The following is a 112,561-nucleotide window of genomic DNA, read 5'->3' on the forward strand; positions in this document are numbered from 1 at the left end:
ATTGAATTCATTTTTTATGTCTTGTTTGGTAAGGAAGAAATGGGTAACAAATAGGGTGGAAATAAGAGAATAAAAATGATTTTTATCATGTTTGTAATTATTTTGTTTCAAACATGATTTTTAATAAATTTGAACCAATAATAAAGTGTGTGACTCGCATTTTTAAAAGAAAAAGGGTTAAAATAATTTTTTTTAAAAATAAAAGATCAAACTGAATCAAAATAATAATCTAGTCTTCTTAAAATAACTAAATATGTCATTTTTAAATTTTAATCATTGAAAATATGCGTCAGTTATTAGTCATAGATTTTTTTAGTGAATGATTTACTTAGTTATTCCAACTTGTTCTCCACGAGTTTATGTTATCACTTTGGAGGACTAATTACTGAATTGTATAATTAAATAAATCTGATATTAAATTTTAATGAAGTACATTTTTAAGGAATAATATTAGTATAGTGCTAAATTGGTTTGCGATAATAAAGGAGGGGTGTGAAGAGTAACAGAACAATTCTTGACGTACTGAGTGTTTATTTTGTTCATCAGTTTTAGTTTTGAGGGTAATATATGCGTACAAAATATTTTTCGTGATACTAGTATTAATATTTTTATTATATTAATATCAAGCAGTAGATAAATAGATTCATCTACTATGTTTATCAAATTTTTAATTAATTTAAGTTTAACTTTTTTAAATAAATAGATTTTTAAGTAATTAAATTTTTTTTATTTAATAGATAATGTCAGATCAAATATTAAATAGATCAAATTATAAATTTTTTATTTAAAGTTTGATCTATTCTTATTTTTGCATGAATGTATATAAAATTTGGTAATTTTATTTGAAATTTGTTTTAATATATTTGGAATCTAACACAAAAATAAAGAAGGGAAGGGTGCGAAGAGTAACAGAACAAACCCTGACGCGTTGACTGTTTATTCTGTTAATCAATTTTAGTTTTAGTTTCGAGGGTAATATATGCGTACAAAATATTTTTCGTGATGATAGTATTAATATTTTTTATTATATTAATATCAAGTAGTAGATAAATAGATTAATCTATTATGTTTATCAAATTTTAAATAAGTTTAAGTTTAACTTTTTTAAATAAATAGATTTTTTAAGTAATTAAATTTATTTTTTTATTTAATAGATCATGTCAGATTAAATATTAAATAGATCAAATTATAAATTTCTTATTTAAAGTTTGATCCATTCTTATTTTTGCATGAATGTATAGAAAATTTGGTACTTTTATTTGAAATTTGTTTTAATATATTTAGAATCCAACACAAAAATAAAGAAAGGAGCGGTGTGAAGAGTAACAGAACGACCCCTGACGCCCTGACTGTTTATTCTATTCATCATTTTTAGTTTCGAGGGTAATATATGCGTACAAAATATTTTTCGTGATGCTACTATTAATATTTTTTATTATATTAATATTAAGTAGGAGATAAATAGATTCATCTATTATGTTTATCAAATTTTTAATAAGTTTAAGACTAACTTTATTAAATAAATAAATTTTTTAAGTAATTAAATTTAATTTTTTTATTTAATAGATAATGTCAGATTAAATATTAAATACTAAAAAAATTAATATTTGTGACGAATTTTTGTAACAGAAAAAATATAATGATAAATTTTGTGAGAGAATTTTAATTTTTGTGATGGACTACCATTTATTAAAGTTTGTGACAGATTAAATTTTGTCTCTAAAAGATCCGTCACAATTTTCGTATAAGGTGATAAACAGAAATTAGAAATATCGATCAAGTGTTAAAAAAAATTGAAATGTCTAAAAAATATTGTTCCTATAATAATCAAGAATGGTGATATTTACACTCAAAAGATGAAAACATCCTATTAACATTTCTTATTTCTCTTTATTATTTTATCCTATCAATCTCTTATCATTTATTTCTTCTTATATCTCATTGGATGAAGGGTGTCTAAAAAATAATATTTTTTTAAGAACTGATTTTCAATCTTCATTCTTCAAAGAAGCAACATTAAAAATCTAAACAAAAGCACAAGAATGTAGATGAATTTTTATGGTGAAACGATTAGCAAGAATGAAAGAATTGTTCTTTTATGAAGAGAGAATTGAGAACAAACGTACATGTCCTGTCCAGTGGCCAAGATAACAGGATCTGTCATCAATCGTCCAGAGAGGGGACACATAAAGTGAGGAGGAACAGAAACAGATATATTGTCCAAGAGTGATTCTACATGTTCCAAAAAATATAACAAAACATTTTTCCAATACACAGTAAAAAAAAATATTTAAATTATTACCTAATATACCATGTCGGAATATATTTCGGACAAAATTTTCGCATAATGAATCATTTTTCATTGTCCAACTTTCGCAAGAGAGAAGTGTAGTCATCAGATTCCACGATACTCTTAACCAATTCCCGTAACTTCTCCTTCAGGGAAAACGCTACATCATCGCTAGTGGCCATTGCACAACCAAAATTCCCACATCCACACTTTTCTCTTATTTTCTCTTTCTGTTGTTATCATGTTTTGCCACAAAACATGATGAATCTTGATAACAAAATTAGAAGGAGTAGAAGGGTATTAAAACCACCAAACCGCGTGTATTAATATTTTCTATTATATTAATATCAAGTAGTAGATAAATAGATTCATCTATTATGTTTATCAAATTTTTAATAAGTTTAAGTCTAACTTTTTTAAATAAATATATTTTTTATGTAATTTAATTTAATTTTTTTATTTAATAGATTATATCAGATTAAATATTAAATACTAAAAAAAATTAATATTTATGACGAATTTTTGTGACGGAAAAAATATAATGACAAATTTTGTGAGAGAATTTTAATTTTTGTGATGGATTACTATTTATTAAAGTTCATGACAGATTAAATTTTGTCTATAAAAAATCCGTCACAATTTTTGTATAAAGTGATAAAGAGAAATTAGAAATATCGATCAAATGTTAAAAAAATTGAAATGTCTAAAAAATATTGTTCCTATAATAATCAAGAATGGTGGATATATACACTCAAAAGATGAAAACATCCTATTAACACTTCTTATTTCTATTTATTATTTTATCCTATCAATCTCTTATCTTTTATTTCTTCTTACATCTCATTGGATGAAGAGTGTCTAAAAAATAATATTTTTTTAAGAACTGATTTTCAATCTTCATTCTTCAAAGAAGCAGCATTAAAAATCTAAACAAAAGCACAAGAATGTAGATGAATTTTTATGGTGAAACGATTAGCAAGAATGAAAGAATTGTTCTTTTATGAAGAGAGAATTGAGAACAAACGTACATGTCCTGTCCAGTGGCCAAGATAACAGGATCTGTCATCAATCGTCCAGAGAGGGGACACATAAAGTGAGGAGGAACAGGAACAGATATATTGTCCAAGAGTGATTCTACATCTTCCGAAAAATATAACGAAACATTTTCCGAATACATAGTAAAAAAAAAATTTAAATTATTACCTAATATACCATGTCAGAATATATTTCGGACAAAATTTTTAGATGATGAATCATTTTTCATTGTCCATGGTTCGCGAGAGAGAAGTTGTACATTTAAAATCTTTAAGAGCAGAAAGAGCAAAAATGGATATACGGTGTAGTCATCAGATTCCACGATACTCTTAACCAATTCCTGTAACTTCTCCTTCAGGGAAAACGCTACATCATCGCTGGTGGTCATTGCACAACCAAAATTCCCACATCCACACTTTTCTCTTATTTTTTCTTTCTGTTGTTATCACGTTTTGCCACAAAAGATGATGAATCTTGATAACAGAATTAGAAAATGTAGAAGGGTATTAAAGCCACCAAACCGTGTGTATTAATATTTTTTATTATATTAATACCATATAGTAGATAAATAGATTCATCTATTATGTTTATCAAATTTTTAATAAGTTTAAGTCTAACTTTTTTAAATAAATAGATTTTTTAAATAATTAAATTTATTTTTTTATTTAATATATCATGTCAGATTAAATATTTAATAGATCAAATTTTTTATTAATATTTTTATTATATTAATATCATGTAGTAGATAAATAGATTCATCTATTAGATTTATCAAATTTTTAATAAGTTTAAGTCTAATTTTTTTAAATAAATAGATTTTTTAAGTAATTTAATTTAATTTTTTTATTTAATAGATTATGTCAGATTAAATGTTAAATACTAAAAAATTAATATTTGTGTCGAATTTTTGTGACAGAAAAAATATAGTGACGAATTTTGTGAGAAAATTTTAATTTTTGTATGAATGTATAGAAAATTTGGTAATTTTATTTGAAATTTGGTTTAATATATTTGGAATCCAACACGAAATTAAAAAATAATAAAAACAATAACTAATTCATATAAATCAAATCAAATAAGTTAAAAAAAAATGGATTCATCATTATATAGGATAAGACTCATCTCCTTATTAGATTTTCATCTTCGAAAATTGGAGAGATAAAAAATTACAACAATCTCACTCTATAGTGGAAGAAATAATGTTATTTATATAGAAATTAATATTTAATTTATGATTAACATATACGTTAGAAGTGTTAGAATAGTAATTCTTATTAATGATAGTTATTTTGTTTGTTTTAAACACATAGAGTATTGAGACTTCTTGTTATAAATAATAATAATACGTGAAAGTATATATGTGTGCGCAATTTCATATTATAAAAAAAATAAGTTAAATAAAATGGCACTAACATTATATAGGATAAGACCCATCTCCTTATTAGATTTTCATCTTCGAAAATTGGAGAGATAAAAAATTACAACAATCTCACTCTATAGTAAAGGAAATAATGTTATTATATAGAAATTAATATTTAGTTTATGATTAACATATACGTTAGAAGTGTTAGAATAATAATTCTTATTAATGATAGTTATTTTGTTTGTTTTAAACACATAGAATATTGAGACTTCCTATTATAAATAATAATACGTGAAAGTACATGTGTGCGCACCTTCATATTCTTTACAAAAAACTTTATTAGTGTATTTTTTTTCTCTCTCGTTTCCTTAACAAGAAAGAAATTAATATCATAATAACATGATTAGCTTCTTTTAATAAAAACAATTAGTTGCTCTTAATTAATATTATTTATAAATTATTAATTTTTTCACACTTTTGAAGAAAAAAAAAATATTATTAACAAGTAAAAATATTTTTAGAATGAGAAAATGGTACTCCAAGTCGATAGTTGGAAATAGTTGGAACTCAAACAATTAACCATTTAACCTTTAAAAATTTACATTTAGTTCATATCCAAATGACTTAAATATTTGTCGCACACAGCGCAATTCTAGATTAATCAAAGAAACGCGCTATATATATTTTTAATATGGTAATTGCTTACATATATGAGTGGAAAGTGCATATTACTAGAGACCGATTATATTATTTAATATACCTATATTTATCTCTCTTTTATTATCCTTCTTTAATTATAGGTGTTAAATAGAATGTAGGGTGTCCAAAAATATATATGCCAATTCTAGAGTTTAATTGCCCAAAGAATTTTCCACATGATGGATGGAAGGGAGAAACGGTAATGCATGTTACTTCGATTTTCATTGCCATGTTACTTTGATCCTCATTGTTGTACTACACAACTAAACAGCCTATTTAGATACAATCTATATAACTTTTCTCCTAAAATTAAAGAATATTTGTTAGTAAAAAAACTTAATTTTTTTTTTAAAATTTGTGTCCAAATGATATTATAAATTAATGTGTTGATTATGATGTGCAGAGTTTTGATCGAGCATTGATTGAGAGGTGGTTAAACGAGGTCCACAGAATTTGCCCTGAGACCCAACAAGTCCTCTCTCACTGCATCCTCACTCCGAATTGCTTGCTTCAAGGCATGATTTGCAAGTGGTGCAAAGATCACAACGTTGACCCACCAAAGCCCGTTTGGGATGAAATCCACTACGATCGAGTAACCGATGCGTGTCTGTATGCGTTCCTTACTCTACAAGCTCTCCCTTCCAGAGCAAAAAAAAGCTGCAAAAGACCTTTGCCAGTTAGCAAAGCAAAGCCCCGCGTTCCGAACGCTCTTCACCGAGGAGGCAGAAGCGATTCACCTTTTGCTGAGTCCGTTATCTTCCGACACGCTTTCCGTGGACCCCGAGTTCCACGAGGACATGATCACAATTCACAACTCTCCTAAACCTCTCAATTCACGACGACAACAAAAGAGCGTTAGCCAAGAACCAAAAAGTGGTTTCCCTGATTGTTGATTCGTTGAAATCGGGAACAGTCCAAACAAGAAGCAATGCAGCTGCAGCGGTTTTTTCAATGTCAGCTATTAACTCAAACAGACACATACTTGAAAAATCTGGAGCTATAAAGTATCTGGTGGACTTGTTAGACGAGGGCATCCTTCAAGCATGGACGACGCTGCTTCAGCTTTGTTCAAACTGTGTTTGGCCTATGAGAATAAAGCGAGGACTGTGAGAGAGGGTGCAGTGCAGGTTATTCTTGGAAAGATCGTTGACAAGGTTATGGTTGATGAGTTGGTGTCACTACTTGCGTTGCTTGCTAAGCATTCCAAGGCTGTTGAGGCGTTGGTGAGTCATGGTGCTGTACCCTACTTGCTTAATATAGTCAAGGAAACCACGTCGGAACGCGTCAAGAAAAACTGCATTGGGATTCTGTGCACGGTGTGTTGCAATCATAGAGAGAAAAGGAGCGAAATTAGAGAGAATGAAATGGCTTACTGAACAAACATTGTCTAAGCTTGCAAGAAGCGAGTCTTCCATTTGAGGGCTAAAAGGAAAAGCCAACGATATTCTCGACAGGCTCAACAGCATAGGTCAATCATCCAAGCAAAACGCTTAGGGCGTGTTTGGTATCGGACACCTCATTCTTTCTACCACAGAATGTAAAATGGAAACACACTACTTGTTTGTGCATTTACGTGGTATTGTAGACTTACATGAATGAATAATTGTATTGTATCTTTCTTTTCTTCCTTTTTAGAAAGTTAATTCTCTACCAGGAGTTGCAATATATTTCTTTTATATAAACTCATAAAAGATTTAAAAAAAAAATTAATTTAATTATAAAATGAATAATCTAAATTATACTTATAAAATAAAAAGTAAGATAAAATTATAAAGATTAAAATTATTAGATTTCAATAATATTATAAAATATTAAAAAAGAAAAAAAATTAATAAATAATATAAATAAAAAATTATTAAAATTACAATATAGAAATTCAAAAATTTAAGATAAAAAGACAAAAAATATGCTTAAAAAATTATTAAAATTAAAATATAAAAATTAAAAAATTTTAAGTGAAAAGATAAAAATATACTTAAAAATTATTAAAATGAAACTATTTAAATATATAATAATATTGTTACAAATAAATTAGAATATATAAAATAAAAATAAAATGACTAAATAATTTAAAAATGGAAAGAATAAAATATTATAAATATTATTTAAATAAATTATTAAAAATATAAAATATAAAAAACTGTACCGGTACCCTCTCAAATAACTTGGATACCATAGAATTTCTCAAAAAAAAATTAATAATCCAAAAGCATTCATTGCTAATTGATACATAAGATGAAAAAAAAATAGAATGAAAATGTGATGCAAGTGCAGCCGACATTCACAAATTGTTTAGTATCTTAAAATGGTGGAAGGAGAGAAGAGAATGCAGACTGCATAGAAATTGCATGAAGATTATAAATCTCTATAATTTACAAGCGCATAAACAAGGAGAGGGAAAAAAAAGAGAGAGAGAGTACGCTCAACTGCATGCAACAACGGCTTAAAAAATGTAATTGATTATTATTTTTTCCATTACAGTCAATAGTTGCAGTATATAAAATAAAATCAAAACAAAATTGAATTTTTAAAGAAACATAATCGATTGTGATTTAACAATCCCATTAATTCAATAATAATTTTACAATGGTTTGTTGTTTATTTGTTAATTTTTAATATTTCTTTCTTCTTTATTTTTCTTAAATCAGACATTCCTAAAATATATTGTATCTCTTGCTTATTTCTCTATTTACTATTACAATCTATTTTATTTTTCCTTCTCCAAACAAAGTGTCAAAGTGGCTCACAGAATAGTATGTGTTGAACTCACATAGATGCACATAAAGATACTAAAGAATGATAAAGTTGAACATCATGATGAGAGAAGGAAGAAGAAAGAAAAAGTGAATGACTAAAAAATGCATCTATATCTTATATTTTAGAATGGCAAAGCCAATATATATACAAGAGAAGGAAATTAGAAAATAAACAAAAATAACTAACTATATAAATCATATAAATTCAATAATATGACATAATAATAATATACACATACATTTATTATATATCTACTTCTCTTTTTCTTTTACCCGTAAAATTGGGATGTATAAATATAACTTGCTCTTTATTTTATTTTTGGATATAAACCCTTTGAGAATCTTATCAAACCTTTTTCCATTGTTTGTGTTTTTATTACTCTACGATTCCTCGCCCTCGGTCTAGTCACTCTAGTGTAGGGTTCTTTTAGGACAACTAACACTAGGCCTGTGCAAAAATTTCCGGCCGATCCGAAACCGGCCAAATCGATGATCAGATTGGGTGAGGCGGATTGATTCTTAGGTATATCGGATTTTCTTTGAAGCAAATTTCGGGTTCAAACGGTTTTGAACGGTCGGATTCGGTGTTGGAATTTTCTCATCCGATGTACCCGAATCCGACCGTTTATCTTCTTCTTCTTCACCTTCGTCTTCACCGTTTATTTTCTCCATTTTTACTTCGTCTTCTTTCTTCTTCTTCTTCGTTCCGTCTTCTTTCTTCTTCTTTTTCACTCCATCTTCTTTCTTCTGCTTCTTTCTTCTTCTTCTTCACACTGTCTTCTTTATTCTTCTTCTTCACTTCGTCTTCTTTCTTCTGCTTCTTTCTTCTTCTTCCATGGCTACCGCTGCTGAGAAACTTCCTGTTCTGGTTGATGAAGGTGGTGATGCGGAGATCTGAAACTCCGTGATTTCCCCCAAATGAAGCAGCGACAGAGACCGGCAAAGAATGGCGACGGATGGCGACGAGGAAGCTTCTCAAACCGATAAATCCATCCGATGAACCCGTAACCCGCACGGATTGAACCCGCCAAAATCTGAGTTCTTCGTCGGTCGGAAATGGCCCCTGATTTTTCTTAATCGGTTTCGGATGATTTTAGGAATTTTGGTCCGAAACCGACCGTGGCCGACCGATGCTCAGGCCTAACTAACACCAACCCAGCTTCAAGCCCATCATTATTAGATGTGATGTTCGAGTCCTTTGTAGTCTATGTCTTATAAACTTACAAGGATAACGTACAGTAGGGGTCCGTTTGTAGCGCATGAGATGTAAGAAGATGAGTTACAACAATAATTGTGCGACATTTTGTATATATATACTTTTATTATTTTGTGTTTAATTTTTTTTATTATTAATAATATTTTTCTTCATAATCAATAAAATAATGAAAAGAGATATACAAAAATAATATTTTATAATTTTAATTTGTTGCACGTATAATATTATTGAAGAAAAAATGATATACAGAAATAAGAAAATTAGTTTGTACAATAACAATACCGTACGAGTAGTAATGAGGGAGGATATGAAGAGAAAGAGCAATCGGAAATGAGATAGGATAATGCTAAATTCATAGGGTCGTCCCTCACCTCAACATAAAGTCATAAAGTGGACCATTTCGCACGTTACAGGACACTGAACTAGTACAATTATATAGTGAAATGCTTATTAGGTAGTTAGTTAGCTTGGTTAGTCATTAAAAATAAGATATTAAACAGGGTTCATCATAGCCTGTATCTTCTGTTTGGAAGAATATATATGTTTGTACTTTAATTTGCTAAAGATTGACGACTCATAAGGTGCACTTGCTCACGCAGTTACATATATATATATATATATATAATTCAAATCGGAGACCGATTGAGGACCACAAAATGTCTTTCTATTTTTTTAGTTTTTGGTTTAGGCTTTCGGTGAAGAAGGTGAGGTGAGGTGAACAACCAGACAAAGATAAGATTGAAAATAATCTCATATATAATTATTTTAAAAAATATTTTTAAATAAATATATTGGACTGAAATAGAATGGTTCAATTAATGTATAACATGAAGCAGTTTTTAAAATATATTTGACCTAATTTATTTAAACTAAACTCAAAATAACTCAAGTCGAGTCGAATTAGTAAGATAAAATAGATCATAATTGAATTATCTCTAACATTGTAAGAAAATAAGGGGGGGGGGGGACATTATTATATTGCTTTTTTGAATGAAACATTATTATATTTTAATAGATATAAGAAATATAACTTAAGTATAATTAACTAAAATGTCTTAATCAGCGAAATGATTTTATTAGAACTGGTTTTAAGATACAACCATTTTAAATCTTGATATGCATACCAAATTTGCTATGATTCTATAGAATATTTGACAAAATAGAAATGATAAAATGTAGAATGATCTGATAGTTTCTAAAGCTATTCAAACATTGCACATTGGCTAGCTGCTAATGGTCTTAGGGAGAGAAATTAACCACTCTCTCAATGTGATAATTAAGTGTGTTGGAGAAAACTATTAAGTAATTAAGTTCTTAAACTGTAATGTTAATGTTGTTTTTCATGTAAGAAATCTTATAACTAGTTGGGACTATTGTATTCAGGATGAGATTTGTCATTTGTGCTTGCTAAAACTAATTGGATAATACTATGTCTTGATGTTTTAGAGGATGAGATTCTCATATTATTGAAAATTATGAGGTGAACTGCTAAATTAGACATAACACATAAATTTTTAGGTGAATTGTAAGAGAGTTGTTGATAACATCCAACATTTTGATCTTAATTATTCTGAAGTTCATGCTATTATAAAAAATTGTAAAGTTTTACTACTATTCCATTATCCAAACTTTCGAGTTTAATTGGTTAAGTTATAAGCTAATAGTGTTACTTATTCTCATTTTAGGAGAGCTACTTTAAATGTTAGTCATTTTATATATTCATAACTACTACACTGTATTACTTTTCTTGTTAACTAGTGAGATTGAGACCTCTATATTTTATTTAATAAAAATGTTTAAAAATTATTAATAATTATTAAATTAATTAGTATTATGTTTGATCTTAAAATTTTAAGGTCTTAAATTCGACTTTTGTATTATAAGAATAACTAATTTTTAATATTATTTTTAATTATTTAAAAATTTAAGAATAAAATTATTTTAAAAAATATAACAAATTAGATTATCAATTTTATATGTTATAAATTATATATGTTATAGATAATGAAACGATGTGAATTTCCAGAAAACAAACTAAAATGTCTTAATCATCGTAAATGCGTACATAAATTTTTACATTATTCAATTGTAAGATTAATGTTATTGAAAAGGCCAAACTATAAGCACAAAATACTTTGAAAAATATATTAAATTTTTGCCTATGGGTAAAATATATTTACAGATAATTCATTTTGTCAAACTGATATGTAATTCATGATGAGTTGCCCTCTAAGTATGTGTATCAGCCGGCTGTTTCGTATCACCAATTTTTTTTCCCTACTGTTGCTTTAAAATGTGTTTAACTTTAAAATGATATTCATTTTCAGAAATTTAATTATGAAAGTGACTTATACAATACTTCCAAAAATATAATTTCAAAATAAAAAAATTCAGTGTTTGAAAAATATCCTAAAACCTTAATTTTAGCATCTATTAACTATTAAGTACTCTTCTAAAAGGTTATTTTTAACAGTAAAAATTTATAATTTATAAGAATATATAAAGAGGATTCATCCTTTTCATGTATATAGTTTTTAAGATATTTTTATCATTTATTTATTATAATAATTACTTAATTATTTTTTTAAGTAAAGGATAATTTAATTATTTTATTTTATTAATTTAAATAAATTTATCATCTTTCATTATAATTTCTTTGTAACTTTTTTATCCTAAAACATTAATAAGATAGGAAGTACTTTTTTCGCTAAATAATAATAATGAAAATTAAATACAAGTTATTTGAGGTGACCTCACTTTAATGATTATTGTTAATTAAAAATTTAGATGAGTGCTTAAATCACTTTCCAAATTAAATTTTTGAAACAGCTTAATGTATTTTGAAATTAAAATTGTGAAAGAAAAAACAAAATAATAATTTTAAATAAAATTAATTTTAAAATAATAATTAAGAAATCAAGAATGGTACGATTAAAAAGAGGGCAATGTAAAAAACAAGCACGTGCTACAAGTTCACAATTTCGGGCCTCGTTATTCACTATTTTCACGGATTACACAATACTCAGGCCAGCCCAAAATAAAATTTTAAATCGGGGTGATATTTATAGCCCAATTATGTTGAACGCAAAAACGTTGTACCCGGATATATCAGATTTGACTTATGGGAGTTGATATTATATATATATATATATATATATATATATATATATATATATATATATATATATATACAGAGGAGGGTTCAAACGACACCGGTGTAAGGAGGGTTCAAACGACACTGGTGTAACTTATACTAAGTGTTACACCGCTCAATAACTTTATATTAAATATAAATTTTGAAAATCCAACCGTTAGATTGAAAGTTCATATCTCTTAGATCATATATGTCAAATTTTGTTAAAATTGAACAACAACTTGAAGGTAATCAAAGTGTTCATATTTTAGTATATTTTGAAATATATATATTACGTCAATTTTGTTTTATAAGAATGAAGTATCAAATCATCTTAGATTAATATAAAATTTGATATATATGATCTAAGAGATATGAACTTTCAATCTAACGGTTGAATTTTTAAAATTCACATTTAATATAAAGTTATTGAGCGGTGTAACACTTAGTAAAAGTTACACCGGTATCGTTTGAACCCTCCTCATATATATATATATATATATATATATATATATATATGAAAAATCATATATACACCTTTTATTATTATTTTTAATAAGTACACCTCATTTTTAAAAAATACAATTTTAGAAAATATTTTCCGAAACACTAGTTCACTGTTCATAAAAGTATTTCGAAATAGTGAAATTAATGTTTTGGAATGTCTTTTCCATACCACTAAATTTAATATTAAGGTTTTTGGAGGTATGAAAGGGTTGGAAGTGTTGAAATAAAAAATGTGCGTTTAGCTCGACAAAAAATGTCGAGGAAGTCACGCGTACTTACAACGTTGTTGCATACTAGTTCTACAGTTAGATGCATGTGAAAAGTGAAAGATGTGAGAGAAGAGAATAATGTAAAAATCGAGAAAATCAAAACTACCTACTAAAATAAGGAAGAGATAAAAGACAAAGGGCTATGTGTAAAAATTAAAGGGAAGAAAAAAAGAGGCGTGTGAAAAAGAGGAAGAAAGTCATAAATTAAAAGTTGGAGGTGTAAAATTATAAAATTAAAGAATAAAAAAATATTAAGAATATTTTAAGTTTTTTTTTTTAAATAAAGGAAGTGTACTTATAAAAAAAATATATATATATATATCATGAGTCAAAATATTTTTCCCTCTTCTCATTTGTTCATTCCAATTTTTTTAAGGAACGAACTTTTTCGAATAAATTTGACTAATTAACATAGTTAACCACATTTATGTCATGACTTATGTTATATACAACTTTTCTTTTTAATAAGTGCACCTCTTTTTTTTTTTTTTTAAATCTTAAAATATTTTTAATATATTTTTTAATTTTACATTTCTAACATTCAATTTAACATTTTCTATTTTCTTCACAGACCTCATTCTCTCATCCTTTTAGTTTTCACATGCACTTTCTTGCCTTCTCCTACTCTTTATTTATTTTAGTAGGTAATTTTAATTCTTTTAGCTTTCACATTACTCTCTTACCTCTCTCTCTTTCAATTTCCACGTTGTTACCATTTTTTTTCTTTCAATTTTCACTTGAACTCAAGACATAGAATTGGTGCTTCAGTGGGTGATAGCGTTATATGCGCATGCAACTTCTTGATAGCCTCAAAAGTACTAAGTCAAACATGGGTTTTTTCTTCAATCTCTTTCTCCTCTCTTACACTTTTAGAAATCGCATTAAATTTAGCGTTATAAATTTTTTTTTTAATTTTTTTTTTACATACGTTGGATTCTATAACACTAAATCTGTTGTTTTAGAACGAGCTTTCCAGGATTATATAAAACAACATACTTCTAGAGAGTATTTTTAGGAACACTAAATTTACTGTTTTGAAAAGAATTTTCTGAAATTATGTAAAATAGTACACTTTTGGAAAGTACTTTCATAAACACTAATTTTACTATTCCGAAAAGTACTTTCAAGAATATTAAAATTAATGTTCTAAAAAGCATTTTTTGACATACTAAATTTAATGTTGAATTTTTTTGGAAATGTGAAAGGAGAGAAAGTATTCAAAGAAAAAATGGGTGTCGAACTCAACACCTTCGTCATTATTGAGAAAACCAAACATGCCTATAATATCGTTGTTCACCAGTTATATATGGTTCATGTATGTGTAAAAACTAAAAAAGGTAGAAAAAAAGAGTAATGTAAAAATTGAAAGAATTAAAACTACTTACTAAAATACACAGAGTAGAGAAAAAGTAATGAGTAAATGTAAAAATTGAAAGGGAGAGGAAAAAAGTGTGTAAAAAAAAGTGTTAAATTTATGAAACAAATATCAAATGATTTTGAAATTTTTTAAATATTTACATATTTGATCTATACATTAAAAACTTTAAATTTAACAATTGAATCTTTAAAAATTGATATAAAACACAAGTTATTGAAGAGAGGAAAGGAGGGGAGGAGTTATAATTTTGTTTGATTGAGAAGTAACAACTCTTTTTTTTTTTTTGATTTATGGGAGGAGAGGAGAATTTTAAAAAAAAAACTAATTTACCTTCATACTCTTATAATTTTAAATTTAAAAATATAAATAACGATATTGTGGATATTATACTACAAATATTTTAAAATTCTTTCATTCTCCTTCAAATTCTTACAATATTAGATAGGAGCTAAAATTATCTTCAACGGGAATTTTGTTCCTCTCTCCTTTCCTCCCAAAATTTAAATCAATCAAGACAAATTTAAATCTCTCCCTTACCCTTCCTTTCCCCTTCCCTTCGTTCTTGTCCAGCCAAATATTATGTAAGACACCATATCTTTATAACTACTCTACATTAAATACAATGTAGATAGCAAGATATAAATATTGGTATATAAATATTTAGTGGTATAAAAATGAATATTAAAATTATGTAGTGTATCAAAAGTTATTAATTTGAATGATTTGATATTTATATTCTTTAACTAAATGCCAGAGTTTGATCCACATCTTAAACATGAAATTATGACTTGAGATATTATTTTATTTTTATAGGAGCTGATTAAAAAATAAAAATTGTTATATAGTGTGTGGGTAGGTTTTTTTATTTCGAATTGTAATGAAAAGTATTTTATGTAAGCTGACATTTTAAAAAATTAATAGCAAATTTTATAATCTGATTAATTTATCTATTATTTTAATATAATTTTTTAATAATTATACATATGTTTACATTGAATAAATAATAAAATCATAAATGTTATAGTAACTTATTTTACCATGTTTAATACAGCGTGTTAAATGGCCTTTATACTCACAGTACCGAGGATTTACTATTGAGATTTTGTACTTGAAGGTATGGACGAGAATGTTGGAAGAAAAGTTAAATAGTGAAAGATAAAAGCCGAAAAAAGAGCTGGCGAATCAAATGGAAGCAATAAATGAAGAGACTTCTACGTCATTAATTGATTCGAAGCTTTCTTTTCTGGTTATAATTTATTAGCATTCTAGTTTGTGAAATGTATTGAATAATTTTTTATTTTATATATTTTAAATTTATAATGAACATTTTAGTTTGTGAAATATATTGAATAAAATTTTATTTTATATATTTTAAACTTATGATCAGTAATTTATGTTGTAGTAATACAAGATTATTTTTTCAAAAATTAGAAGTTAATTTAAAATAAAATAGATATTTAGAGATGAAAAATCAAGAAAAGAATATCTAAAATTATTCATTCAATATAATCATTTTAATATGATATGACTTTATTCTCCATATCATATTTTCTTCTTAAAATTCATAACTATTTTTATCAAATACAACTTTATTCGAATTAGATACAATCACAACGACTAGTAAAACTATTTTTCTGAATATTTAAGATAACCACATATGAGAAATTTAATCATTATATCACTAGTTAAGTTGATTCACAAAAGATTAATTATTTCAATTGCATTTTTAGGTAAACTATAATATTTTTTTTTCATATTGTACACTTTACTATTCTTACATCATATATATCTTAAAATATTCTCATTTAATTAAGTAAAATTTTCTTATAATATAACCTTCCATCATGTCTTAAAATATTTCTCAAATCACATGAAATGGGCATTTTTTTTTTAATTTTTAGAAAGTTACTTAGAAACATCCATTCCTTCTTGGTTAATAAGAAATGATGTAATTTGCTTACTGAAAATGACAATGGATGAATGAGTAGTCTAGTCTATGCATGAATGCATAATCCAAAGAAAAAGACAACACATTAAACTTCCCCACAGCCACCACTATTAATTAACGCTAGACATTCGGACATACATTCAGTCCACACTTACAAACAGTATTAGAATGAGAATGAGAATGATCCTAAACTGACTTCACTTGAATGAAGAAAGAAACTATCTATTGCCAACAAAACGAAAAATAAATAAAAAGGAAAATACATTCATGCTCACATCACTGTCATCATTATTAACACACATTCGTTCGTTCTCTCCAAAAAAACTCCTCGGAATGACAACGTTTAGAGATTTAATTTCTTCCGGATTAGCATTGTTCATGGCACACAAACAGTACAAGACACTTGGAAATGAACCCCACCATTTTCTTCTACAAAAACATGCACATAATTTAGGTCAAGAAGAGTTTAGCATATATAAAAAACACAAAATTAAGTAAAACAAGTGATAACACAAAAATGGTACTAAAAAAAAGTAAAATAAGTTTGGTGATGCACCCGTTTGTTGGAAGTGTGGAGAAGTTCAGGAGGGATCTTATAGAGATCTTCGTCAATAGGTTTGGGAGTTCGTGGAACGGTGTCATCTTGTTGCTCCTTGCTTATTTTTGTTGGCTTCCTTGCCTGTTCCCTTACGTCGTACACTTTTCCTTTGTTACCATTCACATTCCTCTTGTACCTCGTCTCCTGTGCCCACCATCAAAAATCAACTCAAACACTTTCAAAACACTTTTTTTTTTTTTAAATGTCCAGGAATCTAATTTTAAAAAAAATAATCATCATAAATTGGGAACCTGTTTATTATAATTACGGAGGGTACGAGGTTTGTTAAGGTGACGAAGATGAGCATTTTGGTTGGTTGAAGAAGTGTAACGGAGCTGGCGAGGCTGTGTGGCACACTCGAAATAGCGAGTGATTGGCATCTCATTGGTGAAATCCCAGTTTCCAAACGCTGGTATGTGTGCGTTTCTCTTCCATTCCTATCATAATCAATAAATCAAACACCAATCATTAGTTAACTATATATGTCCCTGATGCAGCCCGGAGTAACTAAAAAGCAACCCAACTAAAGAAAAGAAGCTTACATCCATTTTGTGCAGATGAAGCCGCAAACAAAAATGGGAGCAAAAAGGTTAGAGAAAGTGGGGAAGGGGTTTCCTAATAAAACCTAACTCATAGAGACTGAAAAGTGAAGAAAAGTAAAGGGAGGGGAACGGTAAAAGGCTTTTTACTCGGTTGAATTAATTATGATTATGACAGAGAATGAATGGTAGCAGTGCCACTAATAACTATGTCTATATTAAAGGGCCACTGCCATCACAGACCATTTTTACCATGAATCAGTTTCTATATAGTGGAGTAACATTAATAACAAAAACAATAATATTAATAATGATAATAAAGGCTGAACTGAAGATGGTTCATCGATCTTACTACTTACTTTTGCTTTTACAAAGTGTAGTGTGGTGGTTGATGTTGAATGAAGTTGCCAATTGAATGAGGAAGCAGCAAAGTACAGGTATGGGATAGGGACCCTCCATCATCTGGCCGGTATTTACCCTTGTAATCCTATTCCTACCTTATGGCTACAACTGGGGCATTTAGTGAAGGAGCAACTGTTGCAGAAAAGTGGGTGTGTGTTACTGTTGACAAGTATGACCAATCTGAAAAAGCTTGGAATTTGAATGTTTATGGTTGCTGCCAAACTGTCACTGTTGACTCTGTCATTTGCTCACTTATTGCGCTTAAAAATGCCTGTACCTTTCTGAGTCTATGTGTGTTTATAAATTATATGCCAAAATCGCCAAATTAATAATATTAATAAAAGTTGGCTAACTTTTTTAATGGACCCCAGCAGGACATCGATTTGATTACATTCAGGGAATGCCGGATTTCATCCTTTATCCTAGATTCGTCAAGTCAATGAGCATTGAATTGTACCTTTCATTTCTTGGAACAAAACAAACTATAAGGGTTTCTTTGTTCGGTGGATTTGTGTAAAAAAGATAAATTAATTGTTTTAAAATTGAATAAAATATATTTTTATATTGATTAAAAAATTAAAATAAAAGTTTTTATTACAAAATATTAGTTTTATATTTATTTTGTGTTGTGGTCAATTTCTATTAAAAAAAGCATAATTTAAATATTATATAATAAGATTCTTTTTCTTATTTTTTTTTTCTTCTAATTATTCTCGTAAGATATGAATCTGTTAACTTATTTAAAGAGATTCAACCTAATTTTAATATTTTTTTTTAAAAAAAAATTATGAACTATTGGTATTTTTCATTCGAAACAATTATATTCAAGTCGGTTAAAACTATTTATGACCTGTTAATTGGTTACATTGAATTTGTATTTGAATGTTAAAAATAAATATAAATAATAATAATAATAATAAGTTATCTATTATATGACAACTGATAGGGTGGAAATAGGTCATACTATCTATTAAGGACTTGTAGCCCAATCTGGTCATGCCTAGACTTTTTTAGTGATTGATCTAGCTAGGACCATAAGTCGAATGGAAGCAACTTATTTAAAAAAAATTAAAAATACTCAAATAACTTATTATTATGGAAATAAATGAAATGTGACGTGAAATATAATGTCTTTTAAATAGAACATAAAGTGCTCAGAGAAATAAAAATACGACGAGAAGCAATAAAATTTTTAGTTGGTAAAAGACAAAATTTGATAACAAAATGAAAAATTAGAATTATTGGTTCAAATGTATAGAATAGACCGGAAAAAAATGCAAAAATTCTAAATACATATTTATAAATTTCTCAAGGTGAAGGGTTACATTTGCACACCCTCAACCCAACTTGAGTCCGCCACTGGACATTTTAGAATGTCTTTTTTAATTAAAAATGTCAGACACTGGGTTTTTAGAAAAGCATAATAAGTTTAATAAACAAACCTATTTAAAGTGTAGAATAAAATTATATATTAATTTATAATTAATATTTATATTTAATATATAAATTAATAATAACAAAATACTCAATACTTAGGCTTATATTAAGCTACTTAAACCTACAAATTTATTGGCCTATTTATAGTGTTGTGTAAAAATATAAAATAGACCACCTAAAAAAAGCTTTTATAAGTCAGCAAGACTTTTAACTATGATAGACCAAACTTAAAAAAATTTATAACAAGTAAATAGATTAAACTTATGCTTAATAATTTTGTTATAGGTTAAACTAAAGCATGTAAAAACATAATTCGACATTTCCTATTTACACCATACTGCTTCATAATGCAAAGACTCAAAATCAGAGCATAGGGAGTTACTGATTACTGAGTGAATAATTTTAAGGGGGTGCATTCATAATTGCCAAAAGAAAGGAGTAACATGAATCATTCATACGAAAACAAATGGCTAACATAAAGAGCTTCCTAGAAACATTATAAATAGCAACATTATTGATGTAAAACAAGTCTCCAATTAATTCCATACAAATTTTATCGTTTTAAATATTTATAGACATATATTTATAGTTTTCTTCAATGTTTTTTTATATTTAAAACTCAATCATTCGTTGCACTTTTTTTTTATCACATTTCATTAAAAGTAGCGTAATATAGCTTATTTCAATCAATAATGGTTAAAAAAAAAATCTCAAGAGATGATTGAGATCTCATATTGAGGAACAAAAGTATCTTCCTCAAGTAAATCACTTGAAGGGAATCACTAAGTTGATTATTAGTCGTTCACGTATACAATTTATCTAATCTCCTAGATCAACACAATTCTTGGCATAATCGATCGGTAAAAACTTCAGCTATTCAAGCTAATTAAAGTTTCTTTCACCATCCTCTGATCACAGTTAAATTAATAGCGTATAGATTACTTATTTTATTTTTTTTAACCAAGTTAATTTTATTTATATTTAAGTTCAGAAGTACTGCTCAATTGGTTTGAATATATTGAGAGTCGGTTAACTGCAAATAAAAGTATAAGTTATATAATGCACATACTTAGTACAATAAGAATCACTACTAGAAAAGTGTCATTTTTTCTCTTAATTTTCCTATAAAAGAATATTTGTAGATTTTTTTGGTAAATTTTCTTGCAATAATAATTTAACAAACTTTTTTTTGCAAATTTATTTGAAAAAAGAATTTACAGAAATTTCTTACAAATTTTTTTATAAAAAATAATCCACAAACTTTTTTATAAAAAATAATCCACAAATTTTTTTTGTAAATTTTGTTACATTTTTAATGATCATAAAAAAATTTTCCATGATAAAAATTTGCAAAAAATATTGTCAAAATTTTATCTTGTTTCTTGCAGATTTTTTTGTAAAAATAAATTTGCAAGTAAAGTTTACTAAATGATAGAAAAATTTCGTAGGTAACTTTCCTGCCAATTTTAATCCGCAGGAAAATAAAAAAATATATATATAAATTTATAAATTTAAGAATTAAAAGATTTTCCTCATGTCTCCCATGATTAGAAATAAAACAATTAAAGAGTATATAAGTTGAATAACACTCACCTTACAAGTTAGTTTTCTACGGTTGAGTGTTAGACATATAATTTATATGTTTCGGATAAATTCATTTTAAGCATTTAAAAATTGAAGAATTATGAATAGAAATTTTATATAAAACTTTCCTGCACAAAAAAAAAATTATAGGAGTAAAATTTTTACAGAAAAAGTCGCATGTAATAAGGAAATTTACAGTAATAAATATATTTTGTTAGGAATTAGGAATTTAGGATCATATCTTTTCTTCTTCTGAACTAACACTCTTTGATTTCGGCAATGGGCGGTTTAACATTGAGATTAGTCAAGTTTTAAAATGAAAGCATAAAAATTTAACAATAATCTATATAGACCATGGGCTCGTAGTCATGAATGAGAAAATGTTGCTAGGTCTCTCAGCAATCTTCGTGGAGGTATCTTAAACCTCTTGCAGTGCATACTGCAACCTTCATTCTTTCATGCCAATTCATCACCTGATTTCAGTGATTTGTTTCAGTATCCATACACACTTCAGCCAATCAAATGAAGTTGTTGCTTTCAAGATGTGGAGTGTGAAATTTGCGTATGTCTAGAACTGCAGATAAATGTACCACAGGAGTATTGTGTGAAAGAATTTTTAGAGAGTGTATTGGCTCGATGTAGTAATATCTTTGACACCAATTTCTTTCTTTCGTCTTGCACTTACACAAAAATTCATTTGTTAAACACCCCCTCTCTTTAGAATGTGAGCCTTTTGAGTTTTGACCCTTTCACCAAAGCATTTTATTAAGCAATTGCCAAAGGGCTACACCATTCAGCAATACTGCAATTTTATGCAATTCTTGTCCATTTCACAGCGTGAACTGTGAAGCAACAAGGCGTTGAGCCATTTTCCTTTCAATATGGTGTTTATGAATCGATGTTATAACAACCAAAGTTGCATGTCACGTTATGCAATAACCTTGTCATAAAGCATATAGACTACACATTCATTGGCTAAGATTTCGTGAGACTGCATATTCTGTGATCTGAACTCGAGATAACCGTCCAAAAGATATACATTTTGGATTTTCGATGTTGGTAATTAACTCTTACGAGTACTAAAACTTCGTTATTCAAAGATTATTAAGTAAAATTTATATCAGTTATAATTTTAATATTGAGCTCAGAAAATCAGTGCATGTCTCCCTATAGCTTGAACAGAATAGCACGTAGCCACTCAATGTGGGAAAATGAGTCTTAACTCTAATCAAATTTCAACATCATCCATCCCATGTTCGTGTCTGTTCTCTTTTTGGTAACAACTAACCACACGGGACGAAATCCCAAAGAAAAGAATAATCCATGAGCTTACATTTTTCATCCATTTATATTTTACTATTTAACGCAACGAATATAGTCCCTTCACTTGGTAACTAACGAAAAATTGTTTTATGTAGCATTACTTAACACGCACCCATATATATATATTCAGAGTTGCAATTATGATAAGGAACAAAGAGGGATAATACTCCCAATAATGGCAACAATAGCCCGATATTGGCTCTAGTTCTTGAACCAAAGGTAGATAAAGTATAAATGTACACGATACCAACTAAACAAAACAGATAAATATTAAGGACGCTTGATTTTCAAGTAGCAGTTTAAAAAAGAATCCCGCATATTATCTTGCATCGCTCACACGAACGGTGTTGTAAAAGTGGCAAAAAATTAGAAAGCATTAACAACATATGAAAGAATGAGCATGGCTGATGACAAGTGTAGATAAATTTATTTTATTATTGTGAGTGAAGGCTTCCCTCATCAGAACCGTAGCTGCTTCCAGAACGCACGCTCTCTGACCTTCTGCTGCTGGTAAGGCCAAAAGAAACGTTCCCGCGTGATTGTGATCTCATGCTGCTATGCTGAGACATAACACCTTCATCCTCAGATACCACACTGCTGCTACGGCAGCTTGAGGACATGCTTCCTTCCTCCGATGTAATGCTGCTGTTGCGGCTCGAAACTCTCGCAGAAGATTTTCTACTGCTTAGCTTTTTGCTCAAATCTTTGATCGATGATTTTCTGCTGCTCTTCTGGCTTGGATCTTTAGAAGACTTCTTGCTGCTCTTCTGGCTTAGTTCTTTGTCAGAAGATTTTTTGCTGCTCTTCCTGCTGGTTTTCCCGATCGTAGAAACGCTTCCGTCACCTCCTGAATCTGAAACTGACCCCTTCCTTGATCTGGAGCTGCTTCTGCTTCTTGATTTTGCCTTGCTAGGTTTTACTTCAGTCTCACTCTCAGCTTTCTTGCTAGGGACAGTAACAGGAGCCGTGGAAAGAAAACTGAGAGCAGTTACAACGTCACTGATCAAAGGACGAGCGTCTGCTTCCTCCTGTAAGCACATCGATGCTATTGCAACAACTTGATTCAGATCTTTTTCTGGGAAATTCTTGCCAAGAACCGGGTCTGCCATGTCTGGATATCTTTTAGGATCCCTGAATATCGGTTGTGCCTGCTCAGTCACAAAAATCATAAATTAGTTGTGGCAAAATTAATAGATACTTTATATCAATAAATACAAAATAAACATATTGATACATCATAAACACATACTATATCGTACTTTGTCTTATAAATTATAACTATCATTATCATTGGTTATTAGCAACGCTGATTTACGCTGTAACAATAACATGATTATCATATAAATATAGATACATCAAAAACATATGTTATATTGTACATTGGCTTATAAACTATAATTACCATCGTAATTCTCATAAACAACATCCATAAGAGAGTGTCATATTAATATTTTACCCATGAAACTAGGTTTTGCTCTTCGTTTGGTCTTGTGGTGTCAATGGCTCTTCGTCCAGTGATGAGCTCTAGGATGACAACTCCGAAACTGTATACGTCTGATTTCATGGTGAGTTGACCTGCTCTTCCATACTCTGGAGCGCAGTAACCATAGGTACCCATAAGCCTTGGAGGTGCATTATGCATCTTGTCTCCACCAGAAAGTTTGCTCATTTCAAAATCACGTAGTCTAGCATTGAAATCATTGTCCACCAAGATGTTGGACGCTTTCAGGTCACGGAATATAATTGGGGGGTTCACACTCTCATGCAAGTACTCCAGTCCTTTAGAAGCAGCCGCTGCTATTTTCATTCTGTCATACCAGTTTAATGGACCTTCATCCGCTTTGTTCTCTGTCACACAAGTGCTTTGTGTTAGATTGAATCTCTCAACCAAAACTAACATAGATCAAGGTACAAGAATATGTACATCTTATCAAATTTTGATGAGAGGTTATTTATGTAAAGAAGGAGACGGGAAGAGCACTAATTATAACAACATAAGAAATTATCACATAGATTCAAACCACCATATATTTATAATCTTAATAGATCTTTATGAAAATTGATCTGGTCATTAATAGTCCTAAATTATATAATGGCTTTTCAATTTCTAATATATTCTTTATTATTAATTAAAATTTATTAAAAAAATTATAAAATTTTGAGTGAATCTGATTAATAAGAAAAGAGACCTATAGAATTTGTAATTTTTAATAAATCTTGTATAATAATAAAGAAAATGATCGATGAACAAACCCAATGCTAGCTTATCTGAAATATAGAGAAAGGAAGAGAGAAAAGAGATAAAAAAAAATGTATGCATAATAGATAACATGATTTGATTGAAAAAGAGATGAAAAAAAATAATAGATATTAATGGGGTGTTTGATATGTAAGGGAGTCCAAATAAGTAAATATCATTAGACTAGTAATAAAGAATGTATGGAAGAGTGCGTGATTGTATATTTGTCTTACCAAAGAGACGATTTTCTAGTGTGCGCCCATCAAATAACTCGTAAACCAAAAGACGTTGATCACCATCGGCACAATAACCAATGAGATTGACCAGATTTTCATGGTGCAAGAGACTTAGCTCCGCAACCTCGCTCAGAAATTCATTACCATTTTGCATCCCTTTGCGGTCGAGTTGCTTCACGGCCACAACCTGGAGGAAGATCCAAACAAAAACAAAGTGAAAAAAAAAAATAACGAAATACAGAACTTATTCTTTTTCTGCTTGTGCAAAAGAAAAAGCCTTATGACCTGGCCTGTGGCAGGAATTATCCCTTTGTATATTCTGCCGAATCCTCCTTCATCGATGAGGCAATCCTGACGGAAGTTCTTTGTTGCTGTGGCAAGCTCACGGAAAGTGTAACTCTGTACTTTAATATTCACAGATTCCGCTGGGACGAGCTCGTCCGGTTTTTGTTTCTTCATTTCTGCATGTCAACCGAGCCATGCATGTAATTAACCACAATGGTTTAATGCATGCAAACTAACTAGTATAGTACTCATGACAAAATTGCTATGATTTATGTTATAAGCTCCCATTTAGATCATATCCCTCTTAGTCATGCATGCATTCTTGTGATTTATAATATAAATAGATGCCGCAGAATCACCTAATTAAAAAAAAAAAAAAGAATCACTATTGTATGCCTGCATGCATGCATATTTGGGAACATATATACCTGGTGCTTTTGCTGGCATGTTTTCAGGTTCGGGTGGGGGTGAACCATGCTCCCTCTTACTTTGACTTTTCTTTTGGCCACAACAAGGGAAGCAATTCATGCTTTTCACCTATAGATATGAAATAAACAACCAACAAGAAGTAGCAGTCTTGTAGGTGGTGCAAGAAAATTATAAATGGTAGTATCTACGAAGTCTTCTTCTAAACAATATCTTCAGCCAGAGAAACAACGACAAAAAACACGTCTCTCTCTCTCTCTCTCTCTGGATCGTGTATATATGAATATGGTTAGCTAAATGAATAAGAATTAGAAAATTAAAGACGAGGGTCCCTCAATCAACAGCAACGTTGAAGGGACCCCCGCGAAAGGGTTCGAGAGCCTAAGAGAATGGAAAAGAGATTAACAGAGAAAGATGAGAAGAGGAATCCATGTTTTGGAGGCAAGCAAAAACGACGAGGTTAAGTTCCTAAAATGTCTCGGAGAGAAAAGGGGGAGATTTGAGAACATGAGGTGTCGTCGTTTTAGATGGATTCCAAAAAAGGAGGAATTCAACTTCTATTTTTTTGGTTCAAATCAGTTAAATGTAACATGGATGCCATCCACCCGTTTCCTCAAGGTTATATTTTGACTTCCACTATTAATTTTACATCACTATATTTATGGTTAATATGACAAACTATCATTTTTTTTATATATATTAAGTAATGTTAGCAACTATCTTTCTATGTTTTTCTAAAAAGAACTCTATCTTTCTATGGCCGTCTGAATCAGCAAGTGTTCCAAGAGACTAATAATAATTTACATTTACTTTTTTAAAGAAAAATTATTTGATCAAACTAGTCTATCACAATGAGCTTAATTAGTCCCTCTTTTGAAAAAAAAAATAGTATTGTGAGAATTCTAATTAATGATACAGGAATGTATAAGATTGCGTGGACTATCTTAAAAATACATCTAAAACCATATCATATTCGTTAAAAAAAAACATCAATTTTTTTAGTTGGAACTTTTAATTCTTTCATAAAAATAGAACTAATTATATACGCTTATGTAAATAGTACTATTGTATATAATATTAACAATACTAACAATATATGTATATGATACATATAGTGCCACTTCCAAAAAATATATATATATATATATATATATATATATATATATATATATATATATATAATATGACAAATCAGTTATAATATACTAGAGATTTTTAAAATGATGAAAGATTAATTCTATCATTTCACGAAATTAAATATGTATCTATATTCACAAATAAAAAATATACAAATAGGAAAAGTTAATTGCAAATTGTGTTCTTTTATAGAAAAAAATGCAAATATAAAAGGTTGTATATTTTCATGATATATCTTTTAAAGATTTTATCTTTTCGTCAAAAATCATGAAAGATGTCAATTTAAAAAAATTGTATTTTGTCATTACATAGGATGATTTATAAATGAATCAATTTATATATGCAAAAAAGTAGAACAACAAAATATATAGAAATGAATCGATTATTTACATTCAAATTATTTCCTTTCTTTTTCTTGTGTGCAAACTGCAAAGAGAAATAAGATACTATTATTTTGTAAATTACCATTGATATTAAGCTAGATGCTGATTGTGCAAACCCATATCACAGTATTTCATTGTATTAGGAGAGGAATTCATTTTTACACTTTATTGTATCCAATTTTCAATAAATTTTAAAATACACCCAAGCCCATTCATAATATACTTTCTTACCATTTTCTTTCTTTTTTTCTTTGTTCTTTAAATACTTATTATTCCCAAAAACTTTTCACCCACGTCCGTTTCTTCCGACATTAATTTGTAATTTTCTTTTTATAAAAAAATATACTTCCAAAAAATAAAAATATACTTTTAGAAAGTATATTTATAAAGAAAAATATTCTTTTAGAAAGTATTTTTGAAGAAATATGTTATTCAAAAAGTACCTTTTTAAATGTAATTTTTGAAAGTATATTTTAAGAATCATAAAACATAATTCTAAAATAGTAATTATAACAAAAATTATTATTTCTAATTGATAATTACAATTATGGTTTCACACATAAGAAGACTTGCATAAATTTTATGTGTATTTTTTTTACAAAACCTTCACCGACAATAATTATGATATAAATCAGTCTGATATTTATATTGTGACTATTCAGATCGTCATGATAAATATACACTTTAATTGTGATAACAAATTAAATTTATTTAAACAAGGATAATTATATTTTTTTTAAATATTTAAAACAATCGTACTATTAAGAATTAATATTTTATAATAAGATTAACAACTCAAGATTAAAATAAAATATCATAAGACTAATGTAAATTTAATTTAATCCAATATAATGTTTTGTACGCATCATAATAACAAAATAGATAATATTATTATTATATGTTGCATATTTTTTTTATGAATTATACGCTCTATATTTAATATATATCAATAAGATATGAAATAAATTATTTTTTAAATGATAAAATTACATATAACTTTTCTAAAAAATAAGTTTTAATTTGATTGCTTAAAGTTTTCAAAATAATACAAATTAAAAAAATACATTATTATATATATATATATGACCTTTAAACTTTTTTTACATGTTTTTTCTCTTCTTATGCACTCTTTATTTTATCTTGTTGTAATAGAGAATTATGAAAATTTACTTTAGGACATCATAACACAATATGAGGTAATTTGTCATTAATAGGATTTTACCATTAATGTGATAAAATATAATATCATGATTCATGAGTAACAATTCATTCTAAATTTAGTGTATCTAATAACATTATTTTTATCAACTAATGTTAATTGTTATGTTAGTGAAAGGATTCAAATCCATACGAGCTTTATCACATCAATCATATTTTGTTTTCTTTAAATCACTCGGACTATTCTATCACTCTTGTGTATCTCATAAATCCATGAAGACTTTTTTTTTTTTTTTTGTATAATATGAAATAATATTTATAATTAATATTTGGTATTTAGAAAAAAGGATTTTAGTTTGTCTAATCAACATATTTTCTATCATACATCGAAAGTTAATTACTTCTATTCTTATTACTCAAATAATTAAGTTAACCACCAATAATTACTCAAATCTTTAAATTATTAATTACTTATTTTATTATTTAACCTTAATTTATTTTATATTATTTTTAAATTTTAAGATAAAATATAGATGACCGAAATACTTTGACTTCAATAGTTTATTTTATATATATATATATATATAAATATATATATATATATATATATATATATATATATATATATATATATATATATATATATATTCTTAAAAATACATAATTATAAATATTTTACTTGAAATTAATAATATTTATTGGATGAACTTCAACTTTTATTATCAGGTTCCAAGCCTACCTTTATTCCTAGTGTTTATTTGAATATAAGTAAGATTCTATTTAGATATAATTTTAGAAGTATTTTTAAAAATTTATTTATTAAAAAATATTTTTTATTTTCAATATACAGCATTATACATTATTTTTAACTTTGACATCAGGTGCTCGGTTCATGTACACGAGAACAAATTTCAACCAAAAGTTCCACATCTTTGAACTGGTGTCATACATTTACAAATTGATCATCCCGAGTTTCACAATGATGGTTTTTTGAATCAGACTTTCACAATAATGTTAAAATCGATTTCATATATAGAAAAATGAGTGATTTTCGTTTTTTCTTTATCAATAAATATGTTTTACACAGTATTTTAAAATTGAAAATTAAAAAATAATTTAGGCTCAAAATATGACATCAAATATTATTTTAACATTAAAAAAAATGATGTTATAAATATCGGACCAACTCTTCCAATTTCCAAAGGCATGCCATGTAATTATTCGGTAAGAGTAGGTTTGTTTTGAAAAGAAGCTTATCTTGAATTAATCCTAAAGAGAACATTCTACGAAGTTTAGCATCCTAGTCAACTTTTAAGACATCAACAGACAGAATGATTGAACGCGGAGAAAACAAATAAAGAGTCGTATCATTTTATTTATTTTTTCGCAACTTCTTTATTTTTGTATATGTTCATTTTCTTTTCCTATTTCATCTTAACTTTTCTCTTTCTTTTTTTTCTCCTTATTTTGAAAAATATAATAACAAGTGAGGGAGAATAACCTTACTCTTTTAAAAAAATATTAAATTTATTTTCAGTCTCGTCAAATAAAGTAATATTTATTTTTACTTTTTACCCCCTCGAAAAAAATCACCTCCTTTTAATTTCTGATTTATAAAAATACGTCACGTGTAATGTAATTCATATTTTCATAATCAAGAAATTAGAAAGAGATAGTATTTTTGTGTGTGTTCAAAATAGAAAGAACAACATCTCACGCATTTTAAAAAAATAAATTTGATTTAATATTAAAGAACTAAAAAAAGATAAAAAAAATTGTGATATTTATAACTTATAAGTGAAGCTACGTAAGCACCGTGTGTGAAGCGTTCCTATAATCCTATTACCATTACCACCGACCACCCAAGACTTTGAATACATAGCTTCGAAGCAATTTCGTAGTTGATAAAGACATGAGTGATGTAGAGAAAGGATGTTATAAGTAACCTATGATAGAAACTAGTGTTCACACACATCTCATATCATAGTTGATATCTCCAAGAAATTAAAGACGATGGAAGAGTTACCGGAGGGATGCATGGCACACATATTGTCGTACACCAGCACTCCCGTGGATGTATTCAGGCTCTCCCTCGCTTCCAAGGCCTTTCTTTCTGCTGCGGAATACGACACTGTGTGGGAACGTTTTCTACCCTCTGATTTATCCTCCATCATTTCTCCTTCTTCCTTCCCTTCCTCTAACTCTAAGAAGGATCTCTATTTCGCTCTATGCGACCGTCCCACCATCATCCACCAGGGCAAAAGGGTAACTTTTTATAATTTGTATCCACAATTAATCATTATTGCTTCCTAAGTGCTTTTGATCCAATATTTGAATTGAATTCTGATGTCTCAATGAAATCACTGCAGAGCTTTCAATTGGAGAAGCGGACTGGGAACAAGTGTTACATGCTTTCTGCTACAGATCTTTACATCGTATGGGGTCAGTCAGATAAATCACATAAAATAAAAATAAAAATATGCATATACGATATATTTAATTTTCTTTGAAATTGTTTATGTTTCAATTACATATATATACTTCAATTGAAGTAATTTTTAGTTTTTTTTTATTATTATAGATAATTTTATGTAAATATAAAAGGTTGACACTTCTTTTTTTTGTTTTTAAGCTCCACCGCCGGCTGAGATTTCCCAATATTGGGAGTGGACAAGCCTGCCAGATTCTAGGTTTGCTTTCATTCATATTTTCCTTTGTGAATTTCTTAGTTGATTTAAAATCTCTTTCAAGTTAAAAGTACTTTCTGAGAATTTTTTAATAAAAGAATTCTATTCTAAATTTATATCCAAACGATCTCTTAATTAATTTTGTGCCATGCAACAGGTTCGAACAAGTTGCTAGGCTTTATGCTGTGTGCTGGTTAGACATAAATGGAAACATAAACATGCGTGTTTTGTCACCAAACACTCACTATGCAGCTTTTCTTGTCTTCAAGATGATCGATGCGAGCGGGTTTCACCACGCTCCTGTGGCGTTATCAGTAGGTATTGTTGGTGGCAGTAGCACTTCCAAGTACGTTTGTTTGGATCCCAATTTAGAAGACGATGAATTAGATGAGAGATTCTGGGGATTAGAACGTCCTAACGTAAGAAGCGATGGGTGGTTGGAGATTGAGATGGGAGAGTTTTTCAATTCGGGATTAGAAGAAGACAAGGTGCATATGGCAGTGAGGGAAACAGAAAGTAATATGTGGAAGCATGGTTTCATTCTTGAAGGAATAGAAGTTAGGCCTAAACATGTTTCATCCGCCATATGTAATTAATTGTAGTTAGGCCTACTCGAGATGGAAGTGTTTGTCAAATAATTGCATTCTTCTTTTCAGGTTAAATTATATTTTTAAGTTTTTTATCTTATATTTTAGATTTATTTTAATATTTTTTTATCTACTATATTTACATTAATTTGCTCAATTTAAAATTAATAATAATTTTTTTTAATTTTATGACATGATTTTGAATTAATTTTTGACTAATTTAAAATGATAGATTCACCGACATAAAAAACTATAAAATTCAATTGACATTTAAATTTAAAAAGATTATTAACATATAAAAAATTATTTGAAAATATATCCTACCAACTGTTGAGTATGTGGAGTCTTAAGGGTTTATTGGGCTTAACCCATTTGCTTTCTTTATTTTTTATAAATACTCATGTAATTGTAAACCTAATTATGAAATAGAAAATATCATCTAGTGCAGTCGTGCACGTAGGTTATTCTGACCGAACCATGTAAATCTCTGTGTCTTATTAATTTATTTTCTTTCTTGTAATTATGCGTGTGAGTGCGTTTGAGATCCCCAACAACTAGTATCAAGAGCCTTGGGTTTCACGCGAGTGGGAGCAATGGCAGAAGACGGAAAAGTGAAGATTGACAAGTTCGATGGGAGCGATTTCGAATTTTGGAAGATGTAGATTGAAGATTATTTGTATCAGAACCAACCTCTGTCCAAGAATAAACCAGAAACAATGTCTCAGAAAGATTGGAATTTGCTAGATTGATAGGCTCTAGGAGTCGTCAATTGACGTTGGCGAAGAATGTCGCCTACAACATTATCAATGAGAAGATGACATATGGTTTGATAAAGGCATTTTCAAACATGTACGAGAAGCCATCAGCATCAAACAAGGTATTTCTTATTCGTCAACTAGTTAACACGAAGATGAGAGAAGGTGCTAGTGTTACATATCATGTGAATGAATTTAATTCGTTACTATCGAGATTAGTATCAATGGATATTAAATTTGATGATGAAGTACAAGCCCTATTGTTGCTATCCTCGTTGCTTGATAGTTGGTCAGGAATTGTCACAACAGTCGCTAGTACGTCTGGGACTACAAAATTGACCTTCGAAGGAATTAGGGATTTAATCCTTGGTAAGGATGTTCGTAGGAGAAATGCCAGAGAATCAGGAGGTTCCTTATTGAGCACAGAAGGTAGAGGCAGAAGGCCTGAAAGGGGGCAAGGTTTTAGGCGTGATAGATCAAAGTCCAAGAAGCAAGGACTGTCCAAACCTCGCAAGGATATTATCTGTTAGAATTGTCAATAAAATGGCCACTTCAAAAATCAGTGTACTGCTCCTTTTGCCCCTAAAGAAAAGAGGCATGACAACACAGTAAATGCAACACAAGAAGACATTGATGATTTGTTAATCTGTTGCATTGAGAGTAAGTTTGAATCTTGGACAATGGATTCTGGTGCATCTTTACATGCTTCTCCTTACAAGGACTTGATGAAAAATTTCAGAACTAGGAATTTTGGCAAAGTTCGTCTAGCAGATGATGAAGCTTTAGACATCGTAGGCATGGGAGATATAAATCTTAGAACTTCTGCGATTATAGTATGGACACTGAAGGATGTCAGATATATTTCAGAACTTAAGAGAATATTAATCTTTGTGGGTATGTTGGATGTTCAAGGATATCGAGTTACATTCGGAGATGGTCAATGGAAGGTGGTTAAAGGTAATATAGTTGTTGCTCGCAGCTAGAAGAAAGGAACCCTTTACATGGTAGAATCACCTATAGAAGAAGTAAATTCAGTTAGTAATGATGTTGGTCACTCTTCGACTTTGTGGCACCAGAGACTTGGTCATATGAGTGAGAAGGTATGAAGATACTAGTCTCAAAGGGGAAGATTCCAGAACTGAAAGAGGTAGAAATTGGTTTTTGTGAACCATGCATGTTTGGAAAGCAGAAGAGAGTTACTTTTGCCAAGTCAAGGAGGATGTCCAAGGTTGAAAAGTTGGAGCTTGTTCATACAGATGTGTACGAAACAACATTAATCTCATCATTGGGAGGATCATGGTATTATGTTACCTTCATTTATGATTCCACCATAAAGGTATTGGTTTATTTTTTCAAGCAAAAATCAGAAGTATTTAATACCTTTAAGAAATGGAAAGTTTTTGTTGAGGAAGAGACATAATTAAAAGTTAAATGTTTAAAGTTTGATAATGGTGGTGAATACCGTAGTACTGAATTTGTTAATTATTGTGCTGAGAATGGAATTAGAATACTTAAAACTATTCTTGAGACACCTCAACAGAATGGTGTTGCTGAAAGAATGAACATGACCTTGAATGAGAGGGCAAAGAGTATGAGAATTCATGTAGGTTACCGAAGACATTCTGGGCAAATGCAATGAGCACAACAATATACCTCATTAATCAAGGACCCTCAGTTCCCATAGGGTTCAAGATTCCTGAGGAGGAATGGCAAAATAAGAATGTAAGTCTTTCTCATTTGAAAGTATTTGGTTGTGTTTCTTATGTTCATGCTAGAGATGCTGACAGGGACAAGCTTGATCCAAAAGCAAGAAAATGAATTTTTATTGGCTATGGAGAAAATGATATGAGATATCACTTTTAGGATGATCAAAACAGAAATATCATTAGAAGCAGAGATTTTACTTTCAATGAAAATGTCGTGTACAAGAACAGACTTGAGACAAATGTTGAAGCTAAAAAAAATAACAGAGAAGCAAGAGGCAGTGTTAGATGACATTACAGAAGATGACATTGCAGGAAAATGTGAGAGCTCAGAAAATAGGACAGTTGATGAGACCACTCCATTCACTCTAGTAATTGAAGTGAGGAGATCAAGCAGAGTTATTAGGCCTCCTCATAGATTCTCTCTTTCAGCAAATTATTTGTTGTTGACTGATGATGGAGAACCTCTATGTTATCATGAGGCATTACAGATGGATGATGCAGCCCAGTGGAAATTAGCCATGCAGGAGGAGATGAAGTCACTTAAGAAGAATAAAACTTGCTGTTTGATTGACCTACCATCAAGAAAGAGGGCATTGCAGAACAAGTGGGTGTTCAGGGTCAAGGAAGAACATGATGGCAACAAGAGATACATGGTGACCTTGATGAGAACATCTGCATGGTGCAACCAGAGGGTTTCCAAATAGCAGGAAAAGAGAACTTGGTCTGTAAGTTGACTAAGAGTTTGTATGGACTAAAACAAGCACCAAGGCAGTGGTACTTGAAGTTTGACAATTTTATGAATAGGAAAGGGTACAAGAAGTGTGCCATGGATCAATGTTGTTATTTGAAAAATTTTGGTCCATCCTATATCATATTACTATTATATGTTAATGACATGTTAGTTGCAGAATCTAATATGGATGAAATCAATATATTGAAGACACAATTGTCTGAAGAGTTTGAAATGAAAGATTTGGGTGCTACAGAGCAAATTTTGGGCATGAACATCAGTAGGAACAGATCTGAAGGTTCCTTAATATTATCTCAAGAGAAGTATATTGGGAAATTATTAGAGAAATTCAGCATGCAGGATGCCAAGATCGTAAGTACACCTTTGGGGGTTCACTTCAATCTCTCAAAGGAGCATTCACCTAAGACAGATGAAGACAAGGCAGCAATGACTAAAGTTCCTTATGCATCTGCAGTTGGTAGCTTAATGTATGCAATGGTATGCACTAGACCAGACATTGCTCATGTAGTGGGAGTTGTTAGTAGATTCATGTCTAATCCAGGAAGGAAGTATTGGGAAGCTGTCAAGTGGTTGTTACGCTACTTAAAAGGTACTTCTAAGATTGCATTATGTTTCAGTAAGAATAATATTATTTTGGAAGGATATTGTGATGCAGATTTGGGAGATTGTTCAAATACAAGGAAGAGTACTACATAATTTATTTTCACAGTAGGTGGCACAACAGTTAGTTGGATATCTCGACTTTAGAAAAGCGTTGCACTTTCAACCACAGAAATAGAGTATATGGCTATTTCAATAGTTGGTAAAGAAATGATTTGGTTGAAAAAATTTCTTGAAGAGTTGGGCAAGAAACAATGTGACAATGCTCTTTATAGTGATAATCAGAGTGTCATTCATCTTGAAAAGAATCTTGTGTTTCATGCGAAGACAAAGCACATCCAATTGAGAGACCATTTCATTAGAGGGCTAATCAGTGATAGTACTTTGTTCTTGAAGAAGATCCTTGGGTCAAAGAATCTTGCAGATACGTTGACCAAGGTGGTTACTACTGAGAAGTTGAAACTTTACATAGCTTCAACTGGCCTTCATGGTTAATTGTTGAGAAGGCGTCGCACTAGTTTGGAGGTGTTATGGTTTTGAGGTTTACTAGATTTACTTTAGAGTGCAGTTGATGTGATCAGCCTCCAAGTGGAAGATTGTTGGATGTCTCGACTTCCATCATTATCATTTTTCTTTATTATTATGAGACATTTCTAATCAAATTTTATTCTTTTTATTTTCATTAAATTTTCAATTCTTCGGAGAGGTAGATATATGTTATATATTAAAACTTTTATTTATCAATATTAATAAAATTGATGAATGATAATTAAAAAGTGTTTAAGAGATGAACGAGAGAATATTTATTATAATATTTATTAAATACTTGTCTCATTATCTAGTTACAAGATATACATATTTTTTTCGTTATTTCACACATATGAAGAAACATAATATTTTTTTTTCTATTTTTTATAGAATAATTTTAATGTTTCTTATTATAACATCTTTCATTATACTTTGTTTTATAAAAAGTACATATTAGTTGTCATGAATAAATTAATTAAAAATTAAGTGAGATGTAAGAGTATAATTGATAATATAATAATTAATATTTTTTTAAAATTTAAAAATGACAAATAAGTAAAAGCAAAAATTTAAGAAAAATTTGACAAATAAAAAAAATGAAAGGAGTATTTAATAGGAACAAAAGATAAAAATGAACTTAACATTTTTTTTGTCCATAAACAATAAAGGATTAATTTATTTTCTTAAAGTATAATTTTTTGCTGATTAAACATTATTTTAACACATAAAAATTAATACTAAAACATGTTGACTCCACTTGTTTAAACTTAATATTTTTAGATATATAATAATAATAATAAATATTATGTTTGTTTTAAATTGTGTCTCCTAATAAAAAAAATGATGAAATATTAGTTACACTTTTATAAAGCGACAATATAATTGGTTAGAACTTGTTATTTGTCAACATATATTTAATGCGCACATGTACTTAAGTCTATGATTGTTGGCCTTGGTAGATGAAATCATTTAATGTGTTCTCACATATTTGTTGAAATTGAAACGACTTTAAAGACTCATTTTTTTTATATGTGATTAGTACTGTTTTACGATAAGTATTGAAATTTTATTTTGGTAGTATATGAAATATATATTATGTATTTGTGTTTAATGTAAATTTTATTAATAAAAAATTAAAATTAAATAATCAAAGTAGTTATTAAGAATTTGAAGATTTGAATAATTAGAAATGATCAACTTATTTGAATTTTTATATGGATGATTAATTTTTAATATTATCTTTATTATTTAAAAATTTAAAAATAAAATCATGTAAAGACAAAAAATAATTATAAATTAATATATCCATTTACATATAGTTGTATATAAAATAATAAATATATTACTCCATTAAATTATATATTTATAAATAACATATTTTAATTCTAAATACTTTATATATTTAATTCTTGTAATTAATATTTAATTTTTTAATCTGTAGGAATTTTCTTTTTGTTAATTATGCCAGTGTTATAACTAAAGTTATAATAAGAACTAAAAGAATGTTAAAGATATAAAAATGACAAGAAAAAACATTGCAAAGCCTAAAATAAAACAGATTCACCTCCGCAAGGATTAATTAAAATATATTTTAAGAAGAAAAAAGTGTTTCCGTGATTGCTTATCTTATTTTTTATTACATGCATATGTGAGTTATTCATTAGCTTTGTTAGTGTCTAATTTTTATTAGAAAGTTGATTAATCATTTTTAATAAATGTATATTCACTTTTAATATTATTTTTATTCACAATATTTAAACTTGAGACTTAAGTTATAAATAATTCAAATTTAGTTTTACTTGTGTGAACAACATATTAATACTTATTTATTCTAATAAAAAATCATTAATATTTATTTCCATTTTTTTAATCAATTAAACAATGTGATTACAAGAAAAATATTTTCTTACATTCATGATTTACTGTACACAAAAATTTTGCTTACGGATATTATATTAATTTAATGTATGTAGAATTATTTTGTTTTGAATATTTTGAAACATGATTGACCGTCACATATTAGTACAAGTAAAAATTCAAAAGATATTTAGTTACGTATGTTTGGCAGATATAAATCTTTTAAAAGTTTAGGATATCACTCAGTTTTACCAACATTGTTCGGTATAAAATGGTGGTTTGTGTCTATTAATCAAATCATTTAAAATTTAAAATTTAATTTTAAATATGAAATAAATTATGTTAAAAGAAGAATATGTATTTTGTATGTACTCATTATTTTGATAAAAATTAATCACTAATTTTAATAATGAATATTTTATATTAATATTGTTAAAATTATATAAAAATAAATAAATAAATAAAAAATCAGTTGATTGAATATAATGAGTTATTACAAGTTATATTGACATTGAGTTTTGTTCTTATGGATAGAAGAAATAATTTTTTATATAATTACTTACATTTTTATTAGTAAAAATTATAATGATAGAGTTTAAATGTAAGACTTTATATATATTATTCTCCCAATCGATATTAATCCATTAATTCGTAGGCACTAGTGGTTGCTAGCAAAATTACTTGTAATACTTAGCAATGGAAATTATCTTTTGTTTTCCTATTTTAATTAATATAAATGAATATAAATGAGAGAAATATAAGTTATAATTATTTATTCTATATAAATTTATACTTTTATTTTCTATTTCTACCTTCATAAGACTTTTTTTATTTATTTAAGATGAATCCATTTAACTTACAAATGTTGGAAAAAAGCACAAAATATTAAATTTTGATATCACAACTACATCCTTGAATATTAAATAACTTTTTGTATATTTTTTTTAAAAAAATTACAAAGACAATAACATAATTTGAATATATAAATCGTTAATGTTGAGATACAATTAAAGTCTCATACTGTTTGAATAAGTGAATGATTAGGTATTTATAACAATAACTACCATTTTAGTGTAATGATGAAACCCTACAAAGCACTCTATGGTATGAGATTTAGAGTTTTTTTTTTTTAAGGTAAAATTTCATTCAACAAGTAAAGATTTTTTTAATCACAATGAGTGATCAAAAGAGCTTACAATATTATCAGTACATATTAGAGCACTTACAACACAAAGCAAAACATAATGAATAATATAGAAAAAGAACCCCACCCCAAACATTACAAACAGATGAGTCACTAGAGATTAAAATTCCCTTATCCTTATCAGACTTTTGATACAATAATCTGGTTGTGTAATTCACTTATAAAAAGAGAAAGTTGAATTTTTGTAGAGATCTCAAACCTATGACCAAGATTTTTGCAAGGCATCTTGCCACTGACTCTACATGGAATGATCTTCCTTTGAATACAGTTGCATTCCTTGCTAACCAGACAGTAGGGATGGCAAATATACCTGTACCCGTCCCGACTTTGACGGGAAATACCCGATTTGACCAGGTACGGGTACGGGTACGGGTAAAACCCGATATATTAAATCGGGTACGGGTAGGGGTACGAGTATGTACTTACCCGCCCCGTACCTGTACCCGTACCCGTCCCCGTTCTTATTTTTAATTTAATATTCACTTTCAATTTAATTATTTAAAAAAATTTAATATTTTTTATGTGTGATTATTTATTATAATATGAGATAAATAAATAACCTAATTATAATTATAATATAATAAAAAAATAATTTAAAAATATCATTTTTTTTACAAAAAATAAAAAATAAAAAAATTTGACGGGTACGGGTATACCCGATACCCGACGGGGACGGGGATGGGGATGAAAATCTATACCCGACGGGTATGGGGACGAGGATGGGGATGAGTTTAACTTGCGGGGACGGGGACGAGTATCATGAAACCCGTACCCGCCCCGCCCCGTTGCCATCCCTACCAGACAGACCATAAGGTTGACAGGCAAATTACACACAAAACCTTACTATCTTTATCCCTACTCCCTAACTCAAGATGACGCCACATATGTGAAGTACAGTCTAAGGGCATGGTAAGAGAAGAGTTCCATGTTAGAGTCTAGATATAATAGCCTTATATTGGGCATCGTAGAATACCCTTATATTGGGCAAAACTAAGGAAGAGTTCCATGTTAAAGTTTGCAATAGGATGACGACAACTCAGAGTAAGCAAAAGAGCTACCATGGTAAGAGAAGGAAAGACCTTGAGTTTAAAGAAGGATAACATGTATTCCTAAAGGTAACTTCTTGGACTCAAGTTGGTAGGGCACTTAAGTCCTGCAAACTTACTCCACATTTTACTGGTCCTTAATAAACCCTTAAGAGGATTGGTGATATAACCTATCAAATTGCCTTGCCGCTATCTCTTTTAAACTTGCATAATGTTTTTCAGGTTTCTCAGTTTAGAAAATATGTGTATAATCCCATATTGTTGAATCCCACATCCAATTGAAGAATAACCTCACCTATGGAATTATTCTTTCAAGGATTTAGGATAAGAGGGTGAAACAAGTGAGATCTAAGGAAATTTCTTTAGTCAATGTCATTTGGGGAGGGAATACTAAGAAAAGTGCTACTTGGGAGTTGGCACGTTAGATACGTGAAACATATACGTCTTTGCTTGTGATAAGTAATTTCAAGGACGAAATTTTAAAAAGGAATGAAAAATTATAACATCCCAATTTTTCTATTAAAATTATATTTTTATTTATTATTAATTATTGTATTTTGTTATAAATATTTGGATTGATTTTGATAACTGTTTTAATTATTTATACTTTAATGGGTATATTATAAAGTTTTATTATTAAATGATTTAATTATTTTGAGGGAATAATTTGTAACTTGAGTTAATTGTTTTTAATTATGGGGTTAAGAGGGAGTTATGTTTTAAGAGGAGTTAATTGATTAGTTTTCATTTTATGCTCATTACTTTTTTTTTTAATTTAACGTGCATTTACGTTTTAATGAGTCGGGAGAACTAAAGCTCATAGAAGAAACCCCAAAGATTCATGTGCATATTTTATCGCTCATTAAAGAAAGGGGGAAATGAGTAGTCTCACTCTGGACGTGGGATGTATGATGGGTAGTGAGATTGATTCCTAATACTATCTCTGTTATCTATTTGTATGTGAGGGGTTTTCCCAAAAAATGCGTCTTTATCTTCTCTATTACTCTTTGGTACTCTATTTGATGTTGTGTAAATGCTAATGCCTTTAATTTTGTGTGTTCGGTACAAAATTGTGAATCTTGATTTACCCCGTGAGTTTTTGTGAGAATCCTATGGGAATGCATTAATAATTGTATGGGGATATTGATTGAGTGTGTTTAATATGTGTAATTTGCACCTTGTTAATGATTAGTGTGTATACTATAATGCTTTTTATCGATTGAAATGTAATTATGTGTATTGGATACTTTGGTTTGCAAATTCATGATTTTGCAGAAAATGTTTATTTTTACTACATTGGACGCCAAGTTGGACTTATTGAGCACTATTGAGGTCGAGAGCAAAGATTTTATATGACATATATATATATATATATATATATATATATATATATATATATATATATATATATATATAAATAAGAGTTATAACTACACCATTGTAACTTTTATTAAGTATTACACCGTTCAACTTTATCTTAAATGTGAATTTTGTAAATCCAACCGTTATATTGAAAGTTCATCTAACTTTATATGTGTATATCAAATTTTGTTAAATTTGAACAACAACTTGAAGGTAATCAAAGTGTTCATATTTTAGAATATTTTGAAATGAATATATTACGTCAATTTTGTTTTATAAAAATGAAGTATTAAATCATTTTGGATTAATATAAAATTTTGTATATATGATCTAAGAGTAAAAAACTTTCAATTTAACAGTTGGATGTACAAAAATCACATTTAATATAAAGTTATTGAGTTGTGTAATACTTAGTAAAAGTTACACCGGTGTAATTATAATCCCCCTCACATATATATATATATATGAGTTAAATAATAAAAAATGTTATCTAGTATAAAAATAATTCTTCTTGATTAAAGGTAACAAAATTAATATTTATAGTTTTTTAATATTATTCCATTTTAATTATTTTGATTTAAAACTAATCATTAAGTTTTTATTTTTATTTTCTTTTGCATTTACAAAAATTTTAAAAAAATATGACACTTCTATTAAGAAGTCGTTGATTCTCCATGTCTCATTTAGAATGTGTTGGCAACTTAGAACAAATTAAACATAATTTTATATCTTTTAAAACCAATTTTTTCTCCCAATCAATTATATGTAACAATTTAAAGAACTACATAAAAGAATAAATTAAAATTTTAGTTATTAATAATGAAAATAAAGATTCAAATATGTATTATAATATTGTGTACAAAGAAATTTTCAATAATTTGTAATAATTAACAAGTTAATATATATATATACATCATTTTAATTATTTTTAATATTATTATACTTTATATTTATTATTGTTATTAATTTTTATTTATACAAATAATTAAATATCAAATCACCTGGGTTACTAAAATAAATCGCATATTGCACGGTGTAGAATCTAAAATCAGGCGGTGAAGGGAGATAATGATCAAGATTGCATGTTTATATGCAATCAATGTATCATGTGTAATTATCAAAGGAAGCATGTGTGAATCCGCGTAAACAATTACTATTAAAAATAATATATTTATTAAGAAAGTGAAGTTATTTTAATAAAAAAATTGTATAAAAAAGTAATATATTTATTATTATTTATTTATTTTAATATATGTGTAAAAAATTTAAGGTTTAATTGTATTTTTTATTCTTCAAGTATTGTAATTGTACAATTTTGATCCTCAATATTTTAATTGAAAAATTTTAGTCCTTAAAAGATTGTAATTGTATGATTTTAGTCCCTTAATTTTTAATTGAAGAATTTTAGTCCTTTAACTATTATAATTGTGTGATTTTAGTCTTTTTCATTAAAAATTTAGTAATTTTAGAATATATATATATATATATATATATAATGTTTTTAAAATTATACAATTGTTTGCTTATTTAAGTTAACATATATTATAATTTTTGCTAATATATCAAATGATATGTATTTATTATTACTAAATAAATAAAATTTATATATTATTAGTATTTTAATATTACTGATAAATTAATATCAATAATATTTTTAGTATATTTATAGATAAAACAATAATTTGATAAATATGAATTAATATATATTAATATAATTTTACAAAAATATAAATATATAACAAAAGATATATATATTTCTAATTAATATACTTATATTTTTGTAAAAGTACATTAATATTTAATAAATTATATCTATCAAATTATTAATTTATCTATAAATATACTAATAATATAATTGATATTAATTTATCAGTAATATTATAAAAATAATAATATATAAATTTTATTTATTTATTAATAATAAATATATCATTTGATGCATTGAAGAAAATTATAATATGCGTTAACTTGAATAAAAAAATAATTGTATAATTTTAAAATATTGTATATATATATTAAAATTATTAAATTTTTAATAGGAGAGACTAAAATCGTACAATTATGATATTTGAGGGACTAAAATTGTTCAATTAAAAAGTGAAGGACCAAGCTCACATTATTACAATTCTTCAGGGATTAAAATTATCCAATTAAAACTTTAGAGATTAAAATTGCCGAATTACAATACTTGAGAGATCAAAAATACAATTAAGCCAAAATTTAAAATATAGTGATTGTGGAATGGAGAGAATCTATATTAATATATAAAATGGATACCTTTTTTAGTAATTACCTTGATCTCCATAATTTTGGACCATTATACCCTTTTATTTAAAAAATTTAAAAAAAATATTTTTTTTATCAAATTTAAGAACTTAAAACTAATAGATTAATCATAATACTAATTAGATTAATATACTTTTATTATTTAATTTTTATTTTTATTTTATTTTATATACACTATTTTATCTTTTATTTATTTTTTAATAATTACTTTTTTATGAGTAATTTTTTTTTAATACAATACAGGCATGCCTTTTTTCTAGTAATAATAAATAAAATAAATGAAAACTAGACAAATATTAAATACGTGTAATTTAAATGTATTATACAATGTCTAGTTTACGTATTTAACATATTTAGGAAAGAAAATATTTTTTACCAAAAAAAATGAAACAGATCAATTCGGGAATAAGATAAAGTGGATCCTTACAGGACACGGAGTTGACGAAAAACTAAAAGTGAAAAAAAGAAGAAAAAAAAAAAAGAAAAAAGAAAGAAGGAAGCACATGCATGCACAGTGAATGCGCGTAAACAAAATACCGAACTGTGGATCCAGAGGGTTCATGATGCACGGTGTCATGAAATCAACGGCTGGGAATCTATTCCATTTATACATATTTTTTAAGTGGAATTCAAGATACGGAAATACAAGCCGTAGGATCCTGATCAAACAGCGGTGATTGAGTGAAGGCATAAAAGCGTGAAATGGTAGTAGTATTAAACAACGGTAGGTGTTAGCGTTGGATTGAGAAGTGAGAGAAATCAAGAATGGAGTTTCAGGCGTTGCCGGAAGGTTGCGTGGCGAGCATACTCTCTTGCACCACCCCGGCGGACGTGTGCAGGCTCTCGGCAGTTTCCAAGATTTTCTGTTCAGCCGCCGAATCCGACGAAGTTTGGGAGCGTTTTCTCCCTTCCGATTACCATTCCATCGTATCCCAAGCTTCCGCGCCTCTCAACTACGATTCCAAGAAGGCTCTCTATTTCGCTCTCGCGGATCGCCCTGTCATAATCGACCAGGGTAGAAAGGTGCAAAACGCGTTTCGAATCTCTTTTAACCTTTAGCTTCAGTTTATTCGTTACTTGTTTTATGAAATGAATGCAGAGCTTTCAATTGGAGAAAAAGAGTGGGAAGAAATGTTACATGCTTGCTGCCAGAGCTCTCACCGTTATTTGGGGCGATAATGAGAACTATTGGACTTGGATAGTCGATCCCAATTCCAGGTCAGCGCTTGTAATTGTTGCATTTGCACAAATACTGCGTCTACAATCAATGAATGGCTTAGATTTTTTCTAAAACATTACTCCTATTCCTATATGCTATTCTCGAATCTCGTGACTTAATTGATGGATTGAATCCTGAGCCTGATTATAAACCGATCCTTAACTGTTGAGTGCTTGGACGGAAAATAACAATATTGTGATATTCAATTGTAAGTATCATGTTATCCATGATATATCTGGCTAGTCATCTCCTAAGAACGATTCTAGCGACAACAAAAAAAAATGGCCGTAGGGTTTTTCAACTGCTTTCTCTCTGTCATATTTTCGCAGCTGAATTTTACTAAATTGATGGCCATTTGAGAATAGACATGGTGATTAAAAAAAAGGTGGTATTTTATAAAGCACAATTTATACATAAATAAAATAAAACGAATTCTAGTTTTTATTATAAGGTACAATATGTAAAGAAATTGTGATATTTTTTAATAAGGTGCTTTATAATTTTTATAAAATATTAATTTTATTTTTCATCTTTTGTCTTTATTATATATTGTGAGAATATGTATTTCTTTTGGTTGAATTATGGAAAGAAAGTTTAAGAAATAAATGTTCTATGTCTCACCTCTCAAACTCCCTGTTATCATTTATCAATTTTATTAATATCGGTCCATAATTTAGTATTGTTATTATTTATCAATTTTATTGATATCGGTCCATAATTTGGTATGGATTAATATGATCATCTTTCATGAAAATTTAATGATGAATAAGAAAGGTATGTTAATTGACAAAAGAATAATTAATGTTATCCTGGACTTTGAAAACCATCGATAAGTAGAAGCAAAATTTTCTTGAAAAGCTGACAATTAAAATGGAAGAGTGGAAGTAAGATTTAGTGACATGAAAATAACATGATCAAGAAAAATAATCTTATTATTGTTGAGCAAGTACTATGCTGGGATACTTCGGTAGCAAACCTGCATAATTACCTATTGTCGTATCACCTAGATCCATACTCAAAATTCAGCAAGTCTACTCCCACGGACCCAAGGTGAAGGGAGGCACCAATTGGCAATTAGTGTGCCTGTTATAATGAGTCAGCATTTAGTGTTATTTTAGATCATATACACCCGTATAAATACTCCCATCTATGAATAAATGAATCACTCAGCATTCTTCTGTTTCTTGTTTCAATAACTACTGCACTGATTATGTTTTTTTTTTCTTTCTTTTTTCTTTTTCTTCTCTGTGAAACACATCATTGCCACTTATTATTCATTTTTTGGCAACATCTGTGTAAAACTTTTGAACAGGTTCCCAGAAATTGCTGAACTTAAAGATGTGTGTTGGCTTGAAATTCGTGGGGTGATAAACACCCGTGCCTTGTCCCCAAATACTCAATATGCTGCTTATCTTGTTTTCAAGATGATTGATGCCTACGGATTTCGCAACCGTCCTGTGGAGTTATCGGTTGAAATCTTAGGTGGCCATGTTAGTAGCAAAATTGTCTGTTTGGATTCAAACAGAGAGACGCCAAGCAACAGAGTCATGGGATTGCAACGTCCAAAGGATAGAAACGATGGGTGGTTGGAGATTGAGATGGGAGAGTTCTTCAATCCAGGCTTAGAAGATGAAGTGAAGATGAGTGTCTTAGAGACTACGAATGGTAATTGGAAGAAGGGCCTCTTTCTTGAAGGAATAGAAGTGAGGCCAAAGAGAGAGAATTAAGCAACCGGAATTTCTTGTTTGATGTAATTCACAGAACTTTATATGCATGGGTCTTGCGTCTTAGAGGGCATGATGCTGCTTGTGTATTTTAAGCGTCAACCGTTGAACTTTGTGATGTATTATCGTGCCAAACTGCTACTCTTTTATATACATAAGTTGTATTGCTTCTTGTGATTCTTATCACTGATGAGGGGGTAAACTGCTTGTATATGGTGGATGAAATTCTGAACATTTATTGTAATGCTGATGTTAAGAGTGTAAGTGGATATATATGTAATCTCCGAATTCGAACTGATCTAGATCGGTTCAATAAGTTTGTTTGGGTTAGATTTTTTCCAATGAATTTGTTTGGGTTAAATTTTTTCGGTGTTCAAATTCCACTCAATCTAATTCGATTAAAATAAGATACTTTACAGGTTAGAAAACAGATTTTATGTTTTCAACTCATGATTTAACTTGATTATAATAATAATAATCATCATCATTATTTATTTAGGTTCATACTCATTATGACTTTTATTTAGTAATAAATTTTATATTTTAGATTGATAATATTATAATAATATAATATTTATTTTAAATTTATATTTTGTATTAATTAATATTGATTGTTTGAGTTGATAATAATATAATAAATTAATAAATTAATTTTATAATTTAGTTTGTATTATTATTTACTTTATAGGATGATAGTATTATGTTTGTAGTAATATATCAAATAATTTACAAATTTTGAAAGATTTAAACTTTTTATAATAAATAAATAAATTTAATTGTGTTTATTTGATTAAATCAATCTAACCAAACTTACTTAGGATCGAATTGAGTTGGGTTAGATTTTAAAAAAGAATTACACAAATCTAACTTTGTGGAACTTTCGGCTGTGAACCCTGTTTTGTTAACACCTCGAGCTTCGAAGTGTTGAACACACTTCCAAACGTTTGTGTGAAGGATTGAAGTTAATTTTATTGAACTAATGGATATATTATTAATGTCCATATGTAAAATAAAAGGCGTGGTAACATCGCGCATTTGATTAATGAATGGAGGCTGGTATTGCTGTGAGGGGGGAGGTTTAAGTCAAACCACTGGTATTCACTGTTTTGATTTGATCAATACAAGTTCTATATCTAATCAGTTATAAGAATTATCAAAGTTACTCTAATCGACTGTATCAATTCTGTTTCAGCAAGTCAAGGGAAGAAAGGGACTGTGGAGGGAGTCAGAGAGATAACATTGCTAGGGCTTCAGAAATGCCTGCTATGAAACAAAAATAGTATTTTCACTATCTCCCATATTTGGGTTTCAATATGAATTTGGTCAAAGCATCATCCATTTGAGTTTTGGATTTCTTTTAGTTCGTTTGCAGATATTTTGAAGTTTCTCAGTATAAAATATTTTTACGTAAATATTTAATAATTTATCTTATCATAAATGTAATGATGTGATAAAATAATTAAATCTTATTAAATATTTGCTAATGTATTTTACATTGCTAATGTTTATAAATTAATCTCTTCAAGATGGAAGTATAGATTAAAAAGAAGTTGTGTTATTCATGTAACTTATTTTTGATAAAATTATTGTTTTATTTTTAGTATTTTACTAACTAATTTTAATAGTGAATATTAAAATTGTAACTAATATAAATATGTTAAGAAATATCATCTAGACTTTATATTAATGCATATTTGAATTTGTAGAAAAGTGGCACTCAGTGTTTCTGCATGTTTTGTTTAAAAATAAAATAAAATAAAAGATAAAAATAGTAGAGATTAAATAATATTGAATGATTTATTGTTGGAGGGTATAAGTGGATTTCTTTTGGTAGTAGTAGTGGTTTGGAAATTGGAATAGTTATTATAAGAATAAAATAAAGAAAAAATCTATACACCAAAATTATATACATCTTTTGCTTTTAAAAATAGAAACAATTACATGATCAAATATATATATTATGCCATCAATTTTTTTTTAAAATAAAAAAAACTGAGGGATAATAGATCAGAATAAGAATCAAGCAAATAATTATGTGTATTATTGTAAAGGAACTTCATTAATTGGTACAAAGAAGAAACCAAAAAAAAAAAAAACTAAAATATTACGGTTAAAAGAATAATTTTTTTTATGTGAAATAAATTGTTTCGGTTTCAATATGAGGCATAATCCATACAAAGGGTTATTTTGGTTCAAAAGCTCAAGGAACCTGAATCAAGTGATCAATATTAAAGAGTAAGATTATTGAAATGAAATCATCATAGAGAAATATTGCCTGTGAAATGTTTTGGGTTCCATACCAAATATTCAGTTGATCTCTCTAAAATAAATAACAACCCACATCATTGGATGATGGTACTTATTATTTTTTACATTTTTTTTCATAGGAGGGCTAAACTCAAAACTAAATGTGATGATGATTAGGACGTTATCAACTCTATTATATTCTTAATGAGTAAATAAACAGAACATATTGAGGTCTATCTACAATATAATCTAAATCATTGATTTTATGTTGGTGTCTTACATTAAGTCTTATCAATGAAATTTGATATGTGGATAAAAATAAAACTATATTTTTTATTCTTTGCACGTATCTTTAATGGATTTCTTATGCCTTTACTCTCCTTCTCCCTCTCCCTATGTTGTGATAATCTTCCCCAATATATACTATTATGATTAGACATTCTACTATTTCTATAGTCTTTTTCCTTAAATTTGACACTCAATCCATGTATACACTATTATGATTTATTAGGTAAGCAATACTTTGTCAATTGACACAGTGCGATAACCCCAATTAAAAATTGAAGGAAAAGAGAGGATGTCATAGTGTATAATCAATTTTGGTTATTAAAATTTTAAACTTTAAAATTGAAGTTTGATTTTTCTTCTACACGACTCATTGGAGTTATGCGGATTATAAGGGAGAAACAACAAGTAGGAGTGCAGTCAATGCATTATGCGGATTACATGTTCTTAATCAAGGTATTGTAACAAAAGAAGAGTAACAATGTAAGTAATCTGTTAAAGATACATAAAAAATTGGAATATATATTATGTTTTTTATCCACATGTCAAGATTTCATTGGTGGGACATAATATGAGACAAGTGATTTGGATCCCACAGTTACCTTCCACAAGTACATGAAAAATACGAACTGTTAAACCCTTTGAATATCCAATACCTGATTGTTGAAACTATATCTAGATAGGGTGAGAGTTGTGCACTCCTAGAGTCACAAACTGCATGACAAACTTGCTATCACTCTAAATCCAAAGGAATTTACAACCATTTGTTGAAGCAACTTGCACAATCGATAGAATTCATCATAACTCAGCGAGGATGACATTTGAAGAGCCAATGTTATTTTTTACAATGTTATTCTAGTGAAATATTTATTGACTTTTGAACTTCAAAGTGTTTTTTGGTTACACCTACTTATTTGTTCAATGAAGTTTTCTATCTTGCTAGAAAGCTTATACTATCTATAAATTTTAGACTTTTAACATCTTGTTTTAATTTTTGTCAAGCATCTATAGGAATTTAAACATAAAAATATTTAATATCTTTAAATTATATTTCACAATTTTTAAGTCAATATTTCTATTATTAAGACACTAGTTGAATATATGTTAAAATATATAATATTACAAAAAAAAATTCACAAAGAACATTGTTCTAATAAAATTTTCAATTTTATTTTTAAATAAATCCTCATCTTCGATGTTACTAGTTAATAAATACTATATTTTTTTAATTTATTGTTCAAATTTAAAAATATGAACAAAAGGATATTAAAATTTTAAAAAAATTATATGAAAAATATTATTTAGAAGGACATGAAATTAATTATAATAAATTATCTATAAATATTACAAAATTATATTCATTTCATTTTTTCTATTCAAACCTTATCATTTATATTCTGTTTTTTTATTTATTGTATTATCTTTAAACATTCATGTTCTCATTTTAAATCTCGTAAAATCTTTTTAAATCTTATAATTTATATTTTGATGTAAATTTATTAAAATTTTAATTACAAATTCTTGATTATAATCTTTTTAAAATTATTTACCCCTAAACAAGCTTTTAAAGTTCAGAAGCTTTTTCATAAAAAAAAAATGGTATTTTAAAATTTCAATCCAATGCACAACCTAACTTTTATCAAAATTCTCTTATTTAACTTTTCTATAAACGACATTCAATTTTAAGACTTTTCATCCAAAATAAATAAAAATGTAATATTTTCATATTTAATAATCAATCCTAATTTTAAATATTAAAAAATAGATAAACTACAAGCATTTTGTTATTTCTATACATCAAGTAATTAACTAAATTTAAAATTAAATAAAAATAAAAAAGACTACTAAAAATTTATCAACCACAAGAGTAAAATTTTGAAAAATAATAATCTAAGAATCAATAATAGAAAATAAAAAGAAATAAAAAATTAGAGAGTGTCTGCAAGAAGGTTGCAACTTGCATCGCTAACATACTCTGTGGCACCACGCCTGCGGATGCATGCAGGCTTTCGCTGGTTTCCAAGGTTTTCCGTTCGGCCGCTGAATCCGACGTCGTTTGGGAACGTTTTCTCCCTTCCGACATTTATCAATTTCCTCTGCTTCTCAACTATGGTTATGCTTATGCTTATGCTCCCAAGAAGGCCCTCTATCTCGCTCTCGCAAATCGCCCTATCATCATCGAACAGGGTACAAAGGTACGTCCCATTGCCATTGCCATTGCCATTGCCATTGCCACTCTTCAAACCTTTTGCTTCAATTTAATCTCCAATTCCTTCCAGAGCTTTCAACTGCACAAAAAAACTGGCAATAAATGTTACATGCTTGCTGCCAGATCTCTCGCCATGGCTTGTGCCAATACTCACTATTATTGGATCTGGATAACCGATCCCGATTCCAGGTTTGTCCTTCGTTTTTTCTATGCTCATTCTTGGATCACACCTTTGCATAATTACTGCATCTATTAATCAACCAAATGAATTCACTGGCTGCATTTTTTCTCAATTTCTACTCCCATATCATATCCATCATTTTCCACTTTTTCAATCAGTTTTTTTTTTTTTGTAACATACCTTCTAGTCAAAAGTCAATGCTGTTGTTGGGTCCTATCGTGCCCTCTCTGATCTGGCATTGCTAAAGATTTAGCTTTAACTTATTTCCCAGCAGCAAAGGGAACTTCACATCAATTTTCATGTGTAAACTATTAAGAGACAACAGCAGTACTCATCGTTCAAATAAAAGTCTGCAGGGTTATCTATTGTTTTGTTGTGTCACCTAGATCCATCCCAAACCCAAAATCCAGCAAATCTACTCTTACATGCCCAAGATGTTGGGGATCCTACATCGACTATTGAGATAACCATAATAATAATATATATAATGAAAAACAATTATCACTTTACAAACTGATTTTGTAAAATTGTGTTAGTTTGAATCCCATTTTCTTATACGGAGGCACACCAATTATTGTGCCTGTTAAAGGAGATAGAAACAAAAGGGGGAAACTGGTTGGTAAACAGATGGGGTAATATTCAATATTTCAATTGGGGGCACAATTGCCTTTCTGTTTTGGCTCAGGCTAGGAGAATTCTTCCATGGAAAGGAGCTCAGTCTCTGGTTTTCCATTTTTAAACTGTTACTATTTATATAATAAATAGCACCATCTCCCTCAGTGGATAAGAGCTATTCCTATCAATTGGTGCTTTGATTAAGAGAATTGGAGAGGGTGAGGTTACCGTATCGAATGGGTACTCAGTGAATTGATGCCATTGACACTTGAATGGTGGCTATTGATTCCATTCTAAAAAATAAGAGGTATTGCTGCGTGACATTAGTCAACGTTGAATGAATTTCGGCTAAACTGGGTTCCTTGATGATTAGCATTTGGGAAATTACCAAGTGTCCAAGTCCCTTTCAGCTCTACATTGTGGAAATGCGAGAAGGATTCTAGTACAAATAGCAAAATTTTTAGTTGTTTTCCTCATTGTTAGGAGGTGGACCTAAGCGAAACAAAAACATGCAGTCTTTCTCGCCATGCAACTTCCACTGGCTAACCATTCCCTTTAAAGACAATTGACAGGTACACTGTTGTCATACTTGACAATTTTTAGACCTGTAGTCAGCTATCCTGTCAATAAACTGAGAATGTATCCAAGCCTCACAGTCCTCACCTAGATGCAGTCCATACTCTACTCATATATTTGAAAGGCACACCTGGCCAGAGTCTCCCTTTACACTTTCAGGTCTATGTAGTTGCTGAATTGTCCTCACATGTCACATGTGGACACTTCCAGACCCACTAAAGGTTACTATGTTTTTATTATGGATTTCACTTGTCTCTTGGGAACCAGAGAAGCAATATACGGTCAGTGTTCAGCTATCTGCATAGGCTGTGTATAGGTCCTTAGCAGCTATGGAAAGTTTACTTGGCTATTGTATTTCCTGCATAATTTTTGGCATTTCACTGACCAATCAACGTAACTGACCTGTTGATAAGTTTGTTATGATTCGTTACTGATTCCATTTTATAGTTAATGAGTTGACATTTAGTGTTATTTTAGATCATTTTTATTTTTAAATGTATCTACGCCTGTATAAATACTCCATCTATGAATTAATGAATCACTCAGCATTTTTCTGTTTCTTGTTTCAATAACTACTGTACTGATTTTGGATGTTCTGTTTTTCTGTGTTACTTATGTATTCCTCTTATCTTTGCAACTTCTATGTAAAACTTTTTAACAGGTTCCCGGAAGTTGCTGATCTTAGATTTGTGTGGTCGATTGTATTTCGTGGGGTGATAAAACACCCTTGTTTTGTCCCCAAATACTCAATATGTTGCTATTCTTGTTTTTAAGATGATCTATCCTGAGAGTTTTTATAATTGTCCTATGGAGTTATCGGTTGGTATCCTTGGTGGCCATGGTAGTACCAAATTTGTTTGTTTGGATCCAATCATAAAATTTCCAAACGACAGAGTTGTTGGATTGCAACGTCCAATATTGAGAAGCGACGGGTGGTTGGAGATTGAGATGGGAGAGTTCTTCAATACAGACTTAGAAGCTGAAGTGCAGATGAGTGTCACAGAGGTTATGGATGATGATAATGATGATGTTAATGTGAAGTGTGGCCTCTTTATCGAAGGAATTGAAATTAGGCCTAAGGAATAAAATTAAGCAATCGTAATTTCTTGTTCAATTTAAGTCACAGAACTATATATGCATGGGTCTTGCGAATTAGATGGCAAAATGCTGCTTCCCTATTTTATGTTTCAACTTTGAACTTTGTTATGTCCCAAACTTTGATTCTCCCCATGTGAAGTATTTGCATAAGTTTTATATTGTTTGTCGTAATTTTTTTGACCCATGCCGTGGGAGGGAAGGAGACAGGCGAAGGCGCTTGATAGTGTCTATTTATGTCCTATTTTAAAATTTGAATGCAAAATATGTATTTAAACTAGTTTTTATGAATGTCATTTTAAAATTATGCTTGTATTATATGAATAAATTGAACTTAATTTTTATAAAACCCAATATAATTTATTTTTATTACTATCGTAATATTAAATTATAACAGAGTGAATTCTTAAACAAATTTGTAAGTTAGGCTAATCTTTTATATAAGTCAGGTCATATTTTTAAAAGATAACACTATAATAAATTTTAAAAAAATTAGACTCGGATAATGTCTAACTTGACGTGATCTAATTCCTCCTTACGAGTGAAGTAACTAATTATATATTGGTTGTTGACATCTGGCAGATGAAATTGTGATGCATAATATTGGTTGTTGACATCTGGCAGGATCATGCTCCAAAAGTATGTTTGAAGAAAGAAAAGAAGATACAGTGTCTCATTTAAAAAGTAGGTTCATTAATTAAGCTATGATAAAGTGTGCGCCGTTTGTTTTGAAGTGGATGTTTTGAGTTCTTATAAGTGTGGTTAGTTAAACATAAATATGTAATTAAAAAATATGGAGGTAGGGCGTATCCGAAATTTCGTTTTTTGTTCCAAACTAACTTTTGAAAGAACACGTGTGAAACATGCAAACAAAAGTTTTGGCCACATCTGAAAAGGCTCGTATATTTCAAGGTGTTACTTACATACTAATAGTAGTTTAATAAAAGTTTTTAGAGTTGTTATTATAAGAATTATTACATATCAAAGTTATAATTAAGGAATAATAATAAAAAAATGATATAAAATAGTAAAAAAAAAAAAAAGGTGGGAAATGATTTAATATTTGGCAATTGGGAGGTTATTAGGAGAATATATTAAAAATGTGATCCTTTGGCAGAATAATAAATGAATAGTTGTTTGTTGTGTGGCGGATACAATACGCTTAACCGCTAAGCTTCCTCTTTATATAGTATATATAGGGAGAGGGAGAGGGAGAGGGAGAGGGAGAGGAAGCATTATGGAGTTGAACAATCTCCCGGAAGGTTGCATAGCGAATGTTCTGTCCTTGACTTGTCCTCGAGATGTGTGCAGGCTCTCCGTCCTTTCCTCCACCTTCAGATCCGCCGCTGATTCCGACGCCGTATGGGACACCTTCTTGCCTCACGATTACCAATCCCTGCTCTCTCAATCTCAATCTCAATCTCAATCTCAATCTCTCTCTTCCAAGAAGCACCTTTACCTCTCTCTCTGCCAAAAACCGCTCCTCATCCACGACGGTAAAAAGGTACATTCCTCTTTTCTCTTTTCTAAAATCTCAGCTTCTATCATTTATTCTTTTACTCACTCATGCCATTGCCACACAGAGCTTTCAACTGGATAAAGCAGATGGAAAGAAATGCTTCATGCTATCAGCCAGGACTCTCTTCATTGTTTGGGGAGATACTCCCAGGTATTGGAGGTGGACTTCGCTTCCAGATGCCAGGTAATAAATAACATATCATTTTCTTCTAAGCTTAGGTTAAGGTAGGAATATTGAATTATTTGATTCATGATAGTTTAATTGAATTGGAATTGCAGGTTTTCTGAGGTGGCTGAGCTTGTGAGCGTGTGTTGGTTGGAAATCCGGGGCTGGATCAACACCACCATGCTGTCTCCCAACACATTGTATGCTGCATACCTTGTGTTTAAGCCTAACCCTGCAGGAACCTACGGCTTCGATCACCAATCAGTGCAAGTCTCCATTGGAGTTGCTGGAGGTGACACTCGCAAGAGAACCGTTTTCTTGGACGCCGAAAGAGGACGCAGCCTAAGGTACCAGATTGTTCCTCGCCGTGCTGGGATATTCAACCGTGCACGTTTTCTGCCCAGCGCTGTTGAGGCACCGCCCCCTGCACAAGATACTAACAACAATCTTGATCTTGAGTACCCCAAGGAGAGAGGAGATGGGTGGTTGGAGGTGGAATTGGGAGAGTTCTTGAACCAAGGAGATGAGGACAAGGAGGTCGAGATGGGTGTTTATGAGATCAAGAGTGGTGATTGGAAAGGTGGCCTTTTTGTTCAAGGAATCGATATAAGGCCTAAACCTACACCCCTGAATTGAATCTGTTTCTGTTTTGCTTGTCCTACCACCATGTTGTTCTTCAATTTTTGAAGCTTCCATGAGTACACCAAATTGTTGCCATGCTAATGAATAATGTGTTTTGTTTGGATCGGATTCCATGATTTTCTTGTCGGTTTATGTACACGGGAAGATCCTGGAACACTGATTGTCTCATTATTATGTAAACATGTTATGTTTCATTTTTTTTAATAATATTTAAGTAGGGAGGATTTGGACAAAATTATAACTTTACATAGAAGAGATAAACTTCAAACTATCAGATAACAATGTCAGAAAAAACTTAACGAAAATGACTAATTCTTCCAAATTCCAATACGTAATGGAAATGTATTTCTGTATTCAAACATTCATGGAATATAGCAGGCAGAATATTAATTGTTCACGTTTAAAATTCAGTTAGATTTATCATCATAAATTATGAATATTTCTATCTGAATTGGAGGGTTGCACAGAAATTCTTGATCCAATACGAAACGTTTGTCACCTTGGTCTAGAAAAGTGTCTTATAGTTTCTTTCCTTTTGGGCTTGGTCCCTTTGTTATATACTTATATGTCTATACAAAGAGGGAACACAAAACAAGTTTCTACATGCTGATTGATGACGAATTTTTAGGTACTTTTAAAATTATTTACGTAAATAAGATTATTTTAAAATTATTTATACTTTTATGCTATACTATGGTTTATAGCGACACTAATGATACGTCTTTTTTTAAATTTTAAATTAAAAAAAGTCATGAACGTCATATTGTCGCTACAACTCATGATAATACAAAACGTTTTCAAAACGTTTTCAATGAAATCGTTATAACTTAAAACGCCATCAAATTTTTTATAATATACTTTTTAACAAAAATAACATAAAAAAAACAAAATAAAAGTTAAAAATATTTATAATATACATGTAATAAAAATGAAATTTCATTAAAATATATAACAAATTAAGAAAATAAGTAAATAATTAAAAAAAAGAAAAAAAATGAAAATAAATCATGGTGTCTCCTTTGTTAAATATTTAATATATATAAAATAAAAATTAAAAAATAAATTGAAAGAAAAATATTTTAAAAAAATATTTAAAAGATATAAATTAAAATTAACAAATTAAATGAAGGAATAAAATTAAAACGAAATGAATGAAATAGAATTATAAATTTAAATTTATATATTAAATTGATAATATAAAATAAAATAACAAATTAAGAAAATAAGTAAATAATTTTTATAAGAAAAGGAAAAATAGAAATTACTATAGCCTATAACGATATTGTGTTGCTATAGGCCATAGCGTCTCTTTTGTTAAATATTTAAAATATATAAAATAAAAATTAAAAAATATACTGAAAGAAAAATGGTTTAAAAAAATATTTAAAAAATAAATTAAAATTAACAAATTAAATGAAAGAATAAAATAAAAATGAAGTAGATAAAACAGAATTATAAATTTAAATTTATATTAAATTGATAATATAAAATAAAATAACAAATTAAAAAAATAAATAAATATTTTTTTTTAAAAAAAAGGGAAAAATAGAAGTCGTTATAGCCTATAGCGACATTATGTCGCTATAGGCCATAGCGACTTCTGTACATGCGCGTCACGTGTCTTTTAACCGTATCTTATTTTGTGTGTTTTTTTTTCAATTAATTAAAATAAATCCGGAAAACATAAAAATATATTAAATATCAAACACATAAAAGTAAAACTATCAAATTAATTATTAAAAATAAATTATAAAATAATTATGCAAAATATTAATTAAATTAAATTAAAAAACATGTCGTTTGGGCCCAAATGCTATGGTCCATTATGATATCCTTTTTCCTTTTTTTTTTCTTTTCATATTTTTATTTTATTTTAAATACTTATTTTTTTGTCAGTTTTTTTAAATTAACATAAAAAAAATCTTAATAGATTTAAATGAAAAATTTAATCAAAACTACACAAATAATTATTTTTAATTAAATTTATAAACAAAAAACTAAAAATATAAATTTAATTAAATTAAACAAAAAATTGAAAATATAAATTTAATTAAATTAAACAAAAAGATGAAAATATAAATTTAATTAAATTTATTTATTTGTGTAGTTTTAATTAAAAATATAAAAAAAGTATTTAAAATAATATGAAAATATTAAAAAATAAAAAAATATATAAAAAAGTGGTGTCGTTATGGGCCATAGCAATACAATGTCACTATAGCCCATAGCGCCTTTAGATAAAATATTATTTTAACAATAAAAAATATATATTAATTATATTTTTTAAATAAGGATATAGTCTAAGCGACTTTGCAAAAATCGCTACAGCCTATAACAATTTTTCCTGATTAAATTTTAGCTGTTCGTAATTATCAAAAAAAAAGTTCACATGTCATTGGTGTTGTTATAGCCCATAACAACACTATAGTAAAATACTCCAAAAGTATAAATAATTTTAAAATAGCCCAATTTATATAAATAATTTTGAAAAATATCCTAAATCGGTCAATCAGCCGTTTTGACATGTATGATCAACATCACAGAATTCGAAAAAGTAATGCGGAAAAAAATTTACTTTGGGAATGAAATATAAAAAAAAAATATGATATTTTAATGGAATCTGAAACTCCTCCAGTTATTTGGGCAAGTTTAAAAAATGAGCCCAACTCCTCAGCACAATAGATACTGGGTTGTAACTTTTCTTCTTAAATTCATTGAAAAGGACAAAACGCAAGTTACAAAATCAATAGGAATTTTGACGGCTAAACGACCACTGTAGCGCATTTTTTAAAATTTATTACCAAAATAATGCTATTTTCAAACAATTTACACCTTTGGGACTCTTTTATTGGGTGTCGCTATGGGCCATAGCGACACCCATGACACGTGGGTTTTTTTTTTTTAGGCTTGATTGGGCTGGACCAGTGTCGCTATAGGCTTGCCCAGTACGCCTAAGTGGCGCTGTGAGCCCATTTTTTTTTTTTTTCGTTTTTCAATTATTTTTTACATTATTTTCTTAACAGGCGCTGTGGCCCAGTACGCCTGAGTGGCGCTGAGGCTCACAGCGCCCCATTTTTTTTTTTTTTTTTAAATTATTTTTTACATTAAATAAAATTAAAACAGAATTAAATTAAATTAAATAAATTAAAAATTTAAATAAACTTATTTTCAAATTAAATAAAATTAAAACAGAATTAAATTAAATAAATTAAAAAATTTAAATAAACTTTTTTTCTAATTAAATAAAATTAAAACAGAATTAAATTAAATAAATTCAAAATTTAAATAAACTTATTTTTTTTAATTAAATAAAATTAAAACAGAATTAAAATAAATAAATTCAATATTTAAGCAAAAATAAATTAAACGTATTTCAAATATAAATCAATTTTTTTTAATTAACATAAGTGTAAAAAAAAAAAATTTTAACCGTAGTGCCACGTGTCAGCGTCTCATTGGCTAAGCACGCGGTGAATTTATTACGCGCCAAGTGAGGCGCTATGAGTTGCAATGCCTCAAATTAGCTGTGGACACGTGTCAGCCTCTGTGTGGTCACGCAGGCGGTCAATTAATGAGGCGCTATGAGTTGCAACGCCTCAAATTAGCTGTGGACACGTGTCAGCCTCTGTGTGGTCACGCAGGCGGTAAATTAATGAGGCGCTATGAGTTGCAACGCCTCAAATTAGCTGTGGACATGTGTCAGCCTCTGTGTGGTGACGCTCTGGGTCATAGCGCCTCAAATTTATATATATATTTTTTCGTTTTTAATTATTTCTCACATTATATTAGTTAAGTTTTAAAATTTATTTTTTTAAAATTTCAATTATTATTTTGCCTTTTATCAGAAATTTTTTTATAATTTATTTTTAAAATTTTATATTTAAAAAGAACTTTTACATATAATTTCAAACTTCTCTCAGTCACGAAAACGGCCCAGTATTTAATTTTTTCTTACTTAAGTTTTAACATTTTTTTTAAAATTTAATTTCTTATTTTTCCTTTTATCACAAATTTTTTTATAATTTATTTTAAAATTTTATATTTTTAATACAGGCGCTGTGGCCCATAGCGCCTGAGTGGAGCTATGGGCCATAGCGCCCCAAATAATTTATTTATTTTTTTTAAATTATTTTTTACATTTTATTACTTATTTTTTAAAATTAACATTTTTTTCTTATTTCAATCTTTTTTTCCCTTTTACCTGTTATTTTTTTATAAATTTGTAAAAAAATTTTAAATTTTAAAAATATAAGATATATTTTAAAAATATTATATATATTTTTAACACAGGCGCTGTGGCCCATAGCGCCTGAGTGGAGCTATGGGCCATAGCGCCCCAAATAAATTTTTTTTTTTTTTCGTTTTTTAATTATTTTTTACATTTTATTACTTATTTTTTAAAATTAACATTTTTTTTCTTATTTCAATCTTTTTTTTCCCTTTTACCCGTTATTTTTTTATAAATTTGTAAAAAAAAAATTAAATTTTAAAAATATAAGATATATTTTAAAAATATTAGATATATTTTTAATACAGGCGCTGTGGCCCATAGCGCCTGAGTGGAGCTATGGGCTATAGCGCCCCAAATAATTTTTTTTTTTTTTTTTTAGCCGATTTGAGTCGCTATAGGCTATAGCGACTCTTTGAAGGTCTCCACCAGCTACAACAACTCTACCAATATGGCGTTCATGGCTCATATTCAGACCAAAAAATGCCACGTGTCATGGGTAATAAAAGAGCCCCAAAGGTGTAAAATATTTCAAAACAGTCCCATTTTAGTAATAAATTTCTAATAGTACCCCACAATGGTCATGTAGCCAATTTTGACACATAACAATACATATGACTATGAGTAAAGGAAAATTGTTGAGTGAGAAAGTTTTAGTATTCATAGGTAAGGGCGGTTGGTTCTGAGATCAGGATCAGGGTTATCTTCAAAAGGGTTAGTGCCATTAGTAGCTGCATCTCAGCATGAGATCCTGAGAGTCATTATTTATGTTTGTGGCTATACACATGATTAATTGTCAAGGTTAATTTTACAGTTTTCTAAATTAGGACCCTTGATATGACAGGACCCAAAGGGATATGATAGGTAGAGTACTTAGAATTCTTTGAAGGAACATTGACTACCTCTTGCACATGACTAAACTGCCCTTACAATGAGTTCATTGAAAATTATTAGGTATAAATTGATGCCGATCGATACAGGGGATCTTAACCTGAACCTGTAGTGGTCAGATATTTGTCTAGAAATTAACGGAACATGACAACTGAAACAAGCATATGTAGCCATCAATAAACAGCTACTTTTACGATTCATTGTTACCAATTAATTTGGCTTTATTCGTGATTTTTCAGTTTATGCATGTCTCCTATGTTGTTGTCTTGTATCTTCGCTTCTTCTTAAGATACTCTAATTCAACAGATGGTGACAATGTATTAGTTTCTTAATTACACCAACTGATATGAAGAAAGATAGGGTGCCTTGTGTACACTGGGTTCTTTATCTGATAGTGATAGATATTTACTAGGAGTTGCATGGGTGGCACATGTATGTATGTATATGAGATCTACGGAGAAAATTAAGTGAACTTTTTTTTGGGTGCCAAGGATATTCTCCTATCTAAAATTATGTATTAATTAATGCTTCCGGAAGAACAAGCATTTGAAATTCCTTTGTTGCTGCTAGTTTCAAAGTAAAATTTGATTTAAAGAGAAGAATAAGATAATTAGATTGACAATGACGAGAATGCACCAACTACTAATTAACTTCCACGTAAAAATAACAAGATAGTATGCTTGAAAATATTTTGCTAAAATATATAATCATAAATTTATCACTTGTAAATTACATGGAGACCCTTTTAAATTGATATACTTCTCCCAAATCCCAATTGTGAAATTACATTTTCTTTTTCTGTTATACTATAGGCTAAATAACTTTTGAAGAGATTCGGGGAAGAAAAATCTTATTTGAAAATTTATTTAAGAAGTTAATTTCTTTTTAATAAGTAAACTTCTACTCATAGATTTAGTTACGAGTGATAAATGGATGAGTCAAATAATTTTTTTTAGACACATCATAATAAATTAAATAAAAATTATTCATTAATCCATGTAATTCATTTAAAACAAAAAACTCATTCAATTCATTAATTAACAATTTTTTCATGAATAGATATCTAATCCATCCAAAAAAATAATATTTTAAAAATTGATTAATTTTTTTAAAATATTTTATTTTCTCTTTTTTATATAAGTCATTACATTTTTATATAGTTTTTTTAAAATTTATAAGAATTTTTTTTAATGTAAAAATAGTCTTTTAAAATCTCAATTCAATAAATATCCTTTATTTTTAATTTAATTTATAAATATAATAGATAAATCATTAATCATTTATAAAATTAAATAAATAGATTAAATTTAATTTATTATTTATTTTTATTATAATAGATAAATTTACTTATGAATCAACAATGGATAAATAAGTCCATTTGCTACTTTTAGATTTAGTGTTTCAACCTTGATATATCAGTAATAATGATAATAGGTGTAAATTAAACTGTCAGCTTATACATGTAATTTTCATATATTGAATTATTCAGTTCTTCCTTTTTCTTTTCATTGGATTGGATTAAGGATATTAATATTCCACACCCTTTTTCTATCAAATGTGGATTTCATTAATTAATTTGTAATTTTATTAATATATATATATATATATATATATATATATAATTTATATTTTCAAGTGGAAGGAAAACCGAAATTATAAGTATACAATATTAGGTTCAGAAATAGTATGCACAAGTATAAAAAAAATCATTAATTTTTTTTTGTCTATTTTAATATATATTAAGAATTTTGTCTTTCTGGCTAATTATATTAAGAAAATATTATTCTGTAAATGAAAATTTCAGACCAGCAATGTATTGGAGAAAAGCTCCCTTGTGATGTTAATTACATCCCTGCATATTTTAAATGCAAGATGAGTTAACTAAAAAAAAATCTCGAATATTGCATTTAATTAAATCTAGTGTGCAGCATATAAAACTTTATATAATCTTAATTATATAACATCCTATATTTTACATTTATCATATGTGTCTCTTTTTTATTATATCTTAAGATTAAATACATCTTCTTGAGTGTAATTTTTCTTTTTCCAATTTGAACTTTGTCAGTTGACATTTACGAAGTTATCAATCCGGCCCAGAACGGTTAATGTATGCGTATAATATTAAGATAGATACATTTTTATTTTATTTAACATAAGCAGCTGAGAGCGATTCATCATACCTAAAAAAAAATTAATTAATGAAGTTGTTTCAATCGATCTAAATTAACATTATTATGGGTAACCACATCCATGGTATAACTTTAGTATAATTAACTGGCCCGTATTTCTTCTTTATCCAGATTAAACACCTATATAAGCTATTAGTTCATAGCCAAAACTATCATTGCTAAAAGCTCCGAAATAATTATGGATCCTCACTTTGTTTTCCCGCTTCCATTCATGTTCCTAATTACTCTTTCACTTTTAATGGCTCCCCATGCCAATGCTGAAAGCTCTACATACATAGTTCACATGGACAAGTCCCTCATGCCTCAAGTTTTTGCAAGCCATCATGATTGGTACGAGTCCACAATCCAATCCTTAAACTTGGCAACAGTTGATCACCCCTCCAAGCAACATTCACAAAAATTATTGTACACCTATGATGATGCCATGCATGGATTCAGTGCAGTGCTATCTTCAGACGAGTTGCAGTCTCTAAAGAAAGTCCATGGTTTTGTCACAGCTTATCCTGACAGGTCTGCCACCATAGACACCACTCACACCTTTGAATTTCTCTCTCTGGATTCCCCCAATGGCTTGTGGAATGCTTCAAATTTTGGGGACGGTGTCATTGTGGGTCTTATCGACAGTGGAATATGGCCTGAAAGTGAGAGCTTCAAAGATGATGGCATGAGCAAGGAAATCCCATCCAAATGGAAAGGAACATGTGAAGCAGGACAAGACTTTAATGCCTCCATGTGTAACTTCAAGTTGATTGGAGCTAGATACTTCAACAAGGGTGTGAAAGCAGCAAATCCCGAAGTCCCAATTAGCATGAACTCCGCAAGAGACACTTTGGGACATGGGAGCCACACATCATCCACTGTTGCTGGAAACTATGTTGAAGGTGCCTCTTTCTTTGGCTACGCCAAAGGGGTAGCTAGAGGCATTGCACCACGAGCTAGGCTTGCCATGTATAAGGTCCTTTGGGATGAAGGGCGTCAAGCCTCTGATGTTCTTGCTGGAATGGACCAAGCCATTGCTGATGGGGTTGATGTCATTTCCATCTCTTTAGGTTTTGATAGTGTTCCACTTTATGAGGACCCTGTAGCAATAGCATCTTTTGCAGCAATGGAAAAAGGGGTGTTGGTTTCATCTTCAGCAGGCAATGAAGGTCCCAAACTTGGCACCTTGCACAACGGAATTCCCTGGCTCCTAACTGTGGCAGCAGGTACAATAGATCGTACATTTGGTAGCTTGATACTAGGAAATGGTAAAACCATCGTGGGGTGGACCTTGTTTGCGGCAAATTCAATAGTGGAAAATTTTCCACTTGTTTACAACAAGACTCTATCAGCATGCAACTCGGTCAAATTGTTATCCGGAGCAGCCACAAGAGGGATCATTATATGTGATGCCTTGGACTCAGTTTCTGTCTTTGACCAAATAAATTTTATTACCCAAGCTAGTGTGGTAGGAGCTGTGTTTATCTCTGAGGATCCAGAACTAATTGAAACAGGACGTTTGTTCTCTCCAAGCATTGTAATCACCCCAAGGGATGCACCATTTGTAATCAAGTATGCAAAAAGTGTTCAAGCATCCAGTGCCAGCATCAAATTTCAACAAACATTTGTGGGAATAAAGCCAGCACCAGCTGCTGCATATTACACTTCAAGAGGTCCTTCACCAAGCTACTCGGGAATCTTGAAGCCTGATGTAATGGCACCTGGCTCCAATGTTCTTGCTGCCTTTGTTCCAAATAAGCCTTCAGCTAGAATTGGCACAAATGTGTTTTTATCTAGTGACTACAATATCTTGTCTGGAACATCCATGGCATGTCCTCATGCATCTGGTGTTGCTGCTCTTTTGAAAGCTGCACATCCTGATTGGAGTGCAGCTGCTATAAGATCTGCACTAGTAACCACTGCCAATCCCCTTGATAATACCCAAAGTCCAATCAGAGACAATGGAAACCCCTTGCGATATGCTTCCCCTCTTGCCATGGGAGCTGGTGAGATTGATCCTAACAGAGCCCTTGATCCTGGTTTCATATATGATGCCACCCCTCAAGACTATGTTAACCTTCTTTGCACTTTAGGCTACACACACAACCAAATATTGACTATCACAAGATCAAACTCCTATAAATGTGCTGCTAACCCTTCATCTGATCTTAACTACCCCTCGTTTATAGTTTTGTATAGTAACAAAACAAGATCAATAGTCCAAGAGTTTAGGAGGACTGTGACCAATGTTGGAGATGGTGCTGCTACATATAGAGTCAAGGTGACACAACCCAAGGGCTCTATAGTTACTGTGTCACCTAAGACACTAGCATTTGGTTATAAGCACGAGAAGCAGAGCTACTCTATTATTATAAAGTACAAGAGGAACGAGAAGGAAACGATCTCATTTGGAGACATCATTTGGGTTGAAGATGGTGGTGCACGCACTGTTAGGAGTCCCATTGTAGTGGCTCCCAATGAAATTGCATGAGTTGAAGTTTGATTAATTGGTTTTTCTTCTTTTAATGCCCCTGCCATCCTCTCTTTAAAACTCCCCCAACCAAAATAATAACCCTCGCTCGTAATATATAATGTGATATATAAAGATAAATTTCGCTGCATGAAAGGTTAGGTCCCTTATTTGAGGGAGGATTGTTAGGATATAAATAAGTCTCAAATTGATAAAATAAGAGAAAAAATAACAACTTATAGAATACACACATAGTCCAATGTTAGAGAGACCTTTTCGACAATGACCAAAAGCAAAACCGTGGAATATATTTGTGTAATAACCTTATAAAAATAACTCTAATAAAATATTCCCTCGGATAAATACCAATAAAATAATTCCCAACAATGGTATCAGAGTTGCCTGGTTGGATGCGGTAACAACTCTCATAACTCAAGATAGATTCCGCTCCATGAAAGGTTAGGTCCCTTGTTTGAGGGGATGATTGTTGGGATACAAACAAGTCTCACATCTTATAAAATAAACGAAAAAATAATAACTTATAAAGCACACACATACTTCAATGTTAGAGAGACCTTTTGGGTAATGACTAAAAGTAAAATCGTGAGAGCTTAGACCCAAAGCGGACAATATCTCATCATTGTAGAGTATGCTTGTGAAATAACCCTTATAAAATATTCCCTTAGACAAATACCATAAAAATAACCCCAACAAATAAATAACAAATAAAGATACTAGTTTGTAATTTCATATCCCTCCAATACTATAGTTTAGGCCAGCCAATCTCAAAAGATAGACCATATATTATATAACTATTGTGTAATGTTGATTGAAAAGGATTTTGAGAAAGTTTTAGAATAACAAAAACTTTGGTATTGATGAATTAATTTGGTTGATTTTATGCATCAAACATGTATTTTGCTAACTACTCTTCTTTTCTTTGCTTATTTAAAAGCAATGAAGTAGTTGTCGCATCTTGGATCAAATTTTTGTGTACATAATCTATGAATATGCTCACATTGCTATACTACAAACAGTCACACAAGATCTTTTTACGATAAAAAGAAACTTTTTATATGCATTAATGTTATCTTTATTTTTAAATGAAAATATAAAAATTATGACGTGTAGTTAATCTTTTTAATTAGTATATAAGTAAACAGTAACTAAGGTGAAGTCCAATATAAATGACAGACATGCAGGACAATCATTTTGATCAACCTATAATAGAATGCAAATGACAGGTTGTATATGTTGGAATTTAGAAAAAAAATAGAAGGTTGAAACTCATGTAATTTTATTCATCCTTGCAACCTTTTAAATACACAAAACACACTGATATAAATTTTGCTCATAAACATAAAATTAAATGACAAATGTTAATACTCATAAAAGTGTAACAGCACCTATAATTCTTATAATTAAAATTCATAACCGTAGGAATTCTAATAATGCTCCATTAATATGAAATAAACTCAAAAAATAGATGTTGATTCATATTCTCAACACTCCTCCTTGAATCAGTAGCTATTGACTCCAAGTTTCCCTCTCAAGTTCTCAAACTTTCCTCTTGGAAGTGTCTTTGTGAAGATGTCTTCCAATTGATCTTCTGTCTTGCAATATACTAACACAACATTTCCTTCTTTTTTTTTTTTTAAATCTCTAACAGAATACAACTTAACATTGAAGTGTTTAGTCTTCCCATAAAAAATTGAATTTTTAGAAATTGCAATTCCTTTCTTCACAATTCTCTTAACAATTTTCTTTTTCTTGACAACCCTCGGAGCCGATTTTCCTGAAGAAACATTGCCAGCTTTAACTGAATTCAGCACCTTATTTTTCCCGCTAGAATCATCAACCTCCCTGGCAAAAGGCCGGGAAGAACTACCATCAACAGTCTTCTGCACACTCACCTCCTTCTTTCTTGAAATAGAACTATCATTCTCCTTGAAAGGCGACCTATTCAAATCCACAATAACTGAAGACCCCCTAACCGGTTGCAAACCAGAATAATCATCATCCAAAACCCTTTTACTCATTTCCCCATAACTGAAATATGAATCCAAAATCGGAGTCACATTCAAATTAGGAACAGAAACCGAACTCAAGGGAGGTGGCGGCAGTGGAGCCACAATTGCCTTCGCTACAAGCGAATTGGACTCAAAGGAAATATCAATCTCAACAGGACTCCCCTGTCTCTTATCTCTCTCCTTCATTAAATCTAAAGAGAAGCTTTTTCCCTTCATTTTGACCTTGAACAGATCATGTCCACTTGCATCTTTGATCAAACACATTTTGTCTTCAAACAAAATTTTATAGCCTTTTTCAAGCAACTGTCCAACACTTAACAAGTTTTGATTAATTTCAGGCACAAAAAGTACATCAGTGATTATTTTTGTACCTGAACAACTTTCAATTGCAATAATGCCCTTCCCTTTCACAGCTATGCACTCTCCATTGCCAATTCTGACTTTTGAAACAATTGTCTTATCCAGCTCCTTGAACAATTTTTCATCATAGGTCATATGATGTGTGCATCCACTGTCAATCAGCCAGCTCTCACAATTGTTATTGGTAGCAAAACAAGTTGCTGCAAATAATTGTTCCTCCTCCTCTTGTTGGTCAGCCACTTGAGCCTCTGTTTGAGATTGTCTTTTGTTATTGCAAAATTTTGTAATATGACCAAGCTGGTTGCATTTGTTACACCGTACGTTGGGTCTTCTCCAACATCTGAAGTGGGGATGGTTTCTTTTTCCACAATGCTGACAAGGAGAATGATTTGGTTTATCATCATCTCCTTTTCCACCTTTGTTGGAACTTTCTCCTTGCTCAAAGTTGTTCCCTTGAGCCTCCTTTTTCTTTCCTTTGTAACCATGACTGAGTTTCAGTTTCGCCTGTAAAGCACCTTTAATCACGCCTTCCTCCCTCACGAGTCTCCTCTGTTCTTGGGCTTGCAAAGCATACATCAATTCTGCCAAAGTGATATTTGACAGATCCTTGGAATTTTCCAAAGAGGAAATGGTGGATTCAAACCTCTCAGGAAGAGTCACAAGGATTTTCTGCACTATCCTTGTATCGGAAAATTTTGTCCCAAGCAACCTCACCTTGTTTACAATGCTTAGAAGTCTATCAGAATATTCTTTCACCTTTTTTGACTCCTTCATCCGTTGCATCTCAAACTCCCTGATCAAATTCAGCACATGCATCCCTTTGACTTTCTCATTTCCTTCATACTCTTGTTTGAGAAAATCCCAGATAGCCTTTGCTGACTTTAGAGTCACAATTCTGGTGAAGATTGATTGAGAAACAGCAGAAAATAGACAAGACTTTACCTTTGATTTTCGCTGCTTTCTTTCCTTATGATACTTGATTTGATTAAGTGTTGGATTTTCTACAAGAAAAACGTAAATTTCCGACGGAAAATTTCTGACAGAAATATAAATCCGTCGGAAATTTTCGATAGAAACTTTCCGACGGAAAAATAATTCCGTCAAAAATTTCTAACGAAAAATTTCCGACGGAATATTCTGTCGCAAATTTTCGACGGATTTATTTCGTCGGAAATTTCTGACGGAATTTTCCTTCGAAAATCTTATTTTTAATTTTTATTTTTATTTTTTATTTTTATTTTTTATTTTTAATTTCTTTTTTTAATTTCTTATTTTTAATTTCTTATATATATTTGTAGTATTAAAAATTTTATATATCTTTTAAAGTTATAAATATATATTATAATTATTTATTACAAGTTTTTTATATCTACGATTAGTATTAAAGATGAAAATAAATTAGGTCATACTATATTTTATTATAATTTACTTAGTTTGAACCTAATTTTCTTTAAAAACATATATTTTAAGTATGACTTATTTATCTATCATAAACAATTTTTAAATATTTGGGTAGAACTACAATCATAAATACTTATTTTATAATAATTTAACACTATTAAAAAATAAAAATAAATATGTTAAATTTATAAAAATAAAGTTTAATTTATTTATGATATAAATATGTTTTTAATATCTAATATATATTTTTAGATGATAATTTATTTTAAAATATATCTTATAATAACAATTCTAAATGGAATATAAATCTTATGATTTTTCTTATTTTGATTTTTTTAATCAATGTATACAACTTTACTATTTTGATTTTTTCAATCAACGTATATAATAAATTAAAAAAACAAAAGAGAAACATGCATGCTATAAATTTTATTTTATCAAAAAATTATTTGTTTTAATATATTACATTATCTATGTGAATATTAAGATATATATATATATATATATATATATACATATATATATTATAATTAAATTTTTTAAAAAAATTAATTCATTATTAAGAAATTTTTTTTATCACATGAGAATTAATTTCCTTCAAAAATTTGACAGATATCAAATAAATAAACATTTTTTCTGAATCTATTATTAGAATATAATTTTTTTTAAAATATTATTTTTTTAGATAAAAAATTATGTATATGTCAAATAGTAGTGAGGGCAAGTGCCTCACTATTTCAAACGTGCAGCTGTCCATGTATATATATGTATGTATATATATATATAATATAGGGGGTTATAATTATACCGTGTAACTTTTACTAAGTATTATGCCGCTCTATAACTTTATATTAAATGTAAATTTTATAAATCCAACCGTTAAATTGAAAGTTCATATCACTTTATACGTATATATCAAATTTTGTTAAAATTGAACAACAACTGGAAGATAATCCAAGAGTTGATATTTTAGTGTATTTTGAAATGAATATATTACATCAATTTTGTTTTATAAGAATGAAGTATCAAATCATCTTGGATTAATATAAAGTTTTGTATATATAATCTATAAGAGATATGAACTTTCAATCTAACAGTTGGATTTACCAAATTCACATTTAATATAAAGTTATTGAGCGGTGTAATACTTTTAAAAGTCACATTTAATATACATCGCTCAATAACTTTATATTAAATGTGAATTTTGTGAATTCAACTGTTAAATTGAAAATCTTTTACTCTTAAATCATATATACAAAATGTTATATATAATTAGATAAAATTTTAAGTTAGTATTTTATTAATAGTTGATAATTAGAAGAAAAAAAAAGGATAAATACATTTTTTGAATTTTATATGTTTGATTTAAGGTAAATAAATATGTTAAATTAATTAATAATTTATTTAAAATTTAAAATTTAATTTATAAGTATGTAATAAATAAATATTTATAATTTTATAAATTATATTATCATTATAAATTATAAAATTAAATAATTTAAATTATAATTTTAAATAAAAATAAGTAGATGTTAATTATAAAAGTAAGTACATATAAATAAATAATAATTAAATTTATTATTATTATTATTATTATTATTATTTGTAATATAAAATTATTATATATTATTATTATAGTACAAATATAAGATTGTATATTTGAGGATGACTTAAATGAATTAATTTGTACAAGTTATACTGACAACACACATAGACATTTCGGTAGCTTACTCATCAGAACTTCACAGTTAAGCGTGCTTGACCTGGAGTAGTACTGGGATGGGTGACCTTCTGGGAAGTCTCCCAGAAATTGCACAAGTAAGGATAAAACATGCTAAACAGTGAAATATTGTGAAATAGAACCCTTGACAGGCTAAATATGAGAGTTGTTACATTAATAAATTTATTAAAATTAAAAAAAAAAATTAAAATTTCCGACGCATTTTTCCGTCGGAAATTTTGACAGCAATTTCCGACGGATTTTTCCGTCGGAAATTTCCGACGAAATTTTTCGACGGATTTTTCCGTCGGAAAATTATTTCCGACGGATTTTTTAACTTTCAACATAGTCTCCTTTTACTGGATAGAGTGATCAGATATACAACTTTAAACCTTATTTAACTCTTGATTTCCTCATTATTGTTGTCTCATTCAAGAGTTGCGACAATTTCCAAATCCTTTCCTTCTCTTCCACTAACAAACTTAAACCCCCCTTAATATACACCACCAAGTTTCACGCATTCAATTTGACCTTTGATTCATCGAACATAACAACCAATATATAGTTAGGATAGTTTGAATTTGATGTCCACACACGTCACATATGTTTTAATCATGATGAAATTTTGATAGATTTACTTCATTCATTAACTTATGTTCTACATTAAATTTTATGATCTAACAGTTAAATTAAAAATTCATAATGTAAGATAAGTCCACAAAATTTTTAAAAATTTGAAAACTATATGATAATTCTTTATATAAATTCAATTCAACGTATTAAATAATTTTATGATTATCTATCAATTTAAATTAATAAAAAAAATATCTATTAGTTTTTAAAAAAATTTGATTTAATGGTTAGATCGTTGAAATTTGATATGCAATATGAATTATATGAAAAGGAATTTACTTATTCCAAGTCTTGCTAGACTTCCTTTATTCAATAATTGATGTTCTACATCAAATTTGAATAATCTAATCGTTAATTTAAAAATTCTTAATGTATAAATCAATTTTAATTTAAAAAAATGTTAAAATCATAAATATTTCATATATAGATTCAAATCAATTTATAAAATACTTTTAAGATTATCTATCAATTTGAATTAATGAAACAAAATATCAAATAATTTTTAAATTTTAAAAATTTACAAACTTGATCTATGCATTAAAAACTTCAAATTTAGTGGTTGGATCATTGAAATTTGATGTAGAACATGAGTTATTAAATAAAGTAAGTTTATGTAAACTTATTTATGAAGTAAATAGATCCTTCGTCTTTATTTATATATATAAGGGATCTACTTACTCTAAGAGTAAGTCTCGATAGACTTACTTTACTGAATAAATCATCTTTTATATCAAATTTCAATTATTATCTAACCATTAGATTAAAAGTTATTAATGCATAAATAAAATCTATAAAAGATTTAAAAATTTGAAAACTATTTAATATTTCGTTTCAGTAATTTATTTTAATGTATAAAATACATTTATGATTATCTGTCAATTTGAATTAATGAAATGAAGTATTAAATGATTTTCAAAATTTATAAAAACTTGCAGACTTGATCTATGCATTAAAAACTTTAAATTAAACATTAAAATTTAATGTAAAACATGAATTATTGAATAAAATAAGTTTAGATAGATTTACTTTTTGAATAAATAGATCCATCCTCTCATATATATATATATATATATATATATATATATATATATATATATATGTATGTATATAAACCAGGAAACTTAGGTTAATTGTGTCATTGTGTTTGTTTATTGCATTTTTTTTATCACTTCAGTGTATGTTTATATTTGTATGAAAAGAAAATTAAAAGTTATGATAAATTTATTAATTTTTAACAATAAAACTAATTTATTCAATTATATAAAATTATTTATTATTTATACATCTTTCACCCTTTTATTGGTAGTATAATTATTCAAAAATAAGATATTTAATAAAAAATTTATCATTTTAAATTTTAATATTTATTCATCTAAATATAAGGATGAAAAATACAATTAACAAAATAATAGTGTATATGATATATTAATTTGTTATAAGTTTAAAAAGTTAATATGATTGGAGAGAAGAAATTAAAGTAGAAGCGAGAGAACTTATATTTGATCCTCATAACATTGATATAATTTTTTTATTTATTAAAAAAAAAAGTCAATACGAGTTAATGCCTTATAACTCTTACCATATATGTTGAGTGTCTTTTATTCATGAATTGCACTCAACTTTTGACACTCTTTTTAGAAAAATTATAAATATATATATGATAATTTAACTCTAATTAGGAAAAATTAAGTTTATATTAAAAGATAGAAGAGTAGTAAAAAATTAATGATGATTTCCCTCCTTTTTTGCAGAAAATTCAGGAAGACAAAATTTCCCAGCCATAGCTGTGGTTTTGGAGTTATAACTGTGGAAATCTGGGGAGAAATCAGAAGGTCAGAAAGTTACAGCTATAACTGTGGTTCTGCAGCTATAGCTGTGGAAATTTGGAATCACTACAACAAAATTTTCATATAGTAACACACACTCTATAGTGACATTATAGATGTCACTAAAAATTACTTTTACGTACACAATAACTATAATATATGTTGGTATATTATTAAAAAGTGTGGGTATAGACTATAGTGACACACAAAATATGTTGTTAAATCTCATTTAAAATCAACACTAAAATTGTGTATAACTATATTTCAAATAGACATATATCTACATATATTATATCTATAGTGAGACTTTTTGTATGTCACTATATGTAACATTTCTTGTAGTGAATACAAATTTAAGAGTCCAGAGACTTGAAGCTAAAGCTGTAGGCTCACATTAACAACATATGGCTGTGAAATTCACAACTATAGCGTTGAGAGAGAGCACCAGAGAGTCACAGCCATAGCTGTGAAATTCACAACTACAGCGTTGGAGGTTCCTTAAGCTTGAAGGAGTTTTCACAGCTATGGCTGTGAAACCACAGCTGCAGCTGTGAAGCTTACTTCACCTTGAGAACTCTCCACAGCCATAGTTATGATTCTACAGCTACAGCGGTGGGCTTGAAAGTTGTAATTCCTCCCCTGTTTTGAAGCTAATATAAAAGAGGAATAGAATAACGGTAAGGATCATCATGAAACAAAGAGTAAAAACAGGATTGGGAGCATGGAGAGGAGAAAACAGGGCAGGAACGAAGACTTGGAAGTTGGATCCTTTGGGAACGAAGATCAACCCCTTTTCTTCATCTTTTACTTTGTAATTTCTTTTTCCACTCCTCTGATCTTGTAATGGCCATGTGTGGCTAAACTTTTTGAGGATTGGTCTTGGTGTAACTACTAATTTTTCTGTTTCTTAAATCTATACGCATTTCATCCTCATTACTTGTGCTTGATTTTACTTTTAATGCTTATATCGGTTTAATCACCCGTTGTATGAATTTTTGATTTTTGAATTCTATTGGAAAACGTTTTTGAAAACCCGAACTAAATCTCGCACCTAATCATCTTTTGTTCTAGGGATAGACTTGATATGGTTAGTCACTATTGTTCAAGTCATTGTTCTTAATGCAAAGTGTTAATCTCAAAACATAGAGGAATCATGTTTGAGATTAATCACTTTAGGATTCAACTTTGAGGGATCTTGTTGAATTTTTGATTGAATGTGGAAGTTATGAAGTTCAAATCATATTTATTTTAAGAGAATTTAAGAGTTAGCAAGTGCTCCAGGATCCAATCCTTATTTCATATAATTGTTCTTATAACTTTTGTATTATCAATTCAAATTTACTTTACATTACTTCACTCTTAATCATATCAACATCTCTTTATTAATCATTAGAATAAGAATTACTAAACTTCTAAATTCCTGAAGAAGATACTGTATTTCTACAACGAAACTTGATCCGCTTACCAAGTGGAGTATTCACAAAAACCTCATCAATATATTATATGTACTTCAAAGGAAAAATTATGTAAACTTAATTATGCTTAAAATGTGCGCGAGAAAAAAAAAACTTTATGGGTATAATTCATAAAAAAATTTAGAAGTCGGTTAAAGGTGAAATTAATGTTTTTTAATTTTAAAAACCAAGTGGGTTAACTATTATAATTAATTTCAAGAACTACATGAATTGATGGTTTATAATTTAAGAGATAGTTTTGCTATTTTACTTATTTTAAAAGTAATTTAATTATTTATTATACAATTTTAATTAAGAATTAAATTAATTAATAATATGCAATTATTTCAGAGACTATTTTATCATCATTTTGTTAACTTCAAAGAAAAATTTGATCGGCCATTATAATTTCATAGATTGAATTGAAAATTAATTTACTCTAAAATTTTGATAACAGCGTGTACTTTTACGTAATTTTCGTAGAATTAACTTGTATGATTACCACACGTTGAAGTGAATATTATTAACTATTTATTGGGTCTTTATTATGTTATAAAGGCATCTTCAATAGAAGCAACTTATTTGAGTTGTTTTATGCATTGAAAAATGAAAAAAGTAATTTCAGTATATCATGTCAGCATTAAGCAACTCAAACATAAATTTACTTCAATAATAAGAAATTTTAAGAAATTCAATTTAAAAAAAAAATTCTAATAATTTATGAATTAAAATTTTTATTAAAAAGGATAATTACACTACAATGAAAGAAAATAAATTACGAGAAAAAAAAATACAATAAGATATTAAAAATAAAATAAAGCAATAGTAAATACATAAATATTATACGAAATTAATTTTCGTCATTATTATTTTTGAAACGTTTCCAAATATATTCAATAAGATCTGTTTGATATCTAGTAAGAAACGGTTACTTGAGAAAGCAACTCTCTCTCTTCTTCAAGCAACTCATGTTGCCACGTCAGAATCCTCTAATAATAAGAAATCAGGACTTAAGTTACTTCATGAGACAAGTAACTCTTATTGGAGTTGTTCTAAGTATTTAAAAGTTAATTAAATAACTTACTTTACCCTAGATACCTTTATTTTTTTTTTTTAAAAGTTGTGTTTTAATTATTATTATTTTTACCTATATATCTTAATAATACACTAGCATGGTCGGGTGTTAGTCTAGAAATTATCAAAATAATTTGGCCTTATTTTTGAATTTACAATTTACGCACGTCTCTCCTACACTGTTGTCTTGCATCTTCACTTCTTCTCATTTATTACTTTCTTAATTTATTATTCCAAATGAATTACACACTTCCTCCTTTTTTTCATTCGAAGGTTATTATTCTTTCCATAGATTTAGAGATTAATATTTTACACCCCATCCTATTCAATATGGGAATTAGATACTTATAATATATTTCATTAATCTAATATAATTTATTTATCTTTTCAAGTTCGCAACTAATATTACGTGTATATAAAATATCATCGAAAAAAAAACTATTTTAATACCTAACAGTATCTTAAGAATTATGTCTTTCTCGCTTAATTATTATATTATGACGCTTGCCTACCTTTTTATTATTTTTTTTAATTTTATTATTAATAATAATAAAAAGAAGATTTACGATGAAAATAATAAAATTTAAATTTAAGATTTTCTGTATATTATTTTAATTAATCTCTACTTGTGTTTTATGCATTATATTTTAATCCTTTGTTTAATTTTGATGAGATTATTGAATAAGAAAGAGAGAAAAGAAATATTTGAAAACAAAATAAGAGAATAAAAAATTAGTAAAATTTTGAGCGTATAGTTTTAAAAAATCATTAAAAAAATAATATTATAAAATTGTATAATTTGGATGAAAATAAAAAACAATTATAATACAAGTTAATTTACTATTATACTCCCGCTTAATTATAGTTACACATCATGAACATACACATCTGACATCCCAAACAAACTTTTGATTGATTAAGAAATATTGCACAATAGAATGAAACGTTGTTGCACAACAATATCCCTGCTTGTTTACAATTATATGTCAACGTTGTTGCACTCGATGTGTTTGAAAGTGAAAATTCTTGTCCATTTTCATTGAAATCAATCAAGAAATTAAAAAAAAAAAAAAGTAAACCTACTATTTATCTTCACCTTTTTTCTATTTTATACATATAAACAACTTACTTTCTTTTATATCCATTTTTAATCTCTCTCACATATTTCTAGCCTATTTCCATTTTATCAAATAGAGTGATCATGCAAGATGATTGATACCACATAAAATTTAACATTCAGCATTTGTTATGGTGCTGAATTTAATTATGAAAAAAGTAATTAAATTTAACTAAAATTTCTTAACAACTTGATACTTTTGTTTCATATTCAATATAATAATCAAATTTTATTCTGATAATTTTTTAGAATTATTATACCTTTTAATTATATAATAATCAAATTTAGTGTGGGGCATATTACACTTTAAATAATCTTATTAATTTTTATGAATAAAAGAAAACTCGTACTTTCTTTACCTCTTAAATTAATTTTACATTTTTTTTTTGTATTTACTATTTCTCTTCTTAAGAATGCATACATCTCCCTGAGTGTAATTTATTTTTTATTTTTTAGATTTTGAAGTTGACATTTAGTCATTTACAAAGTCGTGAATCCCAAACGCCAATATTCAGCAAAAATAAAATAAAATCCCAATAACGTCAGATAATATGTACAAATTTTTATTTTATTTACAGTAAAATGGCTGTGCGTGATTCATTTGTACTTAAAAAATAATAATGAAATTGTTTCAATCAATCAAAATTAACAACATTATTAACAACGAAATGAATCCAATAAAAATTCCAAGTCTTTAATATAAAAGAAACTCTGTGAGCCCAAACTCAACACAAATTCTTTGATCTAATTAACCGGCGGCGTGGATTTTTTTTTTCTTTTCCCAACACTATCATGTTAAAAATCTCGATCGAATTACTGTGATTATAGTTAATTTAAAAGATTTTTTTACAGATTAAACACAGAATTTTCCATTAAATAAATTATTCTCATATAATACTTAACTTCTATCTCAACCTATTAGATTTGAGGATGTATTCTATTTGTTCTTTAACCAGAAATTTCGTAATTAATAATATATGAAGGTTTTATTTTAAGATTTTCAATGTAAAATTTGTTTCTTGGATGATTTTCTAAATGTTATAAAAAGTTGAATCTTAATTAAAACAATTCAACTATTTATTAATTATTTCAAATTGAGTGAACAACTAATTTCGTCACTTAAATTATAATAATTGTAAAATTGATGTTTAAAATCAATAAAAAGGAAAAATAGTTTCTAAAATTATATATTATCAATCAATTTATTCTCTAAAATTATAATAAACAATGAAATTGGTCCCTCGAATAAATAAAATGACAAAATAGTCTCAAAAGTTGTAAATTACCAATCAATTTAATTCCTAAAATTATAATGACGAGTCAAGTTGGTTCTTAAAATTAAAAAAAAAAAAATTGCTTGATTCCACTTTTTGTCCCTAACTTAAAAAAATTGAGAATTTTGCTCTCCAATTTTTTTTTCCCTGTCACACATTTTGACCCTAAATAATATTTTTTTAGCTTTCACGTAACTTCATATGTTAACATCGATCTTGTCTTCCACAGACACCAAAAAACCTATATATAAGATGCTTATTCAAACTTCAAAGCAAAAGATACCGTTGTTAGCTAGCTGCGTAATGGAGCCTTACGTGGTGGTTCCACTTCCATTGACTTTCCTAATCTCTCTTTGGCTTTTAGTGGCTCCTCATGCCAACGCTGAAAGCTCCACATATATAGTTCACATGGACAAGTCCCTCATGCCTCGAGTCTTTGCTAGCCATAATGATTGGTACAAATCTACCATGCATTCCATAAACTTAGCAACATTAAATCATCTCCCTGTGCAACAATCACGTAAATTACTGTACTCCTATGACAACGCTATGCATGGATTTAGTGCAGTGCTGTCATCAGAAGAGTTGGAGGCCTTAAAGAAAGTTCATGGTTTTGTGACAGCATACCCTGATAGGTCTGGCACCATAGACACCACCCACACCATTGAGTTTCTTTCTTTGGATTCCTCCAAAGGCTTATTGAATGCTTCAAATTTTGGGGAGGGTGTGATTGTGGGTCTTATTGACAACGGAATCTGGCCTGAAAGTGAGAGCTTCAAAGATGATGGCATGAGCAAGGAAATCCCATCCAAATGGAAAGGAAAGTGCGTGCCAGGACAAGAGTTTAACACCTCTATGTGTAACTTCAAATTGATTGGAGCTAGCTACTTCAACAAAGGTCTAAAAGCAGCGAATCCCAACCTCACAATTGGCATGAACTCCGGGAGAGACACTCAGGGACATGGCACCCACACATCATCCATTGTTGCTGGCAACTATGTTAAGGGTGCCTCTTTCTTTGGCTACGCTAAAGGGGAAGCCAGAGGCGTTGCACCACGAGCTATGATTTCCATGTACAAGGTCCTTTGGGACGAGGGGCATCAAGCCTCTGATTTTATTGCAGGAATGGACCAAGCCATTGCTGATGGGGTTGATATCATTTCCATATCTTACGGTTTTGACAATATTCCACTTTATGAGGACCCCGTAGCAATAGGAGCTTTTGCTGCAATGGAAAAAGGGGTGTTGGTGTCAGCTTCTGCGGGAAACAAAGGCCCCAAACTTGGTACTGTGCACAACGGGATCCCTTGGGTCCTAACTGTGGCAGCAGGCACCGTGGACCGCACATTTGGCAGTTTGAGACTTGGAAATGGCAAAATCATTGTGGGTATGACCTTGTTTGCGGCAAATTCCATAGTGGAAAATCTTCCACTTGTTTACAACAAGACTCTATCAGCATGCAACTCAGTCAAATTACTAAGCGAAGCAGCAAAAAGAGGGATCATTATATGTGATGACTTGGACTCGGTCTCTGTCTTTGACCAAATAAATTTTATTACCCAAGCTAGTGTGGTAGGAGCTGTGTTTATCTCCGAGAATCCAAAACTAATTGAATCAGGACGTTTGTTCTCTCCAAGCATTATAATCAGCCTAAGTGATGCACCCCATGTGATCAAGTATGCAAAAAGTGTTGAAACACCCACTGCTAGCATCAAATTTCAACAAACATTTGTTGGAATAAAGCCATCACCAGCTGCTGCTTTTTACACTTCAAGAGGTCCTTCATCAAGCTACCCGGGCATCTTAAAGCCTGATGTAATGGCACCAGGCTCTCATGTTTTGGCTGCTTTTGTTCCAAATAGACCCGCTGCTAAAATTGGCACAAACGTGGATTTGTCTAGTGACTACAATTTCATGACGGGAACATCCATGTCAAGTCCACATGTATCTGGTGTTGCTGCTCTATTGAAAGCTACACACCCAGATTGGAGTGCATCTGCTATAAGATCTGCACTAGTCACCACTGCTAATCCCCTTGATAATACCCAAAATCCAATTAGGGATAATGGTTACCCTTTGCAATATGCTTCTCCTCTTGCCATGGGAGCGGGTGAGATTGATCCTAATAAAGCACTTGATCCAGGTTTCATATATGATGTCACCCCTCAGGACTATGTGGACCTCCTTTGTGCTTCGGGTTACACACATGACCAAATCTTAACTATCACAAGATCAAAGTCCTATAAATGTGTTGCTAACCCGACATCTGATCTTAACTACCCCTCGTTTATAGTTTTGTATAATAACAGAACAGAATCACTGGTACAAGAGTTTAGGAGGACCGTGACCTATGTTGGAGATGGTGCTGCTACGTTTAGAGTTAAGGTGAGACAACCCGAGGGCTCTGAGGTTACAGTGTCACCTAAGATGTTGGAATTCACTTACAAGCACGAGAAGCGAAGCTACTCTGTTATTATAAAATACACGAGGAACAAGAAGGAAAACATCTCATCTGGGGACATCGTTTGGGTTGAAAATGGTGATGCACGCACAGTTAGGAGCCCCATTGTAGTGGCACCCATTGAAGTTGCATCATTTGCATGAGTTTAAGTTTAATTAATTGTTGTTCCTTTTTCTATTGGCGATCACATCCTCTCCTCCATTGTAACCCCCCAAAATAACAAATAAATTTCCTAAAATTTCATATAATTGGAATACTATAATAATTTTGTTTAGTCAAATATCTTGATCCAATAATTATAACACCTTTCTTAGAATATGAAAGTTGATTTAATACTTTTAGATTTAATTCATGTCTATGTCAAAATAATATTTAACTAGTAAAAATTATGTTTTATGAGTACGGATTAATCATTGATTATCAACATTAATTGTCAACTTTAAAATACTATATGAATTATATCATTAAAAAAAATTATAATTTTGTTTGGCTAGTCCCATAGGATATATCATATATTATTATATTATAATATTGTTTGGAAAATATTTGAAAAAAAATTATAATAAGTACAAAACTTTGGTATTGACAAATTATTTTGATTGATTTTAAGCATCAAACATGTCTTTTTTAAAAAAAATTAAAATAGTAGATAAAAGATAATATCTCATGATATATCAATAACATATTTTATCAATAAATCTTCTTCCTTCCATTTAAAAGTAATGAAATTGATATCATATTACAAATTAACTTGGTCTATTTTAGGCATTACACACTTATCATTTTCTTTATCCTTCTCTTTAAATCACACACACAATTATATATATATATATATATATATATATATATATATATTTTTTTTTTTTCTTTCCTCTCTTTCGGGTCAAAAAGGTAATTTTGGTGTCTAATTAGTTAAATAACATTTTTAGTCCCCTAATGATATTCAAGAAGTAATGTTGGTCATTTGATTTTTAATTTTGTCATTTTAATTCTCCTAATTAATTTTATAAAATTCTTAGTTTTGATTCCAACACTAAACGTTCATCTATTGATCGTTCAATAATAAATAAACTAAATTATACTTTTAATTTTTATTTTTAACTCAAAAATAGTTTTAAAAAAAAGAAGATAAATAATAAAGACTAAAAATATAATTTAATCAAGTACTAAAATAATACTGAATATGAAATGTTACTCCTATTTAATGTAAAGTTATGATTAGTCTTATAATTTTTTTAACGGTCAATAAATATACTTAATGATGAGGCCAAAATTTCAAATTATATAAAATTAGATTTATAAGTACGAAATTAAGGGGTGTATTGATTTAGAATTTCATAGGATTTTAAAAGACTTTTTTTGAGTAAAAAAGTTTGTTAGTATTCAATCAAGATTTTATGTCACTTAAAAACAATTTAGTGATATTCAATCAAGATTTTTAAGATTTTTTAAAGAGTCCATTAAAATCTATTGGTATTCATTTGAGACTTTTTACAACTTAAAAATAATCCATTGGTATTTAAAAATATAGGAATTTTAAAGGATTGTTGTATTATAAGGATTTTGATGGACTTTTTAGTGGTATCTATAAATACCAAATTCATAAAACAATCTCATCCAAACCCATAAGATTTTGGAGGATTGTTTGAAGTGACTTTTCAAGTGCTTCAAGAATTTCCAAGTGGGTTTTTCATCTATTTTTTTTTATTAGGAGACACAATTTAAAACAAACATAATATTTATTATTATTATTATATATCTAAAAATATTAAGTTTAAACAAGTGGAGTCAACATGTTTTAGTATTAATTTTTATGTGTTAAAATAATGTTTAATCAGCAAAAATTATACTTTAAGAAAATAAATTAATCCTTTATTGTTTATGGACAAAAAAATGTTAAGTTCATTTTTTATCTTTTGTTCCTATTAAATACTCCTTCCATTTTTTTTATTTGTCAAATTTTTCTTAAAATTTTGCTTTTACTTATTTGTCATTTTTAAATTTTAAAAAAATATTAATTATTATATTATCAATTATATTCTTACATCTCACTTAATTTTTAATTAATTTATTCATGACAACTAATATGTACTTTTTATAAAACAAAGTATAATGAAAGATATTATAATAAGAAACATTAAAATTATTCTATAAAAAATAGAAAAAAAAATATTATGTTTCTTGATATGTGTGAAATAACGAAAAAAAATATGTATATCTTGTAACTAGATAATGAGACAAGTATTTAATAAATATTATAATAAATATTCTCTCGTTCATCTCTTAAACACTTTTTAATCATCATTCATCAATTTTATTAATATTGATAAATAAAAGTTTTAATATATAACATATATCTACCTCTCCGAAGAATTGAAAATTTAATGAAAATAAAAAGAATAAAATTTGATTAAAAATGTCTCATAATAAAGAAAAATGATAATGATGGAAGTCGAGACATCCAACAATCTTCTACTTGGAGGCTGATCACATCAACTGCACTCTAAAGTAAATCTAGTAAACCTCAAAACCATAACACCTCCAAACTAGTGCGACGCCTTCTCAACAATTAACCATGAAGGCCAGTTGAAGCTATGTAAAGTTTCAACTTTTCAGTAGTAACCACCTTGGTCAACGTATCTGCAAGATTCTTTGACCCAAGGATCTTCTTCAAGAACAAAGTACTATCACTGATTAGCCCTCTAATGAAATGGTCTCTCAATTCGATGTGCTTTGTCTTCGCATGAAACACAAGATTCTTTACAAGATGAATGACACTCTGATTATCACTATAAAGAGCATTGTCACATTGTTTCTTGCCCAACTCTTCAAGAAAAATTTTCAACCAAATCATTTCTTTACCAACTTTTGAAATAGCCATATACTCTATTTCTGTGGTTGAAAGTGCAACGCTTTTCTAAAGTCGAGACATCCAACTAACTGTTGTGCCACCTACTGTGAAAACAAATTATGTAGTACTCTTCCTTGTATTTGAACAATCTCCCAAATCTGCATCACAATATCCTTCCAAAATAATATTATTCTTACTGAAACATAATGCAATCTTAGAAGTACCTTTTAAGTAGCGTAACAACCACTTGACAGCTTCCCAATACTTCCTTCCTGGATTAGACATGAATCTACTAACAACTCCCACTACATGAGCAATGTCTGGTCTAGTGCATACCATTGCATACATTAAGCTACCAACTGCAGATGCATAAGGAACTTTAGTCATTGCTGCCTTGTCTTCATCTGTCTTAGGTGAATGCTCCTTTGAGAGATTGAAGTGAACCCCCAAAGGTGTACTTACGATCTTGGCATCCTGCATGCTGAATTTCTCTAATAATTTCCCAATATACTTCTCTTGAGATAATATTAAGGAACCTTCATATCTGTTCCTACTGATGTTCATGCCCAAAATTTGCTCTGTAGCACCCAAATCTCTCATTTCAAACTCTTCAGACAATTGTGTCTTCAATATATTGATTTCATCCATATTAGATTCTGCAACTAACATGTCATTAACATATAATAGTAATATGATATAGGATGGACCAAAAATTTTCAAATAACAACATTGATCCATGGCACACTTCTTGTACCCTTTCCTATTCATAAAATTGTCAAACTTCAAGTACCACTGCCTTGGTGCTTGTTTTAGTCCATACAAACTCTTAGTTGTTAAGTCTCAATTTTACCACTTTTTGGATGAGACTTATTGAACAAATTCCACTCATCCTTTGAACCATTGCAATATAATTGTTCTCTTTTTGGTTCATTTTGCGTGCAGATATAACTAACCCAAATTCAGCTAACAATACCTTAATACACCTCATTTTTTGTGCAAGTATTGAGCTAGTGAATTGAGGATGGAAGACCTTAGGATTGGAAATCTAATGAGCTAAGGAGCAGAGCAGAGTGGCTGCATCGGGCGCAATATGAACCGCGCCGGGCTTGAGAAGAGCAGAGCATTCAATATTCTGCAAGTTACACATGTGCCGGGCGCGAAACTACCCGCGCCAGGCGTGATCGAGACAGAGAGGCTTGAAACTCTCTGGAAGACATTACGCCGGGCGTAAAATGGAATTGCGCCGGGCTTACAATGAGGCAGAAAGTGTTCAAAAGATTACGCGCCGGGCGCGAAGACTTACAAGCCGGGCGCGAAACCCTAATCTGATCTCCCAGGCTCGTATTTGAAGCCATTTTCGGGGGAGAAACCCCCATTCACACATTGGACGAGTTTTAGGAGCTGTGGAAGGGATTCCCGGAGCTTGGAGCTGTTCGTGTGTGGGTCTTTCCTTCGGTTTCTTCATTTCCCCTTCATCTCTATTTTGTTTTGCCCTCACTTTTGAGTGATTCTACCCATTTTTTGTGGGGTTAGATGTAACCAACGAATTCTAGTGTAATCCTCACGTTTTCAATGATATATATATATATATATGTTGTTCATTCATTGTTGTGTTGTTTCTATTCTTAATGCTTGCTTTGGATTGATCACCCTTTGCATGATTTAAGGTTCCATGGGTATTGGAAAATAATCTTTGAAACTAGTTCTGAAACATATGCCTAGTGGTGATTGTATCTAGGGATAGAGCTTGACCCATTAGTAGTCTTAAACCCTAGCCGTAATGCGGGTGTAGATATTGGGTACTCAAGGGATTGATATTCAATATCCGCACCTAGGCTCTTTCTCTAAGGGATTAGGTTTGAGTAAACTCTTGGGTTGACTAAGCAATGAATTCAACAAGAGATTAAGGATACATTAGTGTTACGTTTGGTGAAATCTGACCCCCACAACCTCACAATACCACAATATCATTTCTAACCTTTTCCACTCACAACCAAATATTTTTATAATTTTCATTCCAGTAGTCATGATCTTTAATTCACATTCACATGACAAACTACAAATTGGAATCATTCTTTAGTCACGAATAGTCAATAAATGCTTATGTTACCTTCTAATCCCTGTGGATACGATATTTTTACTACTTGAACGGTCGGTATACTTGTCGTGTTTGAGACCGTTAATAGAATCTAACTGATTTATAGATTAAAATAAAAGTGTTTAAACGGAATTCTCAACAAGTTTTTGGCGCCGTTGCCGGGGATTAGCAAGGCAATTTAGTATTTATAGCTATTTGTGATTTAATCCTTTATTGTTTTGTTATTTTTTTTTATGTTAGCAATGAATTGTTGGAGCTAACCTGTGTACTAGTCTTCAGCTTTCTCTTGTATGCAAGGTACTGTTCAAATTAGACTGACCAATCCTTCTGAGCCGTTGTTGAGCAATCATGAGGTTGCACACGGGGCAAAGGGGAACAAGAGCAACAGGAGGAGAAGGAGAATCAGAGCACTTCAAGTTGGTCACTGTCAGGCTCGGGATAATAAACAAGCGCTTCCTGGGAGGCAACCCAGAGATCTGAACTCTAGTGCATATGTTTTTCAATTGCTTTAGTGTTTTAACTTTTATTGTGATTGTGTTATAATTGTATGCTATACTTGTTTTTGGGACTTGTTTTGTGATTGTTTATGTTCTGTGATATGTATTTTGTATTGTGTTATTTGTGTTTGGTATTATGTGTCAGTGTGTGAATCATGCTTGAGTGGATAAATTCAAGTTGAATATGTTAGGAGTGAGGAGTGAAAAAGCCTAGGTGAAAGCTTTATAGAACTAATCACGCCGGGTGTGACATAGCCACGCCCAGCGCACCTAAAGCCATTTGGTCTCTGCCAACACCCACGTCGGGCTCAATTTCTAATTGCGCCCGGCCCAGACTTCATTATGGCTACTGGAACGACCAAGCCCGACGCAATTATTGGCGCGCCGGGCGCATTAAAAGTTAGGTGCTCCAGGGGGGTAGGTAAGCCAGGCGCGCTCAGCGCATTTATCACTGGAAAGGTCTGAGCATTAATAACGCTGGGCGCCCCATCTGCCAAGCCGAGCGCATTGAATGCTTGCACGTATGTAACCCTAGCCACGCCCGGCGCTGCACGGCCCCGCCCGACATCATATCAGATAAGGCTAACCTTTGGTATTCTACTGATACCACGCCCGGCGCGACAATTTAGTTCGCCCGGCGTGACGGTTCAGGTGCCCCAATAACCCCTCACACCAACTCCCACTCTTCACTTTCAAACCTCTCTACTCCCTCTCACGCCTCACTCTCTCAACCTCCCACTTCCCATTCTCATCTCCGAAAAGCCTTCTTCCCTCTCTCAACTCAGTCTCACAATCTCGAACCCTCTTCCGTACTCCCTACTCATTTTCTTCTCAAGGGCACGCGGCTATTCTTCTTCCTCCACGCACTCCACCTCGAGTAGGTTCACACTCAACGTTTTCTTTCTGTTATAGCTGGTTCTACATTTTGTTTCTTCTTCTTTTTGGGATTCTTGGGGTTTCTGTTAACCCTCATTGGGGTGAAATCGCGCCAGGCGCGGTGCTTCGAAACGGCCCATTCAAATTCCAGAACGGCCCGTTTTGGACTTTGGAACGGACTGTTCCATGTCCAGAACGGCCCGTTTCGAAATTTGGAACGGACTGTTCCAATTCCAGAACGGCCCGTTCTGATCTTGGAACAGCCCGTTCTAGGCTACTTTTTAAAAAAAACGTTCACTTGCGCCCGGCGTAATTCATTTTTACGCCCGGCGCTGTCTGTTTCAGAGAGTCCTCTCTACTCTCTACGCCCAGCGCAATTCTGTTTTGCGCCCAGCGCGAGTGTTTCCAGAGAGTTTTCTACACTCCCTGCGCCAGTCGCATGAAATCCTAAGCCCGGCGCAATTCACCCCTAAACCCCTTGTTTTAGTTATTTTTAGTTCTTTTTAAGATTCCAGTTTCAGTCTAAGGCTAGCTCTCTTTGAGTGAGTTGCACTGGTCATTATTGTATTTTGTCTGCTCATGATTGTCTGCCTGGAATTTTTGCTTATTTTCTGCAGATGGCTTCCTCCAGTAAGCGCCACCGTGCAGGGAAATCGGGTCAGCCCTCGCGCAGGCCGAGTCGACCCTATTCCGACCTCTTTCTGACAGAGCGCAATGAGAAGCATTTCGAGTCCACCAGTGCTCGGAAATTTATACTGGAGAGGCGGGTTGAGCTGGAGCCAAATGAGGCTCCCGAGTTTCAAGCTGAACTGTGCAGGCGCCGATGGGACAAGCTCGGTTCCTATCCACTTCCGGCCAACATAGCTGTGGTCAAAGAGTTCTACACTAATGCTCTGAGACAGGAGGGCCTTGCCCCATTCACTAGCTATGTTAGGGGTGTGCATGTCCCCTATGACGCTCGGACGATCAATGAATTTCTGGGGACTACACTGAGGGACGATGAGCAGAATGAGTACGGTAACTACAGTCACACTACTATGGATCCTGATGTGGTTGAGGCTGCCATATGTATGCTGGGACGTGGGTTCCACAGGAACCGAGCTCAGCAACCTCTGCACGTGAAGCACAGGGATCTTCTACCGGTGGTTAGAATTTGGTCAGCCTTGGTGCATGCTAACATTCTCCCGTGCTCCCACGTTTCTGACCTGCACTGAACCCGGTCCATGCTTATGTACTGTATCATGACTCAGAGGACCGTGGATCTGGGGGGCATTATCTGCATGGAGATCTCTGGCTGCGCCAACTCTGCACCTGGCTCAGCACTAGGACATCCATCCCTCATCACCCAGTTATGTCAGCTTGCCGGTGTGGATGTCCACTCGCCGCCTTTTGAGGGTCCTGGCAGGGCCATTGACAGTAGATACATCTCTGCCTATTGCCAGGACCGCGCTCCACCAACAGTCCCTGCCCCCGAGCCTATTCATGCTGCTGGGCCCCAGGAGGACGTGCCTATGGATGAGATGCTGTTGTCCCAAACCCTCCACTCACTATCCATCAGCGTTTTGACGCCTTGGAGGGTCGCATGGCCACATTCATGTAGCGCCAGGAGGACCGCCTGGATACTTTTATGCAGAGGCACGAGGGCCAGATGGAGTCTCTCCACCGTGGACATACCTTCATGTTTGATGCATTCAGGAGTTTCACGCTGCACTCTGCCCCTGATTACCAGTTCCCCACCACTGCTGATTATCATTCTTACACGGGGTGGCCTGGGGACCAGGCCTCTTTCTTTGGGGGGGTGGAGCTGCCGAGGATGCTGGAGTTGCTGCTGAGGAGGGTGGAGCTGACCCCGGACAGGATGATGACCAGGCTCTGTGATGGATGCAGATGGAGATTGCCTTAGACCATTTTATTTTTATTGTTCTTGTCATTTAATTTTTCTGTCATTTATTTTTAGTTGTTTAACTGCTTTTGTCCCAAAAACTCTTACTATATATTTAGTTCTTTTTGGTGATTACTGTTGGTTCAATTTTTTGTGAATATTCTGCTTTAGCATGGTTTTTAATCGCGTTGATACTTGCTTTGCTTGTGGTCGAGTCTGGATTGTGGTTTGCTTGATGTTTGTGGTGCGTGTACCTTAGACATTTTCAAGTCACGTTAGATCTTTAGTTCATGACTAGTTGCATGCAGGTTTCAATGTTGATCATAGAACTGAGCTGAGTTTGATAATTTGTGGATGCATAGCCGGGTGAGGTTTAAGCCTAAATACTTATGAGTGAACTACGCTTAAGTTGCATGATAGACTTTGCTTAAGTTTCCCTGGTGGTTTGCTTATGTTGTGCACTTATATGATCAAGGCATTCACATTTCCATATTTTGTTAACCATCTAAGCCAAAAAGCCATATCCACTTTCCACTTGACCCATACCTTCCTAAGCCTAAACACCACACCTTCCACTTGTCCCAAACCATGGAAAATTAACCATAACCTTTGCCTTGGTTAAGAGAGCAAATTGATGACATCAAATAAGTTTGGGGGAGTCGAAGAATGGGGAATTTTGGGAAGAAGAAAGTATGTGGTCAGCCATTTAAAAAAAAAAAAAAGAGAAAAAAAAAAGCAAAACAAAAACAAAAAGGCTAATGGCTTGGATCCGGTAAAGGGCATGTGCCAAAATGTGTAATGGGGTATGGAGAGGGACATCATTGTAAAATCTTATTTGCTCTCTTAAGCTATAGCACCTTCAATCCTTGAAAAACCATAAAACTGCTAATGCTTAACCCTGCTTGACCCAGAATTGCCCTAATAAAGACCTTGTGATAAGTGCCTGCATTTGTTTTACCACTGGTTTCATTTGGAAACGAAGAGCAAAGTTGAATCATGTGGCGTGAGTAGTAGATATGAGAGAAACACTCACCCTGATACACTAGTGTGCATAGAGAGAAACACTTTCCTAGTGAGGATGTATACACAGATAGTCATTACTCTTCTCAACTCTTTGATCTCTTTTGAAACCTTTGTTTGCCCCTTGTCATGTTCTATTGCAATAATTGTGGCTGGAAATCCATCTGAGGTTCATGCTTGCGAAAAGAAGATACAAGTGAACTAGGATGTAGAACTTGACACACTTGCATTGCTTGTTATCTGCTAGATTAATTACCTTTTGCTTGAGGACAAGCAAGGTTCTAAGTTTGGGGGAGTTGTTAAGTCTCAATTTTACCTCTTTTTGGATGAGACTTATTGAACAAATTTCACTCATCCTTTGAACCATTGCAATATAATTGTTCTCTTTTTGATTCATTTTGCGTGCAGATATAACTAACCCAAATTCAGCTAACAATACCTTAATACACCTCATTTTTTGTGCAGGTATTGAGCTAGTGAATTGAGGATGGAAGACCTTAGGATTGGAAATCTAAAGAGCTAAGGAGCAGAGCAGAGTGGCTGCGCCGGGCGCAATATGAACCGCGCCGGGCTTGAGAAGAGCAGAGCATTCAATATTCTGCAAGTTACACATGCGCCGGGTGCGAAACTACCCGCGCCAAGCGTGATCGAGACAGAGAGGCTTGAAACTCTCTGGAAGACATTATGCCGGGCGTAAAATGGAATTGCGCCGGGCTTACAATGAGGCAGAAAGTGTTCAAAAGATTACTCACCGGGCGCGAAGACTTACAAGCCGGGCGCGAAACCCTAATCTGATCTCCCAGGCTCGTATTTGAAGCCATTTTCGGGGGAGAAACCCCCATTCACACATTGGACGAGTTTTAGGAGCTGTGAAAGGGATTCTCGGAGCTTGGAGCTGTTCGTGTGTGGGTCTTTCCTTCGGTTTCTTCATTTCCCCTTCATCTCTATTTTGTTTTGCCCTCAACTTTGAGTGGTTTTACCCATTTTTGTGGGGTTAGATGTAACCAACATACGCTATTGTAATCCTTACGTTTCGATGATATATACATGTTGTTTCATTCATTGTTGTGTATGTTTCTGTTATTAATGCTTGCTTTGGATTGAATCCCCTTTGCATGATATAGGTTCCATTGGGTATTGGAAAATAACCTTTGAACTAGCTCTGATACAAATGCCTAGTGGGAAATGTATCTAGGAATGGAGCTTGGCCCATTAGTAGTCTTAAACCCTAGTCCGTAATGCGGGTGTAGATGTTGGGTACTCAAGGGATTGATATTCAATATCCTCACCTAGGCTCTTGCTCTAAGGGATTAGGTTTGAGTAAACTATTGGGTTGACTAAGCAATGAGTTTAACAAGAGATTAAGGATTCATTAGTTTAACGTTTGGTGAAATCTAACCCCACAACCTCACATTACCATAATACCATTTCTAACCTTTTCCACCCAAAACCAAATATTGTTTATAGCTTTCATTCCAGTAGTCATGGTCTTTAATTCATATTCACATGACAAACTACAAATTGGAATCATTCTTTAGTCACGAATAGTCAATAAATGCTTGTTACTAATCCCTGTGGATACGATATTTTTACTACTTGAACGGCCGGTATACTTGCCGTGTTTGAGACCGTTAATAGAATTTAACTGATTTAAAGATTTAAACAAAAGTGTTTTAACGAAAATCTCAACAGTATATAAACCAGGAAACTTAGGTTAATTGTGTCATTGTGTTTGTTTATTGCATTTTTTTTATCACTTCAGTGTATGTTTATATTTGTATGAAAAGAAAATTAAAAGTTATGATAAATTTATTAATTTTTAACAATAAAACTAATTTATTCAATTATATAAAATTATTTATTATTTATACATCTTTCACCCTTTTATTGGTAGTATAATTATTCAAAAATAAGATATTTAATAAAAAATTTATCATTTTAAATTTTAATATTTATTCATCTAAATATAAGGATGAAAAATACAATTAACAAAATAATAGTGTATATGATATATTAATTTGTTATAAGTTTAAAAAGTTAATATGATTGGAGAGAAGAAATTAAAGTAGAAGCGAGAGAACTTATATTTGATCCTCATAACATTGATATAATTTTTTTATTTATTAAAAAAAAAAGTCAATACGAGTTAATGCCTTATAACTCTTACCATATATGTTGAGTGTCTTTTATTCATGAATTGCACTCAACTTTTGACACTCTTTTTAGAAAAATTATAAATATATATATGATAATTTAACTCTAATTAGGAAAAATTAAGTTTATATTAAAAGATAGAAGAGTAGTAAAAAATTAATGATGATTTCCCTCCTTTTTTGCAGAAAATTCAGGAAGACAAAATTTCCCAGCCATAGCTGTGGTTTTGGAGTTATAACTGTGGAAATCTGGGGAGAAATCAGAAGGTCAGAAAGTTACAGCTATAACTGTGGTTCTGCAGCTATAGCTGTGGAAATTTGGAATCACTACAACAAAATTTTCATATAGTAACACACACTCTATAGTGACATTATAGATGTCACTAAAAATTACTTTTACGTACACAATAACTATAATATATGTTGGTATATTATTAAAAAGTGTGGGTATAGACTATAGTGACACACAAAATATGTTGTTAAATCTCATTTAAAATCAACACTAAAATTGTGTATAACTATATTTCAAATAGACATATATCTACATATATTATATCTATAGTGAGACTTTTTGTATGTCACTATATGTAACATTTCTTGTAGTGAATACAAATTTAAGAGTCCAGAGACTTGAAGCTAAAGCTGTAGGCTCACATTAACAACATATGGCTGTGAAATTCACAACTATAGCGTTGAGAGAGAGCACCAGAGAGTCACAGCCATAGCTGTGAAATTCACAACTACAGCGTTGGAGGTTCCTTAAGCTTGAAGGAGTTTTCACAGCTATGGCTGTGAAACCACAGCTGCAGCTGTGAAGCTTACTTCACCTTGAGAACTCTCCACAGCCATAGTTATGATTCTACAGCTACAGCGGTGGGCTTGAAAGTTGTAATTCCTCCCCTGTTTTGAAGCTAATATAAAAGAGGAATAGAATAACGGTAAGGATCATCATGAAACAAAGAGTAAAAACAGGATTGGGAGCATGGAGAGGAGAAAACAGGGCAGGAACGAAGACTTGGAAGTTGGATCCTTTGGGAACGAAGATCAACCCCTTTTCTTCATCTTTTACTTTGTAATTTCTTTTTCCACTCCTCTGATCTTGTAATGGCCATGTGTGGCTAAACTTTTTGAGGATTGGTCTTGGTGTAACTACTAATTTTTCTGTTTCTTAAATCTATACGCATTTCATCCTCATTACTTGTGCTTGATTTTACTTTTAATGCTTATATCGGTTTAATCACCCGTTGTATGAATTTTTGATTTTTGAATTCTATTGGAAAACGTTTTTGAAAACCCGAACTAAATCTCGCACCTAATCATCTTTTGTTCTAGGGATAGACTTGATATGGTTAGTCACTATTGTTCAAGTCATTGTTCTTAATGCAAAGTGTTAATCTCAAAACATAGAGGAATCATGTTTGAGATTAATCACTTTAGGATTCAACTTTGAGGGATCTTGTTGAATTTTTGATTGAATGTGGAAGTTATGAAGTTCAAATCATATTTATTTTAAGAGAATTTAAGAGTTAGCAAGTGCTCCAGGATCCAATCCTTATTTCATATAATTGTTCTTATAACTTTTGTATTATCAATTCAAATTTACTTTACATTACTTCACTCTTAATCATATCAACATCTCTTTATTAATCATTAGAATAAGAATTACTAAACTTCTAAATTCCTGAAGAAGATACTGTATTTCTACAACGAAACTTGATCCGCTTACCAAGTGGAGTATTCACAAAAACCTCATCAATATATTATATGTACTTCAAAGGAAAAATTATGTAAACTTAATTATGCTTAAAATGTGCGCGAGAAAAAAAAAACTTTATGGGTATAATTCATAAAAAAATTTAGAAGTCGGTTAAAGGTGAAATTAATGTTTTTTAATTTTAAAAACCAAGTGGGTTAACTATTATAATTAATTTCAAGAACTACATGAATTGATGGTTTATAATTTAAGAGATAGTTTTGCTATTTTACTTATTTTAAAAGTAATTTAATTATTTATTATACAATTTTAATTAAGAATTAAATTAATTAATAATATGCAATTATTTCAGAGACTATTTTATCATCATTTTGTTAACTTCAAAGAAAAATTTGATCGGCCATTATAATTTCATAGATTGAATTGAAAATTAATTTACTCTAAAATTTTGATAACAGCGTGTACTTTTACGTAATTTTCGTAGAATTAACTTGTATGATTACCACACGTTGAAGTGAATATTATTAACTATTTATTGGGTCTTTATTATGTTATAAAGGCATCTTCAATAGAAGCAACTTATTTGAGTTGTTTTATGCATTGAAAAATGAAAAAAGTAATTTCAGTATATCATGTCAGCATTAAGCAACTCAAACATAAATTTACTTCAATAATAAGAAATTTTAAGAAATTCAATTTAAAAAAAAAATTCTAATAATTTATGAATTAAAATTTTTATTAAAAAGGATAATTACACTACAATGAAAGAAAATAAATTACGAGAAAAAAAAATACAATAAGATATTAAAAATAAAATAAAGCAATAGTAAATACATAAATATTATACGAAATTAATTTTCGTCATTATTATTTTTGAAACGTTTCCAAATATATTCAATAAGATCTGTTTGATATCTAGTAAGAAACGGTTACTTGAGAAAGCAACTCTCTCTCTTCTTCAAGCAACTCATGTTGCCACGTCAGAATCCTCTAATAATAAGAAATCAGGACTTAAGTTACTTCATGAGACAAGTAACTCTTATTGGAGTTGTTCTAAGTATTTAAAAGTTAATTAAATAACTTACTTTACCCTAGATACCTTTATTTTTTTTTTTTAAAAGTTGTGTTTTAATTATTATTATTTTTACCTATATATCTTAATAATACACTAGCATGGTCGGGTGTTAGTCTAGAAATTATCAAAATAATTTGGCCTTATTTTTGAATTTACAATTTACGCACGTCTCTCCTACACTGTTGTCTTGCATCTTCACTTCTTCTCATTTATTACTTTCTTAATTTATTATTCCAAATGAATTACACACTTCCTCCTTTTTTTCATTCGAAGGTTATTATTCTTTCCATAGATTTAGAGATTAATATTTTACACCCCATCCTATTCAATATGGGAATTAGATACTTATAATATATTTCATTAATCTAATATAATTTATTTATCTTTTCAAGTTCGCAACTAATATTACGTGTATATAAAATATCATCGAAAAAAAAACTATTTTAATACCTAACAGTATCTTAAGAATTATGTCTTTCTCGCTTAATTATTATATTATGACGCTTGCCTACCTTTTTATTATTTTTTTTAATTTTATTATTAATAATAATAAAAAGAAGATTTACGATGAAAATAATAAAATTTAAATTTAAGATTTTCTGTATATTATTTTAATTAATCTCTACTTGTGTTTTATGCATTATATTTTAATCCTTTGTTTAATTTTGATGAGATTATTGAATAAGAAAGAGAGAAAAGAAATATTTGAAAACAAAATAAGAGAATAAAAAATTAGTAAAATTTTGAGCGTATAGTTTTAAAAAATCATTAAAAAAATAATATTATAAAATTGTATAATTTGGATGAAAATAAAAAACAATTATAATACAAGTTAATTTACTATTATACTCCCGCTTAATTATAGTTACACATCATGAACATACACATCTGACATCCCAAACAAACTTTTGATTGATTAAGAAATATTGCACAATAGAATGAAACGTTGTTGCACAACAATATCCCTGCTTGTTTACAATTATATGTCAACGTTGTTGCACTCGATGTGTTTGAAAGTGAAAATTCTTGTCCATTTTCATTGAAATCAATCAAGAAATTAAAAAAAAAAAAAAGTAAACCTACTATTTATCTTCACCTTTTTTCTATTTTATACATATAAACAACTTACTTTCTTTTATATCCATTTTTAATCTCTCTCACATATTTCTAGCCTATTTCCATTTTATCAAATAGAGTGATCATGCAAGATGATTGATACCACATAAAATTTAACATTCAGCATTTGTTATGGTGCTGAATTTAATTATGAAAAAAGTAATTAAATTTAACTAAAATTTCTTAACAACTTGATACTTTTGTTTCATATTCAATATAATAATCAAATTTTATTCTGATAATTTTTTAGAATTATTATACCTTTTAATTATATAATAATCAAATTTAGTGTGGGGCATATTACACTTTAAATAATCTTATTAATTTTTATGAATAAAAGAAAACTCGTACTTTCTTTACCTCTTAAATTAATTTTACATTTTTTTTTTGTATTTACTATTTCTCTTCTTAAGAATGCATACATCTCCCTGAGTGTAATTTATTTTTTATTTTTTAGATTTTGAAGTTGACATTTAGTCATTTACAAAGTCGTGAATCCCAAACGCCAATATTCAGCAAAAATAAAATAAAATCCCAATAACGTCAGATAATATGTACAAATTTTTATTTTATTTACAGTAAAATGGCTGTGCGTGATTCATTTGTACTTAAAAAATAATAATGAAATTGTTTCAATCAATCAAAATTAACAACATTATTAACAACGAAATGAATCCAATAAAAATTCCAAGTCTTTAATATAAAAGAAACTCTGTGAGCCCAAACTCAACACAAATTCTTTGATCTAATTAACCGGCGGCGTGGATTTTTTTTTTCTTTTCCCAACACTATCATGTTAAAAATCTCGATCGAATTACTGTGATTATAGTTAATTTAAAAGATTTTTTTACAGATTAAACACAGAATTTTCCATTAAATAAATTATTCTCATATAATACTTAACTTCTATCTCAACCTATTAGATTTGAGGATGTATTCTATTTGTTCTTTAACCAGAAATTTCGTAATTAATAATATATGAAGGTTTTATTTTAAGATTTTCAATGTAAAATTTGTTTCTTGGATGATTTTCTAAATGTTATAAAAAGTTGAATCTTAATTAAAACAATTCAACTATTTATTAATTATTTCAAATTGAGTGAACAACTAATTTCGTCACTTAAATTATAATAATTGTAAAATTGATGTTTAAAATCAATAAAAAGGAAAAATAGTTTCTAAAATTATATATTATCAATCAATTTATTCTCTAAAATTATAATAAACAATGAAATTGGTCCCTCGAATAAATAAAATGACAAAATAGTCTCAAAAGTTGTAAATTACCAATCAATTTAATTCCTAAAATTATAATGACGAGTCAAGTTGGTTCTTAAAATTAAAAAAAAAAAAATTGCTTGATTCCACTTTTTGTCCCTAACTTAAAAAAATTGAGAATTTTGCTCTCCAATTTTTTTTTCCCTGTCACACATTTTGACCCTAAATAATATTTTTTTAGCTTTCACGTAACTTCATATGTTAACATCGATCTTGTCTTCCACAGACACCAAAAAACCTATATATAAGATGCTTATTCAAACTTCAAAGCAAAAGATACCGTTGTTAGCTAGCTGCGTAATGGAGCCTTACGTGGTGGTTCCACTTCCATTGACTTTCCTAATCTCTCTTTGGCTTTTAGTGGCTCCTCATGCCAACGCTGAAAGCTCCACATATATAGTTCACATGGACAAGTCCCTCATGCCTCGAGTCTTTGCTAGCCATAATGATTGGTACAAATCTACCATGCATTCCATAAACTTAGCAACATTAAATCATCTCCCTGTGCAACAATCACGTAAATTACTGTACTCCTATGACAACGCTATGCATGGATTTAGTGCAGTGCTGTCATCAGAAGAGTTGGAGGCCTTAAAGAAAGTTCATGGTTTTGTGACAGCATACCCTGATAGGTCTGGCACCATAGACACCACCCACACCATTGAGTTTCTTTCTTTGGATTCCTCCAAAGGCTTATTGAATGCTTCAAATTTTGGGGAGGGTGTGATTGTGGGTCTTATTGACAACGGAATCTGGCCTGAAAGTGAGAGCTTCAAAGATGATGGCATGAGCAAGGAAATCCCATCCAAATGGAAAGGAAAGTGCGTGCCAGGACAAGAGTTTAACACCTCTATGTGTAACTTCAAATTGATTGGAGCTAGCTACTTCAACAAAGGTCTAAAAGCAGCGAATCCCAACCTCACAATTGGCATGAACTCCGGGAGAGACACTCAGGGACATGGCACCCACACATCATCCATTGTTGCTGGCAACTATGTTAAGGGTGCCTCTTTCTTTGGCTACGCTAAAGGGGAAGCCAGAGGCGTTGCACCACGAGCTATGATTTCCATGTACAAGGTCCTTTGGGACGAGGGGCATCAAGCCTCTGATTTTATTGCAGGAATGGACCAAGCCATTGCTGATGGGGTTGATATCATTTCCATATCTTACGGTTTTGACAATATTCCACTTTATGAGGACCCCGTAGCAATAGGAGCTTTTGCTGCAATGGAAAAAGGGGTGTTGGTGTCAGCTTCTGCGGGAAACAAAGGCCCCAAACTTGGTACTGTGCACAACGGGATCCCTTGGGTCCTAACTGTGGCAGCAGGCACCGTGGACCGCACATTTGGCAGTTTGAGACTTGGAAATGGCAAAATCATTGTGGGTATGACCTTGTTTGCGGCAAATTCCATAGTGGAAAATCTTCCACTTGTTTACAACAAGACTCTATCAGCATGCAACTCAGTCAAATTACTAAGCGAAGCAGCAAAAAGAGGGATCATTATATGTGATGACTTGGACTCGGTCTCTGTCTTTGACCAAATAAATTTTATTACCCAAGCTAGTGTGGTAGGAGCTGTGTTTATCTCCGAGAATCCAAAACTAATTGAATCAGGACGTTTGTTCTCTCCAAGCATTATAATCAGCCTAAGTGATGCACCCCATGTGATCAAGTATGCAAAAAGTGTTGAAACACCCACTGCTAGCATCAAATTTCAACAAACATTTGTTGGAATAAAGCCATCACCAGCTGCTGCTTTTTACACTTCAAGAGGTCCTTCATCAAGCTACCCGGGCATCTTAAAGCCTGATGTAATGGCACCAGGCTCTCATGTTTTGGCTGCTTTTGTTCCAAATAGACCCGCTGCTAAAATTGGCACAAACGTGGATTTGTCTAGTGACTACAATTTCATGACGGGAACATCCATGTCAAGTCCACATGTATCTGGTGTTGCTGCTCTATTGAAAGCTACACACCCAGATTGGAGTGCATCTGCTATAAGATCTGCACTAGTCACCACTGCTAATCCCCTTGATAATACCCAAAATCCAATTAGGGATAATGGTTACCCTTTGCAATATGCTTCTCCTCTTGCCATGGGAGCGGGTGAGATTGATCCTAATAAAGCACTTGATCCAGGTTTCATATATGATGTCACCCCTCAGGACTATGTGGACCTCCTTTGTGCTTCGGGTTACACACATGACCAAATCTTAACTATCACAAGATCAAAGTCCTATAAATGTGTTGCTAACCCGACATCTGATCTTAACTACCCCTCGTTTATAGTTTTGTATAATAACAGAACAGAATCACTGGTACAAGAGTTTAGGAGGACCGTGACCTATGTTGGAGATGGTGCTGCTACGTTTAGAGTTAAGGTGAGACAACCCGAGGGCTCTGAGGTTACAGTGTCACCTAAGATGTTGGAATTCACTTACAAGCACGAGAAGCGAAGCTACTCTGTTATTATAAAATACACGAGGAACAAGAAGGAAAACATCTCATCTGGGGACATCGTTTGGGTTGAAAATGGTGATGCACGCACAGTTAGGAGCCCCATTGTAGTGGCACCCATTGAAGTTGCATCATTTGCATGAGTTTAAGTTTAATTAATTGTTGTTCCTTTTTCTATTGGCGATCACATCCTCTCCTCCATTGTAACCCCCCAAAATAACAAATAAATTTCCTAAAATTTCATATAATTGGAATACTATAATAATTTTGTTTAGTCAAATATCTTGATCCAATAATTATAACACCTTTCTTAGAATATGAAAGTTGATTTAATACTTTTAGATTTAATTCATGTCTATGTCAAAATAATATTTAACTAGTAAAAATTATGTTTTATGAGTACGGATTAATCATTGATTATCAACATTAATTGTCAACTTTAAAATACTATATGAATTATATCATTAAAAAAAATTATAATTTTGTTTGGCTAGTCCCATAGGATATATCATATATTATTATATTATAATATTGTTTGGAAAATATTTGAAAAAAAATTATAATAAGTACAAAACTTTGGTATTGACAAATTATTTTGATTGATTTTAAGCATCAAACATGTCTTTTTAAAAAAAAATTAAAATAGTAGATAAAAGATAATATCTCATGATATATCAATAACATATTTTATCAATAAATCTTCTTCCTTCCATTTAAAAGTAATGAAATTGATATCATATTACAAATTAACTTGGTCTATTTTAGGCATTACACACTTATCATTTTCTTTATCCTTCTCTTTAAATCACACACACAATTATATATATATATATATATATATATATATATATATATATATATATATATATTTTTTTTTTTTTTTTTCTTTCCTCTCTTTCGGGTCAAAAAGGTAATTTTGGTGTCTAATTAGTTAAATAACATTTTTAGTCCCCTAATGATATTCAAGAAGTAATGTTGGTCATTTGATTTTTAATTTTGTCATTTTAATTCTCCTAATTAATTTTATAAAATTCTTAGTTTTGATTCCAACACTAAACGTTCATCTATTGATCGTTCAATAATAAATAAACTAAATTATACTTTTAATTTTTATTTTTAACTCAAAAATAGTTTTAAAAAAAAGAAGATAAATAATAAAGACTAAAAATATAATTTAATCAAGTACTAAAATAATACTGAATATGAAATGTTACTCCTATTTAATGTAAAGTTATGATTAGTCTTATAATTTTTTTAACGGTCAATAAATATACTTAATGATGAGGCCAAAATTTCAAATTATATAAAATTAGATTTATAAGTACGAAATTAAGGGGTGTATTGATTTAGAATTTCATAGGATTTTAAAAGACTTTTTTTGAGTAAAAAAGTTTGTTAGTATTCAATCAAGATTTTATGTCACTTAAAAACAATTTAGTGATATTCAATCAAGATTTTTAAGATTTTTTAAAGAGTCCATTAAAATCTATTGGTATTCATTTGAGACTTTTTACAACTTAAAAATAATCCATTGGTATTTAAAAATATAGGAATTTTAAAGGATTGTTGTATTATAAGGATTTTGATGGACTTTTTAGTGGTATCTATAAATACCAAATTCATAAAACAATCTCATCCAAACCCATAAGATTTTGGAGGATTGTTTGAAGTGACTTTTCAAGTGCTTCAAGAATTTCCAAGTGGGTTTTTCATCTATTTTTTTTTATTAGGAGACACAATTTAAAACAAACATAATATTTATTATTATTATTATATATCTAAAAATATTAAGTTTAAACAAGTGGAGTCAACATGTTTTAGTATTAATTTTTATGTGTTAAAATAATGTTTAATCAGCAAAAATTATACTTTAAGAAAATAAATTAATCCTTTATTGTTTATGGACAAAAAAATGTTAAGTTCATTTTTTATCTTTTGTTCCTATTAAATACTCCTTCCATTTTTTTTATTTGTCAAATTTTTCTTAAAATTTTGCTTTTACTTATTTGTCATTTTTAAATTTTAAAAAAATATTAATTATTATATTATCAATTATATTCTTACATCTCACTTAATTTTTAATTAATTTATTCATGACAACTAATATGTACTTTTTATAAAACAAAGTATAATGAAAGATATTATAATAAGAAACATTAAAATTATTCTATAAAAAATAGAAAAAAAAATATTATGTTTCTTGATATGTGTGAAATAACGAAAAAAAATATGTATATCTTGTAACTAGATAATGAGACAAGTATTTAATAAATATTATAATAAATATTCTCTCGTTCATCTCTTAAACACTTTTTAATCATCATTCATCAATTTTATTAATATTGATAAATAAAAGTTTTAATATATAACATATATCTACCTCTCCGAAGAATTGAAAATTTAATGAAAATAAAAAGAATAAAATTTGATTAAAAATGTCTCATAATAAAGAAAAATGATAATGATGGAAGTCGAGACATCCAACAATCTTCTACTTGGAGGCTGATCACATCAACTGCACTCTAAAGTAAATCTAGTAAACCTCAAAACCATAACACCTCCAAACTAGTGCGACGCCTTCTCAACAATTAACCATGAAGGCCAGTTGAAGCTATGTAAAGTTTCAACTTTTCAGTAGTAACCACCTTGGTCAACGTATCTGCAAGATTCTTTGACCCAAGGATCTTCTTCAAGAACAAAGTACTATCACTGATTAGCCCTCTAATGAAATGGTCTCTCAATTCGATGTGCTTTGTCTTCGCATGAAACACAAGATTCTTTACAAGATGAATGACACTCTGATTATCACTATAAAGAGCATTGTCACATTGTTTCTTGCCCAACTCTTCAAGAAAAATTTTCAACCAAATCATTTCTTTACCAACTTTTGAAATAGCCATATACTCTATTTCTGTGGTTGAAAGTGCAACGCTTTTCTAAAGTCGAGACATCCAACTAACTGTTGTGCCACCTACTGTGAAAACAAATTATGTAGTACTCTTCCTTGTATTTGAACAATCTCCCAAATCTGCATCACAATATCCTTCCAAAATAATATTATTCTTACTGAAACATAATGCAATCTTAGAAGTACCTTTTAAGTAGCGTAACAACCACTTGACAGCTTCCCAATACTTCCTTCCTGGATTAGACATGAATCTACTAACAACTCCCACTACATGAGCAATGTCTGGTCTAGTGCATACCATTGCATACATTAAGCTACCAACTGCAGATGCATAAGGAACTTTAGTCATTGCTGCCTTGTCTTCATCTGTCTTAGGTGAATGCTCCTTTGAGAGATTGAAGTGAACCCCCAAAGGTGTACTTACGATCTTGGCATCCTGCATGCTGAATTTCTCTAATAATTTCCCAATATACTTCTCTTGAGATAATATTAAGGAACCTTCATATCTGTTCCTACTGATGTTCATGCCCAAAATTTGCTCTGTAGCACCCAAATCTCTCATTTCAAACTCTTCAGACAATTGTGTCTTCAATATATTGATTTCATCCATATTAGATTCTGCAACTAACATGTCATTAACATATAATAGTAATATGATATAGGATGGACCAAAAATTTTCAAATAACAACATTGATCCATGGCACACTTCTTGTACCCTTTCCTATTCATAAAATTGTCAAACTTCAAGTACCACTGCCTTGGTGCTTGTTTTAGTCCATACAAACTCTTAGTTGTTAAGTCTCAATTTTACCACTTTTTGGATGAGACTTATTGAACAAATTCCACTCATCCTTTGAACCATTGCAATATAATTGTTCTCTTTTTGGTTCATTTTGCGTGCAGATATAACTAACCCAAATTCAGCTAACAATACCTTAATACACCTCATTTTTTGTGCAAGTATTGAGCTAGTGAATTGAGGATGGAAGACCTTAGGATTGGAAATCTAATGAGCTAAGGAGCAGAGCAGAGTGGCTGCATCGGGCGCAATATGAACCGCGCCGGGCTTGAGAAGAGCAGAGCATTCAATATTCTGCAAGTTACACATGTGCCGGGCGCGAAACTACCCGCGCCAGGCGTGATCGAGACAGAGAGGCTTGAAACTCTCTGGAAGACATTACGCCGGGCGTAAAATGGAATTGCGCCGGGCTTACAATGAGGCAGAAAGTGTTCAAAAGATTACGCGCCGGGCGCGAAGACTTACAAGCCGGGCGCGAAACCCTAATCTGATCTCCCAGGCTCGTATTTGAAGCCATTTTCGGGGGAGAAACCCCCATTCACACATTGGACGAGTTTTAGGAGCTGTGGAAGGGATTCCCGGAGCTTGGAGCTGTTCGTGTGTGGGTCTTTCCTTCGGTTTCTTCATTTCCCCTTCATCTCTATTTTGTTTTGCCCTCACTTTTGAGTGATTCTACCCATTTTTTGTGGGGTTAGATGTAACCAACGAATTCTAGTGTAATCCTCACGTTTTCAATGATATATATATATATATATGTTGTTCATTCATTGTTGTGTTGTTTCTATTCTTAATGCTTGCTTTGGATTGATCACCCTTTGCATGATTTAAGGTTCCATGGGTATTGGAAAATAATCTTTGAAACTAGTTCTGAAACATATGCCTAGTGGTGATTGTATCTAGGGATAGAGCTTGACCCATTAGTAGTCTTAAACCCTAGCCGTAATGCGGGTGTAGATATTGGGTACTCAAGGGATTGATATTCAATATCCGCACCTAGGCTCTTTCTCTAAGGGATTAGGTTTGAGTAAACTCTTGGGTTGACTAAGCAATGAATTCAACAAGAGATTAAGGATACATTAGTGTTACGTTTGGTGAAATCTGACCCCCACAACCTCACAATACCACAATATCATTTCTAACCTTTTCCACTCACAACCAAATATTTTTATAATTTTCATTCCAGTAGTCATGATCTTTAATTCACATTCACATGACAAACTACAAATTGGAATCATTCTTTAGTCACGAATAGTCAATAAATGCTTATGTTACCTTCTAATCCCTGTGGATACGATATTTTTACTACTTGAACGGTCGGTATACTTGTCGTGTTTGAGACCGTTAATAGAATCTAACTGATTTATAGATTAAAATAAAAGTGTTTAAACGGAATTCTCAACAAGTTTTTGGCGCCGTTGCCGGGGATTAGCAAGGCAATTTAGTATTTATAGCTATTTGTGATTTAATCCTTTATTGTTTTGTTATTTTTTTTTATGTTAGCAATGAATTGTTGGAGCTAACCTGTGTACTAGTCTTCAGCTTTCTCTTGTATGCAAGGTACTGTTCAAATTAGACTGACCAATCCTTCTGAGCCGTTGTTGAGCAATCATGAGGTTGCACACGGGGCAAAGGGGAACAAGAGCAACAGGAGGAGAAGGAGAATCAGAGCACTTCAAGTTGGTCACTGTCAGGCTCGGGATAATAAACAAGCGCTTCCTGGGAGGCAACCCAGAGATCTGAACTCTAGTGCATATGTTTTTCAATTGCTTTAGTGTTTTAACTTTTATTGTGATTGTGTTATAATTGTATGCTATACTTGTTTTTGGGACTTGTTTTGTGATTGTTTATGTTCTGTGATATGTATTTTGTATTGTGTTATTTGTGTTTGGTATTATGTGTCAGTGTGTGAATCATGCTTGAGTGGATAAATTCAAGTTGAATATGTTAGGAGTGAGGAGTGAAAAAGCCTAGGTGAAAGCTTTATAGAACTAATCACGCCGGGTGTGACATAGCCACGCCCAGCGCACCTAAAGCCATTTGGTCTCTGCCAACACCCACGTCGGGCTCAATTTCTAATTGCGCCCGGCCCAGACTTCATTATGGCTACTGGAACGACCAAGCCCGACGCAATTATTGGCGCGCCGGGCGCATTAAAAGTTAGGTGCTCCAGGGGGGGTAGGTAAGCCAGGCGCGCTCAGCGCATTTATCACTGGAAAGGTCTGAGCATTAATAACGCTGGGCGCCCCATCTGCCAAGCCGAGCGCATTGAATGCTTGCACGTATGTAACCCTAGCCACGCCCGGCGCTGCACGGCCCCGCCCGACATCATATCAGATAAGGCTAACCTTTGGTATTCTACTGATACCACGCCCGGCGCGACAATTTAGTTCGCCCGGCGTGACGGTTCAGGTGCCCCAATAACCCCTCACACCAACTCCCACTCTTCACTTTCAAACCTCTCTACTCCCTCTCACGCCTCACTCTCTCAACCTCCCACTTCCCATTCTCATCTCCGAAAAGCCTTCTTCCCTCTCTCAACTCAGTCTCACAATCTCGAACCCTCTTCCGTACTCCCTACTCATTTTCTTCTCAAGGGCACGCGGCTATTCTTCTTCCTCCACGCACTCCACCTCGAGTAGGTTCACACTCAACGTTTTCTTTCTGTTATAGCTGGTTCTACATTTTGTTTCTTCTTCTTTTTGGGATTCTTGGGGTTTCTGTTAACCCTCATTGGGGTGAAATCGCGCCAGGCGCGGTGCTTCGAAACGGCCCATTCAAATTCCAGAACGGCCCGTTTTGGACTTTGGAACGGACTGTTCCATGTCCAGAACGGCCCGTTTCGAAATTTGGAACGGACTGTTCCAATTCCAGAACGGCCCGTTCTGATCTTGGAACAGCCCGTTCTAGGCTACTTTTTAAAAAAAACGTTCACTTGCGCCCGGCGTAATTCATTTTTACGCCCGGCGCTGTCTGTTTCAGAGAGTCCTCTCTACTCTCTACGCCCAGCGCAATTCTGTTTTGCGCCCAGCGCGAGTGTTTCCAGAGAGTTTTCTACACTCCCTGCGCCAGTCGCATGAAATCCTAAGCCCGGCGCAATTCACCCCTAAACCCCTTGTTTTAGTTATTTTTAGTTCTTTTTAAGATTCCAGTTTCAGTCTAAGGCTAGCTCTCTTTGAGTGAGTTGCACTGGTCATTATTGTATTTTGTCTGCTCATGATTGTCTGCCTGGAATTTTTGCTTATTTTCTGCAGATGGCTTCCTCCAGTAAGCGCCACCGTGCAGGGAAATCGGGTCAGCCCTCGCGCAGGCCGAGTCGACCCTATTCCGACCTCTTTCTGACAGAGCGCAATGAGAAGCATTTCGAGTCCACCAGTGCTCGGAAATTTATACTGGAGAGGCGGGTTGAGCTGGAGCCAAATGAGGCTCCCGAGTTTCAAGCTGAACTGTGCAGGCGCCGATGGGACAAGCTCGGTTCCTATCCACTTCCGGCCAACATAGCTGTGGTCAAAGAGTTCTACACTAATGCTCTGAGACAGGAGGGCCTTGCCCCATTCACTAGCTATGTTAGGGGTGTGCATGTCCCCTATGACGCTCGGACGATCAATGAATTTCTGGGGACTACACTGAGGGACGATGAGCAGAATGAGTACGGTAACTACAGTCACACTACTATGGATCCTGATGTGGTTGAGGCTGCCATATGTATGCTGGGACGTGGGTTCCACAGGAACCGAGCTCAGCAACCTCTGCACGTGAAGCACAGGGATCTTCTACCGGTGGTTAGAATTTGGTCAGCCTTGGTGCATGCTAACATTCTCCCGTGCTCCCACGTTTCTGACCTGCACTGAACCCGGTCCATGCTTATGTACTGTATCATGACTCAGAGGACCGTGGATCTGGGGGGCATTATCTGCATGGAGATCTCTGGCTGCGCCAACTCTGCACCTGGCTCAGCACTAGGACATCCATCCCTCATCACCCAGTTATGTCAGCTTGCCGGTGTGGATGTCCACTCGCCGCCTTTTGAGGGTCCTGGCAGGGCCATTGACAGTAGATACATCTCTGCCTATTGCCAGGACCGCGCTCCACCAACAGTCCCTGCCCCCGAGCCTATTCATGCTGCTGGGCCCCAGGAGGACGTGCCTATGGATGAGATGCTGTTGTCCCAAACCCTCCACTCACTATCCATCAGCGTTTTGACGCCTTGGAGGGTCGCATGGCCACATTCATGTAGCGCCAGGAGGACCGCCTGGATACTTTTATGCAGAGGCACGAGGGCCAGATGGAGTCTCTCCACCGTGGACATACCTTCATGTTTGATGCATTCAGGAGTTTCACGCTGCACTCTGCCCCTGATTACCAGTTCCCCACCACTGCTGATTATCATTCTTACACGGGGTGGCCTGGGGACCAGGCCTCTTTCTTTGGGGGGGTGGAGCTGCCGAGGATGCTGGAGTTGCTGCTGAGGAGGGTGGAGCTGACCCCGGACAGGATGATGACCAGGCTCTGTGATGGATGCAGATGGAGATTGCCTTAGACCATTTTATTTTTATTGTTCTTGTCATTTAATTTTTCTGTCATTTATTTTTAGTTGTTTAACTGCTTTTGTCCCAAAAACTCTTACTATATATTTAGTTCTTTTTGGTGATTACTGTTGGTTCAATTTTTTGTGAATATTCTGCTTTAGCATGGTTTTTAATCGCGTTGATACTTGCTTTGCTTGAGGTCGAGTCTGGATTGTGGTTTGCTTGATGTTTGTGGTGCGTGTACCTTAGACATTTTCAAGTCACGTTAGATCTTTAGTTCATGACTAGTTGCATGCAGGTTTCAATGTTGATCATAGAACTGAGCTGAGTTTGATAATTTGTGGATGCATAGCCGGGTGAGGTTTAAGCCTAAATACTTATGAGTGAACTACGCTTAAGTTGCATGATAGACTTTGCTTAAGTTTCCCTGGTGGTTTGCTTATGTTGTGCACTTATATGATCAAGGCATTCACATTTCCATATTTTGTTAACCATCTAAGCCAAAAAGCCATATCCACTTTCCACTTGACCCATACCTTCCTAAGCCTAAACACCACACCTTCCACTTGTCCCAAACCATGGAAAATTAACCATAACCTTTGCCTTGGTTAAGAGAGCAAATTGATGACATCAAATAAGTTTGGGGGAGTCGAAGAATGGGGAATTTTGGGAAGAAGAAAGTATGTGGTCAGCCATTTAAAAAAAAAAAAAAGAGAAAAAAAAAAAGCAAAACAAAAACAAAAAGGCTAATGGCTTGGATCCGGTAAAGGGCATGTGCCAAAATGTGTAATGGGGTATGGAGAGGGACATCATTGTAAAATCTTATTTGCTCTCTTAAGCTATAGCACCTTCAATCCTTGAAAAACCATAAAACTGCTAATGCTTAACCCTGCTTGACCCAGAATTGCCCTAATAAAGACCTTGTGATAAGTGCCTGCATTTGTTTTACCACTGGTTTCATTTGGAAACGAAGAGCAAAGTTGAATCATGTGGCGTGAGTAGTAGATATGAGAGAAACACTCACCCTGATACACTAGTGTGCATAGAGAGAAACACTTTCCTAGTGAGGATGTATACACAGATAGTCATTACTCTTCTCAACTCTTTGATCTCTTTTGAAACCTTTGTTTGCCCCTTGTCATGTTCTATTGCAATAATTGTGGCTGGAAATCCATCTGAGGTTCATGCTTGCGAAAAGAAGATACAAGTGAACTAGGATGTAGAACTTGACACACTTGCATTGCTTGTTATCTGCTAGATTAATTACCTTTTGCTTGAGGACAAGCAAGGTTCTAAGTTTGGGGGAGTTGTTAAGTCTCAATTTTACCTCTTTTTGGATGAGACTTATTGAACAAATTTCACTCATCCTTTGAACCATTGCAATATAATTGTTCTCTTTTTGATTCATTTTGCGTGCAGATATAACTAACCCAAATTCAGCTAACAATACCTTAATACACCTCATTTTTTGTGCAGGTATTGAGCTAGTGAATTGAGGATGGAAGACCTTAGGATTGGAAATCTAAGGAGCTAAGGAGCAGAGCAGAGTGGCTGCGCCGGGCGCAATATGAACCGCGCCGGGCTTGAGAAGAGCAGAGCATTCAATATTCTGCAAGTTACACATGCGCCGGGTGCGAAACTACCCGCGCCAAGCGTGATCGAGACAGAGAGGCTTGAAACTCTCTGGAAGACATTATGCCGGGCGTAAAATGGAATTGCGCCGGGCTTACAATGAGGCAGAAAGTGTTCAAAAGATTACTCACCGGGCGCGAAGACTTACAAGCCGGGTGCGAAACCCTAATCTGATCTCCCAGGCTCGTATTTGAAGCCATTTTCGGGGGAGAAACCCCCATTCACACATTGGACGAGTTTTAGGAGCTGTGAAAGGGATTCTCGGAGCTTGGAGCTGTTCGTGTGTGGGTCTTTCCTTCGGTTTCTTCATTTCCCCTTCATCTCTATTTTGTTTTGCCCTCAACTTTGAGTGGTTTTACCCATTTTTGTGGGGTTAGATGTAACCAACATACGCTATTGTAATCCTTACGTTTCGATGATATATACATGTTGTTTCATTCATTGTTGTGTATGTTTCTGTTATTAATGCTTGCTTTGGATTGAATCCCCTTTGCATGATATAGGTTCCATTGGGTATTGGAAAATAACCTTTGAACTAGCTCTGATACAAATGCCTAGTGGGAAATGTATCTAGGAATGGAGCTTGGCCCATTAGTAGTCTTAAACCCTAGTCCGTAATGCGGGTGTAGATGTTGGGTACTCAAGGGATTGATATTCAATATCCTCACCTAGGCTCTTGCTCTAAGGGATTAGGTTTGAGTAAACTATTGGGTTGACTAAGCAATGAGTTTAACAAGAGATTAAGGATTCATTAGTTTAACGTTTGGTGAAATCTAACCCCACAACCTCACATTACCATAATACCATTTCTAACCTTTTCCACCCAAAACCAAATATTGTTTATAGCTTTCATTCCAGTAGTCATGGTCTTTAATTCATATTCACATGACAAACTACAAATTGGAATCATTCTTTAGTCACGAATAGTCAATAAATGCTTGTTACTAATCCCTGTGGATACGATATTTTTACTACTTGAACGGCCGGTATACTTGCCGTGTTTGAGACCGTTAATAGAATTTAACTGATTTAAAGATTTAAACAAAAGTGTTTTAACGAAAATCTCAACAGTATATAAACCAGGAAACTTAGGTTAATTGTGTCATTGTGTTTGTTTATTGCATTTTTTTTATCACTTCAGTGTATGTTTATATTTGTATGAAAAGAAAATTAAAAGTTATGATAAATTTATTAATTTTTAACAATAAAACTAATTTATTCAATTATATAAAATTATTTATTATTTATACATCTTTCACCCTTTTATTGGTAGTATAATTATTCAAAAATAAGATATTTAATAAAAAATTTATCATTTTAAATTTTAATATTTATTCATCTAAATATAAGGATGAAAAATACAATTAACAAAATAATAGTGTATATGATATATTAATTTGTTATAAGTTTAAAAAGTTAATATGATTGGAGAGAAGAAATTAAAGTAGAAGCGAGAGAACTTATATTTGATCCTCATAACATTGATATAATTTTTTTATTTATTAAAAAAAAAAGTCAATACGAGTTAATGCCTTATAACTCTTACCATATATGTTGAGTGTCTTTTATTCATGAATTGCACTCAACTTTTGACACTCTTTTTAGAAAAATTATAAATATATATATGATAATTTAACTCTAATTAGGAAAAATTAAGTTTATATTAAAAGATAGAAGAGTAGTAAAAAATTAATGATGATTTCCCTCCTTTTTTGCAGAAAATTCAGGAAGACAAAATTTCCCAGCCATAGCTGTGGTTTTGGAGTTATAACTGTGGAAATCTGGGGAGAAATCAGAAGGTCAGAAAGTTACAGCTATAACTGTGGTTCTGCAGCTATAGCTGTGGAAATTTGGAATCACTACAACAAAATTTTCATATAGTAACACACACTCTATAGTGACATTATAGATGTCACTAAAAATTACTTTTACGTACACAATAACTATAATATATGTTGGTATATTATTAAAAAGTGTGGGTATAGACTATAGTGACACACAAAATATGTTGTTAAATCTCATTTAAAATCAACACTAAAATTGTGTATAACTATATTTCAAATAGACATATATCTACATATATTATATCTATAGTGAGACTTTTTGTATGTCACTATATGTAACATTTCTTGTAGTGAATACAAATTTAAGAGTCCAGAGACTTGAAGCTAAAGCTGTAGGCTCACATTAACAACATATGGCTGTGAAATTCACAACTATAGCGTTGAGAGAGAGCACCAGAGAGTCACAGCCATAGCTGTGAAATTCACAACTACAGCGTTGGAGGTTCCTTAAGCTTGAAGGAGTTTTCACAGCTATGGCTGTGAAACCACAGCTGCAGCTGTGAAGCTTACTTCACCTTGAGAACTCTCCACAGCCA

At 30.9% G+C, this 112,561-nt stretch overlaps 6 protein-coding genes and 4 pseudogenes across 8 annotated transcripts; 8 read left to right on the plus strand and 2 right to left on the minus strand.

Moving 5' to 3' along the window:
* The first annotated feature begins 5,769 nt into the window (after positions 1 to 5,769).
* On the plus strand, positions 5,770 to 6,881 carry LOC109812348 (U-box domain-containing protein 9 pseudogene; annotated as a pseudogene).
* A 9,650-nt stretch (positions 6,882 to 16,531) lies between these two features.
* LOC109806796 (uncharacterized) lies at positions 16,532 to 18,349 on the minus strand. Of its 2 annotated transcripts, none has more exons than XM_020369296.3 (4): positions 17,735 to 18,035; positions 17,444 to 17,629; positions 17,151 to 17,336; positions 16,532 to 17,023 (listed from the first exon to the last, which is right to left on the minus strand). In XM_020369296.3, exons 1-4 carry the CDS (start codon positions 17,738 to 17,740, stop codon positions 16,961 to 16,963), a joined length of 441 nt encoding a protein of 146 aa, XP_020224885.1. In that variant the 5' UTR covers positions 17,741 to 18,035; the 3' UTR covers positions 16,532 to 16,960. The 2 variants fall into 2 exon arrangements, with proteins under 2 accessions (XP_020224885.1, XP_020224892.1); XM_020369303.3 differs by lacking the exon at positions 17,735 to 18,035 and adding an exon at positions 18,091 to 18,349 and having other exon boundaries at positions 16,533 to 17,023.
* A 4,379-nt stretch (positions 18,350 to 22,728) lies between these two features.
* On the minus strand, positions 22,729 to 26,115 carry LOC109790286 (putative serine/threonine-protein kinase PBL24). The gene is made up of 5 exons (XM_020349407.3): positions 25,666 to 26,115; positions 25,238 to 25,413; positions 24,950 to 25,139; positions 23,934 to 24,325; positions 22,729 to 23,625 (listed from the first exon to the last, which is right to left on the minus strand). The coding sequence occupies exons 1-5, from the start codon at positions 25,763 to 25,765 to the stop codon at positions 22,912 to 22,914; spliced, it is 1,572 nt and encodes a 523-aa protein (XP_020204996.1). The 5' UTR covers positions 25,766 to 26,115; the 3' UTR covers positions 22,729 to 22,911.
* Positions 26,116 to 30,292: 4,177 nt separating this feature from the next.
* LOC109792504 (F-box protein PP2-B10) lies at positions 30,293 to 31,715 on the plus strand. The gene is made up of 4 exons (XM_020351927.2): positions 30,293 to 30,606; positions 30,711 to 30,783; positions 30,974 to 31,031; positions 31,186 to 31,715. The coding sequence occupies exons 1-4, from the start codon at positions 30,355 to 30,357 to the stop codon at positions 31,622 to 31,624; spliced, it is 822 nt and encodes a 273-aa protein (XP_020207516.1). The 5' UTR covers positions 30,293 to 30,354; the 3' UTR covers positions 31,625 to 31,715.
* Positions 31,716 to 44,421: 12,706 nt separating this feature from the next.
* LOC109818672 (F-box protein PP2-B10) lies at positions 44,422 to 47,014 on the plus strand. Its single transcript, XM_020384206.2, has 3 exons — positions 44,422 to 44,733; positions 44,810 to 44,928; positions 46,242 to 47,014. The coding sequence occupies exons 1-3, from the start codon at positions 44,476 to 44,478 to the stop codon at positions 46,654 to 46,656; spliced, it is 792 nt and encodes a 263-aa protein (XP_020239795.1). The 5' UTR covers positions 44,422 to 44,475; the 3' UTR covers positions 46,657 to 47,014.
* Positions 47,015 to 49,566: 2,552 nt separating this feature from the next.
* LOC109812342 (F-box protein PP2-B11-like) lies at positions 49,567 to 54,020 on the plus strand (annotated as a pseudogene). Its single transcript, XR_014428202.1, has 4 exons — positions 49,567 to 49,641; positions 51,093 to 51,380; positions 51,465 to 51,583; positions 53,428 to 54,020. The product of XR_014428202.1 is annotated as an F-box protein PP2-B11-like (transcript).
* Positions 54,021 to 55,050: 1,030 nt separating this feature from the next.
* LOC109818918 (putative F-box protein PP2-B12) lies at positions 55,051 to 56,422 on the plus strand. Its single transcript, XM_020384466.2, has 3 exons — positions 55,051 to 55,365; positions 55,445 to 55,563; positions 55,659 to 56,422. The coding sequence occupies exons 1-3, from the start codon at positions 55,099 to 55,101 to the stop codon at positions 56,179 to 56,181; spliced, it is 909 nt and encodes a 302-aa protein (XP_020240055.1). The 5' UTR covers positions 55,051 to 55,098; the 3' UTR covers positions 56,182 to 56,422.
* Positions 56,423 to 63,059: 6,637 nt separating this feature from the next.
* On the plus strand, positions 63,060 to 66,211 carry LOC109812338 (subtilisin-like protease SBT3). The gene has a single exon (XM_020376282.2). It carries the CDS (start codon positions 63,677 to 63,679, stop codon positions 65,966 to 65,968), a length of 2,292 nt encoding a protein of 763 aa, XP_020231871.1. The 5' UTR covers positions 63,060 to 63,676; the 3' UTR covers positions 65,969 to 66,211.
* Positions 66,212 to 78,455: 12,244 nt separating this feature from the next.
* Positions 78,456 to 81,577, plus strand: LOC145949562 (subtilisin-like protease SBT3 pseudogene; annotated as a pseudogene).
* A 16,347-nt stretch (positions 81,578 to 97,924) lies between these two features.
* Positions 97,925 to 100,595, plus strand: LOC145949563 (subtilisin-like protease SBT3 pseudogene; annotated as a pseudogene).
* Positions 100,596 to 112,561: the final 11,966 nt, after the last annotated feature.

Source organism: Cajanus cajan, chromosome 7 (genome assembly GCF_000230855.2).
Source record: "Cajanus cajan strain Asha chromosome 7, NIPB_CcT2T_4, whole genome shotgun sequence".
Taxonomy (NCBI): domain Eukaryota; kingdom Viridiplantae; phylum Streptophyta; class Magnoliopsida; order Fabales; family Fabaceae; genus Cajanus; species Cajanus cajan.

Bases quoted from the DNA above. Each gene is read 5' to 3' on its own strand.
- LOC109806796 (XM_020369296.3), bottom strand. The intron at 17,337-17,443 runs GTTCCCAATTTA...TGGTGGGCACAG, and splicing joins TCCGTAATTATAATAAACAG to GAGACGAGGTACAAGAGGAA. The intron at 17,024-17,150 runs GTGCATCACCAA...ATGTTTTTGTAG, and splicing joins TCCACACTTCCAACAAACGG to AAGAAAATGGTGGGGTTCAT.
- LOC109790286 (XM_020349407.3), bottom strand. From the start codon at position 25,765: ATGAATTGCTTCCCTTGTTGTGGCCAAAAGAAAAGTCAAAGTAAGAGG. The intron at 25,140-25,237 runs GTCATAAGGCTT...ATCTTCCTCCAG, and splicing joins TAATTCCTGCCACAGGCCAG to GTTGTGGCCGTGAAGCAACT. The intron at 24,326-24,949 runs GTAAGACAAATA...CTTGTGTGACAG, and splicing joins ACTAGAAAATCGTCTCTTTG to AGAACAAAGCGGATGAAGGT.
- LOC109792504 (XM_020351927.2), top strand. From the start codon at position 30,355: ATGGAAGAGTTACCGGAGGGATGCATGGCACACATATTGTCGTACACC. The intron at 30,607-30,710 runs GTAACTTTTTAT...AAATCACTGCAG, and splicing joins TCATCCACCAGGGCAAAAGG to AGCTTTCAATTGGAGAAGCG. The intron at 30,784-30,973 runs GTCAGTCAGATA...TTTGTTTTTAAG, and splicing joins AGATCTTTACATCGTATGGG to CTCCACCGCCGGCTGAGATT.
- LOC109818672 (XM_020384206.2), top strand. From the start codon at position 44,476: ATGGAGTTTCAGGCGTTGCCGGAAGGTTGCGTGGCGAGCATACTCTCT. The intron at 44,734-44,809 runs GTGCAAAACGCG...AAATGAATGCAG, and splicing joins TAATCGACCAGGGTAGAAAG to AGCTTTCAATTGGAGAAAAA. The intron at 44,929-46,241 runs GTCAGCGCTTGT...ACTTTTGAACAG, and splicing joins ATAGTCGATCCCAATTCCAG to GTTCCCAGAAATTGCTGAAC.
- LOC109818918 (XM_020384466.2), top strand. From the start codon at position 55,099: ATGGAGTTGAACAATCTCCCGGAAGGTTGCATAGCGAATGTTCTGTCC. The intron at 55,366-55,444 runs GTACATTCCTCT...ATTGCCACACAG, and splicing joins TCATCCACGACGGTAAAAAG to AGCTTTCAACTGGATAAAGC. The intron at 55,564-55,658 runs GTAATAAATAAC...TTGGAATTGCAG, and splicing joins ACTTCGCTTCCAGATGCCAG to GTTTTCTGAGGTGGCTGAGC.
- LOC109812338 (XM_020376282.2), top strand. From the start codon at position 63,677: ATGGATCCTCACTTTGTTTTCCCGCTTCCATTCATGTTCCTAATTACT.